A 144,179-nucleotide genomic window follows, 5' to 3' on the forward strand; every position below is an offset into this window, starting at 1 on the left:
ATTCCATCCCAAAGCCCATGCCTTTCACAGGAGGGGAATCAGTAGCAGTGAACTGTTATAGGTATGGAGTCAGATTTGCTCTGCACCTATGCCTGCCATGTTTAGACATTACATTCTGTGAGACCAGGTTAGTATTTTCATCTTTAGAATTCAACCACAAGAGGGCAAACTCAGTTATGTGGAATTGAATCCTGACTCATCCCTTTACTATGTAATACCATAAAATTCATGTAATTTCTTTGTCTTAATATTAATACCATTACGTTTATAGTCACCAATACATTACTTGCTGCAGCAAAAAAAAAAAAAAAAAAATTCTAGCCTCAGTAAGTACCAAGTAGTCCATTAATTTATTTTTCTGAAATCTATCTCATATGTATGTGATTTTCATGACACTGAGAAGTAGTAACACTATGCTTTTCATGGTAACTCTTGTTTCTATAGGAAAATATACAATTCTAAAAAGTGAGATAGAGACTATTTTTTTTCCATCCTCAGGTGACTCAATAGTACACACATTACTTTTAATTCACCATGGCAGGCTCATTCTTCCAGTTCCCATTATCACCTCAACCATGTGATGCTAGTCACTGAGAGTATAGGAAATTAATTCTCATTTGATATTTTTTCTTTATTAATGGAAAGAATTTTGGCAAGGGAGACATTAAGTCAAGATGGGACAATCATGTCTGCCATGGTTTCAATGTGTCCCACAAAGTTCATGTGTTGAAAACTTAATCCTGAATGCAACAGATTTGAAAGGTAGAAGCTTTAACAGGTCATTATATTATAAGATGTACACCCTCATGAATAGGTTAATGTTATTATCCTGAGAGTTGGGTAGTTATTGCTGGAGTGGGTTCCCCTGAAAGAGGGATACGTTTGACCCCTTTCCTCTCTCTCTTTCTCTCTTGCTTGCCGTCTCTTGTTCTTCTGCCTTTGATATGGGACAACACAGCACAAAGGCCCTTGCCAGAAGCTAGAGCTATGCTCTTGGACTTTCCAGCCTCTAGAACTTGGAAAGCAAATAAAGTTCCATTTATTATAAATTACTCAGTTTGTTGTATTCTGTTAAAACAGCATAAAATGGACTAAGACAAGTCTCTTTTATAATTTTGCAGGAACGGTTCAATATCAAGTACTCCTGAAATGAGTCTAATTTTGTCATTTTTGCAAATCTCTTGGAAGACTGAAATATCTCCTTCATGATCCTCACATATAGGTATGCTTTCTTATTCCTGATTTCAAATAATTTTAAGGTGAATAATGTATTTGCTTCTATACATATTACATACCCATTCAAATGCTGACAGGAATTCTACTCTATTTTGTTGATTTGAGGCAATATATAATTCCTAATGCAGGACCAGGCATTAAAAGCACTCAATTCTATTCTCCTAATGTCTGGCTCTTTGGCAACATTTTGGAGTTATATACTAACCACTGCTCAAAATTTTCTTCTCTATGTCTTACAAATGCTTCTGGTTTCTTTCTCCTCTACATAGTTCTAATTTTTGCTTTACAGCCAGTGACACAATAGCAGTTTGTTCTGCAGAATATTCCATCTTGGTAGATGAGAAAAGTGGATCAACCCACTCAAATTTTCTAAGAATAATCAATCATTAAAACTACTTTCAGGAATACACTCTCTATTTCCTTCCTCACTCTTGCATCATTTCACTTCCTTATTAAGATAATAATTCTGCCTTTCAAGCACCTGTACCCATGAAGCTAAATGTGGCTATAAAAGAATTAAAAAAAATTCAGACAGCTTTCTATTTAAACATATTATCTTGAATATCAACAGGACCATTAACATTATTTATTTCTGTAATCCATTAACTCTCCTACTCTCATGTTTCTGGAGGTTAATAAGTCCAAGATCAAGGGGCTGTCATGTGACAAGGGCCTTCTTCCTGTGTCATCTCATGACAGAAGGTGTAAGGGCAAGAGAGAGCATTCAGGGGGTAGAGGAGCAAAATCTTCCTTCCTTCCTTGTAAAATGGAAGATTTTGCTCCTCTACATTATTAGTATAACGCCTATACTAATAACATTAATCCACTCATGGGGGTAGAGTCCTTAAGGCCTTATCACCTCTTAAGGCTACCTCTTAAAACTGGTACAATGGCAATTAAATTTTAACATGAGTTTTGGAAGAGACATTCAAACTATAACATTCTTGTTACTATAACTGAAGTTTACCTATTTTTTATATTTGTCCATGTTCTTTATTTGTGGGTAACTTTCATTTTATCCCAATTCAAGGATATTGCTCAGCTACTTCTCTCCTTTTCTTTCATAATTTTTTCCTTCTCTACTTGATCATATCAATCAGCATGTAAATAATTCATATTTTTTGTTATTACAAAAAATATCTTTTTTTACTTCCATGTCCCTGGAGCTCTTGATTCATTTATTTTCTCCCCTTTTCAGTAAAACTCTTAAAGAGCTGTCTAGCTTTTCTGTCTCCAAATTTTTTCTCCATTTTTTTGAAACATTCCTTTAAGATTTTTCTAAAGACTTTTCATGGTCTGTAATCACCATGATCAATGCATAGCTATGAAAGGGCTTTATTTTACTTGAACCATAAGTAAGTAGCATTTAACATGGTGGTCATCCCAGAAACCTAGAAATTCATTTGTCTTCCATGGAATAATTTTTGGTTTGCTCCCTTCCTCCTCACTTCCATCATTCTGTATCTTAGAGATAGAGAGAGAAAAAAGTGAAAGATTAATTAACATCTTCTGCCCTCAGTCTGCAACACCAAATGGTTGGAATGGTAAGAAAATCTGGAAGAACAAGTTTGGTTTGCACTAACTTCTCTTTATGCTTAGGTGGGAGGATCGCTTGAGGTCAGGAGTACAAGGCCAGCCTGGGCTGCACAGTGACATTATGTCTCTAGAAGAGTGAAGAAAAATATTAGCTCAGGTTAGTGGTGCATAACTGTAGTCCCAGCTACTCAGGGGCTGACCCAGAAGGATCTCTTGAGTCCAGAATGTCAAGTCTGCAATAAGCAATGATAATTATCATGCCATTGTATTCAAGCTTGGGTGACTGCAAGACCCAGTACCTAAAAATGAAAAAATAAAAAACAATGAGTGCTCATCTTTCCACTCTCAGTAATCTCATTTTTTTTACTTGGAAGGATTTGCAGTTAGATTCAGCCCACATTTCTGCAGATAATTTTAGACTTGATATTTTTACTTCACTATATAATAGAATAGACAGTAGATAGAGTGGGCATTTCAAATTTAATGTGTCAAATTAAACTCTTTATCTTCCTTCCACATATCTCTCCTAAATCTTCACAAATTTTAGCATCTCAATTAATGACAATTCTAGGTCAAATACTTGCAATCATGCTTGATTCTTTCTCCCACAATCATCATTAGTCCATCAATGAATGCATTGGCTATATCTTTAAAACAAATCTAGAATCGTATTACCTCCATCATCTCCACAATTGCCACTACAGTCTAAGTCACCATCACCTCTGGTCTAGATTATTTCAGAAACCCATTTCTATTTTCTACACATCTATCTTTCTCTCCATAGAGTTTATTCTTAAAACATTAGCCAAAATGATCCTATTAAGTAATTTATGTCATACCAGCCTCTATTCAGATTCTTCCATTGAATACTTATTTTTCTCAGAGTAAAAGCCAACAATTTCACAATGACCAATCTGGCTTCCTGTTGACTCTGTCTTCTTTTATTCTGTTCCAGCTAATGTGGCCTTTTTGATATTCATTGAGCCCTCCAACCACTCTGTAGTCACATGACTTTTGCCCTTAAACTGAATATACCCTTAGACTGGAGTGTTTATTCTCCATATTATATCCATGTGGTTGTTTCTTTCTCTTCTATTTATTGTTCAAATGTCACCTCCTCAATGAGGCCTACTCTATACAATTCTACAAACTGAATCTCTTGCATCCTTGATCTCTATTTTTATTTTTTACAAATCATTTACTTAATTTAATTTATTATATAATTTGCTTACCTAAGAATTTTACTTTTTATTTTATTTTATTTTGTTTAATTTAATTTAATTAATTAGTTAATTAATTTATTGAGACAGAGTCTCATTCTGTTGCCTGGGCTACAGCACTGTGGCGTCAGCCTAGCTGACAGCAATCTCAAACTCCTGGGCTTAAGCAATCCTTCTGCCTCAGCCTCCTGAGTAGCTGGGACTACAGGCATGTGCCACCATGCCCGGCTAATTTTTTCTATATATATTTTTTTAGTTGGCCAATTAATTTCTTTCTATTTTTAGTAGAGAACGTGTCTCACTCCTGCTCAGGCTGGTTTCCAACTCCTGAGCTTGAGTGGTCCTCCTAACTCTGTCTCCCAGAGTGCTAGGATTACAGGTGTGAGCCACTATGCCCGGCTTAGAATTTTACTTTTTAGTCTCTGTCTTCTCCCACTAGAATGTAAGTTCCACATGGCTAATAATCTTTGCTAGCTTTGTTCAACAGTGCCCCTCTAGCACCTAGAAGAGTGGCTGGTACATACTAAGTCCTCAAAAATACATTTTTAATTAAATAGTTAATTAATTATGCCATTACCTTGTTTTCCTTCCAGAACACATTCAATTTCTCAAAAACACTATCTTTTAAAATTATATTCACAATGAAATATCAGGAAATGATTTACTTTTTATAGGATTGTCCCCTCTAATGCAGACATATAACACTGTGTACAATAGGTTTTCTATTTCAACATTGACTCACATGCTCTTATGCTATTGCTAGACTAAGCAAAGAGGTTTGGAAATTCTAAGAGAAGTGCATTATTGATTCATTTCAGTGGTAATGATTTTATGTAAGTACCTTGTGTCAAAGACATGAGAAAATAAACCGACTTGTAACACATCACGTTTAGAAATTTTATGCTACCACATATTTAACTAAACTTGATCCAAATTATTGAATTCACTACCTGGATGAGGCCTTAAATCTCCCACAGTTTTTGAAAAAATACCATGCTTCTAGAAACATTCGAGTGCAGATGTCTTTTTTAAAGAATGTCTTTTTTCTTTCAGGTAGATCACATAATGGAATTGCTGGGTCAAATGGTAGATCTACTTGTAGTTTTTTAAGGTATTTCCATATTGCTTTCCACAGAGGTTGCGCTAGTTTGCAGTCCAGCTAGTCACTGCTAGCAGTGTAGGAGTGTTCCTATCTCTCTGCATCCATGCCAACATTTATTGTTTTGGGACTTTTTGATAAAGTCCATTCTCACTGGAGATAAGTGATATCTCATTGTGGGTTTGATTTGCATTTTCCTGATGATTAGACATGTTGAGCATTTTTTCATATGCTTGTTGGCCATTATTCTGTCTTATTTTAAAAAGTTTCTGTTCATGTCCTTTGCCCACATTTTGATAGGGTTGTTTGATTTTTTTCCTTGTTGATTTTCCTGAGTTCTAAATAGATTCTAATTATCAGCCCTTTATTGGATGTGTATCATGCAAATATTTTCTCCCTTTCTGTAGGCTGTCTGTTTGCTCTCATGACAGTTTCTGTGGCTGTGCAGAAGCTTTTTAATTTGATTAGGTCCTATTTATTTAATTTTGTTGATGCTGTGCTTGCCTTTGGGGTCTTCTTCATAAATTCTTTGCCTAGGTCAATGTCTAGAAGAATATTTCCAATGTTTTTCTCTAGAATTCTAATAGTTTCACACCTAAGGTTCAAGTCTGTTACCCAGTGTGAGTTGATTTCTGAGGGAGGTGAAAGGTGTGGATTCTGTTTCAGTCTTCTACATGTGGCTATCCAGTTTTCCCAGCATCATTTATTTAATAAGGTTTCTTTTCCCCAGTGTATGTTTTTGTCTGCTTTGTCAAAGATTAGTTGGCTATATGAGGATGGTTTTATATCTGTGTTCTCAGTTCTGTTCCACTGGTCAATGTCCCTATTCTTGTGCCAGTCCCAAGCTGATTTAATTACTACAGCTTTGTAGTATAGCTTGAAATCTGGCAAATTGATACCTCCCATTTTGTTTTTATTGTCTAGAATTGCTTTTGCTATACGGGATCTTCTCTGGTTCCATATGAAGCATAAAATTATTTTTTCTATATGTGTGAAAAATGATTATAGTATTTTAATAAAGATTGCATTGAGTCTGTAGATTACTTTTAGTAGTATAGACATTTCAACAATGTTTCTTAGCATCACTTAGCTAGTAAGTGACAGAAATGAGGTCACAATCCAGGTATACTGACTGCAAAGCAAGGTCTCTTGAGCATTATACTGCACCACATTCAGGGAAAATAAAAGTAAATAAAACATGAAAAACAAATAATTCACTCATAAATAGTTACAGCCACAGATCTACAGTGGAGATATTCATAGAGTATCAAAGTTAAAAAAGTGATTATTTCTAGATACTTTAGGCTGAGTTTTTGATAGGAAAATTGAAGCCTTCTATTTTATTCTTTTTGCCTAGGGTTGCTTTTGCTCTATGGAGTCTTCTCTGGTTTCATACGAAGAAGCACAATTCACAATTGCAAAGATGTGGAAACAACCCAAGTGCCCATCAATTCATGAGTGGATTAATAAAATGTGGTATATGTATACCATGGATTACTATTTAGCTTTAAGAAACAATGGTGATATAACATCTGTTATATTTTCCTGAATAGAGCTGGAACCTATTCTATTAAGTGAAGTATCCCAAGAATGGAAAAATAAGCACCACGTGTACTCACCAGCAAATTGGTTTCACTGATCAACACCTAAGTGCACATATAGTAATAACATTTATCAAGCAGCTGCTAGATGGAAGGGGGTAGGAGGGAATGGGTATATACATACATAATGAGTATGATGCTCACCATCTGGAGGATGGTCATGCTTGAAGCTCTGAGTGTGTGTGTGGGGGGCAATATACATAACCTAAACATCTGTATCTCATAATATGCAGAAATAAAAAAAATGTCCATGCTTTATTATTTCTTGGCTTTCATTGTGTCCCTTCTGATTCAACTTATCAAAGAAACCTGATTTTAAAAATTGCCTTTTATTTGCCAGAAAAATACAATCCCATTGTAGATAAGACTTTACTACAGATCTGTGGCGGAGTGAAGATGGAAGAGGGGCACTCAATGTGCCCCGCGGCTACTCTTGGTGCCTTGTTGGCAGCTGGTATTTCAGGGCTCTCAGAGCTCCTCTGCTTCTCTCACCTATTTTCCAAAAGATTTTGCCCGAGCCATAACATCATCCCTTTCAATCCCAGGCTTTAGAGACATTTTGTCTACTTCTATGGTCTACATTTAGTTACAACAGTCATCATTTCCTGAATAAGCAAAACTGGGAATCAACAAACCCATTCATACTTTTAAAAGCATATGAATAAGTCAGTTATTAAAAAAATATTAAATATTTTCTAAAAGAAACAGTTTAATTATATTTTAATATCCAGTATAAATGTTCTTCTTTTTGGAAGAATTCCCTTTAATTTTCTAGAAATTTAGCTGCTCTCTTTTTTTTATCATTAACTGCAGTTATGTCTCTGTTATAGTATGTATGATGTCACATGATTATATTTTCACATTGAAATTCTCTGATGGAGAACAAGTGACCTAGCTTTAGCCACAGTATGTATTCTAGGAATTCAACTAATAATTTCAACTTTGTTTAATAAATAAATGAACCAATATTTACTTAAGCAGTGTTAAATTTCATTAATATAGATCATTTGCTTTAGGCCATGAAATACATTCTAGGATTAGTAAGCATTGTTTTCTTTACTTATTTGAAAAGGCAAAAGTGTCAAGCTATTCACAGTGTAAGGCTGGAATGACCTCCTGAGTTTCCAACAATTCGTGAAATCCCATTCAGATCACTATACATAACAAATTATTGAACCACAAACCTAGATCTAGAAAACCCATATCTATAGTCTATGAATGTGAAATGTTGATAATGTCAGCTCCCTAAACATTCTCTGAATATTTAAATTTTTTAATTTATATATGTTTATTTATATATAATATGTTTCAACAACAAGCCTAATCCTTTGAAGCATTTTAACAATTATCAATAACTCAAGAGTTACATTCAAAGCAAACAGGAAACATGTTGATTTGACACTTTAATAAATAGTAATGAAGTTTAGGACTTAAACAGAAATCAACCACGTGTACTTTTTATCTACACTGCCATCAATTTAAGAACATGTGACATTTTTATTAACCTAGGAGTCTCACTTGTTTATTTTATTGTTCTCAAGAATGTCTGCTTTCTGATTATCAATAATTTGTTCTTTATATTTATGTAATTAAACGCAATGTCTCACATCTTTGCCTCATAAGTGAACTCAAAAAAATTATCTGGTTTTGCCAGTTAGGCTTTTTTTTGAAAAGGTATAAAAGGTAAGATATGGATTTAAAACTCTTTTAAACTTAAAATAAATAAATAAATAAAATAATCTATAGAAGAGAAATATCTCTTTGTAAAGCAGCTAATTTCTAGAAACAAAGAGCCTAAATTATTTTATTTTTAAGAATTATGTAATACTATATCAAAATTTAATTTAAAATACATTAGGAAGCTATGGATGACATTTTCATAATACACAAATGTTAGTAGCTAAATGATTCAGGAACTAATGTCTTTTGAAAATGTTGAAACTATTTTTATTCTATAATAATATCTATGTGAAATAAAAATGTTTAATTAATTCATTTGTTCCATAATATTACAGAATAGTTCCTGGTATTTTAGGCTAAAATGTACTATAATATCAACATAGTTACATTACTCCATATTAATTAGCATACTAATTGTGTCAGAGCAATAAAAAACATTGCTGAGTTGCATAGTTAAAACAAATGATAAGTCAAATTTCTCTAATAATCCAATGAGAAACTGTTAGGTCACATACTTAAAATAATTGTAAGTGTCATTTTCTTTTAATTGGATATCCTATAACTGCACTTGTAAATCAGATTATTTGGTGACTTCAGGTTTGAATAACTCTATGCAATTTATGATTTTATAATGTTTAGCATACCAACTAAAGCTTTGCTGAGCTTATCAAAGTGCAATTGAAAATTTGGCAAAGCAGAGATGCTGCAGCGACTTTTGGACCTTTCAGCTCTCTACATAGATACCCTCATCCAGATGGCAAGTATCACTGTAGGGTCTTCAGGTACACTGAAGTTTCCAGATTTCATAACTTGCCATTCTAGTCATCTGATTCATTTCAGAATATTTACATATATTCCCCATGGTCATGCTTAGCTTTTTGTTGTCTTGTGAATCCTAAATCATTCTTTTTAAAAAATACCTTCCAAGTAAATTTTTTCTTATAAGTTTGGCCTTCAGTTCTACAACATCAAGTTGTTTTTAACTTCAGGATATCCGGCACAGCTACATTTTTCTTGTAGCTTTCTGTAACTTACTGTAAGTTTCCAGCTGGAAAGAGGTGGTGAATCATTCTTGCTTTTTTTTTTTCTTTTCTCCTCCAAATTCTATTCTGTAAAGTCTCCACATTGGTATCCCCTAAAAATATTCCTAAACAATCTTTTCCATTTGCACTGCTGTGATTTTAATAGCTTCTTCCTGGGATCCTGATTTCAATAGCCTCTTCCTGATACTATTCTCAATGCTACTGTCGGTGAACTTCTAAAAATGAATTCAGCATCTGACTGTAGGAAATATTTCAATTTTCTGTATTCCCACTCACTACCATAACCCAAGTGCATCTCTGCCCAGAGTATCTTCAAAGTAATGCCAAATACCAAAATATTTTAATACTTCCTGCATTTTTTTCTGGGGAAATGTGGCATAATGTGGATGGAAGATCTGATTTATGAGATCTATATTATTAAGAAACTCTTCAGAGGAAAATGATAGCTCATAGATCTTCAAATTCTATTCTTCTTAAGTTGCAGTGAAAAAAAAAAAAAGAATATTCAGATAAGATGTTGGTACACAGGAAGACCATATCATCAGGCTTCTTAGAAAGGTGAACTTAGGTATCTAGCATGACTATATATTTTTATAATTTGCACTTATAAATATTTTCAAATTGAAATATATTGTTTTATTGATGACTTTGTTATTGTTTTAGCCACTCTGTGTTCCATTATTTGAAGCGATTAAAAAATAAAAGATAATCTATAGCAAAGGATTATAATACTTACTTTAAAAAAAGCAATAAAGATTTGTTGATAAAAATCTGTAGAATCAGCACCACATTGCATGCTATTAATACACTAGAATCTCATTTGTATCCTATACAAAAACACTTCTCACATTTATAAAGGACTATTTTCTACAGAACAATAAAATACTTGAATTGTACCTGAGAAGCCAAAATTGGGCTTTTCGCTATATCATAAAGCACAGGTACATGATTTGTGGGTTGTGGTAAAACAAATTTAGCTTAATATTAAAAGCCTTATTATATGCTTCTTTAAAATTTCTTTAAATTTTACCTTTATGCTGTTCCATTCCTTGTATCCATATGCTATTGTTTAGATAAATTATTAAGGATAATTCTATAACATAATATGTATAAGAGAAGAAATGAAATATGTTGCATGAATACACATTATTTAGAGGAACTAAAGTAGTTAAGTAAATTTCATGATAAGAAACTCAAAAAGTAGAGTATTTTTGTATGTTTTGTGTATTGCTACATTTATGCTAGGCAACTAAAATTTCATGTTAGCCTTAAAAAGAATGAATTAATCTCAGACTCAAATGGGTGACTAGTGATGTGACTCTGAGATAAGAAACTAATATGTAGAAACTGGGTTGTGGTTTGGAGAAGGAGAATTTCTTTAGAAGAGTGTGATATCACCTATAGGAAATACATAAGATAAAAAGAGAAGAAGATTTAGAACAAGGTCCTGATGACTATGACAAGGTAGAAAGGCAATCAAACTAAAGCCAAGGCTTGATATGAGGGATTGAAAAGAAGTAGCCAAAGAAGAAGAAAAATAAATAATCTCTTGGAAATATAGAGTGTGCAATAAAATAGTCCATATTTTAAAATGTTATAAAAAGCTAACTAATGTAAGAGCAAAATTATTTTTATTGGATTTAGCAGGTGAAATAAGTGAGGATAAGTGAAAAACATCAAAAAAACAAACAAACAGAAAAACATAGGCTTTTGAGTACATATGGATCCAAATAAATTTTTTTTGTGTTGGGGTTTTAGGTTTTATTTTAATTTGTTGTAAAGGGAAACGAATTCTGGTTTCCAAGGCAGCTCATTGAGGAGCTTGGAAGTCATCACTTCCATCATCACAATAAAAAGCTGAACAAACTGAACACCAACAATTTTCCTAGATACATCAGATATTTGAGGTTGGAAGGCAAATTCCTGTCCCCCAAATTAAAGAACCACATAGTTGAATAGAGAAAATTATAGCTTACCAAAGAAGAAACCCAGGAGCAAAATCCTCTGCAATAACCAGTAGCAGGGTAAGAAAACTTAAAATATATTTGATGATACTGTTGGAGGCTCAGTCTGGACCAATGTGAAAGTTAAACACTTCTAGGGGGTCTAGTTTTAGCCCATTCACCATGCATCCACTTTTGTGAGTTTCACCAGGAACCCTACCAGGTTCTCAGAGTAAAGATCTGAGAAAAATCTCCTAATGTTTTCTTGCAGGGCGAGAGAAAAATAGCTGTTTTAAAATAACAACAGAGCATTCTTGTCTTCTTAACAATGTCTGCCTAAAAAGATTTTATTTTACTAGAGCCTAACAGACTGGACTTTTACCAGAAGCTAACAAACCTGGGAGAATGGACATACCCAAGTGTAGCACCATCTAGCCTTCCTTTCTCATCTAAGCCAGGGGTTGTTTGGGGATGGTGTGGTGAGAAGTACTTATGGAAGTCATAGCTCAGACTGAGATATAATCATAAGACTTTGAAACTGCAGGTAATACACATGCTCAGGCTATGGTTTAAAAGAACCTTCTAGGGAAACCCAAAGACATTAGGAGAGATAAAAAGAAGGACATCAGAGCAAATTTTAGCCTCCAATTCTCACAGAAACCGCAAAATGTAAAAACAGCAAAACTCCTCTCCAGATAATATAATACCTCACACAAAAGGTCTAGATATGTCAGTTCCCTTTACCCACTATGTCATTTATAAATTTCTACAGAAAATTACAAGGCATACTAAAAGATAAAAAACAACAAAAACACAGCTTCAATGACAGAGCAATGTCAGAACCAAACACAGATATGATAGAGATGTGGGAATTGTCAAATAAGGAGTTTAAAACAACTATGATTAATGTACTAAAGGTTTTAATGGGAAAAAAATGACATCATGAAAGAACAGATGGGCAACATAAGCAGGAAAAAGGAACTCTAACAGAAGATTTAAAAGGAAATGCCCAATCTTAGGGATGTGGCGAGCATTTTGGAAGGGAAGGGCATAACTCTAACCCTTCTTAAGAAGAGGCAAAGATATACAATGTAACCAAAATGTAAAAAAAAAAAAAAAAAAAAAAAAAACCCAGAAAATGAGCAAACAAAAAAGGAAAAAAACTTTTTATTGGGTGGTGGGCAGGCAGGAGGGGGGAGGAAGAGAAAGGTGTGTACTTACATAATGTGTGTGGTGCGCACCACCAGGGGACTGGACATGCTTGAATCTCTGGCACATTGGGGGGAAGGAGCGGGGGCAGGGGCAGTATTTGCAACCCTAACAATATTTGTACCCCCATAATATGATGAAATAAAAGGAGAAAAAAAAGGAAATGCTGAAAATCAAAAACACTATACCAGAAATAAAGAATGCTTTGGGTGGGCTCATCATTAAATAGGGCACAGCCAAGGAAATACTTAGTGAATTTGAAGAAATAAACTTCTAAATCTGTAATGCGAATAAAAAAATAAGATGAAACAAAACATCTAAAACTTATGGGACAGTTATATAATTTGTAATATTGGTGTAATTATAATAACAGAATGAGAATAAAGAGAAATAAATTTTAAGAATTTGAAGTGAAAATGACTGAATATCTTTAAAATGTATTTAAAGGCATGAAATTGAAGATCCAGGAAGTTCAGAGACCGCCAAGCAGAAAAATACCTAAAATATCTAATCTAGCTTAGATAGTCAAAGTTATGGGTCAACTGGTCTTATCTATGTACCCAGTTGTTCAAATAACAGTTCAGATGTTGCTGTGAATAGATTTAAAATTAAAATAAAATCAAAATATTATTTACATTAGCATGACCAAAAAATGAAATGCTTAGGAGTAAATCTTTACAACATATGTACAAGATATATATGAAGAAAATACTGATGCAAGAAATCAAAGAATATCTAAATAAACACATGTTCTTTGTACATGGATAGGATGACTCTATTTCCAAGATGCCAGTTCTCCCTAATTTGACCTATAGAGCCAATGCAGTTTATTAATTATCAAAATTCCAGGAAGTTATTTGTGTATGTTAACAAACTGATTCTAAAGTTTATATAGAAAGGCAAAAGACTCAGAATAGCCAGCACAATATTGAAGGAAAAGAACAAAGTCAAAAGGTGGACACTACCCAATTACAAGTCTAGCTATAATAATTAAGGCAGTCGAGTATTGGTGAAAGACTAGATAAATAGATCTTTGGAAGAGAATAGAGAGCTCAGAAATATATCCACACTGCTATAGTCAACTGATCTTTGACAAACAAGCCAAGGCAATTCAATGGAGAAAGGATAGTCTTTTAAAAAATTATGCTGAAACAACTTGATATTCACATGCAAAATTATTAATCTAGCCATGTATCTTATACATTTTACAAAAATTATCTCAAAATAGAGCATAAGTCTAAATGCAAAATGTAAAAATATAAAATTCCAAAGGAGAGAATTGGTACCTATGGTTTTGGTGACAATTTTTTTAATATAACACAAACACTATTCATGAAAGAAAAATTATAATTAAAAAAAGTTCATTAAAAATACAAACTCCTGCTCTATGAAAGACTTTGGTAATAGAATGAAGAGTTGAGACATAGACCTGGATAAAATCTTTGTAAAACATATAGCTGATAAAGTATTTGTATTCTAAATATACAAATAAATCTTAATATTCAACAATAAGAAAATAATTACAAAATGGACAAAGGATTTGAATAGACACCTCACCAATTAAGATATACATATATGGCAAATAAGCATATGGAAATATGTCTTAATAGAATTACAAATTAAAATAATTATAAGGTACAACCACAAACTTATGAGGATGACTAAAATCTAAAACAGTAAAAAAAAAATGCTAATTAGGATGTGATGCAACAAGAATTCTCATTCGTTGCTGGTTGGAATACAAAATGGTAAGGCCACTCAGTAATATACTTGGTAAGTTTCTTAAAAAACTAAATATACTCTTTGTAGGATCCAGTCTTGTTCCCTTGGTATTTGTTCAAGGGAGTTGTAAACTTCTGTTCACACACACGAACACATAACTACATACAAATATTTATAGTAGCTATATGCTTAATTGCCAAAACCTGGACAAAATTAATATATTTTACAATAGATGAATGGATAAGCAAACTATGGTACAACCTTACAATGGAATATTATTTATTATTTAAAAGATATGAACTATCATACCACAAAAACTTTAAGGAAACTTAAATTCATATTGCCAAATGAAAGAAACCAATCTGAAAAAGCTACATATTATATAATTTTAATTATATGGCATTCTTCAAAAGGCAATCATACGAAGACAGTAAAAAGATCAGTAGTTGCTAAAGTTTCACACGGAGGGAGGTAAGGATGAATAGGTGTGACACAGAGTTTAGGACAGTGAATCTATTCTTTATGATGCTATAATTGTAGAATAGAAGATGATGGCCAAAGACAATTTCGTTTTACCTAAAATAGTCTCATTTTTTCATAGAAGTATATTTTTAAACTTTAAAAATATTTATGTACATAGAAAGACTGGAAAATAAGGTATTGAAACATCAGTAGTTAATTCTGGGTAGTGAGTAGCAAGTGTTATTTTCTCCTTTCTACCTTTTCATTAAAAATTCAAGCTCCTCCTCCAAAGAAATGTATGTAAAGAATCTTTACCAAAGCTATGTTTTTTAAAAAAATAAATGGAAGGATCAAATAAAGAAGACTATATTAAAGATTCTCATATGAACTTACAATTTGTAAAATGATGTTTTTGAAAGGGCAACAGTGATAGAATGTGAAGTGCAGATAGACAGATGAACCTTAGAGTGGAGGTGGAATGCCTCTTCCATCCACTATAACATGATAAAGAACAAAGAATACATGCCAATTAGATTTGTTCCTTTCTTCCTCTTGCTATATTCCTTTAGGATTTGATGATTTTCTGAAGTGGTATGTCTTGATGCCTGGATGACATTATACTAAGGGAAATAAGCTAGTCAAAAAAGATGAATATAGCATGATCTCACTTACGTCTGGGTTCTAAACATTTGATTGAGCTCATAGAAGTAGCGAGTAGAATGGTTGTCACCAGGGATTGATGGTGAGGGGGAAAAAAAGTGATGTTGGTCAAAGAGCATAAAGTTTTGCTTAGATAGGAACAATCAATTCTGGAGATCTTCTGTACAGCATGGCCACTATACTTAATAATAATGTATTGTATACTTGGATATTGTCCAATAGTTGATTTTGAATGCTCTCAGCACAAAATAATGATAAATATTTGAGGTGATGGGTATGTTAATTAGCTTTATGTAATCTTTCCACAATGTATACATATATAAAAAACCCTACTGTACCTGTAAATATAAACCCTACTGTACCTGTAAAACCCTACTGTACCTGTAAATATATATATAAATATATATATAATTCTTGGTCAATTAAAAACAAAGTTTAAAATAAAATTATTCAGTAGTGTTAATATTAACTTAAAATTATGCATTATTGCTAGAGTGTGGAGAAGTATCAACATGGAAAATGTGTGGTCAATGAAAGAATGTGCACCCTCTGCTTGAGCAAGTAATAGCAAATGGCTGAAAAACCAAATTTAATTTCTGATAGAAAAGATAAACTAAACACTTATACTATATTGTGTGTATATATAATTTATCATATATACAATACATTTTAAAAGAAATCTCATTCTACATACGTTTAAGTTTTTATAATTTAACAATAAGTATTTTTAGACAATCAAAATAAAAGTAATGGAAGCTATATATTTTTGGGCACTCAGCCAAAGATTCTGAAAATCATCAAGGCATAGAGCAAAAGAAAAACAGTTTCCCACACATATAAAGCACTTCTAATTACAATGTTTTGGATACTGCTAATTTTACAAAATGGTGAATTGATTTTATTTGTGGTGGACATGACTCAGCCAACTGCTTAACTACCACTTAGGAAGATGACTTGTAAGAGGATTTCTTCGTCAAAATATGAGAATACAAAATTACTTTGAGATAATCAGTTCTACAAACAATTAACTCTGAAATTGTTTGTATTTCTCAATTACCTAGATTGCTATTGCTAGCTAATTGTGCCACAGATGTGTTTGAAGAAATCAATAGAATCTATCTTATCAATATTTATACACACTGGACCTAAAAGCCATGCATTTTAATAAAGTATAGAAATCTAAATGTTAATATATCATGTTAATAAATTATATATTAATGTTTTTTATTTTAAAGTTTATTATATTCTATATCTTTGTTCACTGACTTTTTTGCAAATTTTTATGTACTTTGAACTGCATTTTACTACTCAGTATAAAGCCTTACATATTCTTATAATTTCTTCTGTTTAGCTAAAAATAATGTGATCTTTTCAATAGTGCCATACATGATTTTTATATACATTTTAATTTAAATAAATATAAACTTATTCAAAAATGTAAATGAAAATATTACCAAAAGATGGATCTGGTTTATAAATATGATTTTCTTTTAATAATCTTTCTTTTTTGCTTTCTCTTGTAAATTAGAAAAAAATTATTTTTGTCATTATAAAGAAACAACTAGTCTTGTATATGTGTAATTAAGATATATTGTTACTATTACCATGTTTCCCTGAAAATAAGACCTACCCCTAAAATAAGCCCTAGCAGGATTTCTAAGCATTTGCACAATCTAAGCCCTACCCTAAAAATAAGACCTAGTGATGGGCGTGGCTACGCAGTGTGTCTGCACAGCCCATGCATTTCCTCACCGAGCAGGAAAGAAGATGAGCAGCCCTTTTCATCTGCCCCATGAGAGCTCTATTGCTCCACATGAGAGATTGGGGCCAGTGGTTCTAAAGGAAATAGAGTCGCAAGACATTCAGGATGGAATTCGGGATTTTGAGAGTTATGATGATGTTCCAGAAGAAGACGGCTTAACTATATCTGAATAAATGTAGATTGTTGTACTGTACTTAAAAAAAATAACACATCCCCTGAAAATAAGCCCTAGGGTGTCTTCTTGAGGAAAAATAAATATAAGACCCTGTCTTATTTTCAAGGAAACATGGTAATCTCCTCATATGTGAGAAAAAATAGTTTGACTGACTATGGGACAGCAGAAAAATTCATCTTTTGCCAACTTCAACTGACAAATAGTGGCAGCCAGAAAGCTATTCTAAAAAAATTCTAAGAGCACAGATGTTGACAGTGCTGAGTTCAATTAAGGAAACCTGTAGTATGTTTGAAACATTGTATACATGGTATACCTTTTGCAGATACATTAATAGGTGGTCTCTTCTTACCAGAGCTCCAATATTCTACGAATCTATATACTTAAGATTAGCTTTCAGTCACATATACAAAAATCATAAACACAAAAGATGGTCAGAGAGTGTTTACTGTGTGGCAGCCATGATGCCAAGCACATTGCATGATTCCATCCCCCATTTAGCCTTCACCTAAGTTCTATGAAGTAAAAATACAATTATTCTTCCCCATTTTACAGGCATGGAAACTAACATATAACTTCAAAATTCTCTGCTGAAGATGACGTATGACAAAAATGATATAAGTGGGAGTGCTGTATTTGATGCCAGTGCATAGTAGAGAATGTATGAAAACACTTTGTTCTCTTTATTATAAAAAGTGGACTCATGGCCATTCTCAATAAATCAAATTATGTTTTAAAATATTTTCTTTTTCTTTTTAATAATATTTAGTTCTATATTTTACATTACCTTCCTGGCCATTGTAACGCAGCAGAACAGATTACTTTTAGTTTGCTGAGTACACTAAACATTTCTAATAACTCTTTTCTTCACAAATTCTTCCTATTGGCTGAATCTTCTTTTTCTATTATTTATGAGGCAGATTTTTTAAAATCATCTATCAGGGTTCTCTTTCTGCAGGAAATTTTCCCTGATCACACTTTCATTTCAAGTAAAATTAAATTAATCTTCTACCAAATTACTTCACCTATTTTGTGATTATATTTTTGGTTTTATATTGTACATATATTACAAGCCTGTCATTTGTACAGTTGTTTATGACTATTTATAGTCACCTTTAGATATGAAATTATGGTTTGTTATTATATCCCTGGTATCATTTATAAGTTATCACAAAAAGCAAATATTTAAAAAAATCATTTGCTTATTATAACCGAATATAAGACTTCTTAATGAGAAACAGATTTGGTGTAAGGAAAGAATTTTACAAACTTCTTTCAAAGTGTGGTTCTAGAGTCACTAGACCTAGAAATATCTGGCTTATTTGTTACATGTACAGATTCTTGTGTTCATTTGAAATCCTTAATGTATTCAGCAAACTAAAAAATAATCTAGTCCCCCTTGTATGGCAATGGCTAGGAATATAATGTAGAATATATTAGCACAAAATATTATTAAAAATTTAAAAAAAATTTTTTAAATGCAATTTGATGTTTTGAGACTGCATTCAGGTGACTTAAAGTAGACGGATCATGAACACTGGGAATGGGCTTCATTTGGGGATCACTATCAGTGAGAGGGAGATGGATGGTGGGGGTAGGTTTTCTGGTCTGTCATATCCTGTTTCACATTTTTCATGCATGTCCTGCTTTGATCAGTTTCCACTGGAATGAGTGGAAAATGATAATACTCTCTTTTATCTACTAATAAAGTGATCACAACTTAAATAGCAAGCCCCAACTCTCCCTGTCCCTCCAGTCCCTCTCCTAAAAAGTGCAGTTTGGAATCTCATTCTGGAAAAGATGGAATTGCATGGAGGTTCTCTAGATGATAGGTAGACCTAAATAAAATTCCTCAATAGATCTTTTTTGAGTAAGTATAAGGTCTCTTGTAGCTACCATGTTTTAGAAATATTTTTCATCTTCATTTTTAATGTCTTAACTGAATACAGTTACTTAGATGAGATGAAGAACTCATGTTACCCTACTGGGTATTGTAATTTATTCTATCGTGTGTGTGTGTGTGTGTGTGTGTGTGTGTGTGTGTGTGTGTGTGAATAGGATAGTGAAAATGTTTCTTTGCAAACTTGTAGTCCAGTATCAGTTAATTCCTATTTTCACCCTTAAAAGACCATTGCAAATCAGTATAAGGGTTTTTCCAGAAATTATTCACAACACTTTGTCAAAATTTTCAATTTCTTCAGCCATTTAATAATATCTTTCTGTGAAGGAACCTTTCCAAGTTAACCATAATATTTATTGGATAGGTAGGCTGTGAACTCAATGTTATTAATAGAAAAGTAGTGTGAATTGAAGTTCTGTATTCATTATAGATATAATCCTTATTTTGAAAAGGAAATTCCAAACTAAAACTAGGAATGAAAGTGATGAATTCCTAAATTTTTGCAAAAGTGAATCATGTTTTGTTTGAATATATTACAATAGCAGGAAGAGTTATAGCAATCCGTGATTTTATCAGAAATGGCACCTGAAATGGATAAGCCTGTGTAATATGAGTACTTTCCAACTTCCCTTTGAAATATAACAAAGAATGCATTTAGGGTTATCTTTATTCTTCAATTGTTGTAAAATTAGATTCTGGAATTAGGGTTTGGTAATATGATGCATTGCTCACAAGTATCCAGAACTTCTATTCCTAATTTTGAATAGGATTTTGAAATCAAGGAACAAATATTTAATCTCCCCTTTATACCTTGGTTCTATTTTCTCTTCCCAAATTGAATAACAATTTTGTTTTTGGTTGTTTTGTTTAAGTTGGTGCTCTGAAGCTTAATCTCAGTACTCTTTACTCTGAATTGTCAAATTTTGATTAAATGTGTTCTTTTCTTTGGTAGAAGAAAGCAGATCTTACTGTCTTCCAGAACACAATTTACATACCTTGTTGGCTCCATTAAACTTTAAAAAATCCCCCCAAAAAATTTTAAAGACTCCTAATAGAGGTATAATGGGGAAAGAAAGTTAGCTTTCTTTTCTCTACCAAATGCCTTATCTAAAGCCAAATTCAGAATGGAGAAAGGGTACTTTTACTAATTTGTTCATTTAGATAGTCAATTTTTCAGTCCAAAGGTGTATGTTTTTATTAATTACATAAAGGTCTTGCGTGTGATAGATCAAATCCTGTCATCATTTATTGAAATTTGGTGCCAGTTACTGTGCTAAAATCTTTATTTTTGTTTTCATATTCATTTTCCAAAATAATCTTGACATATTGGTTTTAGTTCTTAGAGTAGAATAGCAGCTGTAACAAAAACAACCAAAAATAAACAGTGATCCAAATAGAATAGAAATGTATTTCTTGCTCCTGTAAGCAGATCGACATGATTCAACACTAGTGCAAAGAAGCTGAATGAGGTGACTGTCCATAAAGTTATTCTGAAAAGAGAGCATATGAAGAGTCCGCCATTCACACTTATAATGAGTTGATTTCAGAATTACCCTGGGCTGTGATATCAATATCCAGCTTTAGAAGGAGAGAGAGTGTGAAGAATTGCTTCTAGGACTTTGTTTTTTAATGATTGAGTCTTTAAGTTCTGTCCATCACTGTGGTTTACTATCCACTGTCTAGAACTCAGTTCAGTGCAATATGTGACTGCAAGAATGTCCAACAGGTAGTGCAATTGTATTTACAGAAAGAAGAAATAAGGTTGATGAACACCTCACAGTCTCCACCTCATAGCTAAGATTCTTTGGCAACTGAGTAAAGAATAATTTTAAGAAACTGGATTGTCCTCATATATTTCACAAATTTTAGATTTGGGGTTTGATGACTCTTCTGACTTCCAAAGCCAGGGGTAATAAGCATGCTTCAATGGACTTTCAAGATTTAGCTTTCAAAAAAATCCCCCATGAAAACATTCCTGAATAAATTAATTTATAGAAGGAATGAAATATGCCACATCCTGGGGCAAACTCTAAGAACTCTTGATGAAAATTAAATAGAAAACATTAATGTGCTTTTAATATCATATGCTTTCTACCCCAAAACCACCGAATATACGTTCTTCTCATCAGCTCATGGGTCATTCTCTAAGATTGACCATATCCTAGGACACAAAGCATGTCTCAAACAATTTTAAAAAATAGAAATTATACCATGTATCTTTTCAGACCACCGTGGAATAAATGTAGAAATCGATCCTAACAGGAGTCCTCATTTCTACACAAAGCAATGGAAACTAAACAACCTTCTGCTGAATGATCACTTCATAAATGAGGAAATCAAAAGATTCTTTGAATTAAATGACAAAGGTGACACAAGTTACCAAAACCTGTGGGACACAGCTAAAGCAGTCCCAAGAGGAAAGTTTATTTCCATAAATGCCTAAATGCAAAAGTCGAAAAGATCACAAATAGAAAACCTAATGAATCATCTCAAAGAGCTGGAAAAAGAAGAACAGACCTACCCTGAACTCAGCAAAAGAAGTGAAATCATTAACATCAAATCAGAACTAAATGAAATTGACAACAGGGAAAATATATGGAAGATTAATAAAACAAAAAGTTGGTTCTTTGAAAAAATAAACAAACTTGACACACCATTGCCTAGACTAATGAAAAGCAGACAAGAAAAATAAGCTCCATCAGGAACAATAAAGGAGAAAGTACAACTGATGCCACGGAGATACAAGATAGAATTTATAAATACTACAAAAACCTCTATGCACACAAGCTGGAAAATGTGGAGGAAATGGAAAATTTCTTAGAAACATGCAGCCGCCCTAGGCTCAACCAGGAAGAAATAGAATTCCTGAACAGACCAATATCAAGGACTAAAATTGAAACAGCAACAAAAAACCTTCCTAAAAAGAAAGGTCCCAGACCAGATGGTTTCACACCCGAATTTTACCACACCTACAAGGAAGAACTGGTGCCTATCCTGCAGAAATTATTCCACAACATCGAGAAGGATGGAATTCTCCCCAACACATTTTATGAAGCAAACATAACCCTGATACCAAAACCAGGAAAGGAAGCAACAAAAAAATAAAACTGCAGACCAATATCCCTTATGAATATACATGCAAAAATTCTCAACAAAATTCTAGCCAAACGAATCCAGGTGCTTGTCAAGAAAATAATTCATCACAACCAAGTGAGCTTCATCTCTGGGATGTAGGGATGGTTCAACATACGCAAATCTATAAATGTAATCATCATATAAACAGAAGCAAAAACAAAGATCACATGCAGATCTCAATAGATCCAGAGAAAGCATTTGACAAAATTCGACACCCTTTTATGATAAGAATGCTCAACAAAATAGGCATAGATGGGGCTTACCTAACAATGATACAAGCCATATATGACAAACCCACAGCCAATATCATACTGAATGGGGATAAATTGAAAGCATTCCCACTTAGAACTGGAACAAGACAGGGTTGCCCACTATCTCCACTTTTCAACATAGTGCTGGAAGTCCTCGCTACAGCAATCAGACAAGAGAGTGGGATTAAGGGCGTCCAAAAGTGAGCAGAAGAGATCAAACTCTCACTCTTTGCTGATGACATGATATTATACCTAGAAAACCCCAAGGATTCAACCAAGAGACTCCTTGAACTGGTAAATGAATTTGGTAAAGTCTTAGGATACAATATCAATACACACAAATCAGAGGCATTCATATATGTCAACAACAGTAAAAGTGAGAACCAAATCAAAGACTCAATTCCCTTCAAAATAGCAACAAAGAAAATAAAGTCCTTGGAATATACTTAACTAAGGAGGTAAAAGACCTCTACAAGGAGAATTATGAAACACTGAAGAAGGAAATAGCAGAGGACATAAACAGGTGGAAGAATATACCATGCTCATGGGGAGCAGAATCAACATTGTTAAAATGTCTATACTACCCAAAGTGACCCACAGAGTCAATGAAATCCCTATCAAAATACCATCATCATTTTTCACAAATAATTTTGTCTAAAATTATTTAGACAAAATAATTTTATACTTCGTATGGAACCAAAGAAGACGCCATATAACAAAATCAATCCTAGGCAATAAAAACAAAATAGGAGATATCAATTTACCAGACTTCAAAATGTACTACAAGGCTATAGTCATTAAAACAGTGTAGGACTGGCACAAGAACAGGGACATTGACCAGTGGAAGAGAACAGAGAACCCAGATATAAAACCATCCTCATATAGCCCACTAATCTTTGACACAGTAGACAAAAACATACACTGGGGAAAAGAATCCTTATTCAATAAATGGTGCTGGGAAAACTGGATAGCCACATGGAGAAGACTGAAACAAGACCCACACTTTTCACCTCTCACAAAAATCAACTCACTCTGGGTAACAGATTTGGACCTTAGGTGTGAAACTATTAGAATTCTAGAGGAAAATATTGGAAATACTCTTCTAGACATAGGCCTAGGCAAAGAATTTATGAAGAAGACCCCAGAGGCAATCACAACAGCAACAAAAATAAACAAATGAGTCCTGACTAAATTAAAAAGCTTCTGCACAGCCAAAGAAACTCTCAAGAGAGCAAACAGACAACCCACAGAATGGGAGAAAAATTTTGCAAGCTACACATCTGATAAAGAGCTGATAACTAAATCTATTTAGAACACAGGAAAATCAGCAAGAAAAAATCAAACAACCCTATCAAAAAATGGGCAAAGGGTATTAACAGAAACTTCTCAAAAGAAGACAGAATAATGACCAACAAACATATGAAAAAATCTTCAACATCTCTAATCATCAGGGAAATGCAAATCAAAACCACAATAAGATATCACTTACCTCCAGTGAGAATTTCCTTTATAAAAAAGTCCCCAAACAACAAAAGCTGGCATGGATGCAGAGAAAGAGGAACACCCCTACACTGCTGGTGGGATTGCAACCTAGTTCAACCTCTGTGCAAAGCTTTATGGAGATACTTCAAAGCAATACAAGTCAATCTACCATTTGATCCAGCAATTCCACTACTGAACATCTACCCAAAAGATCAAAAGCCACTTTATGAAAAAGACACCTGCACTGGAATGTTTATAGCAGCACAATTCACAATCACAAAGCTGTGGAAACAACCCAAGTGCCCATCAATTCATGAGTGGATTAATAAAATATGGCATATGTATACCATGGAATACTACTCAGTTTTAAGAAACAATGGTGATGTAGCACCTCTTGTATATTCCTGGATACAGCTGGAACCCATTCTACTAAGTGAAGTATCTCAAGTATGGAAAAACCAGACCCCATGTACTCACAAGCAAATTGGTACTAACGCATCAACACCTAAGTGGACATATAGGAGTAACATCTATCAGGTGTTGGGAGTGTGGAAGGGGGGAGGAGAGGAGGGGTACATTCAACCACGAGTAAGATGTGCAACATTTCGAGGATAGACATGCTTGAAGCTCTTACTTGAGGGGGGAGGGGGGCATAGGCAATATATGTAACCTTAACACATGTACCCCCATAATACGCTAAAATAAAAAGAAAAGAAAAAAGAAAAAAATATATCATATGCCTCTTTAATTCAATGATTACCTGGAAGTAGTCCCAATTACACCAGAATTTTAATAAAATAAAATGTATTAAAATTATTTTAATGGGAAAATTAATTACCAAACAGCCACCACTGACACCTTATTTATTTATTTATATGTTATAATCATACTATAGACATGTGATAGATATTCAAAATATACTTTCAAATTTATCAACATGGAATGTTTCATGCAACCATGATTCACTTACATGGGTGTTTCAATTTTCTGAAATGTAAGGTACAAAAAAAAAAAAATAGGAGAGCCAGGATTAAGATGACGTACGAATAACACTGCCAGACAGAGTGTCTCTGCAGAAAAGACAGATTCTAGCAGAAATTAGAGGAAAAAAGCAAGAAGACGAGCATACAGCGGACAAGGGCCGGAAGGAGGGGTACCTGAGAAGCCGGGAGACTCCAAGGGAGGAGGCTGCGGAGGAGAACTGGAGGCTGAGACCACCGGAGCATCCCGGAGACCAGTGGCAAGGGTAGGTGGATTTGCTGTTTCTCCTCCCCTGCATTTGGGACTGCTGGTGGGCACCCCAGTGGGTGGAGAGACCTGCGGACACCAGCCCAGAGACCGCCGCCGCCAGCCAGCGGTGAGCCTGTAGCAGACGTGACACCAGGTTCCCAACTTCTTCCGGGCACCTCCATGTGCACAGACCCGAGCCACGCGGCAGGTGCCATATTGTCTCCTCCTCCCCTCCGCCGACCCTACACGTGGCTGCCCAGACAATACAGCCACCAGCCAGAGCACCTCCAGGTAACGGGACCTACCCTTTTGGGACCCTACAGCTGACTCAGGGGAACTCAGACTGTGAGCTCCCTATCCGCCCGCCCTCCCAGGTGCTGCTGGCACGGTGTTCCCAGGAGAACGGTGCCGACTCAGAGGCTGAGAGACATAGAGTCAGCTTGGGCTCACTGTGGGTGAACTGGGACCGGAAATCCTCTCCCTAGTGGGGATACAGTTTGAACTCTGGGACCCAGAGGTCGGACCTGTAGACCAGATCCCTGCACCAAGGGCTAGCATTGCCTGGGGCACAGAAGGGTTATACATGAACAGCCTACTGAGGTGTCTGTGCCTCCAGGGGCAGATCGGTGTCCTAAAGGGCAACCCTCCTCCCAGGAGGAGGCCGTGCGCCCAACCCAGGTGGTGTTCCTGTGCAGGGAACCTCCCCGACGACATCACAGTCCTGGGAGGCCTGGTGGCTTGTGTTCTGGCCTGTTGGCAGAGGCCCAGGAGTAGCTGCGGACTTGGGGAGGGTGGAAAGAAGGGAGGCCCGCTACAGACTGCAGGTCTCAGACAGCCCCGCCCCCACACCCAGACTTTCTGGCTGAGCAGGACCATTTTAGCCCCACCCTGACAGCTTTCCCTGGAAGCAGAGTACAGAACTTTGACCCCTGCTAACGGCCTGAGGGCAGGCTTACAAAATCAACAGCATAGCCTATTCCTCCAAGCAAACGCCACCTACTGACAGGGACAGCATCCTGCACAGCCTTTTCACGGCACCCACTGACTCAATATACAGGGAGTGGTCCAATTTCACCCACAGATACCACCTAACGCCTCAGGAACTAAACAAGGTGTGTGAATACCCAAACAATAACTTAAGGAAAGAAACAACAACTGATCGACATGGGAAGAAATCAGCGAAAGAACTCAGGAAATATGAAGGACCAAATGGAAAACACACCCCCAAAGAGGAGCACCAGCCCCCTAGAAACGGACACCAACCAAAATCAGGCAACTAATATGACAGAAGAGGAATTTCTTATGTGGATCATAAGAACACTCACCCAGCTGCAACAACAACTCAATAACCAACACAAAGAAACCACAAAAAGCCTCCAGGATATGGGAAAAGAAATAGACACAATGAAGAAAAGTGTAACCGAACTTCTGGAAATGAAGAATCAATTCAGGGAACTACAAAATACAGTGGAAAGTCTCAAGAACAGGGTAGATCAAACAGAAGAAAGAATCTCAGAGCTTGAAGATAACACCCTCCAATTAAATAAATCAGTCACAGAAATAGAGCACAGAAACAAGAGAAAAGAGCAAAGCCTACAAGAGCTGTGGGATTATGTGAAGAAACCTAATGTGAGGGTCATAGGCTTACCAGAAGGGGAAGAAGAAAACACTCAAGGGTTGGATGAGCTGTTTGAAGATATAATAGAGGAAAATTTCCCAGGCCTTGCTCAAAATCTTGATATACAAGTTCAATGTCGCGCCCACCTCGCCAGCAAGGAAGACGCGGCAACTGGAGTTCTTCTGACCGTGCTTTATTGGGGGATCCCTTAGGTTACATTTTGCGGAAGACGCAGAAAAGGGGAAGGGCAGTTTCTTATATACACTGCAAAGCAGGAAACTCATATCATTGGTTACATTCGACACACAGGCGCAGAACTTGTTTACCAGCGGGAGAAGCAAGGGCGAGGCACCGGATATCAGCGCCATATTTTAATGGCGTTGTCACCGCGCCCCACAGCTCCCCCTGTTTTATTTAATAAATGAGCACTGAGCAGCCGCTCAGCCCCGTCCTTCGACAGAGCGATCAAGGCTGCAGAGCCCCATAGCCAACAGCTGTCACCTTGCCTCGTGCAATGAGCAGAACTCGGAGGCGTGCAAAGGCTGACTGCCAGGCAGACAAAATGGGTAAGGCCTCTGTCTTAGGCTACATGGGTTGCTTCCCCATCATGGCTCAAATCTACGACGCTCAATGATGGGGCCCCATGCATTCCCGTCATGGAGTAACCTTACAGCCAACTCGGGGGGCTGCTGGGGCGATAACAGCGCCCTAGTTCAACATGTTCAGCCAAACCTGTGGGTTTTGCCCAAGCTCTAACGCAGCAAAAGCCTGAATCATTAAAATCTGATTACGTTGATTCTGACGCGCCATTCTGACAATACATGTGAGCCCTAATATGGCAATAAGCGCAAGGAGACCTGCCAGGGCGCCCATACCAGCCCATTCCTTAAGATGATTGGCAGCCTGTGAAATCCAGCTAGTTAAACCTTCAGCAACAGCAAGATCAACCCGTGTAGAATTAATATGAATAATGGATTGCTGTAACTCAAGTAACAGTCCCTCAAAACCATGAGACCAATTAGACATTAGGTAATGGGACAGTTGGCGAGACAAGTTTGCTGCACGGGACAAATTATGATAGGGGATGGAGGTAACACATAAACCGGGCCACCGCTGCTCGCATCCCAGCTGCACAAGCTGCAACAACGAGTCCACTTGTTCTTGGACTAAGTCCACTCTTTGATTAATGATCGTAATTCCTCCTTTAAGCTGCGAGTTGACATTCACTTGGGTCGCCAAAGCGGTGGCCACTCCCGCAGACAGGTCGTTCACAGCCTGGGCAGTCTGAACTGTAGACGTCAGTGCAACAGTGGCGGCTGTAGCGCTAGCAACAGCGATGCTTATGGCAGTCACTATGGCCGCTGTTATGCCAAAGTCGCGGCGATGTCGGAACAGCGTCATCGATGAGGGTGTTTCAACTGGAACAGGGATGAACCGAGGTAAGCGCGCCACAAATGCAGAGAAGTGTTGTGTAGCATTCCAGCAAAGGGAATACAAGCAAGTGTCATTGGAACAGGATAACACGTCGCCATCAGTGGACAGATTGGTAACAATAAAGATAAAAGGTGGCCAAACACAGACCGGGGTGGGAGCAAAAGATATATTAGACCAAGGCTTGGTTTTGTTCAATGTAGTCTCAAAGTAGGAGCTCTTATTCCACCTCCACTCTGCTGTCTCTATCTTTCCTCCCGCAATCATAGAAAACGGTGCCAAGTCAGTGCAACTACCGTTGATTCCACACAATAACCACAAATCAAACGGGTTAGCTGGATCCCAAAGCCAAGGGCTTTGTGAGGTGAAATTGACCCCAGGATCAGTGGCACTATACACAGTAGACATTGTGGGCGACATGGTGAAGAAACTATCGACAACCCAGGATGCATAACTACTCTGGCACCCCGTCCAAGGTGCAAGGGATTCTCTACTTCTTTGGCTATGGCATCTGGGTGCCCACTTAGGCTGTAATTTTATACCGCCATTGACCCTTGTTGGCCAAACGCCATGAATAGCGGTGCCGTTAGCCTCAGGGATGGGCTGGGACGGTTTGTCAAGCCAAACAGCTACCTGCCGATATAAACGAAGGCACTGAGGGCGGTAGGAAGTATTAGTTACCAGAGTAAAACAAAGTGACCCAGCGACAGTAATGTTTGCGCTATGAGAAAAGTTTGCCTGTTCAGGGTCGAAAGGAACATAAGGCAGGTCCAGTGAGATGTTGGTGGTGAGGAAACGAGGAAAGACGGCGGAGTCATGGCGGATCGGCATCGGCATTGGGAAGACGTCCATCACCGCCCACCTGGGCTCCGCCCCGGACCCCGTCATCATCAGGTCCATCAGCAGGCTCAGCCACAACAGGCTCATCGTCGCTGGGATCTGGGCGGACTAGTCTGGTCAGCCGGGCTGGTACCCAAACAGGGTTCTCTTGGTCCTGTGGGAAAACACAAACAGATCCCCTGGATCTGGCCACTACCGGATCCGGGCCTTTCCACTGGTTAGACAACACATCCTTCCACTTTACCAGCTCCTTCTTAGGCTGTCCAGGTGCAACATGCCTGTCAGCGGCGGAGCGCCCTCTGGCATCTAGGTTCAAAAAATTCAAAGTAAAGAGAGCAAGGGAAAGGCGTCCTTTTGGTGCTATTGCCGGTAAGGCATCTCCCCCTTTTTGTTTTTGCAGATACATTTTGAGTGTGCTGTGAGCACGTTCCACAATGCCTTGCGCTTGAGGGTTGTAGGGAAGACCGGTGCGGTGCTCCACACCCAAGCGAGTGCAAAATTGTTGAAAAGCTTTGGAAGCATAGGCTGGGCCATTATCAGTTTTGACAATCTGGGGTTTACCCCAGGCTGCCCAAGCCTCTAGGCAGTGGGTAATTACCTGACTGGCCTTTTCCCCAGGCAGAGGAGTAGCATGAAGGACACCTGAGCAGGTATCAATAGAAACATGCACATACTGTAATTTGCCAAATGAAGGAATGTGGGTGACATCCATCTGCCAAAGTTGCAGTGGGCGCAACCCTCGGGGGTTAACCCCAGTGTGAGTAACAGAACGAAAGGGAGCGCAAGGTGCGCACTGCAGAACTATGTCACGAGACTCAGCGCGAGAGATGTTGAACTTGAGGCGCAGAGTTTCGGCTGGCACGTGATACAGCTTGTGAAAGTCAGTAGCAGCAACAAGCGGGTCTGCTACCCAGAGGGCCCGAGTGGCGCGGTCTGCCAAGTTGTTCTTTGCCACCATGGGTCCTGGTAGCAGAGAGTGGGCTCTGATGTGCTGAATAGAAAATGGGTTTTCCCTGTTTTGAATAGTATTCCTAATTTCTGTAAATACAGAAAAGACTGTACTTTTGGCAAGAATGTGAAAGGAGTTTTCTAACTGTTTAACTGTGTTGACTACATAAAAGGAGTCTGAGATGATGTTGATAGGTTCAGTGATGGTACTGAGAACCAGACCGACTATGGCACACTCTACTAGCTGAGGAGAAGAATAGTCAAACTGTTTTGTATACACCTTGTCCTGAATGACATAGCTCCCAATACCTGTCTTAGAGCCATCGGTATACACATCCAAGGCATCAACCAAAGGCAACAGTGACGTTACTCTTGGAAAAATGAGCTCGTTTCTTATTGCAAACTGCAGTAAGGCATGTTTGGGATAATGGTTGTCAATGCTCCCTGGGAAGGTGCATCTTAATATGGCCCATACATCAAGAGTGGCACATAAGGTGTTTACCTGATTGGCAGTATATGGACAGATCAGGCTATCAGGAAAGCGTCCGAAATGAGAAACAGCCAAGTTAATACCCTTTAATGCTATCTCAGCCACACAGGTAGGATAATGGCCAATCACTTTTCCTGGAGAGGCTTGAGGATGCACCCATAAAAGGGGACCATCCTGCCAAAGCACTGCCGTAGGAAGCGTAGGAGAAGGGAGTACACAGAGGGAGAAAGGATCATGGTGTTGAATGCGCACTAGTTGCGCCTTTTGAATGGCTTCTTCTACCTTATGAAGAGCCTTAAGGGCCTCAGGAGTCAAAGTTCTAGGAGACGTGATGTGTGAGTCTCCCTCTAGAATTTGAAATAATGGCTTCAGCTCTGCTGTGGTAAGACATAAAAAAGGTCGAAGCCAATTGATATCTCCTAGCAGTTTCTGAAAATCGTTTAAGGTCTTCAAGGCATCTCTTCGGATGGACAGTCTTTGGGGCACAATCTTGTCAGGGAGAATATTACTGCCAAGAAACGTGCCTACCTCTCCCTCTTGCACCTTTTTAGGGGCAATCAACAAGCCTTTTCTTTTCAAGTGAGCCTGAAGGGATGCGTAAGCTTGGCGAAGCATGCCCTCATCACGATGACATAAGAGAATGTCATCCATGTAATGAATAATCTTTACCTTTGAAAACTTCTGCCTAACCGGCTGGATAGCTGAGGCCACATAAAGTTGGCACATAGTGGGACTGTTAGCCATGCCCTGAGGCAAAACCTGCCATTGATATCTTGCATCAGGCTGCTCGTGGTTTGTGGAGGGCAGCGTGAATGCAAATCTGTTCTTATCCTGCGGATGCAGAGGAATAGAGAAAAAACAGTCTTTGATGTCTATAATAATAAGGCTCCAACGTTTAGGCAATGCTGAGAGAAGGGGCAATCCTCTTTGAACTGGTCCCATAAGCTGCATCTGGGCATTAATTGCTCTAAGGTCATGCAACAGTCTCCATTTACCAGACTTCTTTTTAATTACAAAAATAGGAGTATTCCAAGGAGATTGAGAGGGTTCAAGATGTCCAAGAGTAAGCTGTTCTTGTACTAAATCACGGGCAGCATGTAACTTCTCTTTAGGCAAGGGCCACTGAGGCACCCACACCGGCTCGTCTGTTTTCCAGGGTATGGGCAGAAGCTCCTCAGTGGCCCCTAGGAAAAACCCAGCCCTTCCCAAGGCGGGGCATGCGGAGGTGGGCGGTACCGCTCACAACCTGCCGCTTTCTGAAAAACTCGTTTCTCTTTCTTTTTTAGTTCTTTATCTGACTCTGGGCTATACGGGGGCGGCCACTTAGTACCTCCGCCCGCTGCACCTGGAGCAGTTTCAGGAGCGATCTGTGTCGCCTCCTGTGTATCGAGCCGCCGGAGCTCCCTCCTTAAGTCAGCGAAAGTAGGGCACGGAGGGTCTCCTCCCTCGGAGTCAGAAGACTCGGACGAGGACCCAGACTTGTCAGAGTGAGGCTCAAAGTGCAAGTCTGGAAACTGTGGTACCGGGGGCAGGGGCGTGGCCAATGCCCCTGAGCTAGTCCCCGACCTTTGTTGCTTGTTTCGCAACTTCTCCTTATCACTCCTCGCTGCAGCACCTCTCCCACATCCTCCTTCTGAACACTCGGACTGAACCTCCGCTAATTGCTCTGCAGCACTCTGAGAACCGAGAGGATCACATTTCAAACAATCTAAAATCAGCCTATAAAGCAAAAGCACACCGGGTTTTAAATCTGATGCTCCCTTAAGATCTATCCCCAGCTTTTTCCAGGACGCTATCGTCAGCGAACCAGAGCCTAAAAACCAAGGAGCAACCCGGTCCACTTCCTTCAAAAAATTCTTTAAATCACGTTTCTCAATGTGAATCCTATTACTAGATAAAAGGTTCTTCAGAGGCCACACAAAGCGCCGAAGCGGTATGTTGCCCATAGTGACTTGGGGAAAGGGAGAGAACGGCCGTCCCGCACGTCAGTTCTGAACTCACCTCCTAATGAGGTCGTCTCCGCTGGTGCTTCAAGGTTGTTTCGTTTTCCCGGGTTTCGGCACCACTTGTCGCGCCCACCTCGCCAGCAAGGAAGACGCGGCAACTGGAGTTCTTCTGACCGTGCTTTATTGGGGGATCCCTTAGGTTACATTTTGCGGAAGACGCAGAAAAGGGGAAGGGCAGTTTCTTATATACACTGCAAAGCAGGAAACTCATATCATTGGTTACATTCGACACACAGGCGCAGAACTTGTTTACCAGCGGGAGAAGCAAGGGCGAGGCACCGGATATCAGCGCCATATTTTAATGGCGTTGTCACCGCGCCCCACAGTTCAAGAAGCTCAGAGGACCCCTGGGAGATTCAATGCAAACAGGAAGACATCACGACATGCAGTCATCAGACTGACCAAAGTATCCACTAAAGAGGCCCTTCAAAGTGCTGTAAGACAAAAGAAGCAAGTAACATACAAGAGAAAGCCAATTCGAATAACATCAGACATCTCTAATGAGACTTTACAAGCAAGGAGAGACTGGGGCCACATTCTCACTCTTTTGAAAAAAACAATGCCCAGCCTAGAATATTATTCCCTGCAAAACTAAGCTTCGTATATGAAGGAGAAATAAAAACATTCTCAGACAAGCAAAGGCTCAGAGAATTCACCAAGACAAGACCAGCCCTACAAGAAGTACTTAAAACAGTGTTAGGCACGGAACATCATAATAATAACCCACGAATATAAAAACAACCAAAACCCAAAGATATTAAAGGCCAGATATTACAATGGCTCAAGACAGAAATCATGACAACAACATCCAACCCAACAGAATGATCAGTAATCTACCTTACCTATCTGTTCTCTCAATAATGTGAATGGCTTAAACTCTCCACTCAAGAGACATAGGCTGGCTGAATGGATAAGAAAATACAGGCCAAGTATATGCTGTCTTCAGGAAACACATCTAACCTGCAAGGATGCATATAGACTAAAAATAAAAGGGTGGAGATCAATATTCCAAGCAAATAGATGCCAAAAGAAGGCTGGTGTGGCAGTTCTAATTTCAGAGGATTTAGTTTTTAAACCAACAAAAGTAGTAAAAGAAAAAGAGGGTAATTATATAATGGTGAAGGGCACAGTCCAACAAGAAGAGATAACAATTTTAAATATATATGCACCCAACTTAGGTGCACCCAGATTCATAAAGCAAACCTTACTGGAGCTAAGCAAATGGATTAATAGCAACTCCATAATCGCCGGAGATTTCAACACCCCACAGATGACACGAGACAGATCCTCCAAACAGAAAAGAAATAAAGAAATAATGGACTTAAACAAAACTCTAGAACAATTGGGTCTGACTGACATTTATAGAACATTCTACCCAAAATCCACTGAATATACTTTCTTCTCATCAGCTCACGGGACATTCTCTATGATTGACCATATCCTAGGACACAAAGAAAATCTCAAGAAATTAAAAAAAAATAGAAATTATACCATGTACCTTCTCAGATCACAGTGGAATAAAACTAGAAATCAACTCTAACAGAAACTCACATTTCTACACAAAAACGTGGAAATTAAACATCCTCCTACTAAATGATTACTTCGTAAATGAAGAAACCAAGACGGAAATAAAAAACTTCTATGAAGAAAACGACAATGGAGAGACAAGTTATCAACTCCTCTGGGACACAGCTAAAGCAGTTCTGAGAGGAAAGTTTATCTCCCTAAATGCCTATAATGAAAAGACAAGAAGATCACAAATAGACAATCTAATGAAACGACTCAAAGAGCTAGAAGAAGAAGAACAGACCAACCCCAAGCCCAGCAGAAGAAGCGAAATCAAAAAGATCAAATCAGAACTAAATGAAATTGAAAACAGGGAAGCTATTCAGGAGATTAATAAACAAAAAAGTTGGTTCTTTGAAAAAATAAACAAAATTGACACACCATTGGCTAAGCTAATGAAAAGCAGAAAAGAGAAATCTCTAATAAGGTCCATCAGGAATAAAAAAGGAGATATCATAACTGATCCCAAAGAGATACAAGATACAATTTATGAATACTACAAAAATCTTTATGCACACAAACTAGAAAATGTGGAGGAAATGGACAAATTTCTAGAAACACACAGCCTCCCTAGGCTCAACTAGGAAGAAATAGATTCCCTGAACAGACCAATCACAACAACTGAAATAGAAACAGCAATTAAAAATCTCCCTAAAAAGAAAAGTCCCAGTCCAGATGGCTTCACACCTGAATTTTACCATACTTACAAAGAAGAACTAGTGCCTATCTTGCAGAAACTATTCCACAACATCGAGAAGAACAGAAACCACCCCGACACCTTTTATGAAGCAAATATTACTCTGATACCAAAACCAGGAAAGGATGCAACAAAAAAAGAAAGCTACAGACCAATATCCCTAATGAATATAGATGCAAAAATTTTCAACAAAATCTTAGGTAACCGAATCCAGACACTTATCAAAAAAATAATCCACCACGACAAATTGGGCTTCATCCCAGTGATGCAGGGATGGTTCAACTTACGTAAATCTATAAATGCAATTCACCACATAAACAGAAGCAAAAACAAAGACCACATGATTCTTTCAATAGATGCAGAAAAAGCTTTTGACAAAATTCAATACCCTTTCATGATACGAACACTTAAGAAAATAGGCATAGAACGGACATACCTAAAAATGATACAAGCCATATATGACAGACCCATAGCCAACATCATACTGAATGGAGAAAAATTGAAATCATTCCCACTTAGAACTGGAACCAGACAAGGCTGCCCACTATCTCCACTTCTGTTCAACATAGTACTGGAAGTCTTGGCTACAGCAATCAGAAAGGAAAATGGAATCAAAGCTATCCAAATAGGGGCAGAAGAGATCAAACTTTCACTGTTTGCTGATGATATAATATTGTATCTAGAAAACCCCAAGGATTCAACCAAAAAACTTCTGGAACTTATCAATGAATTTAGTAAAGTCTCAGGATACAAAATCAATACACAGAAATCAGAGGCATTCATATACGCCAACAACAATATAATTGAGAACCAAATCAAAGACTCAATTCCCTTCACAATAGCAACAAAGAAATTAAAGTACCTAGGAATATACTTAACCAAAGACATAAAAGACCTCTACAGGGAGAACTATGAAACACTGAGGAAGGAAATAGCAGAGGATGTAAACAGATGGAAATCCATACCATGCTCGTGGATCGGCAGACTCAATATCATCAAAATGTCTATACTACCCAAACTGATCTACAGATTCAATGCAATACCTATTAAAATCCCATCAGCATTCTTCACAGATATAGAAAAAATAATTTTACGCTTCGTATGGAACCAAAGAAGACCCCGAATATCAAGAGCAATTCTAGGCAACAAAAACAAAATGGGAGGCATCAATATGCCAGATATCAAACTATACTACAAAGCTGTAGTAAGTAAAACAATATGGTATTGGCACAAAAATAGGAATATTGACCAGTGGAACAGATGTGAGAATCCTGATATAAAACCATCCTCATATAGCCATCTCATCTTTGACAAAGCAGACAAAAACATACGCTGGGAAAAAGAATCCCTTTTCAATAAATGGTGCTGGGAAAACTGGATAGCCACCTGTAGAAGGCTAAAACAGGACCCACACCTTTCACCTCTCACAAAAACCAACTCACGCTGGATAACAGACTTAAACCTAAGGTATGAAACTATTAAAACTCTAGATGAAAAAGTTGGAAACAGTCTCCTAGACATCAGCCTGGGAAAAGAGTTTATGAAGAAGTCCCTAAAGGCAATCACAGCAGCAACAAAAATAAGTAAATGGGTCATGATGAAACTACAAAGCTTTTGCACAGCCAAAGAAATAGTCATGAAAGTAAACAGACAACCTACACAATGGGAGAAAATTTTTGCATCCTATGCATCCGATAGGGGACTGATAACTAGAATATACTTAGAACTCACGAAAATTAGGAAGAAAAAATCAAATAACCCCATTAAAAAGTGGGCAAAGGACTTGAACAGAAATTTTTCTAAAGAAGACAGAAGAATGGCCAACAAACATATGAAGAAATGCTCAACATCTTTAATCATCAGGGAAATGCAAATCAAAACCACAATGAGATATCACTTAACCCCAGTGAGAATGGCCTTTATCAAAAAATCTCCAAACAATAAATGCTGGTGTGGTTGCAGAGAGAGAGGAACACTCCTACACTGCTGGTGGGACTGCAAACTAGTTCAACCTCTGTGGAAAGCAATATGGAGATACCTTAAAGCGATACAAGTGAATCTACCATTTGATCCAGCAATCCCATTGCTGGGCATCTACCCAAATGATCCAATGACACTCTACAAAAAAGACACCTGCACTCAAATGTTTATAGCAGCACAATTCATAATTGCAAGGCTGTGGAAACAGCCCAAGTGCCCATCAATCAAAGAATGGATTAATAAAATGTGGTATATGTATACCATGGAGTACTATTCAGCTCTAAGAAACCATGGTGATATAGCACATCTTATATTTTCCTGGTTAGAGCTGGAACCCATATTACTAAGTGAAGTATCCCAAGAATGGAGAAACAAGCACCAGATATATTCTCCAGCAAACTGGTATTAACTTAGTAGCACCTAAGTGGACACATAGGTACTACAGTAATAGGGTATTGGGCATGTGGGAGGGGGGAGGGTGGCGGGTATAAACATACATAATGAGTGAGATGTGCACCATCTGGGGGATGGTCATGATGGAGACTCAGACTTTTGGGGGGAGGGGGGGACATGGGCATTTATTGAAACCTTAAAATCTGTACCCTCATAATATGCCGAAATAAAGAATAAAAAATAAAAAAAAATAAAAGGAAAGAGAAAAAAAAAATACAACACAGTTTATCAAGAGGGTATTTATTTGGCACTAATCCTATTGATGTTTAGAGTTATATTCCCCTAACTTTGAAAGATTCAAATTGTCAGTCTAAGAATAACTATATTTTTCTTCTATCAAAAGTGATTTTTACTTTTTATGGCATGGCAAAGTATGCATTTTAATCTGACAACATTTTTAAGTTGGAAAAGTTAACACTGTGTTTTACTGGGGCAAGCAAAGTGTTATTATTACTTGAGCAAAACAAGATTCATTTACTTTTAAAGCAATTATCTATGTTTACCAACTAAAATATTTTATCATGGAAGAAAGTAAAAATCTGTCTCTTTTTCTTGACTCAAACAATTATTGGCACAACCACATAATTGCTTTGGGAAGATAATGATGATATATCTTGAGAAATGCAAATACTCATGTACACACAAATGTACTAATTAATGTTTTCCTGAAATTTTCTTAAAAATGGCACAAGGTTTGCATTTGTCTACATAAGTACATGTACATACATGCATGTATGTATGTACATACATATAAATAAATATATATTCACAATTATTTCAAGTGTGAACAACTCTTATTTTACTTTATCATGACATTGGAAAATATTGGGATTTTATACAACTTTATAAACTTGCTATATCACTTCCAGGTATAATAGTATAATGAATATTAAAATCCAATTTTTTTTTTTTTGAGACAGAGTCTTGCTTTTTTGCCCAGGCTAGAGTGAGTGCCATGGCATCAGCCTAGCTCACAGAAACCTCAAACTCCTGGGCTCAAGCAATCCCGCTGCCACAGCCTCCCAAGTAGCTGGGACTACAGGCATGTGCCACCATGCCTGGCTAATTTTTTGTATATACATATTAGTTGCCAGTTAATTTCTTTCTATTTATAGTAGAGACGGGGTCTTGCTCTTGCTCAGGCTGGTTTTGAACTCCTGACCTCGAGCAATCCGCCTGCTTTGGCCTCCCAGAGTGCTAGGATTACAGGCATGAGCCACCGTGCCCGGCCAAAATCCTAGTTTTTAGTAAAAGTGTTTCTATGATATATTGTGAAAAAAACTGTAAATAAGGATACCCGTGCCCCATTAAGAACTTCTTAATAACTTGTTTTATAATATTAAAATATTAAACAGTTTTCTCTTTTATTTTGGTCTCAAGTTTCTTTATTGATATAGGATATATCTATATTTATTCCAAAACTACTAGGTCATCTCTGAAGTTTGTTCTGTGTCAAACTTATTTTTTTTTTTTGAGACAGGGTCTCATTACATCACACAGGCAGTAGTGCAGTGGTGTGATTATAACTCATTGTTGCCTCAAACTCCTAGGCTCAAGTGATCTTCCCCTCCTGCTTGAGTGTCTTGAGTAGCAGGAACTATGGGCATATGCCACCGTGCTCTCCTAATTTATTTTATTTTATTTTATGTGGCCCAGGCTATACTTGAATTCCTGGCTGCAAACAATTCTCCCACCTCAGCCTCCCAAGTAGCTGAGATGGCAGGCACAAGCCACAAGCATGTAGCAAATCATTGTAAATTTCTATTGATTGTTTTTATCATAGATGGTTCAAATATTTTAAAAAATATTTTTAAACTCTGTTAATATAAGTTTTCCCCCTTTTTAGGGAATACTGAACTTATATGTATTGTTGACAAAGGAATGTGCAATGTCTTTGGATAATAATTTTAAGATATTATTTTTCATTGTACTGTTATAGAAAAAAGAATATTTAATTTGACTAATAATACATTATCTGAGTACTAATTGATCTTTATCAGGTTAAGTAGCATATCTGAGCTTGGGTTTTCTTTTACCTATAAAAAGTAATAGTTTCATCTTAAAATTTTGGTAATTTGGGGGGATTGTCAAAAATGGCAGATTAAGGATGACCTCCTGGCTCTCTGCTCTCAGAGTGCAAGGTGAAGAAAATGGTCTAAATCACTCTAGTGGGGAGTTATCCCACAGAATCAGTTTCACGGAATTGCAGGGAAGCTTCGAGGGGCAGCAGTGCTGGGAACAGGAGGACAGTGACTCAGTGGATTTGCCATAAAGTTCTGATAATCCGAGTTATACAGTGGGGATTGGAGCGCAAGCTGGCTGTGCTCAGCACCCAGCTGGCTGGGACTGCTATCTCCTATTGCTTATTATCCACTGCTGGCCCATTTTTCACCAAAGGGCCAGATCCCTCCTCTGAAAAGGTCTAGTAACAGCTTCTCTAGACTGCTACCTAAGCTGAAACCCATGCCCATCTCCTGGATGCGATTTGGTAGACAGGGCTTTCAGCCAAAAGGATCAACCCCCAGTCCCAGAAGTATGCAGTGGTGAGGGAGTCTGCTTTTAGGGCTAAGACCCGCCTGGGTTGCGGAAGTCCTTGTCTGTGACCAGGCCACTGGTATTTTGTAGGGAAGGGCCTGACCCCTCTTATGCAGGAGCAGAGTAGCCAGGCAGGTCACTCTCTGTTCTGTGTTCCACAGCGGCCCTGGGCAGGGCCTCTTCAACATCCCTGAGGCTTTTACTTCATACCAACCAGATAAACCCCATCCTTGGAGGGGCAGAGTAAAAAGAGTTGATGCTCTATTACAGTGAGTTGGTTTGGATCATTTGTTAAAAGCAGAATACAAAGGCTTACATTTGGTATCCAGGCAGTTGCCAAATTACAGACTTCTCTTCTGGGAAGGAAAATCTCAACCAGAATCCCTAGCAATTGCACCAAAAGACGTCCTCCATCAGGAGCTGCCCTACATAAGTAGCAAAAGATCTCTGAATAACTTTTAAGCAGCTCCCCTCTAGACACAGATCAAGCAACCTCTGAAGTATACTCTCTTAGGCTTGCTGATACCTGTTGCTTATTTCACCCCAACTAAATAGGTAACAGGGCTCAAGGATCCCCTGGGAGAGGCATGACACTACCCAAAGGCTGAAATTCCTGTTTACCACATTTAGGGGTTTAGAGCTCATTACAAAGGTATTGGAATACCTTGATAACCGACCCCCCCCCCATGCAAGCCATAAGCAACAAAAAGAGAGAATAACCTCATAGCTCACCAAAGTGCTTCCCACCTCATACTAGTAGTTGATAGGGGAGTCATGCTCACAAGAGGGGTACAATTCCAAGGAGTCTAAGCAAGGGATCCATCTCACTAATCTCTATTAATAGATGGTGAGACAACAGGTCAAAGATAACCAACAGGCTCAAATTCCGCTAAGACATTACCGGTCCAGAGCACATATCCCCAGATCTGCCAAGGATCATCCCTTCGGAATCCCAGAATTTAGCTCATAATCCAGTTCCTGTGCCTCTGGTCCTCAATAAAGCACCCAGATGAGAACAAACCAGTGAAAGTTCACAAGAAACATGAAGAAGCAGAGAGAAAAGTCGCCTCCAACAGAAAATACTCGTTCTCCAAAAATGATGCCAACTTACATGATATGATAAAACTGATGGAGGAAGAATTCCGAATATGGATTGCTAATGGAATTGAAGAGAAAATAGAAGCCCAACATAGAGATACCACAAGAACAATATAGGAAATGAATGAAAGATTCTCCAAAGAAATTGAAATTATTCAGAAATACCAAACAGAAATTCTGGCAATGAAGGAAACAATCAAGGATCTCCATAATACAGTGGAAAGCTTCAAGAAGGGGATGGACAAGACAGAGGAAAGAATCTCAGAGCTTGAAGATTATGCCTATGCACTAAACAAATCAGAGGAAGAAAGGGAACAAAGAAACAAGAGACATGACCAAAATTTACAGGGAGCATAGGATTATGTAAAAAAGCTGAATCTCAGATTGATCGGGATTCTGGAAGGGGGAAGAGGAACATTCACAAGGGCGGGAAAACTTATTTCACAGAATACTGGAAGAAAATATGTCAGGCCTGGCCAGAAATCTTGATATCCAAACACAAGAAGCACACAGAACTCCTGGGAGACTCAATGTGAAAAGGCAATCACCTTGTCATGTGGTTATTAGGCTGACCAAAGTAAATGTGAAAGAAACAATCCTCCATGCAGCGAGACGAAAGCAGCAAATGAACTATAAAGGTAAGCCTATCAGACTAACAGCAGACTTCTCATCTGAAACCTTATAAGCCAGGATGGTTTGGGTGCCTATGCTTAATCTTATAAAACAGAATAATGCCCAACCTAGAATTCTTTATCTTGCAAAATTAATTTTCACCTATGAGGGAGAAATAAAGTACTCAGACAAGCAATCACTGAAGGAATTTGCAAAGTTCAGACCAGCCCAGCCCTACAGGAAGTTCTCAGATCTGCCTTCCACACTGAACAGGGCAATAGACATTCCTCAAAGTAAAATCTTCAAATAATTAAAGGATAGAACATGAACTGCATGATGGCTCAAGGATCAAGTCAAAGCAACAAGACTTCACCCAGAATATAAATGGAAATCATCCTCCAATTTCAATCCTCTCAATAAATGTAAATGGTTTAAACTGTCCTCTGAAAAGACATAGACTGGCAGAGTAGATAAAAATCCACAAGCCTAGTATCTGCTGTCTACAGGAAACTCATCTAACCCACAAAGATGCCTTCCAGCTGAAGGTCAAGGGATGGAAAACTATCATCCAGGCAAATGGAAGTCAAAAGAAAGCAGAGGTAGCTATACTATTTTCAGATAACATAAGCTTTAAAATGGCAAAAATAAAAAAGGATAAAGACTGCCACTTTATAATTGTGAAAAGGAAGATCCAACAAGAATATTTAACAATCCTTAATATTTATGCACCCAAATGCAAGAGCACCCAATTTCATAAAGCAAACCCAGTATGATATAAATAGAATGTTTAAAAATACTGCCATAGTAGCAGGAAACTTCAACACTCCACTGAATGAACTGGATAGATCCTCCAAACAGAAAATAGCAAAGAAATAATGGGCTTAAACAAAGCTCTTGATCAAATAGGGTTGACAAATCTTTACAGAACATTACACCCAGATAAAGTTGCATTTACATTCTTCTCAGCAGCCCATGGATCCTTCTCTAAAATTGATTACATACTGGGCTGCAAATCAGATCTCAAAAAATTCAAGAAAATATAAATTATACCATGTGTCTTCTCTGTCCATGGTGGTATAAAACTAGAGTTCAATTCCTATAGAAACATTCAACACTTCACAAATTCATGGAAACTAAACAATCTATTATTGAAGAATTATTGGGTCAAGGATGAAATTCAGAGGGAAAGAAATAGTTTCTTAGAACAAAATGATAATGGAGACACATCTTACCAAAACCTATGGGATATAGCAAAAGCATACCTGAGAGGGAAACTAATAGCAATAAATGCTCACATCCAAAAACCACAAAGATTAGATACTGACAACCTAATGAATAGACTCAAAGGATTGGAAAAAGAAGAGCAAACCAATTCCAATCTTAGTAGAAGAGAAGAAATAACTAAGATTAAAGCAGAACTAAATGAAATGTAGAACAAGAGAATTATACAGAAGATCAACAATACCAGAAGCTGGTTTTTTAAAAATGTAAACAAAATTGATATCCCTCTTGCCAGACTGACAAATAACCAAAGGGAAAGGATTCTAATTAACTCAATAAATAATGAAAAAGGAGAGGCCACAACAGACACCATAGAAATACAAAACATTATGTTTGACTACTATAAAAAACTATATGCCCAAAAACTAAATAATGAGGAAGAAATGGACAAATTCTTGGATTTGTACAACCTCCCTAAGTTCACTCAGGAGGTAACAGAATTCCTGAATAGACCAATCTCAAGTGCAGAAATTGGAGCAGTAATTAACAACCTCTCCAAACAGAAAAGTCCCAGACCAGATGGCTACACATCAGAGTTTTACCAAACATACAAAGATGATCGCATACCTATACTACAGAAATTATTCCACAACATTGAGAAGGATGGTATCCTCCCTAGCTCATTCTATGAAGCCAATATCAACTTGATACCAAAGCCTGAAAGGATGCAACAAAAAAAGAAAATTACAGACCAATATCCCTCATGAATATAGATACCAAAATACTCAACAAAATATTAGCAAACAGATTTCAGCAGCACATCAAAAAAATAATTCACTATGACCAGGTTGGCTTTATACCAAGGATGCAAAGCTGGTTCAACACACATAAATCTATAAATGCAATCCGCCTCATAAATAAAAACAAGAACGAAGACCATATGATTCTCTCAATAGATGCAGAAAAAGCATTTGACAAAGTCCAACACACCTTTATGATAAAAACTCTTAACAAAATAGGCATAAGCAGCTTATACCTTAAAATTATCAAATCCATTTATGACAAACCCATGGCCAATATCATACTTAATGAGGAAAAAACTGAAACCATTCCCACTTTGATCTGGAACTAGACAAGGATGCCCACTATCTCCTCTTCTATTCAACATACTACTCAACGTCCTAGCTATAACAATAAGGCAAGAGAGGGATATTGAGGGCATCCAAGTGGGTGTAGATGAGATCAAACTCTTGCTCTTTGCTGACGATATGATATTATACCTAGAAAATCCCATGGACTCATCTAAAAGACTCCTAGACTTGATAAATGAATTTGGTAAAGTCTCAGGTTACAAAATCAATACACACAAATCAGAGGTATTCATATATGTCAAGAACTATCAAACCGAAACTCAAATAAAAAATGCAATACCTTTTACTATAGTCCCAAAGAAAATTAAATATATAGGAATATATTTAACGAAAGATACGAAAGACTTATACAAGGAGAACTATGAAACACTAAAAAAGACATAGTAGAAGATGTAAATAAATGAAAAAAATCTACCTTGTTCATGGATTGGTAGAATCAATATCATTAAAATGTCAATATTACCTAAAGTGATCTACAGAATAAATGCAATCGACATCAAAGTGCCACCATCATTCTTTACAGATCTAAATAAAAATTCTTTACTTTGTATGGAACCAGAAAAAACCTCATATAGCCAAAGCAATAATAATTAAATCAGCCTCATATTGACATAAGAACGGAAGAAACAATATTTGGAACAGGTCTGAGATTCCAGAGATGAAACCATCTGCATAAGGTAACCTAATCTTTGATTAAAGCAGACAAAAATATACAATGGGGAAAATAATCTCTCTTCCACAAATGGTTCTGGGAAAACTGGATAGCTGGGAAAACTGGATACAGAAGATTGAATCAGGATCCCTACCTCTCACCTCTCACAAAAATCACTCAAGATGGATAACAGATTTAAACCTAAGGCATAAAACCTTAAGAATCCTAGAAGAAGATGTTGAGAAAACCCTCTCAGATAATAGCTAGGCAAATAATTCTTGAAGAAGACCCCCAAAGCGATCACCACAGCAACAAATGGGACCTGATCAAATTAAAAAGCTTCTCCCCAGCCAAGGAAACTATCAGTAGAGCAAATAGACAACCTACAGAATGGGAGAAAATATTGGCTCTCTACACTTCCAATAAAGGTCTGATAACAAGAATCTATCTAGAGCTCAAAAGAATCGACAAGAATAAATCAAACAACCCCATTTAGAAATGAGCAACAGAAATGAGCAGAAACTTTTCTAAAGAAGACAGAATAATGGCCAGAAAACATATTAAAAAATGCTCAACATCTCTAATGATTAGAGAAATGCAAATGAAAACCACAATGAGATATCATCTAACCCCAGTGAGAATGACCTGTATCAAGAAATCCCAAAACAACAAATGCTGACGAGGATTTGGAGAGACAGGAACACTCTTACAGGAACACTCTACTTACGTTATCCTGGATTGAGCTTAAGCCCATTATCCAAAGTGAGGTGCCAGAAGATCAGAAGAATGGGCTCCACATGTACTTGCCATCAAATTGGTACTGACTGATTAACAATGTGGTGTTCAAAAGGTGATAGTGATCACCAGGGATTTGGGGGTTGGAGGGGTAGTCCCATATCTGTGGGATGGAGTGAACATTGTGGCAGGGAAGGGCATACATCTAACCCTTCCTTGGGAGACTCAAAGATATAAAATGTAACCAAAAGGTTAAGAAAAAAAGAAAAACAAACATTTGTCAGGTGTGGGGCAGAGGGGAGGAGGGAGAAGGGGATGGGTATATACATACATAATGAGTGTGATGCCCACCGTCTGGGGGATGTACACTTTGAAGCTCTGCCTCGAGGGGGGTGGGGGGACAAAGGCAATGTATATAACCTTAACGTTTGTACCCCCCTAATATTCTGAAATTAAAAAAATTTGATAATTTTGAATTATTGACTGAATTTTTATTAACTAGTCCAAATAAAAATGTTCCTTTATGAATAACGTGTACTATATATTACTAGGAATTTGGGTTTTTTAATAATGCATTTTGTTTACAACAGTTTAGTTTTATAGAAGATTATGAGTATGTTACAGAAAGTTTCAGTGTATCCCTAACCCAGTTCCTGCAATCAACATTTAACATTATAAGGATACATTTACTACAATAAAGGAACCAGCCTTGGTAAAGACTTATTCACTAATATAATTTTTTTATTATCCTATCTACAACACCACATTATATTTAGTTTTTATGTTCTCTTAGACTCCTCTTGGTTGTGACTGTTTCTCTAACTTGCCTTAATTTTATTGATCTTGACAGTTTTAAGGAGTACTGACCAGGTATACTAAGAATATCTGTTAATTATTTTCCTGCTTTTCCCCCATATTTAGACTGGCTTGTATGTTTTTGGCAGAAGAATACAGGGATAAGTACCATTGACATCATATCAAGGGGGCAAAATTTCAACATGATTTATCACTGTTGATGTTGATCTTAATCATTGGGATGAGATAATGTTTGTTGAGTTTTTATAGTGTAAAATTTTTCTTTTTTGCCCTTTTCTGTGGTGCATTCCGTAAGGATGTTCCTCCGTGCAGCCTAAAGTTAAGGAATGGTGAGTTATGCTTCACTTTCTTAACAGCACAGTATTTATGCAAACTCTTGAGGGTTGTTCTACCTGAGAGATTTGTCTCTTATCCTCCATTTATTTATTAACTGGATGATTTATAGATTCATTAAATATAGATTCACGGATATTTATTTTATACTTTGATTATAATTCAATACTTCTTTATTAGTTGCTTATATTGTTCAAGTTTTGGCCATTAGGAACTCTTTCAGTTGCCTCCATATCTTTTTGACATACCTCTATCATTGTTGATTGTTTTATTCTTGTTTTGTTTTTTTTTCTAGTAATTCCTTACTTTTTGGCATTACAAGATGCAACAGGATCATGCTGTATATTTCCTCCCTCAGTCCTAAAATCAGCCATTTGTCCAATTCCAAAGGTTACTTTTATTGTAGAATAGTTAACAGAAACCAGGATTTGGGCACTAATTCTGCTTGTTGTTACTATGGAGCATTGCTTCTAGGCTGTATTTGCTGAGAGAGAAGGAAATACATGTGTGCATACTAATCAGTGCATATACACACATCTATATTTCTATGTGTATACATTTGTAAGTTAAGCTGAAGATGAGATAATAATGATGTCTCCAATTCATCTATTAATGTGTGGATTATTCTAGCTTCTTCCTTTGGTTTATCTGTAAGTTCTCATTCCAGCAGTGAAAAACCTGGCTCCCATAGTCCTCCACTTATTTATTAATACCTATTTGTTTAATTCCAGAATACAGGTAAAGCATTATTTGAATTATTAACCCATATCCCATGGGAAACAACTTTATTAAGTATAGTGCTTATATTCAGTTTCTTTTGCCTTTAGATTTACTGGCTTTACGATTTCCCAAGATACTTAGGTGAGCTCTTTTTTCTCCACTCCCTTCAGTGAGGCTATTTTACACATTTGTAATGCAGTGATTGTTTTGTCACTTTCTGTCTTCCACCCAGGAACACATGTATTATATGTGAACATTAAGGTTCATGCGGTAAAGTTCTACGCATATTGACAAATTCATAGTCATGTGTCCACAAGTACAGTATCATTAAAAATCATTTCACTGTTATAAAAAAAAATCCCCCCTTTGCTTCAAGTATTGAACCATCCGCCAAGATTAAACACCTGGAGATCACTGACCATTTTACCATCACTATAATAGTTCCTACTAGGAAATAATTAAAAAAAATATGACTGCTATGATATTCCCTTCTTATAAGTCACCTATTTCATTAGAAATATACATTAAGTTTGAAGTCATATACATGGGTATACATATGGTATGGTAGCAATAATGTAAATCAGACCAATTTGCTCTGCATGGATTCACAAATGCAAACATTTACATCAAAGGAGCTCAGTGGTACATTCAGAGGGCAAAATAACTTCTAGCTGGTAATAGAACCAAGAAAATTTTGAAATTTATGTGTATATATATGCACACATACACACAAATATAATTAGATGTTTCACTAGACATTTATGTCACAAAAAATGCAATATATTAAGAATGTAAGATATGCAGTAGAATTTCATTCTCTCTATTGTTGAAGGAAGAATATAATTCATTATATACTATTAATAGAATAGATTCAATTTCAAAGATGACAAGGTGAAAAATGTATTTTATTAAAAATAAATCTATAATCTATGACTAGAAAATGCCACACACTGGCATTATTAGCTCTACGGAAAGCAGCATTGTTGCACATTAGATGTATGTCATATTAGGACCATTAATGAAATTATGTATTAAAATATAATAACCCTGACTAGAATTAACACTTATTAACACTTTCTAACAGCCAAGGGTTGTGCTAAATTTTGTATATACACTGATCTTCTCAAAATTAATCAATAAAACCTTTTAAATAAGCACAGAAGTGTGAAGTACATGCAAGTATTTTCTTCCTATATCAGGCATATTAACTACCTTCCCCAAAGGTACACATCTAATGAACTCAATTAATCTCATTGTCTCTATTCTTTGACCATCTGTCACTTCCTTTTTTTATTTTATACTTAAATATTCTTAATGGTAGTTTCAAAATTTATGCCTGGTAATTCTTATAATTATTAACTTTTATAAAAATTATTATTACTATATTTTAATTTAAGCATTTTGACCTGTTAAGCTTCCTGTAATCTAGCCTGTTTTTGTGGGCTATGTGGATATGCCATAGGAATTTTCAAAAGTAATGGTTTTGATATTTTCAAAACCCACAGGAATTTAAGTTTTACATCCTTATCTAAAATCACTACCTGCATGAAACCATGTTACGTGCATTATAAGGTAACAAAAATTTTTAAGGCAAATGATTGAATGCTTCTATACTACTATTATAACCAATTTTGAATTAAAATGTCTCTCATGATTTTAAGTAACCCTTTATTTTACCCATTGTAATTTGTACAAATAAATTAATCTTATAGTCAAACAATTTGCCCTTTGTGTAGGTTGTAATAGAAGACATACAAATATAAGCCACGATTTGTAGTGCATATTGAACCAGATAGATTGCAACTTGTATAATGATAAATCAGTCCATGTGGGAAAATGGTCCAAATCAATTAAAATAATTGAGACTTAAATTGAGACATAAAAGAGACTTGCTTAAAAAAGGACACAATTCACATTTCTAAGATATTTTGATGAAAACTTTTAGGCAGGGAAGATTGTGATTCTAAATGGATATATAATGGTACTAATATTATAAAGATGAAAAAGAAAGAAGAGTAGTGTTAACATTAATGCCAGACTTCTTTTCAGTCCCCATATTCCCTGCTCTTTGCTCAGGAAAACTAATAAAGTCATTTTATTTCAAATATTATCTCCATTAGGTAATAAAATAGCATTATAATTTATAAAAAAGATGGATTCAAATGCATGTAATAAATTTAAGAATTTTTTCACCAAGTTATTCAATCAAGTATGCCGCACTAAGAACATTACCAACCTAAGAACATCCATGTGGCAATCATTCTGTCATCAGTGACGCTAAATACTGCAGGACATTGATGAGATCCTGATGCCTATTGTTATCAGTGGATGAAGAAAAATATCGTATCAGTGAAACTAGTACATTCGAAGTTGCCACTTAATATTTTTAATATGGTCAGTTACAGTTTATTTATACAGAGTTCCTCACCTTTGAGGCTACACTCTAGTGGGTTTTGAATTTTGATAAATATTATTTTTTAAAGAAATATCAAATAGAATTTAAGAGAACAGAAAGAATGTGGAATTCTTAATTACTTGTACATTGCATGTGTTCTCTTAGAGAGACTGCCTCTACCTCTGGCACCCACCTGCCAGACTCCTTATCTGTCCCCATCTGCCCCACTCTCTACCCTTTACTTGGGATGACTGATCTCTGAAGTCTGCGTCTTTTGGCTTCTCTTCCCTGGTGAGGACTTTTGGTAGGGTTTAGCCAATGGGAAGCAAACAGTGGAGGTAGGAAGGCAAAACAGCAGGAAGCCAAGGTAATTTTTCTGCACTCTCTTGTGCCATGTCTCTCTCAGCACATGCATCCCATTTTTGTGTTTCCAGTGCTCACTGGGCTCCAATAAAACATTTTATTACCATTACCTCTTTAGCAAAAGGGTTGTGATAAGTTCTCCATTGTAGTAGTTTTCTGGGCATATTCCCATTCCTGTTTTAACTCTTAACAATGCCCAGACTTTCATAAAAAGTCTGTCCATTGAAATCTCATCATTTTAAACATTTGGGGCAAATTAAAATTCCTATCAAAAATCCAGCCTACAATATCTAGAAATAATCAGTTTTTAAACTTTGATAAATATATTCTGTGAATAGCTCCACTTTAGATCTGTGGCTATAACTATTTATGAGTGAATTATTTGTTTTTCATTTTTCATTCACTTTTATTTTCCCTGAGTATAGTGCAGTATAGTGCTTAAGAGACCTTGATTATGATCTCATTTCTGTCACTTACTAGATAAGTGATGTTAGGAAAACATTTTTAAACATTTTGTGTCTTAGTATTCTAATCTGTGAAATGGAAATTATAGTAGTGTCTACCTCTTTAAGTATTTCAGAATATTAAGTGAGTTAATAAAGGATTAGGAAAACCACCTAGTGCATAAACTTTCAATAAATTATAGTTGTTTTTGTTATAGTTGTTATTTTTATCAATATTACCACTAATATTATTGCCATTACCCATCATTCTCCCACACTAATATAGATGCTGGGATACTCAAAAAATATAAATTTACACACTTACCAGGATTGCATATGAATCCATATGGTAAGTATCCCAGAAAGTACTGGTATTTTTCAATATTTTAAATTTTGGTTTATCTAATAGAGGAACATATTTTATATGTGTCATGTGATAATTAGTGAATATAAGTATATTTTCTCATAATCATAATGTTGCCATTTTTCTTTTCACTTTATTAAAAAATTTCTAATATTTGTTTTGGACAAATTTTAATGAAATTATTTTTGTTTTAAAATTTTTCAATAAAAAATAAACACTAAACCCCTTGTCATTATTGTTATAATCACTTTCTAGTTATTAATTTTTCTTTTAAGTTTACTAACAATGTATCCTGTCTTACATAATTTTATAATCATAAGTGTTCAATAAATCACACATGTACATTTTGGCTTCTGATTTTTATAATATGCTTATGAAAATGCCTGATGATAAAATTTTAATATTTTCTATTATCTATTGCACTTCCAATGATTTTTTTGCCTTACTTATTTTGATTATGATTAAATACTTTCTTAATATGAAATATATTTTTATGTAAGAAATAAAGGGAGGATAAAATTTTCATGTCCCTTTTCTCAGCTTCTTCTTTCCCAGAGTGGCTTAAAATGCATACAAGATGTTCATATAAACCAGTCTTTACCTTTGTCATCTCTTTTAGTGTCTTGATCCAACAGAAAAATGCACACAATAAGGCCCATTAGTTTACATGGATATTTTCTTAATCTATCATGAAAATATTATGTAGTTGTTTCATTCACAGTATTTTTACTTATCACTTTATTATGGTAATTATTATTTTAACTGTCTCATATCATTTTCTAATTACTTCTCACTTGATATTGGATTATTGACAATCCAATGATTATCAATTTATTATTGATAATCCACTGGATTATTGATAAATTTGTTCTTCGTTGCTACTTCTTTGTAGCATTGTTTCTCTATTCTTGTAAATATTTACATTCTTTTTCTATCTTTTTTGTTATAAACTATCTATAGCCTTTATTTCATAAGTAACTATGGTGATCAATCAGTTAATAATTATCATTGTTGTGTAAATATTTCATGGAATAATGCCAAATGAAAATAAACAATCAGGCAGGGTATGGTGGCTCATGCCTGTAATCCTAGCACTCTGGGAGACTGAGTTAGGAGGATTGCTTCAGCTCAGGAGTTTGAGACTAACCTGTTTCTACAAAAAATAGAAAAATTAGCCAGGCATGGTGGCGCATGCCTGTAGTCCCAGCTACTCAGGAGACTGAGGCAGGAGGATCGCTAAAGCCCAGGAGCTTGAAGTTGCAGTGAGGTACAAGGACACCATTTCACTCTAGCCCGGGTGATAGAGTGAGACTCTGTCTCCAAAATAAATACATAAATAAGTTTAAAAACAATAAATATTTTTTGAATTAATAAACAGGTATCCAAAAATAATAAAAATCTATTATAGAATTAGTGCTTCATTTCTGTTATTAGTGAGTGATCTCTATACTGATGACTTTGAGTTACAAATTAGTGGAAGAAATTATGCATATGTACACACATATTTTATGTATATATACACATATTTTATATGTACACCTACATTTTATGTTATACACATGTATTTATATATATATGTAAATAAATCTCTCAAAAAGAAAAATACTTTTTCAAGTACTCCACACAGATAATTAATGTGTTTTTCTCCTTAAGTTAAGGACTCAAAGCCAGTGAATTTATTTGAAAATATTTTCTTAGGAATCCAACATTATTTGTTTTCTGTAAATAGATATATTGTAAGATAATAGTGATTCGAAGAAATACATAAGGAATTTACATTGGAGACACTTATATAATTAAATAAATACCCACTAGGCCATTAGAAAAAGCATTTCTAAAATAAAATAACAAATATATATGTGGATTCATATATCCGTATATATTTATAACTCCAATTCTATTACAATGAGTTGTAGGACAATATTTATTTTAATCTCAGAATATATTCATAAGGATTTTCATTTTTTTAAGGAGCCTTACTTATGATTATAATTCAAGACTTTCTCCTAGCAGACTGATTTTCTTGACAGTACATTTTACTATGAATATTGACAATAAGGACAAATTCCATTCACAATTTCAGCAAGGTCTGTACATTCTTCATAAAAGTAACTATTGTAGGAGATGAGGTCCTTCAGCATACACTACACTAGGTTTAAGTGCCCACAGGTGTTAAATTATAAGCATCTCAACAATGCTTAAAAATAATGGATAATAACTCTAATGAGTGGTAAATATCTCACATTTCTAGTCACATAAAACTTAACCATGTTTTTCAGTAATGCTTTGGTGAAGAAACTTATAGCAGAGTGTTAGTTGCTAAGGAAACTATCCTCTATGAAACTGAACATAGACTAGAAACTTTTGGAAAATATATCCAAAATGAACACTGTATATTTTGTATTAGTTTACTTTGAGTTTGTTATTCATGGTGTCTTTTGATATCTTTTTAATAGCAGATCCAATAAATTTTATCTAGGTTACTGAAAGTGTACAGTGGGATTTAAAGTTTTGCTAATGTAATGGATATCAACCTTAGAGAATTTTATGAAACAAATGTATTTAAACTCATGAATCTAGTTGTGCAAAGGTAAGTGAAAGCAAAGTTCTTATAGAACGGTTTTTAGTGTTTCTAGATTTTCTCTACTGTAAAGTTACTTGCCCTCCATTTCCACAGTATACTGTCTCTTCGAAGGAAGTCTTTCTGTGCGTGTTTCCTTTACCCTTTTGATATACTGCATCATTGTGGGTTGTTTGCTTCTTGTTGTTTTACATACTTTTTTTTTTTTTTCCTTTCTGAGCACGTTCTTACTTTCTGGCATCAAAAGATGCTCCAGGTTCATCTTGATATATCCTGAAACAGTCCCAGAATTATATCTGAGGAGTTCTGGTTCCATTCATTGGAAAACGGTATTAAAATCCAAGATCTGGTATTCATTGCTACAGGGGTGTTATTGCTTCTAGACACTGTCAGAGGATGGAAAAAGGAAAAAAAAAATGGTGAAAGTAACCAGTGTATGTACAGATATGTCTAAATAATTTTATAGGTTGCCATCTGAGTCTATATTAAGCTAAACATGAGTCCATGCCGATGATATTTCCAACTCTAATTCATTGTCACCTCAATGATTTTAGTCTCTTCCTTTAGCTGTAACCTTACACTGCAACAGTGAAGAAAAGAAAAGAAAATAAAAGAAAACTGGCTCTCATCATCTGACATCCCTTTACTTAATTGTTCCATTGCAGATTATGTGTATAATAGTCTCAGAATTATTAACTCATACCCTGATGGCAAATATCTTTATGTACTGCTGTACATATTTCTTAATGTATAGTTTTCATTGCATTTCACTGTACAGACTTTATTCACATACAGAGTTATTCAGATCAGTACCTTCAACTTTTGCCCCTTCTAATAACAATTTTATTATTTTGGCACATTCCACATTCCATCCTGTGACACCAAACTTCATAAATGAATTGTTAAAAATTTTCATGCCTTAAGGTTTAATGTTTGTGCTGGAAGTTCTATGGATTTTGACAAATACAGTGTCATTAATTCACCATTACATTCTCTCATGAAATGACTTCCCAGCCATAAAATATCCTCATATTTCACATACTCAACTTTCCCCCCTTATCCCAAACCCCTGGCAACCACTGATACTTTTACCTTCTCTATAGTTTTGTCTTTTCCAAAAGGCCATATAATTTAAATGATGGAATATATAGGCTTCCAGACTAATTTCTTTCACTGAACAATTTAAGATTCATCCATGTCTTTTTGTGGCTTGAAATAATCAATGGATAATAATGCATTTTAAAGAAGAATCACAGTTTATAAATTTACCTGTTGTAGAGTATCTTGATTGCTTCTCGTTTTCGGTGATTGTGCATAAAACCAGTACTAATATTCATTTTCAGAGTTTTAGGATATTTGTTTGTTTTGGTTTTGTACGGTTTTTTGTTAGTACTTTATGTACCCTATCTAAAAACATATTCGTTTTGGTAATGACAGTATTTGTCATTCAGGTAATGACAGTATTTCCTCATTTTTTCTTATAATACTTTTATGACATTTATATTTGAGTCTACAGTCTTTCTTAAACTAGGTTTTGTATTTTGTGTGAGATAAAAGTCATGGTTTATTTGTCTTTCCCAACAAATCTGCAATTTTTCCATCACCATTTGTTAAAAATTTGTTTCTTCACTCATTTATTTCTTTGGCACTTTTGTTGCAAATAAAGATAGCTAGCACATGTGTGCGTCTATTTCTGATGATATATTCTGCTCCACTGATCTGTTTTCTTTATGTTAATCTGGTTGTCATTCTTTATGCCAATGTCATGCTATTTTACTTATTGAAGCTTTATATTGAGTCTCGAAGACCAAATTTTTACTGGTCTGCTATGTACTTTGAATTTCCATATAATGTTAGGATTAGACTATACCTGTCTACAAAATTTTGCTAGGATTATGATTACAATTGTGTAGAATCTGTAGGTTAATTTCATTAAGAACTGACTTTTTAAAATATGGAAGCTTGAATTCTGCAGAAAATGACATCTCTTTAATTTCTCCTAATATTTAGTAATTATCAGAATTTATAAACAATATTTTATGAACTTTATTTCTAAATATTTTTGTTTTAATGTTAATTTAAATGACATTGATTTCATATTTTAATTTATTTTGCAATTATTAGTTTTCAGTACATAAAATATAATTATTTTGTATAATGACCTTGATCCTGTAATACTGCCAAATTTATTTATTCCTTATAGTAATTTTATTTGGGGTAGTTTTTGATTTTCTACTGACAAACATTCTATCCAATCTTTATGTTTTGTTTTCTCTTACTTTATGTTAAGTGCAGTTGAGTGGAGGTGGTGAGATCAGACATCCTGATCTTAGTGGAAAATATCCAATATTTCAACAGTAAGTAGGATATTATCTATAGTTTTTTTTTTAAATATACTGATTGGATTCAGAAAATGCATTGCTAATTCAATATTTCTGCTATGTACATTTTTGTTATGAATATGTATTGAATTTTATCATTGATTTTCCTGTATCTGTTGACACCATCATATATTTTTCTCCATTATTTTGTTAATGTGGAAATTTACATTGATTATTATTTTTAATTTTAAAGTTAGGTTGCTGCAGTACCATAAGGTGATTGAATTGTTAAAATTGACTCACAGACTCACATAAATCATAGATCATCTTCAATTTTAGGAATTATTCAAAGAATCAAACTCTACAGAAGCACCGACTATAGCATTTCTTTCTGGAGAGGGAAAATCCATCAAAATCAGCTTTGTAAGTGTTCATTTCTCCCACATTGGCACAATAGAAACATAGGCACTTAACTATGTATGCATACAATTTTGTTAGATAAAGCTAATTTTTAGTACTTTTCCTCCATCTGCTTGACTAACTTTCACTCTCCAGTTGATCATATTCCATAAAATCTTAAATTCTGAGTTTATCTATAATAACAAAGTCAGATAGACAAGTCATTTATTGCCAAAATGCATTTACTTATAAGAATTTCCAAGTATATTTTCAATAGTAAATGCTATTATCTTATTTACAAGGAGGTCTGGTCTAGCTCAATTACTGCCTCTGGAATCCCCAAGTAGGAGGGAGTAACTCATAGCCCAGCTGTTAACTTTCCTTTACAGTCCACTCTATGATTTTGGCCAGTATCTCCTTGCTGCATATTTCTAGGTATATTTTCATAATTTTTCTTTTAACAGATGTCTTCAAAATATTTTCTACAAGATGTTGTATAAACAAATAAGCTTATAAATACTCCAATGACTCAAAGGATTTGAGCCATCAAATAGAAAGTGCAAATTATTCCTGTTATAAATTATTTTAGTCGTGACTTTAACTCTTCCTATGTCTTTTTATATTCTTTTAAAATCTTAATTATTCCCTTTATCTATTATAAGGAATTATTAGGGCATATTTGTATATGTTAATGGATGCATGTATGATTTATCTAAAGCCATCTTCTACTGGCCAATCTGTATCCCTGTACATGAAATTAATTGAGGGCTTCAAATAGCCTCCCAAAATGTTTTCTCATTCTGATTGAAATGGACATTTGATTTTTATTTAGTACTAAAGTTAATAGAGTAAGTCACAAATTTCAACATGCTTGCTACACCATTCCTAAGTTAAAATTTCATACATTTACATGCATACAAAAAAGTATACTTTTCCCTTTTATGTACTTCCTTTGCATACACATAATGCCAGAGGTGGTGACTAGAGACCACTTTTCTCAAAAACTATAGTTTCCACCTGGTGTTTGAACATAATCATAACCTTGTTTCTCCTATCATAGCATGAGTTCTTATTGACACAGACTTACAGGTAATATTATGTAATGCTGTCCATTTTTTTCCCCTGATTGAGATTACGTGTGTTGATACTTAATACTGCTCTTTTAATTCTGACAAAATGAACCATGACAAACATAATTTTCTTTTGTATGTGTAATATCTGGGAAATTAGAGAACAATGATAAAGGCCACAATATCAATGTCATTCTCCTGAGCTGAGACTTGTGATATTCTTCCCATAAATGTATCTCCTTCCAATAGACTTCTAATACTCCTAGCCTCTGCCCTTTTAGAGATGAGATTCTAAGATTATTAGTTTTTCCAGTTACTTTCTCTGAGTGAGTATGTGATTGAGCACTGTCTTGCAAGAGTATTGGCCTGTCTTTATTAACCAATCTCAGCTGTTTACTTGCAAGCATTTTTGCTATATTTCCAATCGATTGCAGTAGACATCTGCTGTCATAGATTGACCAGGCTTCATGAAGCTGTAGTGGACAATACTAGTGCTGGAACCCCAAACAAACACCATCAGCTATTTTTTTATGAATATTGGGTTTTGAACTGTTTAAGCACTTCATCTTTGTTTAAACGTTGTGTTGGAATGCTTGGGGTTGTCAAAAATAATCAAATTTTCATCACATGTAACAACACAGTATACAAATTGCTCATCTTTATGTTGTGACAGCAAAGAAAGGCAAGCTTTGAGACAATTTCTATTCTAACACTTGTTTGATTTATGCAGAACCTATCTATCCAGATTCTTTAACTTGTTGATTTGTTTCAAATGGTCCAATATCTTTGAAATAGTAATGTCAAACCTTGAGGCTAATTCATACGTAGATTGAGATGGATTCATTTCCACTATAGCTTTTAGCTCGTGACTATTCACCTTGGTCTCAGGTCGCACACGTGGCTCCTTTTCAAAATTAAAATCACCAGAATAGAACTTCTCAAACCATCAGTGCACCATGCATTAGTTAGTCACATCCTTCCCAAATACTTTGTTGATATTTCCAGCTGTCTGCACTGCATTGGTGTCACGATGGAACTCATATTTGAAAATAAGATGAATTTTTAACTTATCCGTGGTTTCACAAAAATTTTTTGAAAAGTTTCTGTTCATGTTCTTTGCCCACTCTTTCAACTTTTCAAAAGATAGACTAATGGCCAAGAAACACATGAAAAAATGTTCAACATCTCTAATCATCAGGGAAATACAAATCAAAACGATAATGAGACACCACTTAACTCCAGTGAGAATGGTCTTTATCAAAAAGTCCCAAAACAATAAATGTTGGAATGGATGCAGGCCGATAGGAACACTCATACACTGCTGGTGGAACTGCAAACTAGTTCAACCTCTGTGGAAAGCAATATGGAGATACCTCAAAGAGCTAGAAGTAGAATTACCATTTGATTCAGCAATCCCATTACTGGTCATCTACCCAAAAGAACAAAAGAAATTCTATAAAAAAGACATCTTTACTAGAATGTTTATAGCAGCACAATTCACAATTGCAAAGATGTGGAAATAAACCAAGTGCCCATCATACATGCTTGGATTAATAAAATGTGGTATATGTATACCATGGAATTCTACTCAGCCACAAAAAACAATGGTGCTCTAGCACCTCTTATATTTTCCTGGATAGAGCTGAAACCCATTCTACTAAGTCAAGTATCACAAGAATGGAACAGGCACTGGATGTATTCACCATCAAATTGGTATAGGTATGGTGTGCACCATCTGGGGGTTGGACATGCTTTGAAGCTCTGACTTGGATGGGACAAAGACAATATATGTAACGTAAACATTTGTACCCCAATAATATGCTGAAATAAAAATAAAATTAGCATATAAGATGCAAAAAAATTTTTGAAAGATAATTACAAGCAAAAATGTGTATTTGAAAGAATGAGGATGTACCTTCATGAAAATAAAACAAGAAATGTCAAAGTGAAATATCAGAGATATCAACTGTTAAACTTAGTACTTAAGGAAATTGGACATTTCACACTTAATAACCTAATACAAACCTTTTCCTGTCATTGTTAATGTGTGTGATGTTCCATTAGATGAGTGGCTTCTCTAGTCCATTCACAAATCCCTCATCATCCTCTGGACTGACTCCTATTTGCAAAGAGTCTCCTGGAAAAAAATGTTCCTTTATCATTCACATTTGATTTAAACTAGTACAAAAATTCTGTGCAAAACAGTATGGAAATTCCTCAAAAATAAGCAATTGTGTGTGAAAGCAAATTCTTTCTTTTTTTCTTTTTTTTTTTTTTTTGAGACAGGGTCTCACTCTGTTCCCCAGGCTAGAGTGTAGTAATGTGAACATAGCTCACTGAAACCTTGAACTCCTAGGCTCAAGCAATCCTCCAACCTCAGGCTTCCCAGTAGCTTGTACTACAGGCACAAGCCACCACACCTGACTAATTTTTAATTTTTATTTTTTTTGCAGAAATGGGGTCTTTTTCTGTTGCTCAGGGTGATCTTGATCTCCTGGCCTCAAGCGATCCTTCTGCTTTGATCTCCCAGTGTACTGCTTTTTCTTTGGCTTGTCTTTGATGAGAAGTCAATCATAATTTTATTCTTATGCTTCTAAATTTAAAATGTATGTTTTTCCTCTGGCTTTGTAAAATTATTTCTGTGTGGGTTTTCAGAAGTTTTTCTATGATATTTCTCAGTTTTTCTTGATAGTTTTTATGTTTTTGGTTCAATGAGCTGACCTTGTATATGTGGACTGTTGTTTTTAGACAAATTTGTAAAGTTTTCCTCTATCATATCTTCCAATAAGCTGCTTCTTCCTTGCTCTCTTTGCAATTATTCTAAACTCCATTTATGTTATACCACTTGAGAGTGCCCTATAAGTGACTGATACTTTGCTTTTTGATTTTTTTTCTTTTGTGGTATATATTGCATAATTCCATTAATATTCATTTAAATTGTTTCTAATTTTTATAATATATAATGTATTTCTAAGTCTAGGCAGTAAATTTATGATTTAAGCTGCTTTATTTTTCAGTAGTAAAATTTTTAGGGATTCATTTATCTCCTGAAACTTTTCATTCCTTCACCTTTTATATCCATCTTCTCTAGTTATTTTGTTAGTATATTTAAGTATTCATTCATCTTCACTTTCTGATTGAAATATCTCAGTCATGTTTATATCTTCTTCTATTGATTGTTTTGTTTTGAGTATGTATCACTTTTTCCTATTTCTTTGTACACTTTTTAAAAATTTCATATATTGTGTAAAATGAAAACTAAAATAATAACTGTTTTGTTCTTGTTTATTACAGAGGACGTGGGCCTTTCCTCTCTTTGGCAGCTAGTTTGAGGTTCTGATCACTCTGATTCCACTTGAAGTGGAGTTAAGCTGGGGCTATGCTTCAACTTTAGTTAAATAAACGTATCTATTGTTAGTCCAGTTCTACACTTTCTGGGATGCCACCTTTGAGGACTTTAGCTATTTTAATTTGTCAGTTTTTGAGCTGAGCTGGTTTGGACCCCTGTGTTTGATGCGATTCACCTTTGTATTAAACTGTAGCAGAGCTCATGGTCACAGGTGCTTTCCAGCTCCTCCTCCACTGCTGCTTTGTGAGCAATTTTGTGTGGGGATGGTAGTGTGAGGGTGGGTTGTCACGACAAATGATTTATTTGTGTCTCTTGAACTCTTTCAGATTCCAACCTGTCTCTCCAGCATGTCATAAAAAAGCTCATATGCCTTCTCATCTGTGCAAAGTTTCCCCTTCTGAAGCAGGACCTCTCTTCTGCTCCGTGTGTCCAGAGAAGGCACTTCCCTTGGAATAGAAGCTGATGTGGCTCTTTGCGTTCATATGAGAGGTTTTGAAATTCAGATTATAATTTACTTTTTAAATTAGCCACATAAAAATGCATGCATATATTTTATATGTGTATTTTTCCTTTATTTTCCTTTTGTTATGTGAGTGGAGGTTTTTTGTTATTTTTATTTTTTCTTTAAAAATAATGGCTTAATGACATATATTACATGTGATAATATTCATATAAAGTATTTGTACAGAATTGTGCAATCATTCCCATAAATGGTTATAGACTATTTCGCTCACTTCAAAAAGAAACATCATGCCCATTTGTAGTTATTTATCATTCCCACTTCTTCCTCCAACAACTAATCTACTTTATGTCTTTATTGAATTGCTTTTTCAGAAAATTTCATAAAAACAGAATTATACAGAAAGTATTCTTTTGTGTCTGGCTTCTTTCACTTTGCATGTTTTTTTTTTTACTTCAGCTATGTTGTGGCATCTATCAGTACTTCATGATTTTTATTGCCAAATATTATTGCATTGTATGGATATATCATATTTTTTAATCCATTCATCACTTGATTGGCATTTTGATGGTTATTAAAAGACAAAATATTTTTTTAGAACTAGATTTCTTTAAATTTCAGAATATTATGGGGGTACAAATGCTTTGGTTACATAAATTGCCTTTGCACCACCCAAGTCAGAGCTGCAAGAGTGCCTATCCCCCAGACAGCCTGCACAAACTCACATTAGATGTGAGTTTACCCATCCCCTCCTCACCCCACCCACCTACCTGACACCCGATGAATGTTATTTACATATGTGCACATAAATTTGGATCGATTAGTACTAATTTAATGTTGAATATATGTAGTGTTTGTTAACCAAAACCGCACGGTACTGGCGTAAGAACAGACACATAGACCCATGAAACAGGACTGAGAAACCAAATATAAAACCATCCTCACACAGCCATCTAGTCTTTAACAAAGCAGACAAAAATATACACTGGGGAAAAGAGTCCCTGTTCAATAAATGGTGCTGGGAAAATTGGATAGCCACATGTAGAAGGTTGAAACAGAGAGTGGATTTTTTTAACACTCCTAAACACTCTAAGTGGAAGCAGAAGTCCTCTCTATTACTTTTATTATATTGACAAAGCTAAGAAGAGGAATTTCTACAATAAGGTTAATAATAGGAAAACATTTCACATGAGGTCAACAGCCTCAATGACATATAAAATATATCTGATGCCACATTAAACATTGAACATTCAACTCAAACTTAACTCTTAATTTTTAGTTCACAAAAGCCTATAATTTGTTATAAGTTACCATCATCTTAAAGAAATGTATCTCAGTGTGATAGAATACAACTCTACATTTTTAGGCAAAGATAACTGCCAAGACTTTCAATATGTATTCGTTGTTAGAAAAGGGAAACTACATCTTATTCCCATAAGTGGTACAAAGCTGAGGTGAATATACTTTATAAAGACAGGATCCTAAAACAGCTTCTCAAGGAAGCAACTTATCTGATTATCTTCAGAATGCTCTAAAAGGGGAATACCAAAATTCAGGGTCTCAAAGGATACTACTTGCTTGTTGAAAGTACTCAACATAAGAAATTAACACAAACATTCATCCTTTCCCGTTAAAATTTCTCACAGATTTAGCAGGTGTATGTAAAAAACAAACAAACAACAAAAAACTTCTATACACCAAAATACATAATATTCTCAGAGATTAAAAAAAATCAAAGTCACAAAATAAACAAAAACCTTACTGATCATGAGCTCACAAAATAAAACCCATACTACTATGAGTGCTAAAGGAAAAATAATTTATGAAAATTAAATAAGAAACACTGTATGAACCATATTCTTTAAATGACTTTGTCTGTGTTAAAATACAGAGATTAAAATAATATTGCCTTGGAGTATTATAAATAAGCCTAACAATAAGAGATAGCAATATTTCAGATTAGGCATTTTGATGAATCGTTGCAGACTGTTTGGAATGTTTAAGAATGTTAAGAATGTTTAAGGGGGTGTTATGAAGGGGGAAATGTGGCCACAGATAATGGATTAGAATGTAGAGTGAAAACAACAAATCTGAAAGATAATTTTACATAAAATCACCAACATTTTTTGTGTATGTATGCATGTATATTTAAGATTGTCCTCAAAATGCATGTGGAGAAATTTCTCATATATCTCTGGGTCATATGTAGGTGACTGGAATCTTCTTGGGTGAGTTGGGGTGTGTACATGATGGAGCACATGACTGCCATCACTGAGTGTATATCAGGGATGCTAAAGACCTGCAACGCAAGGACAGTCCTTCACAGTTGGAGTTCCCTCACCCAAATTGCCAATATCACTCTACTGAGAGACTTAATTCTCTATAGGTGACATACTCTTATATACTGTAACCCTTTCATTAGGATGTATCAACTATTGGGATCCATAAATGTCTCTTTGATTATAATTATGCTGTGAAAATTGCCTCTTTCTAATAAGATCACATTATTTGAGTTGTTTCATCAGTAATCACATAAAATCATTCCAAGATCAGTAACATATTTATGTTGTGTTCTAAGAATCTATTTCTTATCTTTAAAACAAATTCACTTTTACAAAAAACAGCAAGCAAAGAGGAAAGAGAAGCCAATAAAAAAAGACCCTAATAAATTACAAATATTTGAGTTTTGACTGAAAGTAGCCCTCCCTGGTTACTCTGGATCATGTGGATTTCACCAATCTCTGGCTCACTTTGCCAGCATTTTCTATTTCAAACAATTAAAATTTTATTATATCATCTTGGTATTTGATTTTTTGATGGGTGTAATTCTTGTCTTTTCAGCAAGAATATAATTTGCTTGAGAACATGTCTTATGCAAACCTTGTATTCCTCATATCAGTTTTCACATAGTACTTTCTTCAATGATTAAAAGATAAATAGTAGGCCGGGCGTGGTGGCTCATGCCTGTAATCCTAGCTCTCTGGGAGGCCGAGGCGGGCGGATTGCTCAAGGTCAGGAGTTCAAAACCAGCCTGAGCAAGAGCGAGACCCCGTCTCTACTATAAATAGAAAGAAATTAATTGGCCAACTGATATGTATATAAAAAATTAGCCGGGCATGGTGGCACATGCCTGTAGTCCCAGCTACTGGGGAGGCTGAGGCAGAAGGATCGCTGGAGCCCAGGAGTTTGAGGTTGCTGTGAGCTAGCCTGACGCCACGGCACTCACTCTAGCCTGGACAACAAAGCGAGACTCTGTCTCAAAAAAAAAAAAAAAAAAAAAAAAAAAAAGATAAATAGTAAAAATAGTTGAAAGTAAAAGAAAAGAGGCTTTTATAGAAAATCAGTTGTTATTAAGTTTATTATTCAAGACAGCTATCTAACATTGCTTTTATTCCAAGTTGAATCTCCAGGTTTAATATCAGTAATATTTATTCAATTCATTAAAGTAATGGTTGTCACTTATTAAGTATATTATGTATGCATTGATTCATATTAAAATATATTTCCCTATCCTTACACATGTATATATACACATATATACACACTATCATGTAAGTGTAATCACTCTTATAATAATGAAGGGATTGAGGCTTGGGGAAGGAAAGAACCTTGTCAAATTGAAAACCTCTAATGAGCTTGGCCAAGTGTGTCTGATTCTAACGCACACACTTCGTGTGGGAACTACCACAGTTTCCAATGAATCATTAATAAGAATAAGAATCTTTAGTAAGAATAATGTAATTGTGTCTACTTTTAAATACATTAAATAAATCTAGTTCATAAGTTAAATTATTTATTCCTATCACATTCTTTCCTGTATGGATTCACATTTCTAACTCTTGACAAAAAACCACATTAGTGTTTCATTAAGTATCATAGATTAGAAGCTCATCTGTTAAAAGTTTGGGGAATTATCTAAAAAATATTCACCAAGGAAATGTTTAATAGGGGGACACTGTATGGAATTCATTTAGTGTCCCTGAGGGATTTTTTAATTATTCAAAACTTGCTGTAAAATTTTTGGGATTTGAAACTAAGCATATATTCATTTATATTCTCTCAACCAATGTTTCTACTTTTTCTCCCAAACACACATCAGTTTCTTGCTTTGACTAGAATCAAACAAACACAGGTGTAAAAATGATGTTTCTTCATATTTTTTCTACTTACTTGTGCTATGGAAATTCATTATGTTTCTGTAAAAGACACATTTTCCCCAATTCATTACACCTAAAAAAAAAAAAAAAAAACTGCCAGGCAAAATGTGCTGCCAGTATATGAGCTGTTGCAGACTTCCCATATGTATTTTGCAAGCAGGTGTTTCATTTGCAGTTTGCCAGAAGCAAACTGTTTTTCAGGTACACAGAGAATATCATCTTTGTATAAAAAAGAAATGGTAATAACTACTCTTTGCAGTGACTTACTCAATAGGAGAGCAATATAGAATTGTTGGATAAAGGGTTGAGTTGAGCACATAATGTTTAAACAGTCTAAGTGCACCCATGTTAATTACTCACTCCAGAATGGATGGAGATAAAACACCAGCACAGAGCCTAAAGCTGGGAGTTAATATTGTTAAAGTACCTCTTATGTAAAACAGAGTGCTTTACCATATCCCTGTGCATTAAGAGATATTATATCTACTTCACGAATGCAAAAGTGTGGGTCAAATTATGCAACTTTCTCAAAGTCACATAGTTAATAAGAATTATACTAGAATTCATACCCAAGTTAGAGTGATTACAAAATCTAATTCCAAGTATTTAAATTCTTTGTTTTTTTCTCTTTTGTCTGGTTCTTGGAATCTGTGCTCCCTGGAATTGAAATACTTCATATGAATTCCCAATAGTGCCCAGGACTGTGCTAGTCTATGGAGCAACTGGTAAAAAAATGACCATTAGCCTTTCTACTTTTCCAATACTTTGTATCAGGCATCCTCAAACCATGGCCTGTGGGCCACATGCAGGTGTTTTTACCAGTTTGTTTTTTTTTTTTTTTTACTTCAAAATAAGATATGTGCAGTGTGCATAGGAATTTGTTCACAGTTTTTTTTAAACTATAGTCCACCCCTCCAACAGTCTGAGGGACAGTGAACGTGGCCCTCTGTTTAAAAAGTTTGAGGACCCCTGCTTTGGATTATAGACTGATATAATTTCTGTGTATTTGTTCATTCTATGTTTCCTTTCTTTCTGAGTATGTCCCTGTTAATTCATAGCTCCTATGGTAGCATACAACCTAATGATAACTTGTATATATTCTTTGCTCTAAACTTAAACATATTTTAATTAATAATTATTATATCGCACACAGACTCTCAAGGTACCAGTTATGCTCCCTCACCCAAAACTGAAGTGCTGCTGTGCTGGCCCACAGGAAAGAAACAGCTTGGTAGACACTTCAGCAAAGGATGCTGGTTAGATGAACCTAATTTCTAACCCAGCTCTACCTGCTACCAGTTATGAATGTAACTTAATTCCTTAATATTTTTACTTTTTAGTTAAATTTTCTATTTAATGAAATTAAGAGTAAATTCTATCTCATTGGGTTCTTTTAAACATTCATGGGATAATATATCTAAATAACTGATGAGACTACATTTTGTTATCTAGTATGTAACGATGCTAATATTTATTATTTTCATTGCAATTAGAATTCATATATTTGGATTTCATCTGCATTCTCAAAAAATATTAGCATAACCATGAGAAAAACTGATGAAACTTAAAAGTTCAAACTTTTACAATTTGCATCCATATAACACTTCACAAATCTTCCTTTATCATTCAATATGGGTATCAGTTTTTTAAAAAATGAGACAAGGAAATTTCTATATACCAAATGGACATAGATGAGCTTTATATGAATACAATGTTGGCAGCATCTGCCTCCATGTTAAGGCCTGTGTTTTCTCAGAGTCACAAAATTGAAGCTAGCGACCCAAGCCTAGGAGCCCTCTAGGTCCTGAGACAACATCATTTTTGTTATTTATTTATTTATTTGTCTGTTTTATTTCAGCATATTATGGGTGTACACATGTTACGGTTACATATATTACCATTGCCCCACACACACACCCGACCAACACCCAATAAATGATATTACTATATGTCCACCTAGGTGTTGATCCGTTAATAGCAATTTGCTGGTGAGTACATATGGTGCTTGTAGTTCCATTCTTGACATACTTCACTTAGTAGAATGGCTTCCAGCGCTATCCAGGAAAATACAAGAGGTGCTAGATCACCGTTGTTTCTTAAAGCTGAGTAGTACTCCATGGTATACATATACCACATTTTATATATCCACTTATGTATTGATGGGCACCTGGGTTGTATCCACACCTGTGTGATTGTGAATTGTACTGCTATAAACATTCTAGTACAGGTGTCCCTTTGGAGAGCGTCATTTGATCTTTTGGGTAGATGTCCAGTAGCGGAATAGCTGGATCAAATGGTGGATCTACTTGTATCACTTTAAGATATCTCCATATTGCTTTCCACAGAAGCTGAACCAGTTTGCAGTCCCACCAGCAGTGTAGGAGTGTTCCTATCTCTCCGCATCCACGCCAACATTTATCGTTTGGGGACTTTTTGATAAAGGCCATTCTTACTGGAGATAAATAATATCTCATTGCAGCTTTGATTTGCATTTCCCTGGTGATTAGAGATGTTGAGCATTTTTTCATATGTTTGTTGGCCTTTATTCTGTGTTCTTTTAAAAGTTTCTATGCATGTCTTTGCCCACTTTTTGACAGGGTTGTTTGATTTTTTCTTGCTGATTTTCATGAGTTCTAAATAAATTCTAGTTATCAGCCCTTTATTGGATGTGTAGCTTGCAAAAATTTTCTCCCATTCTGTGGGTTATCTGTTTGCTCTCTTGACAGTTTCTTTGGCTGTGCAGAAGCTTTTTAGTTTGATCAGGTCCCATTTATTTATTTTTGTTGCTGCTGTGATTGCCTTTGGGGTCTTATTCATAAATTGTTTGCCTAGGGCAATGTCTAGAAGAGTATTTCCAATGTTTTCCTCTAGAATTCTAATAGTTTCACGCCTAATGTTCAGGTCTGTTACCCAGCATGAGTTGATTTTTGTGAGAGGTGAAAGGCTGGGTCTTGTTTCAGTCTTCTCCATGTGGCTATCCAGTTTTCCCAGCGCCGTTTATTGAATAAGGATTCTTTTCCCCAGTGTACGTTTTTGTCTGCTTTGTCAAAGATTAGTTGGCTATATGAGGATGGTTTATATCTGTGTTCTCTGTTGTGTTCCACTGGTCAATGTCCCTGTTCTTGCCAGTCCCAAGGTGTTTTAATAACTATAGCCTTGCAGTATAGCTTTAAATCTGGTAAATTGATATTTCGTTTTTATTGCCTAGGATTGCTTTTGCTATACGGGGTCTTCTCTGGTTCCATACAGAGCATAAAACTATTTTTTCTATATCTGTGAAAAATGATGATGGTATTTTAATAGGGATTGTATTGACTCTGTAGGTCACTTTGGGCAGTATAGATATTTTAATAATGTGGATTCTGCTGACCCATGAGAATGGTATATTCTTCCACCTGTTTACATCATCTGCTCTTTCTTTCTTCAGTGTTTCATAGTTCTCCCTGTAGAGGTCTTTTACCTCCTTAGTTAAGTATATTCCTAGGTACTTTATTTTCTTTGTTGCTATTTTGAAGAAAATTGAGTCTTTGATTTGATTCTCACTTTTACTGTTGTTGGTGTATATGAATACCTCTGATTTGTGTGTATTGATATTGTATCCTGAGACTTTACCAAATTCATTTACCAGTTCAAGGAGTCTCTTGGTTGAATCATTGGGGTTTTCTAGGTATAATATCATGTCATCAGCAAAGAGTGAGAGTTTGATCTCTTTTGCTCCCATTTGGATGACCTTAATTCTGCTCTCTTGTCTAATTGCTATAGCAAGGACTTCCAGCACTATGTTGAATAAATATGGAGATAATGGGCAACCTTGTCTAGTTCCAGTTCTAAGTGGGAATGCTTTCAATTTTTCCCCATTCAGTATGATATTGGCTGTGGGTTTGTCATATATGGCTTGTATCATTTTTAGGTAAGCCCCATCTATGCCTATTTTGTTGAGCATTCTTATTATAAAAGGGTGTTGAATTTTGTCAAATGCTTTTTCTGCATCTATTGAGAAGATCATATGGTCTTTATTTTTGCTTATGTTTATATGGTGAATTATATTTATATTTGAGTATGTTGAACCATCCCTGCATTCCTGGGATGAAGCCCACTTGGTTGTGATGGATTACTTTCTTGACAAGCACCTGGATTCAATTGGCTAGGATTTTGCTGAGAATTTTTGCATGTATATCCATAATGGGTATTGGTCTGTAGTTTTATTTTTTTGTTGCATCCTTTCCTGGTTTTGGTATCAGGGTTATGTTTGCTTCATAAAATATGTTGGGGATGCATCCATCCTACTTGATGTTGTGGAACAATTTCTGCAGGATTGGCACCAGTTCTTCTTTGTAGGTGTGGTACAATTCAGATGTGAAACCATCTGGTCCAGGACTTTTCTTTTTAGAAAGGTTTTTTTATTGCTGGTTCAATTTCAGTACTTGATATTGGTGGGTTCAGGAATTCTATTTCTTCCAGGTTGAGCCTAAGGAGGCTGTGTGTTTCTAAAAAAATTGTCCATTTCCTCCACATTTTCCAGTTTGTGTGCATAGAGATTTTTGTAGTATTCTTAAATTCTATGTTGTATCTCCGTGGCATCAGTTGTAATTTCTCCTTTATTATTCCTGATAAAGCTTATTAGAGAATTTTCTTTTCTGCTTTTTGTTAGTCTAGTCAATGGTGTGTGAATTTTGTTTATTTTTTCAAAGAACCAAGTTTTTGTTGTATTAATCTTCCATACAGTTTCCCTGTTGTCAATTTTGTTTAATTCTGATTTGATCTCAATGATTTCACTTCTTTTGCTTGTTTTGAGGTCGTTATGTTCTTCTTTTTCCAGCTCTTTGAGACTATTCATTAGGTTGTCTATTTGTAATCTTTTCACCTATATAAATATAGGCATTTATGGAAATAAACTTTCCTCTCAGGACCGCTTTAGCTGTGTCCCACAGGTTTTGGTAACTTGTGTCTCCTTTGTCATTTAGTTCAAAGAATCTTTTGATTTCCATCTTGATTTCCTCGTTTATGAAGTGATCATTGAGCAGAAGGTTGTTTAGTTTCCTTGACTTTGTGTAGAAATGAGAACTGCTGTTAGGATTGATTTCTACATTTATTCCATTGTGGTCTAAAAACATATATGGTATAATTTCTATTTTTTTAAATTGTTTTAGATGTGATTGTGTACTAGGATATGTTCAATCTTAGAGAATTACCCATGAGCTGATGAGAAGAATGTATAATTAGTGGTTTTGGGGTAGAATGTCCTATAAATGTCAGTCAGGCCCATTTGTTCTAGAGTTCTGTTTAAGTATTATTTCTTTGTTGATTTTCTGTTTGGAGGATCTGTCCTTTGTTGTCAGTGGGATGTTAAAGTCTCCAACTATTATGGTGGTGTTTTTTTATCCATTTGTTTAGATCAAGTAGAGTTTGCTTTATGAATCCAGGTGCACCAAGGTTGGGTGTATATATATATTTAGAATTGTTATGTCTTCTTGTTGAACTGTACCCTTCACCATTACATGGTGAACTTCTTTGCCTTTTATTTTGTTGATTTTAAAACTAAGTTATCTGTAGTTAGCACTACCATTACATGTTTCTTTTGGCTTCTGTTTGCTTGAAATATTGTCTTCCATGCCTTTGCCTTTAGTCTTACTGCATCATTGCTGGTTAGATGTGTTTCCTGAAGGCAGCAGACACTTGGATTTTGTCTTCTTATCCATTCAGCCAGCCTATGTCTCTTGAGTGGGGAGTTCAAGCCATTCACATTTATTGAGATAACTGATAGGTGGGGCAGATTTCTGTTCATTATGTTGGGTTGAACATTGTTGCATTGTTTTCTCTCTTGAGCCATTGTGATATCTTGGCTTTGATCTTTCACATTTAGTAGATTTACATTGGTTTGTGTTTATTGTGCTGATCTGTGGGTAACACTGTGTTGAGTACTTCTTGTAGGGCTGGTCTTGTCTTCGTGAATTCCCTAAGTCTTCGCTTATCTGAGAATGTCTTTATTTATCCTTCATACACAAAACCTAGTTTTGCAGGGAATAGATTCTAGGCTGGCCATTGTTCTGTTTCACAAGAGTGAGAATGGGGCGCCGTCTCTCCTTGCTTGTAAAGTTTCAGTAGAGAAGTCTGGCATTATTCAGATTGGTTTTCCTTTGTACGTTACTTGCTTCTTTCATCTTACAGCTCTTAGAAGGGCCTCTTTAGTTGGTATTTTGATCAGTCTGATGACTGCATGTCGTGATGTCTTCCTGTTTGTATTGAATCTCCCAGGGGTCCTTTGAGATTTTTGAACTTGTATTTGGAGATTTTTAGCAAAGCCTGGGATATTTTCCTCTATTATATCTTCAAATATCTTGTCCAACCCTTAAGTGTTTTCTTCTTCCCCTTCTGGTAACCCTATGATCCTCACATTTGGTTTCTTCGTATAATCCTGCATCTCTTGTAGGCTTTGCTCTTTTCTATTGTTTCTGTGTTTTATCTTTGTGACTGATTTATTTAATTGGAAGGTGTTATCTTCAATCTCTGAGATTCTTTATTCTGTTTGATCTACCCTGTTCTTGAGGCTTTCCATTGTGTTTTGTAGTTCTCTGAATTGATTTTTCATTTCCAAGAGTTCGGTTAGACTCTTCTTCATTGTTTCAATTTGCTTAGTGAATTTTTGTTCCATGTCCTGGAGTCTTTTTGTGTTTTCTTTGTGTTGGTTATCCAGTTGTTCTTGCAAGTCTTTGAGTTTTCTTACTATCCATATTTGAAATTCCTCTTCTGTCATTTTGGTGGTCTGATTTTCGTTGGTGTCTATTTCTAAGGGGCTGGTGCTCCTCTTTGGAGGTGTGCTTTCCTTTTGGTTCTTCATATTTCTGGAGTTCCTTCACTGATTTCTTCCCATCTGCATCAGTTGTTGCTTCTTGCATTTAGGTATTTCATTTGGGTATTGACACACCCTGTTTAGTATCTGAGCCAGTAGGTGGTGTTTGTGGGTGAGATTCAACCACACCATGTATGTTGAGTCAGTAGGTGTACTTAAAGGGTATGCAGAATGACCTCCCTGTCAGTAGATGGTGCTTTCTTGGAGGAACAGGCTACACTGTTGCTTTTGGGTCTTGTATCCAGTTCTTGTTCCTCTGGAGAGGCACTCTAGTGCCTCATGTTGTTGGTGAGGCCTTGGGACTTCCAGGTGTATCCTTTTCTCCCTCTCAGTGAGGGCTGGTCTGGGAGTGAGTCTGGGAAGGGCTGGGTTGTGTAAGCCTGCCCTCAGGCACCACCAATGCTGTTAACAGGTGTCAAAGTTCTGTTCTCTGCTTCTGGGAAAAGCTGTCAGGGAGGGACTGGAATGCCCCCACTCAGAAAGTCTGCATGTGGGGGTAGGGCCGTCTGAGTCCCACAGTCTGGAGCGGGCCTCGCTCCTTTCCACCTTCCTCAACTCTGTGCCTACTCCTGGGTCTCAGCCAGCAGGCCAGACCTCATGCCACTGGGACTCCCCTGGCTGTGATGCCAGCCAGGAGGTTCCCTGTGCAGGATCACAGCCTGGGCTGGGTGCACAGCCCCTTTTTGCAAGGAGGGCTGCTCTCAAAGATGCTGATCTGCTCCTGAAGGGACACAAACCTCAGTAGGCTGTTCACATACATCCCTTCTGTGCCCCAGGCAATGCGAGACCTGGGTGCACGGGCTCTGGTCTGCAGGTCTGACCTCTGGGTACTGGAGATCAATCCCTAAGCCCACAAGACAGAAGGAGTTCCAGTCCTAATTCACCCACGGGGAGCTCAGGCTGGGTTGATGTCTCTCAGTCTCAGGGTCTGCACCGTTCTCCTGGGATCACCAGGCCAGCAGCACTTGGCAGGTAGCAAGATCACTGTCTGAGTTCCCCTCAGTTAGCTGTAGTGCCCCAAAGGGCAAGGTCCCATTTCCTGGAGGTGCCTCTGGCTGGTGGCCATATTGTCGCTCTCAGCAGCTGTGGATAGGGATTGGGGAGGGGTGAATGAGGCAATATGGCACCTGCTGCACGGCTTGGGTCTGTGCACAGGGAGGTGCCCCCAGGGAGTTGGTAGCCTGGTACCTCGTCTACTACAGGCTTACTGTTCACTGGCAGTGGCCATCTCTGAGCTGGTGTCTGCAAGTCTCTCCAACCACTGGGGAGCCCACCAGTAGTCCGAGATACAAGGGAGGGGAAAGTCAACTGAGCCCCTACCATTGCCGCTGATCTCCAGGCTACTCGGGAGGTCTCTGCTTCCAATTCTCTTCTGCAATCTCCTCCTGTGGAGTCTCCCGTGGTCTCAGGTAACACTCCTCTGAGCCTCCTCCAATGTATGCTCGTCTGCTTGCTTCTTTCTTCTAATTTCTCCTAGAATCTGTCTTTTCTGTAGAGACACTCTGTCTGGTGGTATTTCTTGTTCGCTATCTTCTAATCTTGCATCAGTACATCTCAATTTCATTTTGGATTACCACTTTCCATAAAATATGAGAAATTTAACACTACAAAATCCAATTTAATTCTTTTCCATCTTTTTCATTCTCCTTGAAAATATTTTGTAAACTCCAAAATATATCCTTATGTTTGTATTTAAATGTATAAAAACATAATAATGTTTATAACCCACATATTTACCAATTAACCCACATATTTACCATTTCTCTTACTTGTCATCTCTTCCTATGAGTTTTGTCTTTACTGTCATTTAAAATAATTTCCTTTCAACCTAAATAATTTGCTTTTGTCAATTTTTCATTTTATGTATTTAACTTTTACACTTTTTAGATTGAGAATTGACTTGGGTTTTTGTTTCAAAAAAACTCCCTTCTCTCTACTGAATGTTTATCTCTTTTTTCCATTTTGTTTATCTTTACCTCTAAGCCTTAACCAACTTTAAATTATTTATAATAGTTAAAGTCCTTGTTTTCTAGTCCAATATATGGATTATTTGTGATCAGCTAGTATTGATTTATTGCATTGATTATCGGTCATGTTTTCTTGCTTCGTTGCACTTCTTGTCTTGCTGTTATTATTTTGTGTGTTTTAAAATTTATTAATGCTAGATACTATGTGTAAAGGATAACTATACACTTAGAAACCAAAATAGTCTTTTTTTTTTCTTTTACAGAGAGGACATATGTCATTTTGTGGTTTTGCCAGTGTATCATTTGAAATGATTCTATAATTGGGATTGCTGGCTCAAAAGTCAAACATACAGACATTTTTCAAGATATTGCCAAGTGGATTTTTATGTGAGTTTTGGATTACTTTTTATATTACCCCCAGTAATAAAAGAGAACGATTTTTCCCATAATCAAGCTATCAGAATAAATTGTCAATTTTTTTTTCAAATCAAACATGTAAAAAATGGAATCTGAGTGTTGGTTCATGTGTTCTCCATTTTAGTTCTCCTGAAGTATTAATAATAGACCTCAGAGTACACACTGCAATTTCACCTCCAGAGTCCAGGTAGATTCAATCAGAAAGATGGAGCAGAAAAAGAAGCAGGAGAGATGTGAATGAGACAGAAAGGAGGGTCAGAAAGATTTGAAGTATGAGGACTTGACTTGCCATTGCTGGCTTTGACTATGATGTTAGAGCAACATGAGCCAAACAATGGCGCTGAATCTGGAAGCTGAGAATAACCCCTGTCAACAGCCAGCAAGGAACCAGAGACCTGAGTCTTACAACCACATGAAACTAAATTCTGCTAATGACCCAAATAAGCCTGGAGGCAGATTTCACCCCAGGCTCTCTTAATAAGATATCAGCTTTGTGGGACCTATAGCAGAGAAACTTGTGGCCCCTACTCAATTTCTGATCTATAGAACTGTGAGATACTAAATTTGTATGATTTAAGCCACTTAATTTGTGGAAATTTATTATGACAATGCTTTCTATAGGAGAGAAAATTGCAGTTATTTTTTATTGAGTTAAAAACTTAAGGGAAAAATAGCTAAGGATAATTTAGGAAAAATAAATAATAATTTAGGATAAAATAAAAACTATTGGTAGCTTAACCCTATTTATAGAAGAGCTATATAAAGAAACAGAAAATGGGATGAATGTAAATAATGAAAGATATATATAGCCAGAGAATAAACTGTTAGGATTTAACATGAGACCCCACAGAATTCAAATAATTGCAATGTACCATGGTGCTTCAAAGAATAAAAGTTGAAATGGAAATAAAAGTCACCATAATGTAGGAGGCAAAAAAAATGTGAGACTAGAGAATTAGATAAACTAATGACTTGAACAGTAAAATATCCTCAAAGTTGGAATAGAGAAGAAATTCTGAGACACTTGGCAAAGCCTCAACGAATCTGTTGGAGTGACAAATAATTTTGGTAGAAATAATCAATACGGGAAGTAAGTGGCTGTAAAGTCGAATGATAAAATTCATAGTCAAGTAATATTTACACCACAGAGGGTTTTAATTTTTGTTTTTAACATTTCCATATTTTAACATACTCTTGGCATGTTTTTTGAATTTTCTAGAATTTTTGCTTAATGGAATTTTGCAATAGAATGATATATTTTTAAATCTCAATATATTAATTTAAATTAAATGGCAAATGCAAGGGACATATATTTCTAAAAGATGCCTTCAAAATTAGCCATACAAATTAAACTTTAACAGAGATTTCTTAGGATTTACTTAAATTGTAATAAATATTAGACCATAAGAACTCCCCCCTTTTTAAATATCGGAATATTACAGAGGTAGAAATGCTTTGGTTACACATATTGCACTGCTTAAGTCAGAGCTACAAGTATGTCCATCTGCCAGACAGCACTCACTGCACCCGTTAGGTGTGAATTTATTCCTCCCCCTTCCTCCTCCCACCTGCCCAATACTCTATGAATGCTACTTCCAAATGTGCACGTAGTGTTGATCAGTTAGTGCCAATTTAATGGTGAGTACATATGGTGCTGGTTATTCCATTTTTGTGATGCTTAACTTAGAAGAATGGGCTCCAGCTCCATTAAGTATAATAAAAGAGGAATTAATAGGTCACCGTTTTTGTGGCTGAGTAGTACTGCATGGTATACATATTATATTACACTTCATTAATCCACTCATGGATTGAGGGGCACTTAGGTTGTTTCCCCATCTTTGTAATTGTGAATTGTGTTGCTGTAACATTCGAGTGCAGGTGTCATTTTTAAATGACAAAATGATATTTATGCATTTATTTATATATTTTTACTTGTTTCCAGCATGTTATGGGGATATAAATGTTTAGGTTACTTATGTTGCCTTCCGACTCTTCCACCCTGGAGTCAGGGCTTCGAATGTGTCCATCCCACAGATGGTGTGCATGGCAATCAGTATGTATGTATATACCTGTCCTCTCCTCCTTCCTCCCATCTGCCCAACACCAGATAAATATTATACCTTATGTGCACTTAGGCGTTGATCAGTTAATACCAATTTGCTGGTAAATACATGTGTTGCTTATTTTTCCATTCTTCGGATACTTTACTTAGAAGAATGGGTTCCAACTATATCCAGGAAAATACAAGAGATGCTATGTCACCATTGTTTCTTACTGCAGAATAGTACTCCATGGTGTACATACACCACATTTTATTAATCCACTCATGTATTGATGGGGCCTTGGGTTGTTTCCACATCTTTGCAATTGTGAATTGTGCTGCTATAAACATTCTAGTGCACATGTCTTTTTTATAGAGTGTCTTTTGTTATTTTGCGTAGATACCCAGTAATGGGATTGCTGGATCAAATGGTAGATCTACTTGTATCTCTTTAAAGTATTTCCATATTGCTTTCCACAGAAGCTGAACCAGTTTGCAGTCCCACCAGCAGTGTAAGAGTGTTCCTATGTCTCCGCATCCACACCAGCATTTATTGTTTTGGGACTTTTTGATAAAGGCCATTCTTACTGGAGATAAGTGATATCCCATTGTGGGTTTGATTTGCATTTCCCTGATGATTAGAGATGTTGAGCATTTTTTCATATGGTTGTTGGCCTTTATTCTGTGTTCTTTTAAAAAGTTTCTGTTCATGTCCTTTGCTCACTTTATGATAGGGTTGTTTGATTTTTTCTTGCTGATTTTCATGAGTTCTAAATAAATTCTAGTTATCAGCCCTTTATTAGATATGTAGCTTTGGAATATTTTCTCCCATTCTGTAGGTTGTCTGTTTGCTCTTGTAGCAGTTCCTTTGACTGTACAGAAGCTTTTACATTTGATCAGGTCGCATTTATTTATTTGTTACTATGATTGCCTTTTGTGCCTTCTTCATAAATTCTTTGCCTAGGCCAATGTCTAGAAGAGTATTTCCAATGTTTTCCTCTAGAATTCTAATAGTTTCACATCCTTAGGTTTAAGTCTGTTACCAATGAGTTGATTTTTTGTGAGAGGTGAAAGATGTGGATCCTGTTTCAGTCTTCTATATGTGGCTCTCCAGTTTTTCCCAGCATCATTTATTGAATAAGGATTATTTTCTCCAGTGTATGTTTCTGTCTGCTTTGTCAAATATTAGATGGCTATATGATGATGGCTTATATATGGGTTCTCTGTTCTGTTCCACTGGTCATTGTCCCTATTCTTGTGCCATTCACAGGATGTTTTAGTTCCTATAGCCTTGTAGTATTGATTGAATTGAATTGAATTGTAGTATTGATTGAATTGATACCTTGCATTTTGTTTTTATTGCCGAAGATTGATTTTGCTATATGGGGTATTTTCTGATTTTATATAAAGTGTAAAATTATTTTTTCTATATCTGTGGAAAATGACGATGGCATTTTAATAAAGATTGCATTGACTCCGTAGATCACTTTGGGTAGTATAGACATTTTAAAATGTTGATTCTGCCAACCCATGAGGCATGGTATGGATTTCCATTTGTTTATGTCCTCTGCTATTTCCTTACTCAGTGTTTCATAGTTTTCCTTGTAGAGAGGTATTTTACCTCCTTAGTTTAATATATTCCCAGGTGCTTTATTTACTTTGTTGCTATTGTGTAGTGAATTGAGTCTTTGATTTGGTTCTCAGTTTGACTGTTATTGGCATGTAGGAATGCCTCTGATTTGTGTGTATTGATTTTGTATCCTGAGACTTTACCAAATGCATTTATCAATTCCAGGAGTTTCTTGGTTTAATCCTTGGGGTTTTATGGATATAATATAATATCATCAGCAAAGAGTGAGATTTGATCTCTTCTGCTTCCATTTGGGCATCCTCAATTCCACTCTCTTGTCTGATTGCTATATCAAGGACTACCAGCACTATGTTGAATAGAAGTGGAGATAGTGGGCAACCTGCCTTGTTCCAGTTCTAAGTGGGAATGCTTTCAGTTTTTCCCCATTCAGTATGATGTTGGCTGTGGGTTTGTCATATATGGCTTGTATCATCTATGCCTATTTTGTTAAGTGTTATTATCATAAAAGGGTGTTGAATTTTGTAAAATGCTTTTTCTGTGTCTATTGAAAGGATCATATGGTCTTTCTTTTTCTTTCTGTTTATGTGGTAGATTACATTTATAGATTTGTGTATGTTGAGCCATCCCTGCATTCTGGGATGAATCCCACTTGGTCATAATGGACTGTTTTCTTGATAATCATCTGGATTTTGTCAGCTAGTATTTTGCTGAGAATTTTTGCCTCTATATTCATAATGGATATTGGTTTGTAGTTTTATTTTTTGTGTATCTTTTCCTGGTTTTGGTATCAGGGTTATGTTTGCTTCATAAAACGTGTTGGGGATGATTCCATCCTTCTCAATGTTGTGGAATAATTTCTGCAGGAGAGGCAACAGTACTTTTTTGTAGGTGTGGTAAAATTCAGGTGTCAAACAATCTGGTCTGGGACTTTTCTTTTTAGGAAGGATTTTTATTGCTGTTTCAATTTTAGTACTTGATATTGGTCTGTTCATGAGTTCCATTTCTTCCTGGTTGAGGAAAATGCTGTGCATTTCTGAGAATTTGTCCCTTTCCTCCACATTTTCCAGTTTGTCTCCATAAAGATTTTTATAGTATTCATAAATGATGTCTTGTATCTCAGTAACATAGTTGTAATTTCTCCTTTATTGTTCCTGATGGAGCTTATTAGTCCTTAGTCTAGCTTTTTGTTAGGCTAGCCAAAGGCGTGTGAATTTTATTTATTTTTTTAAAGAAAAATCTTTTTGTTTCCATTAATCTTCTGTAAAGTTTCCCTGTTGCCAATTTGATTTAGTTCTTATTTTATCTTATTGATTTTACTCTTTTGCTGGTTTTGGGGTTGGTCTGTTCTTTTTTTTCCAGCTCTATGAGATGATTCATTAGGTTGTCTATTTGAGATCTTTTTGACTTTTGGATATAGGCATTTATGGAAATAAATTTTCTTCTCAGCACTGCTTTAGCTGTGTCTCACAGGTTTTGATAACTTATGTTCCTTTTGTCATTTAGTTCAAAGAATCTTTTGATTTTAATATTGATGTCTTCATTTATAAAGTAATCATTCAGCAGAAGGTTGTTTACTCTCCCTGACTATATGTAGAAATGAGAGTTTCTGTTAGGGTTGATTTCTAATTTTAATCTACTGTAATCTGAAGAGATAGATGGTATAATTTCTATTTTTAAAAAATGTTTGAGACATGTTTTGTGTCTTAGGATATGGTCAATCTTAGAGAATGTCCCATGAGCTGACAAGAAGAATGTTTATTCAGTGGTTTTTGGATAGAACGTCCTGTAAATGTCAGTCAGGCCCATTTGTTCTAGAGTTCTGTTTAAGTCTATAAGTCTATAATTTTATTGTAAATTTTTTGTTTGGAGGATCTGTCCTGTGCTGTCAGCCAGAGTTTGAAGTTTCCAACTATTATGGTGTTGTTATCAATTTGTTTAGATCAAGTAGAGTTAGCTTTATGAATCTGGGTGCACCTAAGTTGGGTGCATGTATATTTAGAATTGTTAAATATTCTTGTTGAACTGTACCCTTCACCATTATATAGTGACCTTTTTTGTCTTTTATTACTTTTGTTGATTTAAAAATTAAGTTATCTGAAAGGAAAACCACCATACCAGCCTTCTTTTGCCTTCCATTTGCTTGAAATGTTGTTTTTACCCATTTACCTTTAGTCTAAATGCATCCTTGCAGGTTAGATGTGTTTCCTAAAGACAGCAGATACGTGGCTTGTGTTTTTTACCCATTCAGCCAGACTATGAGTGGGGAGTTCAAGCCATTCACATTTATTGAGATAACTGATAGGTGGGGAAGATTTCTGTTCATTTTGTTGCTTAGTTTTCTATCCTGAGGCACTGTGATATCTGTCCTTTGATCTTTAGCTTTTGAGTGGTTTTACATCTGTTAGTGTTTATTGTGTTGATCTGTGTTTAACACTGTTTTGAGTACTTCTTGTAGTGCTGGTCTTGTCTTCGTGAATTCCCTCAGTCTTTGCTTATATGAGAATGTCTTTATATATCCTTTGTATACAAAACTTAGTTTACAGGGAATAAGATTCTAGGCTGGGCATTATTCTGTTTCAGAAGAGTGAGAATGGGACCACAGTCTCTCCTTGCTTGTAAGGTTTGAGTTGAGGAGTCTGGCATTATTCAGATGGCTTTTGTTTGTATGTTACTTGCTTTCTTTTGCTTTACAGCTCATAGAAGGGCCTCTTTAGTTGATATGTTGGTCAGTCTGATGACTGCATGCCATGATGTTTTCCTGTTTGCATTGAATCTCCCTGGGTTCCTTTGAGCTTCTTGTACTTCAATATTTAGATTTTTAGTAAGGCCACGAAAATTTTCGTCTATTATATCTTCAAATAACTTAACCAACCCTTCAATGTTTCCTTCTCCTTTGTGAATCCCCATAACCCTCATGTTAGGTTTCTTCACATAATCCCACATTTCTTGTAGGCTTTGCTCTTTTCTCTTATTTCTCTGCTGTCTCTCTGTGATTGACTTATTTAATTGGAAGGTGTTATCCTCACTCTCAGAGATTATTTCTTCTGTTTGATCTACCCTGTTCTTGAGGCTTTCCATTGTGTTTTATAGTTCCCTGAATATATATTTCATTTCCAGGTGTTTTGTTTGATTTTTCTTTAATATTTCAATTTCATTAGTGAATTTCTCTTCCAGGTCCTGGATTTTTGTGTGTGTTTTCTTTGTGTTGCTTATACAGTTTTTTTTTTTTTTTTTTTTTTGCCTGTCATTGGGTTTTCTTACAATCCATGTTTGAAATGCTTCTGTCATTTTAGTGTTCTAACTTTGGTTAATGTCCATTTCTAGAGAGCTGGTGTTTTTCTTTGGAGATGTGTTTTCCAATTGATTATTCATACTTCCAGAGTTCTTTTGCTGATTCCTTCCTATCTGGATCAGTTGTTGCTTCTTGCCTTTATATTTTTGTTGTATAATGATATGCCCTGTTTAGTCTCTGAACCAGTAGGTGATGTTTGTGTGTGAGATTCAACCACACCCTGTATAATGAGTCAGTAGATGCAGTAAAAGTGTGTGCAGAATGACTTCCCTGTCAGTAGGTTTTGCTTGCTGAGAGGAGCAGGCTACAGTGTTGTTTGTGGGTCCTATACCCAGCTCTTGTTCCTCTGCAGAGGCGCTCATGTGCCTTACATGGTAGGTGGGGCCCAGGACTTCCAGATATGCCCTTATTCTCCACTTCAGTGGGGAAGGTGTGGAGGTGAGTCTTGTTGGAGCTGGGTTGGGTAAGCCTGCCCTCAAGCACCACAAATACTATTATCAGGGGTCAAAGGTCTATTCTCTGCTTCTGGGCAAAGCTGTCATTGAGGGGCTGGGATGACCAAAGTCTGGGTGTGGGGCTTGGGCTGTCTGAGACCTGTAGTCGGGAGCAAGCCTTACTCTTTTCCACCCTCTCCTACTTCCCCTCTCCAGCTTCTCCTGGTCTTCTGCCAGCAGGCAGGACCTCTTGCCAGTGTGTCTCCCCTGGCTATGGTGTGGGCCAGGAGGTTCCCTGAGAAAGACTGTAGCCTGGGCTGGGAACATGGCCCTCCCATGGGAGGAGGGTTGCCCCTCAAGCATGCTGGTCTTCCCCTGAAGGCACACACATCATAGTAGCCTCGTTCACAAATATCCTTTCTGTGCCCTTGGCAATGTGATAAAGACCAATCGAGACATGGATTTACGGGATCTGGTCTGCAGGTCTGATGTCTGGGTCCCAGAATTTGATCCCTGACCCCTCCAGCAAGAAGAGTGCCGGTTCTAAGTCACCCACAGGGTGCCTAATCTGGATTGATGTCATTCTGCCTCAGGATCTGCCCTCTTCTCCTGGAGTCTCCAGGCCAGCTGCACCTGGGAGGGTTGGCGGGTAGAGAGCTCACAGTCTGAGTACCCCTAAGTCAGTTGTTGGGATCCAAAAGGAAAGGTCCCATTCCCTGGAGATGTCTCTCGGTGGTGACTAAATTGTCTCTCTTGGCAGCCACAGATAGGGAAGGAGGAGGGGAGAATGGAGCAATATGGTGCCTACTAATTGGCTTGGATCTGTTCCTGGGGAGGTGTCCTGAGGGAGTTGGGAGACTAATGTCCTGTCTGCAAGAGGCTCACTGCTCACTGGCAGCAGCCATCTCTGGCCTGGTGGTAGCAGGTCTCTCCAACCACCTGGGAGCCCATCAGCAGTCTGAGATGCAAGGGAAGGGAAAGTTAACTGATACACCTACGCTTGTCGCTGATCTCCAAGCCTCTTGGGGGGGCCTTTCTCCTCCTTCCAGTTCTCCTCTGCAACTTCTTTCCATGGAGTCTCTTGTGGTATCAGATGCCCTTCATTCGACCCTCATCTGCTGTAAGTTTGTCTGCTTGTTTATTCTTTTCACTTTCTTCTAAAATCTGTCTTTTTGCAGAGACACTCTGGCTGGCAGGTGTTCTCATCCACCATCTTGTCAGCTCCCAGTTGTCCTTTTTATAAAATACCTTTTTTTGGTGGGATAGTGAATACCCAGTACTGGGATTACTGAATCAAATGTTAACTCTACTCTTAGTTTTTTTGGTAAACATTTTTCCATAGAGGTTGTATTAATACTAGTTTTCAGTCCCACCAGCAGTATATGAATATTCCTATCTCTCTACATCCATGCCAACATTTGTTGTTTTGGGACCTTTTGATAAAAACCAGTCTCACTGGAGTTAAGTGATATATCATTGTGGTTTTGATTTCCATTTCCCTGATAATTAGAGATGTTGAGCATTTTTTTATGTTTGTTGGCCATTATTCTGTCTTCTTTTGAAAAGTTTCTGTTCATGTCATTTTCCCATTTTTTAATGGGGTTGTTTGAATTTTTCTTGCTGATTTGCCTGAGTTATTCATAGATTCTAGTAATCATCCCTTTGTTGGATATATAGCATACCAATATTTTTGCCCATTCTGTAGTTTGTCTATTAGTATTTACTCTAATGATTATGAAATGCAACTTGGTGGTGTCAGTATTTATGGAATAGCAGAAACAAAATGTGATATTTCCATTTGTTTCAAGTATTTTTGCTATATGTGATAATCATCATAATGGAATCTAGGTATCAGTAAACTATATCTCCATGGATAAAATGGAAGTATTATATTAATACTTCCCATAAACCAGAGCCTTTCATTCAGGGATTATATCACACTGTGTTATCAATACCCAAAGAATTAAAACACAACATATTCAGATGTGGTAATTATCTATAATAAGCTACTAATAACTTGTCAATTTAAGCTGCATTTGATGTACATTTATTCACTAAAAATATGACTTTAACTTGCATAAATATTTCTGATCCTAGTATTTTGATGGGCTTTCTTTCAGTTATCATACATGAATATTTATCAATCTTTCATACCTGGTAATAGTTATGTGATTATTTAATAACTAGAAGAAATGTTTGACTATAATCCTTGGCCTACATAGTAGTATGCACACTGATATGCACACACATATGCACACACAGCATAGATATGACACAAAATATTCATAAGCCTGGGGTTTGATTGTGTTTTTTTCTGCTTTTATTATATCAGTATATAGAAAGCTATGGTATTTAAGATATTTAGAGAGTTTTAGGACTATATTCCTTTGAGATTGAATAGTCATAGCCATTCCCATATAAGAAACATATAAGCATCATCTTTAACATGAAGATATTTTGTCCATAGCTAAAAGTACAAGAAAGTAGGAAAGTGCTTAAAATAATTTTCATGATAGATAAGTCTGGAAACTATATTTAAAGAGAAATGCAATCTTAAGATACTTGGATGAACACTTGTAACTAATTATGAAGTTTATATTTCAGCTGTAGAAACTATAAGCTAAGAGGTGACAAGTATGTGCATGTTTGTATATTGTCCACATAATATGCCTCAGATTAAAATTTGTATTAGTTATAGTGGAGAGTATTATATAATCAAAATAATTTTTTAATAAGTTCATTTTATAAGTAAAGTTTAAATTATTCTCTTTGTATCTGGAAAATTAGACATGTAAACATGTGAAATTCATGTATGACTCAATCAAATATCATGCAGTGATTTCTTTCTTATAATAAGGCACATAACTCTTGAACTCCAAACAAATTCAAAGAACTATATGCACATAAAACCATCTAAATATAATTTATTAGTAGTAAAATAATGATTACATTAATAATATTTATTGTTGACATATATAACCATTATATAAAATGTGTAAATACTACTATTTTGTGTTTGTGTATGTATATCTACTTATATAACAGTGACAGGAAAACTCAGGAATATATCTATGTACCTAGTATTTCCAGTATGTGTGAGTGCTTGTGTAAGTGCCATAGCACATTTCACCAGTCTCAACACCAACAAAGTATCATTTGCTAATGCTATAATTCCACATATTTCTGTAAATATTCACATAAAGGAACCCAAGAATCCAAGAAGATCTCTCTTCTAATATTGTTCCATATTTGTGGAAATCTGACATATGGAAAAGACCAATCATATCTCCTCACCCACTTCAATAATCATTTACACTGCCTCATTGCACTTTTGGTTTGCTACCAGCACAATACCTTATAACTTTAACAATGTTCTTTCAAGTTTTATGTGAACCTCTATTATTAATGCAATCAAATGTTCCCCTGAAGATGCTGTTTTTCAACTTTTTCTTTTTCTGCAGCTCTCTTAAGTAGATGTTATTTTATCCCATATACCTATTTTGCCACTAGTTCTGTTTATGCACCATTACTCTTCACTGTCATTTCTAAGCCATTTTCTTTTCTCTCTTTTAGTATGAATTTGTCTTTATTCTATTAGTATCATTTTTCTCTTTCAGAATAATTCACCTGTATGTTAATACCTCAAAGTTTCTTATATTTTAGTATTCAAGGTAATTTTTATAGTTCTACTTTCAGATCACCACTTTAATGCTAAAAAATACATTATTTTCTATTTTAATATTTACTCCCCTTGTTAAGTTCATAAATTATGCTTTTAACTTCAGGAAATATTAAATTTTTTAAGGACTCTTATTTTTATAGACCCCCGACTAGATACTCATCTTACTTTTCCTGTAAATGCATGAACTGTGTTCTGATTGTGCAAATTTATTCTCCTCTTTTTGGATCACTTGAAGAAGTTTGGTTATTATTAAAATATTCCTATTAGCAGTATTCCTGCAGTTGATGAAAAGTATAATTGTCTCTGCCCTGTGGACTTAGGGTGTAAGGGTCAACTATCAGTCCTCTTCAAAGTGATCTACATGAGACAATTCTGATCTTTCATCTCCTGACACTTTCCTACTTCAATAGAATTGAAGTTTCAGACCCCCAATTAACTCTCCTTGGCATTTATGAATCACAAAGCTCAGACATAATCATACAGTGTTGACATTAAAATCACCCTTTGAGATACATATCTGACAAATGTCAGATACTACTTGGTGCATCTATTTCCCATTTATTCCATACTCTAGGTTCCAAAGACACTCTCCTATTGATTTTTTCAGCCCTAGTGGATAGTGTATTAATTCAGTCCTACAAATGTGATCACAAATAAGCAAAGTATGTTATCAATACCTGTTTCTCCAGAGATCTCAGCAGCTGTCTGGATCAAGAAAATCAAGAAATTCAGAGTTGGAAATGGAGAACAAGAAAGTGATATTTAGGTGCTTGTAGTCAAGCCTCTCAGATTATGAACTCTTATTTAATCTTACCTTTTTACACATAGAATATCTCTCAAGAATAATTTTTTATGTTATGTCCTTTATTTCTTAAATCTAAATATTTTTTTTAAAATATTGATTTCTGCTAATGCTTTTCTTTTATACATTGTGTAATTATTAATAATATTCTCATTTACTCTAAAAGACTCATGGTTTAGATATTGAATTATATGGTGACAGTAGCAGTGGAGGCAAGTGGTCTTGTAGGTGGCTATTAAAGAAATCCAGGGTAGAGATGACAAGCATTATACTGTATGACATTGTGTGAATGTGTAGAATTGGTAGTGGTAGTTCGGGGTGGGGAGGATAGAAAACAGGCTATTTTCTGTACTCTGAAGAAGTTGCCTCTAGCAGATGAGTATACATTGAATGTCATCATATATGCACACATATATGTGTGCATACTATTTAATAATAATGCTTCTATATGCTCCTTTACCACTGTGTGTGTATATACATGTATATATGTACATACACATCCATATGCATGTTTATGTATTCATGTGTACAATGTGTATATATGTATATATGCACATATATACATATTAATTCATTAATTATAATCTATCTTATATTTAATTTGTAGACTATATATATCATTTATTACTATTTTAAAATTATTATAATTTATTATAATTAAAATTGTTAGCCTAGCTCTCACTTAAAAGGGAGAACATGTGGTATCTGCTTTTCCATTTGTGAGATACTTCTCTTAGAATACCAGTCTCCAATATCATCTAAGTTGCTAGAAAAAACATTGTTTTGTTCCTCTTTGTGGATGAAAAGTACTCCATGGTGTATATTAGATATTCCACACTTTTTAATCCATTCATCAGTTGATGGGCACTTAGGTTGATTCCATATCTTTGCCATTGTGAATAGTGCTGTCATAAGGATATATATGGTCATCAAGAGCAGTAATGGATATTGGAAACTCAGAATGGGGAAGATGGGAGGGAGGTAAGGGTTAAAAATCTACCAGGCAGAAATGAGATTTATCTCAAAATTATAAAAATCATATATTACAAACCCACAGCCAACATCATACTGAATGGGGAAAAATTAAAAGCATTTATGCTTATAACTGGAACCAGACAAGGTTGTCCACTATCACCATTTATATTCAATGTAGTGCTGGAAGTCCTAACCAGAACAATCAGACCAGGGAAGGAAATCAAGAATATCCAAATGTGGAAAGATGAGATCAAACTCTCTATCTTTGCTGACAATATGATCTTTTATCTAGAAAACCCCAAAGACTGTGCCAAGAGTCTGTGCTTTGATAAGCAAATTCAGCAAAGTTTCAGGTTACAAAATCAGTGCACACAAATCAGTAGTATTCATATACACCAACAGTCAAGCAGAGAATAAAATCAAAGAGTAAGTAGCTTTCAAAATAGCAACAAAGAATATAAAATACCTAGGAATATATTTAACTATGGAGATAAAAGACTTCTATAAGGTCTACACTGCAAAACATTTACAGAGGGTGTAAACAGAAGAAAAACAGACCATATTCATGAATCGGTAGAATCAACATTGTTAAAATGTCTATACTACTCAAAGTGATCTACAGATTCAATGCAATCCCTATTAAATACCAACATCATGTTTCACAGATCTAAGAAACAGGATCCACACCTTCCACCACACATAAAAAGTAATTCATCATGGCTAACAGACTTAATTCTAAGAGATGAAACTATAAGAATTCTAGGAAGAAATGTTGGAAAAACTCTTATAGATGTTGAGATAGACACAAATTTATGAAGAAGACCCCAAAGACAATCACAGCAACAACAAAAATTAACAAATGGGGTTTGATTAAACTAAAAGGTTCTGTACAGCCAAGGAAACAATCAATAGAGTGAATAGACAACATACAGAATGGGAGAAATATTTGCATGCTATACACTACATAAAGGGCTGATAACCAGAATCTATGAAGAACTCAAATTATCAAGAAAAAATCAAACAACCCCATAAAAAAGTGGGCATGAACAATTTTCATGAAGACATGACTGTAAGTTGTGCTGCAATATACATTCGAGCACAATTGTCTTTTTGATAAAATAACTTTTTTATCTTTCGTGAAATACTGAATAGTGGGATTGCTGCATCAAATGGTAGGTCTACTTTTAGTTCTTTGAGGTATTGCTATACTATTTTCCATAGAAGTTGTACCAGTTTCCAGTCCTACCAACAGTATATAAGTATTCCTTTCTTTCCACATCCATGCCAGCATCTGTTGTTTTGGGACCTTTTAATAAAAGCCATTCTCATTAGAGTTAGCTGATATCTCATTGTGGTTTTGATTTGTATTTTCCTGATGATTAGAGACTTTGAACATGTTTTCATGTGTTTATTGGCTATTAGTCTATCTACTTTAGATAAGTTCTATTTCTTAGAATTCTTTTACCAATGTCTAAAAAGACACTGATAAAACATGAAAAGATATAAAATAACCAGTCATGAAAGTTAATAAGTTAGCATTGATTAAATAAATTCCATGAGCCATTATGAGATTCAAAAAATACTTTTTAACCTGAACTAATTTTATGAAAAAAGAAAGTGTCTGCCTAATTCTGAGGAAAATATTAATTTTGGGAAACATAATGTTTCGCATTGCTTTCCCATAATATTAACCATATTGTCTATTTTCAAGGTTTCACCAAATTGAAGCCAAATTCTTTCACATTATTTACCACCAGGCATATTTGGCTTCATTCATTTAAAAAGTTTAAAATATTTAAAATAAAATTCTATTTGTGATTTGTAATTATTGCCTAAGTCAACTTTAATAGGCAACCAAGGTGATTTTATTAGGATGCTGAGTTATGCATAATACAAATTTAATGATTCTTAGCAAACACTAGTCAACTGAGTTACAGATAATTAAAATTTACATTACTGAATAGCTCTTAAATGTGTAATGGTAACAGAAATAAAACTGAAATATAGTTAATTTGTCACAAAATTTAATTAGTACTTAAATGCCCATGTTCTTCTTGAAAACTTTTTGGTTTTCATGTTTTCAAATTATTTGTGAAATCTTATATTTTGCTGTAGTGATATATCAGTAGAACATGGCTTCCACTTTGCATATGGCTTTTTCTGTTTACTGTCATGGAAGATCCTCTGACTCCCATTGGACAAATATTCACCTATACTGATTTTGTCAAGGTATATTTCCTTTAATTTTGTGCATATTCATTTCCTTTGTATGGGAAAGGCTAGACTAACTTGTCTATCAAACTAACTTATCTATCACCTCACTTATCTATCAACTATCTATCACCTCATCAATTTATGTTCATGGTAAGAACTTTCTACTCTTTTAGGAATTTTAAAATGTATATACAATACTTTATTATTAACAATGTTTATTTAACTATAGTTTTCATGCTGTGACGTAGATTTCTAAAGCTTACTCCTCCTGTCTAACTGGAATTGTGTACCCTTTGACCAACATGTCCCTTTCTATACCCTCCCTACTTCCACTCCCAGCCTCTAGTAATCACTAGTAGACTCTCAAGAGAAAGATTTTGACATGGAGTTGAGACTGAGACAAATCTATTAATGAAATATATCTCTATACTTTGTAAACTTGTAGGAAATTAAGAATTATGTAATGATTATTGGTAAGTATTGCCAAAAAATCACAAACAGAATGCAAAATTTCATCAGAATACTTAAAATCTTATGTTTATGAGAATAAAGAATAAAGATGGAGATATATTAGCATAGACCCACATCTGAGGGATGTGGTGAGCATTGTGGAGGGGAAGGGCAAACTTCTAACCCTTGCCAGGGAGAGGCAAAGATATAAAATGCAATCAAAATGTTCATACTTTCATATTTTCTTAAAATAAAATAAAAATGAAAAAAATTGGCAGTGTCATAAGAATAATGATGTTTTAAATATTTAAAACATATTGTTAAGTATTTAAGTAAATTGAAAATTTTATTATTTCATATCATGAAACTTTAAAAATCAGAAGACTGGATGGTAGTTTACTTAGATGTTATCTCCATAGGACCTAAAATGAACTTTCTCCGAAGGATTTTATATCACATGGTGAAAATCTGCACATGAGTTAACAAAAACTTTGACTGTGGTGGTAATGTTACAGAAAATCTTCAGAGAAATGTTGAGTGACAAACATCTTTTATCTTGTATTTGATGAAGAAAGTAACATTTAAAAAGTCATTTTCAAGCCACTCCCAGGACAGATGTGCTTTCCACGTGTTCATTTTATTAAAGTCATATTACAAGTACGACAGGTTAAATACAATAAAGATATTACAAATTTCGCAGAGTTTAGAATGAGAATCTTCTAACTTTAAAATCTACAGTGATGAAAAATTATAATAATGACATTTTGTAAAATAGTTTTTATATAAGGTATTTATGTAAGTGGGGAAAAGTAAAACTTTTCATGACTGAAATCAGACATTCAGAATTAAAGTCAGAAATACTTGTAGCTCTTTGTATACAATGTAATACTACTCAACCATAAAAAACGATGGTGATCTAGCGCCTCTTATATGTTTCTGGATGGAGCTTGAGCCCATCCTCCAAAATGAGGTATCACAGGAATGGAAGAACAGGCTCCACATGTACTCGCCATCAAACTGGTACTGACCGATCAACACCAAGGTGCTCACACGGCAGTAATATTCTTTGGGGGTAGGGGGTTGCGGCAGATAAACTCACAACTAAAGGACACGCTGAGTGTTTGTTGTAGGGGAGAAGGGCACTGCTCAAATCATGCTTGGGATGTGGCGAAGTCATAACATGTAACCAAAATATTTGTACCCCCATAATTTCCTGAAATAAAATAATTAAAAAAAATAAGTCAGAAATAATTTTAAAATATGATTCATTTTGTCTTAAATTACTATAAGTGATGACCTTTAAGCTTTTAAATTTAACAAATTCTAATTTCAAATCATTGTGAAAGTTCGCATTACTGATATTTATGCCAAAATATATCAAGAACTCTAGACATTTTTATATTTTCTTTTTTTTTTAATTATTTTTTTTATTTTGGCATATTATGGGGGTACAGATTTTAAGGTTTCAATAAATGCCCATTTCCCCCCCTCCCCCCAAAAGTCTGAGTCTCCATCATGACCATCCCCCAGATGGTGCACATCTCACTCACTATGTATGTATATACCCGCCCCCCTCCCCCCTCCCACCTGCCCAATACCCTATTACTGTAGCACCTATGTGTCCACTTAGGTGCTACTCAGTTAATACCAGTTTGCTGGAGAATATATCTGGTGCTTGTTTTTCCAATCTTGGGATACTTCACTTAGTAGTATGGGTTCCAGCTCTAACCAGGAAAATATAAGGTGTGCTATATCACCATTGTTTCTTAGAGCTGAATAGTACTCCATGGTGTACATATACCACATTTTATTAATCCATTCTTTGATTGATGGGCACTTGGGCTGTTTCCACAGCCTTGCAATTATGAATTGTGCTGCTATAAACATTCGAGTGCAGGTGTCTTTTTTGTAGAGTGTCACTGGATCATTTGGGTAGATGCCCAGCAATGGGATTGCTGGATCAAATGGTAGATTCACTTGTATCGCTTTAAGGTATCTCCATATTGCTTTCCACAGAGGTTGAACTAGTTTGCAGTCCCACCAGCAGTGTAGGAGTGTTCCTCTCTCTCCGCAACCACGCCAGCATTTATTGTTTGGAGATTTTTTGATAAAGGCCATTCTCACTGGGGTTAAGTGATATCTCATTGTGGTTTTGATTTGCATTTCCCTGATGATTAGAGATGTTGAGCATTTCTTCATATGTTTGTTGGCCATTCTTCTGTCTTCTTTAGAAAAATTTCTGTTCAAGTCCTTTGCCCACTTTTTAATGGGGTTATTTGATTTTTTCTTCCTAATTTTCGTGAGTTCTAAGTATATTCTAGTTATCAGTCCCTTATCGGATGCATAGGATGCAAAAATTTTCTCCCATTCTGTAGGTTGTCTGTTTACTTTCATGACTATTTCTTTGGCTGTGCAGAAGCTTTGTAGTTTGATCATGTCCCATTTATTTATTTTTGTTGCTGCTGTGATTGCCTTTGGGGACTTCTTCATAAACTCTTTGCCCAGGCCGATGTCTAGGAGAGTGTTTCCAACTTTTTCCTCTAGAGTTCTAATAGTTTCTTATCTTAGGTTTAAGTCTGTTATCCAGCGTGAGTTGGTTTTTGTGAGAGGTGAAAGGTGTGGGTCCTGTTTTAGCCTTCTACAGGTGGCTATCCAGTTTTCCCAGCACCATTTATTGAAGAGGGATTCTTTTCCCCAGTGTATGTTTTTGTCTGCTTTGTCAAAGATGAGATGGCTATATGAGGATGGTTTTATATCAGGATTCTCACATCTGTTCCACTGGTCTATATTTTCTTACTCTCTACTCTTTCTCTGTGGGAAATTGCTCTGCCCATAGCAAGCAGTCTTGGTGAGACTTCATTCAAAAGTAACTTTTCCTCTATGGGCCCAAGGCTGGGAGATGGAAATGTGACCAAACTAAGTATATAAAATTCTTCTGATATCTAAGTGATACAAGCATTGGAAAAAGTTGGAGTTGCTTCATTTTAAGAGGGCATTTGGTGGAAACCTTTCATGTTGCGAGGTTCTTAGATTTCAAGAACTGCATTGTTCCCATCTTTCCAGACGTCTACGTATGCAACTCTTCCTTTGGATATTGTGAAATACCTCAATCCATTGAATAAATCTCTTTTTTCTTTAAGCTAATCATATTTGTTTTATTTTTGATGGATATAGAAGTATCCTACCAATATGAAATCTTTGCAAGAATTTCATCTGTTAAAAGACACTATCAAACCTAAATCAATTAAAATGAAATGTGTTTTTACATTTCTATATCAAACTTTTATAAGTTTCTCATTCTAATAGCATTATTGATATACATGTTAATTATCTCAAATTGTTTCTAAAATATTTATATATTCTTCCTTGGAATGTCATTGAAAGTCAGTATATTTTTAAATCACATACCTAATTTTTATAAAATACAAAATTATTTACATTTGTGCAATTTTATTTGTCTACCATCACTTAATTTTTTATATTTGTTTTTTGAATTTTTTAAATTTCATATTTAAAGTTATATAAACTTTTTCTCCATCTTTTCCATCATGCATCAGTTGCTGAGAGGACTATGAGATTTTAGAAAATAGATAGACTTACCCCTTTTCATAAGAGCAGGCAAAACAAGGTTTAAAACTTCAATTATAGATCCACATTATTTAGTAAATAACACATGTATCCTTAAGCATTCTCTTAATATTGTTCTATAAAAAGACTTCTGCACTTGAATGTTTATGGCGGCACATTTCACAATTGCAAAGATGTGGAAACAACCCAAATGCCCATCAATACATGAGTGGATTAATAAAATGTGGCATATGTATACCATGGAATACTACTCAACTATAAAAAACAATTGTGAACTAGCACCTTTTGTATTATCCTGGACAGAGCTTGAGCCTGACCTTCAAAGTGAGGTATCACAAAATTGGAAAAAAAAGCACCACATGTACTTGCCATCAAATTGGTACTAACTGATCAACACTAAGGGGCTCACATGGTAGTAATATCCATTGGGTGGCTGTCAGGTGGGAGGGGCTAGGGTGGGGTGAGTAAACTCACAACTAATGGCTGCAGAGCACACTGTATTGGAGAAGGGCATGCTTCTAGCCCTGGCTTGGGTGAGGCAAAGGCATTAAATGTAAGAAAAATGTCTGTACTCCCATAATATTCTGAAATAAAAAAGATATATTGTTTTCAATGACATAGCTTCTTTCTTTTGTTATAGCTAAATAAGATAGAAAGAAATTAGTGAAAACACAAACTAAATAGCATTTTCTAAGAAAGTAAAGCATAGAGGAAGAAATGCTGCTGTAAATTTTAATATACCATAATTTACCCTTTTTTTAAGGGGGTTATTTTAAAAATATATCTGGATATGTGATGAGGATTGCCTTTTTTTATATATGCTTGGTTTAGAAATTGCTTTTTCTGCTCACCAGCTGACTTCAACTATATTTATATTCACCAGAAAGAAGTCCTGGACTGCAGCCCATGAACCAACACTGAAGCATTGCCTCTAAAAGCACAATCCTAGTAAGATGGACAAACTTATACAATTTGAAGTTGGATAATTGCAAACAGGAAGTGGAGAAGAGATACTTAAATGGTTTTACAGAAAAGCAGAGATTTGGAAAAGTTATTGACACTGTGTAGCAATTCCAATTAACAGAACAATTTGTCGGTCTTAAGTTATTTAGAAAAATATTGCTGAAAGTGAATAGAGAGAATGTTCTCGGTACCTAAGCAATGTCTATATGTAGTAGTAAATTAACAAACTTTACATTTGAAGAAAATGGAATGTTAGTCTGATTCATATACTTATTTTATCCAATATGAATTAAATACTAAGGAATGCCCTATTTGTCATAAATGTGAATATGAGTAAATTTCACCTCTAATATAAAATAATTGCAATTAAAATGAACAAACATGTACACATAATGCTACTTAATGTAATAGCTATATTTTGAACTTATGCTATGAGATACATGTTATAAAACTAGTAATTTTCCTTCATCAAGTTGGGAAAATACATAGTGTACAGAAATACATTTTCATATAAAATACAAAGCATTTTCATAATCATAAATTAATTATGCCACAATTTAAAAATTGATAGCAAATTTTGCCACACATATATTTCAATTTTATAGCATTATTATCATGAGAATATAGAGTAGAATTAAATGTAAAATGCATTACAAGAAATATAAAGTGGAATTCCATATTAATAACATTATGAAGAAAGTAATGAAAATTAAAAAAAATATATCAAAACTTCTTGATTTTGATGATGTTGTAGTCATTGGGAAATTTACGGCCTTCTTAAAAATTTATAACCTGAATAGTATATTAAAAATATAAAAACAATGTACCAAGCTTCAAAAGAAAAATAAAAAATAAGGCAAAATAATATGCTAACTATTTGATAATATGCAAAACCAAACAATAAAGGGATATGATTTTTTAAAATCAAAGTTAAAAGCTGGTTCTAGAAAATAAAGGTAAAATAGACCAATGTGACAAGTAAGTTTGAGGAAAAAGGATATACAAAATGAATAGCTTTAGAAAAATGTATAAAAAGACTAATTGTAATACAAAGTTATTCAAAATACATTTTTAATAAATTTGGCCCACAAAATTTGAAAGCCTATATAAAATTGAAGATTTTATGGGAAAAATAGAGAAGTATCAATATTACTGAAAGAAATAGGAAAACTTCTTCATGAAAAACAAAATTGAAATGTCAGTAGATTATTTCTCCTACCAAATAAGCCACCAATCTCAATCAGATCAAAAAGGATATGATAAATGTACCCCGAAGAAAACAGTTCACCACCATCTGTACAACGTGTCACGTTTTACAAGAGGAAAATAGGCTTATGTAGTGAAGTTAGTCATCATTTTGTCTACATCATTCATTCATACCACAAAATGTTATTAAAAATCAAATCAAAAACTTTTGCCTTGGGCTGATGCTTATCAACGAATGATCGCAGGGTGACAACTGCAGGTGCGAGGAGGCACCTTCGGAGGCCTCAAGGCACGCAGCTTTTCCTCTGTTTGTCCTTTCTTGCAAGGCTCTGAGCAAGCGCGATTTCGCCGCCGAGGCCCTCGCCGGCCACCGTCCGTCCCGTCCTGGTACCGCCTCTAACGTGCCAAATGCTTGTTTTATTTCAGGCATTCTACTATTTGATCTTTATCATAATACAATTTCTGCAACATTAGGGATCATTTTCTGTTTTGCTTACAAATCCTCCTTGTTGAATAAAGTTAAGACTAAATTCCGCAATATTCATATTTTAAGTTATTTTCTAATTTTTCTGGATATTTCAATCTTTGCTGACCCAAATTGTAGTAAATATATTATACCTATAGCTAAGTCCTGTATTGCTTTTTGCGTTTCCCTCCCCTTCCCAATTTTCAGATAAATGGAATTATATATTGACAAAACGTAAAAATGCAAAAATGTAGTTTTGTTGGATGATTTAACAACACCAAAAGTGTATGATGGGTTAAGAATAGTTAACCACAAGGTAAATTGAATGAACAAATGCTATTTTTTTCTGCAAGATTGAAGAAATATAGTAATTTATTTATTTCTGCTACATCTTTCATCATAGTCCAAATAATTGACATTTTAAGAGATAGTGTAATCAGAAATTGAAAGTTTAAGGCAATAATAGCTCAGAAGGAAATTTATCTTTTTCTCTCCAGTGCTGGAAAAACACCAGTGAACATCCAGATGCTTCATTTAGGCCAGATATATCCCAGGCCTGATTTAATGCCAGGCATATTCAGAACTGTTTGTGAAGCAGGCAGAGACTGAGCTGACAAATTGTGGACTCAGCACCTGCTGAGTAGAAATGGAACTAGGGAGGAAAGAACCATGATTATTACTATGGTATTTATCAATATATATTTATATGTCTTTTTCTAACTTTAAAAATGTTTGTATTTAATAGTTGTATCTGAACTAGTTTATAAATCACTATCATGCATAAATAAAATTCTGATTGACTACAAAATAGAAATTAATATTTTAACTTTGTCTTCAGTTCAAGTATCAAAATAATACACAGTGGAAGATATATTTTCAAAAGAGTTAAAATGTTTCGATAGTTCTAATGCTTCTAATTTTATGGAGTTCTCATTTTATGGTGCTTAATATACATTTGAGCCATATGTCTCTTCTGATTTGAAAGTCAGATGGAATGAGTTGAATAAAAAGGCTTTGGCATTTAGATGGTTATCTGCATATAAATTAATGTGTTAATTACATAGTCCTAAATCACATTTAATGGCATTTGCACCGAAGAGTCAATGTAAATTTTGGAGAGTTGGATACATTATTATTGAATATTAGAAACTCACCTGAGTATTTTGTGAGAACTGTTTGTGAATATGCAGATAAAAATCATTAAAATAGTTCCGATTTTCATATCAAACAACACATACATTGACTGAAGATAGTAAAGAGCTTAGTGACAAATGCAAGAATATTTGGAAAATCTGTCTTACAAATGTGTTACATTCTTAAAGTGAAACTATTAAAATATTATATTTTAATCGAGTAGGCTCTGAGATTTAAACATTAGCTTCGGGTTCAGCTCCTCAATGTTGTCACTGGCCCAAAAGCAAGTTCACCTGTTATACAAATGATATCATTTGTCTTCAGGGTTATGCTAACTGCTCTTAAAGGTCCACTAGCAAAAGACATTGCATTTTTTAAATGTTTAGCTGTATTTTGATTGGAAGGACTTCAAGACTATCGAATTTTCCAATCCTGGCAAAACTGAAATCCTAGTTTTAGTTTTTAGATAATCTCTTGTGTATTTCATACTGTTACTAGAAACGGAGCCAGCAGAAATCCAAAACGTGAGACTTACTAGCATAAGTTTATAGGGAAGGAAAGAATTTTTTTCTTTTTGGTGTTCTGTCTTGGCTGGTCCTGTGTAACAAAAGACAGATTAACAAAAGAAAAAGCATACAAATATATTTAATGTGAAAATCTAAATCTTCGAAGGTACACCTTTTCCAGTTGTGATTCAAAACCAAAACCAATAAGCCTTTTATGACTTAAAGTCAATAAGTATTTTTTTCTATGTCTGAACTGCAGATGCAAGAAGTATCTCCAAAGAGGGTGCAAAACAAGCCACCCTCATGATTCAGAGCCCTCCCAAAAATAACTGAAAAAAGTGTCCTGGATGGCGTAAAGTCAGACATAACCAGGTCCACACCCATTTGTGTCTTTTTACAAGGTTAGACCTTTACTGATGGATATTTAATCATATAAGCCAAGAGCTATGTGGAATTTTCAGAAGGCAATTCTCCTTAGTACTACCCATGTACACAGTAGTCAGACCTGCGAGCACACAGGCTCAAGCCAATCTACAAGTCTGTCACTATTGTAAATCATACATAGTAGTACACTTAATCAATATGTAAATGTTATAGATTAAAATGTTTACATCAAATTGAGTAAGATTTAGCATCAAGAGAAAAAAGGCATAGGAAGAGGGGTTAATGAACCAGTCCAAGGAGAACAATGTGACAAGAAGAACGCCTGGGATAATCTAGACTGCTATCTATGTCTTGCAAGGAAGTATCTTTGATTTGAGCAGAGCCTTTGGCAGTAGATACTGGGTGTTGATCAGGAGTGACAGCAAGATGGTGTCTATGGAGATTGTCATGTCAAACTGGTAAAACCCTGCTCTTGTTATAGTCTCTGAGTCCTCTGGTAAGGACTGATAGTAAAGGGTGACACCCTTGACACCCTTGTCTGGCTGAGTGTAGACTCTATCCATTAGGGAAACATCTGGTCCCTGTTGACATGATGCCTTTTAAAAGGTAAAATGGAGGCCAGGATTGGTAGCTCACATCTATAATACTAGCACTCTAGGAGGCCAAGGCAGGTGGATCATTTGAGTTCAGGAGTTAGAGACCAGCCTAAGCAAGAGTGAGACCCCGTCTCTACTAAAAATAGAAAGAAATTAGCTGGACAACTAAAATATATATATAGAAAAAATTAGCCGGGCATGGTGGTGCATGCCTGTAGTCCCTCCCAGCTACTCGGGAGGCTGAGGCAGGAGGATCGCTTGAGCCCAGGAGTTTGAGGGTGCTGTGAGCTAGGCTGACTCCACGGCACTCTAGCCGAGACAACAGAGAGAGATACTGTCTCAAAAATAAATAAATAAATAAATAATAAAATGTAAGTTGGAGTCTTTTCTAAGATAGTTACTGATGTCCACATAGTTACTTATGAGCTCTGCACAGAAAGAAAGATTGGAGAAAAACCCCTGAGAACTGGCAACAGCTGGTAGGACATCGGTGGCAGGTGAGATGCAGCCCACTTTCCTGCTCAGCCATCCATGTATTCGCAGGGCCCAACCTCATGGACGGCTGCCCGCAGGTGCAGGTCGGCCACCCCTCCCTCTGACAGGAGGAAACCAAACTGTTACAAAGGTGAGCTCTAAAGAGAGAAAATGAGACAAATAAGAAAGTGATAGCTATTCTTGGAATGGAAAGGATCGTTAAATTGTGGTTACCCAAAATAAAATTAAAAAGAGCCATAGTTCAAAGAACTAATTCTTGCAAGTGTTTTACACCTGCTAATCTAAATTTGGAATGAGAAAAGGCAAAGACACTTTCACCATCCTCACTTTATTGGATCCTGCAGACAGAAATCCAGGAGGCTGACTTTGGTAAGAATTTTTGCCTTTGGCTGGCTTTGCCAGAGACCTCTAATTTCAACTTTGGCCTCCAGAGCAAACTAGGAGTTCCAGTCAATGATATCTGATCACCGTTGCCAGAAACTGTGGAGGAAGAAACAAACTTTTTCTTCTACCCTTTGTAGGTGCTTGGTGGGGCTCTGTAAGAAACAATAAGAAAAAAGCGTGCAAAATTAGTTAACATAAGTGTTATGTGACACAGGAAACTCCATAAGAAGAGGAAGACCCAAGCAATGGTTACACGTGAGTGCTGTCACATAGCATGTCCTCGAATGATGTTTCATTCAACAGCATTTCCTTATAAGTTTGAGGAGAAAAAAAATCAATTCCCCATAGGGGCTACTGTCTGTGAAGTTTGCTCATTCTTCCCTGTCTGCGTGGGTTTCCTCCCATATGCCAACACGTGCATGTTAGGTTCACTGGTGTGTATTCGTGGTCCCAACCTGAGTGAGTGTGACGAGTGTGTGAGTGTGCCTTGAAGTGGAATTGTATCCTGTCCAGAACTGGATCCAGAACCTTGCCCTTGAGCCCTGGGAATAGGCTCTGGCCACCCACAACCTTGAACTGGAATAAGTGGGTTAGAAAATGGAAGAGTGAATACCAGTTTTCTGGAGAATATATCTGGTGCTTGTTTTTCCATTCTTGGGATACTTCACTTAGTATTATGGGTTCCAGCTCTAACCAGGAAAATATAAGATGTGCTATATCACCATTGTTTCTTAGAGCTGAATAGTATGGACACATAGGTACTACAGTAATAGGGTATTGGGCAGGTGGGAGGGGGGAGGAGGGAGGGGGGTGGGTATATACATACATAATGAGTGAGATGTGCACCATCTGGGGGATGGTCATGATGGAGACTCAGACTTTTGGGGGGAGGGGGGAAATGGGCATTTATTGAAACCTTAAAATCTGTACCCCCATAATATGCCAAAATAAAAAAAAAGAAAAAAAAAAGAAAATGGAAGAGTGAATGAACGCACATTATTGTTAAGTAAAAATTTATAAAGTATATGAGTAATTATACAGATACACAACAATACAAGATGCAGTGTGAAAGCACTCAGTGAGCCTGCCATGTCTGTTTTTGCTTGTTTTTGAACTGCGTGGTCATGAGGGCTCCTTACAATTTTTGCTTTGCAAATTTCATTTCTTGATTCAATCCACCATCAGCACGACTGCCGTCGTTCAGTGATTCACCAAAAATTGGATAAATAATGATTTTACTTCTTTTTATTTAATCTTTATGAAATGTATGTATAGCTTGCCACCTTTACTTCAATGTTTAACCTTAGAAATGTTTTGGCTTTGATTTAGAAGTTTGGTGATTTTTTTTTTTTTTTTTTTTTTGTGGTAACAAGGAACATGCAGTAGGAACTCAACTCTCGTTTACATCAATTAGCTTGTGGTAAAATTGGTTTAGTTATGTCTCCTTTCTCTTCCAGTCACAATTTCCAAGGACCCATCAATGATGTTAAATGAGGCCTTACTTTACTAGGTTCGAAGAGCAAAAGTTGTGGGAAAATGTGATAGGACAAAGGGGTATGAGCTAAGAGCAGTAAACGGGGAAACATGCCAAAGCCTATTGGTTAGGACTCCTCTTGCCATCCTCGCTCCTTTCCTCTGGGTACAGTGAGGGCACATCTCACGTGAAGATCTTATGACCTCTTCAGGGGAAGGTCAGAGAGTCCTTCCTGCACCTACCAGTTATCAATTCAGTACACCAAGGCACAGTATTTTGGGGTAGCATGTTCTTAACCCTATCAAGTTAAAAGGCTGAATTTTCAACAAGATATTGTTGGTTTCTTTGCATGTTAAAGTAAAAATAAGAATAGTGTACTAGAGTATAAATGTTGTATTTATCATAATCATTTATTACATTACATAAATTATTTAAATATTAACAAAACATTTTATTTTTATCATAATTGAAAGAACTATGACTTGAACTGTTAGGATCTGAGCCAAAAAATGCTATCCTTTTCAAAAGTCCATGATAGGAGGGAAAGCACCTCAAAATTGCACTTAGATGTTTTTATTTTTCAAGTGACACATTAGAAATACTCATAGATTTACCAAGATGCTGTTCTTACTGTTTATGCATGGTGTACGTTACTGTATACCATTAAAGAACTTGTTGAATTTTGTTGTTGTTATTGTTTTAAAAAGGAATGATTTACCCTGTATCTAATGTTCAAATTTTCTACTTCTGATTGTAATATATTCTTATTGCTAATTTTCTTACCATTCAAAAAGAAGTGAAATGTGGGAATGCATTTATTCTGTTGTGTAGAGTTAATGACTATTTTCCCAGAGAAATGTTTTCATGTTTACTTATTTAATTTATTTGTATATTTTTAAAATTGTATTTATTTAAAAACAGCTTATTTTTAAAACATGAAAATACATCATTAATTTAGATATATATTGAGATATTCAAACATTATATCCAAATGTTCTTTTTAAATATGAATGTAGGCTGTTAAAACACAATTTTATAAATTCTTTTTAATCCATGTGTTACTAAACACCTGTGTTAAAAATATTGATTTTGTAATGGTTCATTTTTTTCAATCATTTACTTTTTAAGACATTATCTTCTCCTCATATCTTATAAATCAAACTTCAACTAACTTCAGTAACACTGTGTAGTATTTACAGCTTATTAACATATATGTGCCATCTGTTCTCAACTTAAATATCACACATTAAATTTCTGAACTTGTGTATCTTAGGATATTCTTCTTCTAATTCTTTTCCAGAGTTTTCTTTATTTCTTACAATTTCCTAAAGCTAATACAAAGGTTGTATTGTTCATATCTAAACTGAATCCAAGTGAAAGTGCATCACAAGCGTGGGACCACATGAAGGCGGTGGGGCCATGGACAGAGTGGAGATTGGAGTCTGGTGGAGTTTTGAGTTTGAATCTTGACTCTGTCACTTATGGCTGTGTGCTTATAGACACCCCCCCCCACACACACACACATATCAGTATCCAAGTTACACACATAATTGATGCCAGGTTATTTGTCTTCTTCACAATATTAACAATGTGAAAAATAAATGCCTGACACTGTTTCTGTGAGGATTATACTAATGAAATAATAATTACTGTCATTATTACTAGTATTAAAAACAACCTAAATGTTTTTATGTCTTAGTTTTTTCCTTATAACACTTCTTTGAGATTGATACAAATTATTTCCATTTTATACATGAGAAAACTGAAGCAAGAGGAGTAACTGCCCATTGTGACATAACTAGTAAGTGACAGAGGTGATTCCAACCAGGCATGCTGGATGCCTGGTTCCACCAGCTTCTCTTTCAGATTAAAGAACAAAATATATTTCAATGCTTTCACACTTCGTTGTTTGGTAGCTAATATTATTTAAATTAATGATGAAGAATAACAGCTACTATATTAAATTCAACATTATGGAAGTGTAGATACTGTAATAATAATGCAAATTAGAATTTAGTATTTACATTGTAAAAATAACTTTAATATAAACTTGTGTTACAGTTTTGGTTAGCTTTTCTGCCATCATATAATTGTTATCATGTTTTCAAGACAATGGCAAAAAATATATTTGGAGTTAAGATTCTACATTTCATGGCAAAATTTTAAATGGAAGCCTATTTTGTAAAAACAAAAGCATTAATATAAAATTTGAAAGAAAGAAATGCAGCAGATGAAAACCCAAGGGTCATTTTTAGGCAGAAATTCTGACACAGACTTCTACCTCTATCACCCCCTCCATTTTGCTTTTATTTCCAATCAACATTTTAAAATTTATTTTATTAATTTCAAAATATGAAGGGTACAAAGTTTTTTGTTACATGAATACACTCTATAATGCTAAAGTCAGGGCTTTCCGTATCCCCACCACCAGCAGCATTTTAATGTCACTGAACTGTACTGAGAAACTGGAACCAGTGAAAGACTGCCTCTGTGAACAACCACCACAAAACCAAAATCAAAGAGCTCTATCGTTCTCTGTGTGTCTACCTGTGTTTCTGTATGCTTATGACAACACAGTCATTTTTCTCGAGACCACATTTGCCTCCCATATTTTGCTGATTGATTTGAATGAATTCAGCAATTGTTATAGAAATAGATATACCTAGAAGACTATTGGTTTACATATAAATCACTTAAGATATATATTAAAATATAAATGTCTCATAAAACTATAAGATTTATGGCACTAACTTTACTACTCTTTTTAACATAATTATATGCAAAGCACCTAATCAATAATTTAATAACTTGAAATCTTAAATTCCAGATGTCAAAACTTATTGTTTTCATAATTTTGATGATTTCAGTATCAACAATGATACATCTATGAATATGTGAACTCAGTTTTTTCTCTACTCTCCACCAGTGATTATATCTTTGGTCATAATTTAGCCACATTTTATGGTCATACCGAAAGTCTTATTATTACCCATAATTGCATTCTCTCCATAATGTCAAGTTCTAATATATTTCCTTTCAGGCAGTATCATTTACATGTCCAGATTATTCCTCTCTTTCGCTTACTTCAAAAATAACCACACTGGGAACTCCAATTCATTGACCCAAGCAAATTTAACTTTTTATCCTTCACTCCCACTTTGATTTCTCTTTTATTTTATTTAATTTAGTCTAGTTCATTTTTCACAGCCTATGAGTATAATATTTCCCTTGCATGTCGTCTTGACTCTTTTTCCATTTATCTATATGGTTTAACAACTTAGGGAAAAAAACAACTCTATTGAAAATCCGATTCTTCTTCTATTCCACTTCTGCATCAATGGAGACACATTCATACATAAAATATGCATAGCTTTGTTGATATCAATAACAACTACATTAAGTAGCCCTCTAGAACTGCTCTGCAATCCAACCATTTCCCTAAACCATTCACTTATTTCTCCTACAATTCTCTTTTTATTATACGCTCTCTCCTCAAACATGTAGCCTCACTAAAAGCCAATGAAGAGAAACTTCTTAGAACTGCCCGTATTACTCCTTTATGTTACCACTTCTGTGTAAAAAATTCCACCTCCTGCAGACTACAAAAGGATATCACTATAACTATTTGCCCCTTTCCCAAATAATGGATTTTCTCTATTCCATCATTGTCATCAGAACTCCTACATATAAGGATACATCCTATGTTAAAATATGAAAAAGGAAATGAAGGGAAGAAATAAACTCTTTTGACCTCACAACCCCTTACTTTCTCTACTTAAAATTAAACTTTGCAAAATAGTTGCTAAATTACTATGACTGATGTATTCTTCCTCCTGGAATTTACCTTAGATAAATCAATCTTTTCCCCACTCATGTTCACCAAAATAATCTATTGAAGGTCACCTGTGACCACAATGTTGCTAAAACCAAGGGTCAATCAAGACTCATCTAGCTAGACCTAGCAGAATCATTTATCACAATTGATCATGCCTTCCATCTCAAAATATTGTCCACTTTGTTTTTATTTTCCTTTACTTTTGTCCCTATTTCTTTTGTTTTTTATTGATTTCTCCAGCTTCTGAGGTTAGACCTCAGTTCTGACACTTCCAGATATTTTCTTACCATATATGTTCTTATTCATTTGAATAGCTTTAAACATCATCTCATGCCCATGATTCTCAAATATTTACCTATATTCCATGCTTCTCCTGTGCACTCCATATCAACATATGCAAATTTCCATAGGTTATATCCATTTAGATTTTAAAAAGACATCTTAAATGTGAGAAATCAAAAAAAGAGCTACTGATTTTTAATCAAATCATGATCTTCCTCCAGTCTTTCTAAACTTAGAAATTACAACTCTATTCTTCCAGCTATAAAGCCAACTTTGAATGATCCTTAACACTTATTTTCTTTAACACAATAAGCCTGTCCCTTTAGACCTGTCTGTGTATGCTTATTGGTTGCTTGTTTTGCTGTGTGTGTGCATGTATGTGTGTTGTGTGTGTACATGTGTGAGGGTGAGGGGGGCAAAATGTTGATTACTGGCTGCCACCAATCTCCCATTAACATTGTTGCTCCTTTTGCCAATAACTCTTCATTGGATATCTGCATTGGCTTGTAACTTATGCCTTTCTTCTACTGTTGCCTTCTATTCTCCATGTTCAACAAAGCAACCAGAGTTAACTTTACTAATAAATATCAAATTATAATATTTCTCTGTTTAAAACCATTTCACTTCTTCTATTTCAATAAGAGTAAAAGACATAGAGACATAATCCTTGTTTGGCCATATTTCTGGCTTGCTACTTCAATGACCTATCTTTTACTACATTATTCTTCCCTTTGCTTGTTCCAAATTGGCCTTTTTATTACTTCCCAATATGTGGGGCTTGTTATGAGTTAGGCCATTTGTACTTTTTTCATCTCTCTGTAATGTTCTTCCCGTAGATATTTACATGACTCCTTCCTTATCTTTTTCAAGTTCTCTGCTTTATTAGAAAACTCTTCCTTGACTATCTTTTATTTTTGAGACAGGGTCTCACTCTGTTGCCCAGGCTACAGTGAGTGCCCTGCGTCAGCCTAGCTCACATCAACCTCAAACTCATGGCTCAAGCCATCCTCCTACCTCAGCCTCCAGAGTAGCTGGGTCTACAGGCATGCACCACCACGCCTGGCTAATTATATATATATATATTTATTTATATATATATACACACACACATATATATAATTTTTGTTTTAGTTGGTCACTTAATTTCTTTCTATTTTTAGTAGAGACAGGGTCTTGCTCTTCCTCAGGCTGGTTTTGAACTCCTGACCTTGAGTGATCCTCCCACCTTAGCCTCCCAGTGTGCTGGGATTACAGGCGAGAGCCACCACGCCCGGCCTTCCTTGACTATCTTATACATGCCAGTTATTGTGCATTGTCTCTAAGCTCCAAACCTTCTTTTGTTGCCTGCAATTTGAAAATGAGCCTTGAGCTTTTAAATATCTTGTTTCGCTGCCATCATCTGAAGCTCTGTCAGTAGCTCGCGGGAGAGGCACAGGGAGGAGGCGGCTCCGGCTCCTGGCGGCGCGCTGGCCCAGCGGCCCCTCGCGGCGCGGCCCGCGCTGCCTCTGCCTGCGCCGCCTCGGCCCTGCGGCGGGCGGCGACACCCAGCCGGCAGGACTCTCCTCAGAACTGCCGCCCGGTGCTTTTGCAGTGGAGTGCCCCTGTTGAGACATCGCTCCAGAGTCACTGCACGTTTTCCCAACAATCATGAGGACAGATTTCCAGCAAAGCCCACTGGTCTGTCACCAGAGTGACTTTATGCCATCCGAGTTCCAACAGAGCCTGGGCCTCGGTCCCTGGGGGAGACGTCTTCGTCGTGTGGTCCACGTCGGATGTAGGCTGCGCCTCACCGCTACAGTCCCCACATGACAGACCTCCCTTCTTATATTCCACATTTTTAAAAAATTGGCAAATGACATTGTATATTTTAGCATGGACAACACGATGTTTTAAAGTGTATATATCGTGGAGTGATTAAATCTAGCTAATTAACAAATATATCACCTCGCATAGTCATTATTTTTTGTGGTGGGAGAAGATAACATTTACTCTCTTTATATTTTTCTAGAACACAATATATTGTCGTTAGCTGTGGTCACTCTGGTGGACAATAGATCTCTTGAAAAGTGCCCCATCTCTGGTAATCACTATTATATTCTTTACTTCTATGAGATCAACTCTTTTAGATTCCATATATGAGTGAGATCATGAGGTATTTTTCTTTGCCTGCCTTGTGTTACTTAACGTAATGTTCTCTGGCGTCATCCATGTTGTTGCAAATGGCAAGATTTCATTTTTAATGCGTGAATAGTATTTCATTATGTATATGTAATATATTTTCTTTATCCATTAATCCATTCATAAACACCATAAACACTTAGGTTGATTCTATATCTTGGCTATTGTGAGACATCTCTTTGACATACTGATTTCATTTCCTTTGTATGTATTCCCAGTAATGAGACTGCTAAATTATACAGTAGTCCAAATTTTAATGTTTTGAGGAATCTCCATACTGTTTTCTATAATTTGCATTCCCACCAACAGTGTGTAAGGGTTTCCTTCTCTACATCCTCACCAACACTTGGCTTTCCTTACATAATTACATAAAATAGATTACATAAATAAATAGTTTAATATAGATAAAATCTTCTAAAATACAAATAAATTAAATAACATATTTGTCTTATTCCATACCATCCAATTTTTTTAAAAAGACAACATTATTTTCTTCATATATTGTTAAAGTAAGTGACATTTGTAAATCCCCAGATTATTAAGATTTAGGTTCCATTTGTTTCTCTGTTTGACATTATGCAGAAACAAATTGAGAAGTCAGTTGTTTCTGAGGAGTCAGAGTATGTGTCTATGCACAGCACTGATGAGCTGAAACATCCCATGAGAATGTATAAATGTGTGTTTAAATCTGACACTTCTGGTTCATGGAGTTTAAGTCTGAAGTTTAAAAACAAATTAACTTTCAAAGCTTCAAAGTTAGCATGACATTCATTTTCACTCTACTGAAGATCCATCAGGAGTAACTGAAGGATAAAACGGTAATGCTGATGTCAAGGCCCCCCGAGCAATAGGATTCAGCAGACTCCGTAGTGGAAAAAGAGTACTGGCTCATAACTTTAGTAACTCACACGTATTTGGGTTTAATTAGTCTTTGGCAGATTGGGTAACCTGTATAAAGCACTCCAGAAATATTTCCATGTTGTCAGGCCATTGAACAGTACCTATAAGTGATATGACACTGCCTGATTTTCTGAAAAAAGCATAGCTTTGTCAGGTATGTACAAGTAAAAACCCAAATAATCTCTGACCTAGGTACTTGTAGGCCTCAGCCAACTTGCTCAAGTTAAGTTACCTCCAAGCAAATCGTCAATATATTCATTACTGCAATTCATGTTTCAATTTCTAAAATGCTTTTAAATACATGTCAATTTCATAATATTCTCTTTAGATTTTTATCTCATTGCAGAAATAAAAATAAAATAATTGGTACTGTCTTTCATTGTATAATACAGTTATCTTTATTATATCAACTAAAAGTTAATATTATGAAACTTATTTAAAATATATCTGGATTTTAATATGCATAGAATAGATTCTTTATATTTTTGTCATAACTTTGCAACACAGTGGTTCCATTTTCATACATTTTAAAAAATCAGTAGACTAAATTAGTTCTTGCCAAAACTATAATTAATTTCATAATACCTATCTCTTTACCATTTCTAAAAATAAATGTTTATACAAAGTAGAAGCAAACAAAACAAACAAAAATATTACAAACAAGTGAGAAGAATCACAGAAAAATGATTTGCTTGCTGTGAATATCTTTTTTACTAAACTTTTCTTTATGTGATTTCTAATACTCTCTTTCAATCTCTAAATTGTAAGAAACATTTCTGAAGTTACTATAAATTTTATAGGAAAAAAAATCTCCCCAAAGTCCTTTAAAATAGATATATGCTTCTAGAATAGCTCTATATTTTCTGAATAGATACTTTAATTAGGTGACTGCATGATTTTTCAGTTTTATCCCCACAGGCAGCTTGGGTCTTCAAGAGGGTTGCCTGCTGTTTTTTCTTTATAGTACATTGTGCTCTTTTTAATTTGTTTCCAAAGACCTGAAGTGCAAAAGGAAGAACATTTTATGAGGAAATAGTTATTTCTATGAATATCTGAGAAAGAGTGAAGGATAAAGGACTTAAGTGTTCGGCAAAACATTAAGGCCAAGCACTTTATTGCTAATAGTGAATGTTCCATGATATTAAGTAGTCTACAGTGTTTCTTACTCTATCTGCTATATAATGACACTAATATTGCACAGCTATGCCTGTCTATTATAATCATCCCTTTGTTTTATGCATTGAATAATTAACACTGTCAATTTAAACTAGAAAACTCCACACATCAAATTTAATTTAACGTGCATGGCTATATATTGTAGGAACAGTTTTACTAACAATATATGCCAAATGACCATTGTGTAAAACTAAATATATATACATATATGTAGCTATGTACACACACAGACATATATACAGTCACACACATATATATATAAACTTTCTATAAACATTATTTCATCAAAGTGTACTTGAGATTTTGTTTTGTTTTCATTTCTATCTAATATTATATATAAATCTATAAATAAAGAAAACAATTCACCAAATAACCATGAAATAAGAAAGCCAGATTCAGAGTCATACAAATCTGTGATATCTACAAAACACATTTATAACACAGTTGATACACAAAAGTCTATTCAAGTTTATGGAACATGAAATAAACTTGGTTAGAAATATCAAGTCTGTCATGAAGCACTTGGACACAAGGGATGTTTTATGTGCCTATATATCATTTTCCTTTATGAACTTATATTAGTATGATTTGAATTACATAATAAATAATAATTGAGCACCAATGACAAATCCCAGAAGAGTATTAGATATTTGGGATGTATAGATAAACCCAATTTCCTAAGGCTATTTTGAAATATGAGTCTAAATTTTATAAATAAATCAGTAAAAATAGGAGATGGGTTATAACAAAGATGTGAACGGTTTGTATGTATTTTGTGTGTGTTTTTGTTTATTAATGGAGTAGTAATCTAGTGGCAAGAGAGGTTTTATTTTTACCTAAATAGTCAGAGTTGATTTTTTAGAAAAAGAAAACTAAGGACTAGGAATTGGAAAAGATCAAGAGGAAGGAAAGACATTTGGGAGAGCTGAACAAAAACACTGCATATAAATATTTTATAAGGAATGGATGCCCAAAATGTTTTTGTTGCTTTTCTTTTTAAGTAATCTGGGTGAGTTAAAATATCTTAAACACAATGTCATTCTGGTTCCACAGATTTTACCCCTAACAACTACACTCTACGTTTTTTTTGGTAGAAGATGATATATGTAGAAATAAAATGTGACTTCAAATAATTTCCTCTGGTCACCTAAATCTAAAACAAACTGAAGCCATGAAGTAAAAGAACAAAGGAACTAATTCTCTTTTATACAACAAAAATTGAAAGAAACTTAAAATAACAGGAAAATTTCCACAGAAAGAAACTAAAAATGAGTTAAATGTACATTATGAATATCAGAGAAGGTCAACTTTTATAATAAATTTGAACAAAACAGAGACCTGGATTATGAAAATGTATGATGACTAAGTGTCATAAATAGTTGATTCTGATGGAAAAATGCTTAGAGCAGTAGAGGTGCCACTAATATTAGGATTTGGATCTAACAAAAAAGGAAAATTTATCTGTATGGAAAAAGAAAACATAGATAAGGTTTTACACTTTGATGAAAATACTTGTAGAATATAGAGTTTCTTTCAATGAAAATGTGGAAAAATGAAAAAAAAGTGTCTACATATAATGGAAAAATGAAAAAAACTTTTATGGGAATAAAACTTTGTTATTCACCTAGGGAAAAGTAACATTTAACATAGCAAAGGTACTTACATCAGATTTCAATGAATAATAATGATCCTCTAAGATATTGCCATTAACAATTTTCTCTATCCCTTTCTTATTATTGGCATATAAAACAGCTTAATAAGTAATATTTTTTCCATTCACAACTTTTTGGCTTATATTGTTAATATGTAAAAGAAATTAAAAGATTGATTCAATAAATACAATATATATATATATAATATCACTAAATATTTCTGTTTCAAGTTATAACATAAATATAAGATAAATTATTTAAAAACAGCAGTAAGTAACCAGTGATAACAATACATACTTCTCAAAACAAATTGCTACATCTGTCTTAAAATAAATCCTTTAACTATCAAGTGAAAGTATAGTCTATAGTCTTATTCTAGATAAGAGAAAGTATTATGGATACAAATAATATATCACTCAAACTTTTTAACATAATGATAAAGTCCTCAGAAAATAATTTGGGGTTGCAAAATTAGGATATGTTGGTTAAACCTATCACAAGTCTTAGTGTCTTTATCCTGATAGACTGATAGTAAAACATTGTGAAGGTTATTTAATTCTGATAGCTCCTAATTACAGTATATTCCTCATTGTGGCTGATATTCTCCATTATTCTGAAATTTCTGAAGGAAATTGACACTGGTGTATGTCATGCATAACAACAAGAGGAAACAGAAGCACCTATTGAATATAGTTCCTCTTATGATTTGAGAAAATATTTCTCCCCAACTTGGCACCTGTAAATGTACAGTCTATTGTGGTTATGTTTCTATTATAGAAAAAAATCCGAATTTACTAAATTATATTTTAAAATACCCAGTTATTCTACTTTGTCTTCAAACACCACTACCTGACATTGTAGGACACATTTGTTTTATATTGTCTATGTCCCTCTTCCTCCCCTAGAATCTAAGCTCTGTGAGAGATGGAACTTTGCTTTGTTTGGTACTGTTACCTGGCACCTCAAATGGCTTAGATTAAATAAGCTTTCAATAATTATTTTATATAAAAATTAAATTTTATATTTAATTTGTTTCTAATGATGACTATTATAAATAATATTATAGCAAGCATCATTTCCTGAAACATTTTATAAATATCATGATTTGATCACGATGGATTTCTAAAATTATAAATATTATATCATTGTATTTAAACAAAGTATGTATATATTTATTTATTTGTATTTTGTATATTTATATATAATGCGTTTAAGGTCTTTGAACTGATACTTTATGAAAGATATAGTTATTTATCTTAGTGGGTAAAATATTAAAATTTAAGCTATATCCTGACAACTGACAGATAAAAATGAACTTTGTATACAAAGCTCTTTCTTCTGACAAGATATTTATAATCAATGAAAATATGAATAAATAATACGCTATTTCTATTTCTACTATTGAGAGTCATATCAAAGAAGATGAGTTCAGAAAATAAGTTACTGCTTTCTCCTTTGTATTTTGTATAGTACGCTTTCTAAATGTCTATTTGCAAGAAGATAAATCACTAATAATATACAAATACTGAAAATAGCACAGTTACAGACTATAAGACAAATAAAAGGCAAGTGACTATAAGAGACATTGGAGAGGAAAGCTCACGCAGAGAAACCGTCTGGATTTGAACCACCCACTTCAAACGATGCAGCCACACGACCCCGGCACGTCCCGGTGGCAGCGTGCGGACAGACGCGCGCACGGCGAGAAGGCTTGCCCACGGACGCGCGCACGGCGAGAAGGCTTGTCCACGGACGCGCGCACGGCGAGAAGGCGTGCCCACGGACGCGCGCACGGCGAGAAGGCGTGCCCACGGACGCGCGCACGGCGAGAAGGCGTGCCCACGGACGCGCGCACGGCGAGAAGGCTTGCCCACGGACGCGCGCACGGCGAGAAGGCGTGCCCACGGACGCGCACACGGCGTGAAAGCGCCCGCTCTCACGCTCGGAATTCCCTGGCTCCTGAGTGAGTTTAGCACGGATTTTGGGTTTTCCCTGCCCCATCCCCCAGTACATGCAGTCAATACACAATGAGGACGGCTAGTCCAAGATTAGGGATCATCTGAATATCTGACCCAACGATAGAAAATGGTCACCTAATCTCTTTTACAAATTCCGTTCCTTTTTTTTTTTTTTTTTTAACTCTTACACATTATTATTTTAGGCAAAGAAGGAGGGAACAAGCCTTTCTCAAAGCTTCGAAAATAAATCCTTTCATAGTCATGAATGATTCATGTGGGTCGAATGCCCACGCCTAGACTAACAGCAGTCACCAGAGATTCCATGACCTGGTTGGCTTGGTTTGCTGCAAGGGTGGGGGCCTGCGGCCTTCAGGCCACTTCTGTCCTTCTCGGTCCTTAGATGTGGCCTTTTGACTGAATCTAAATTTTACAGAAGAAATCCTATTATTCTATTCATACATTTTTGTTCATTTTTATATATATATATATTTTTTATTTTGGCATATTATGGGAGAACAGATTTTAAGGTTTCAATAAGTGCCCTCCCCCCCTCCACAAGTCTGAGTTTCGAGCATGACCATGCCCCAGATGGTGCACATCTCACTCCTTATGTATATACATACCCGCCCCCCTCCCCCCTCCCACTTGCCCAATACCCTATTACTGTAGTACCTATGTGTCCACTTAGGTGCTACTCAGTTAATACCAGTTTGCTGGAGAATATATCTGGTGCTTGTTTTTCCATTCTTGGGATACTTCACTTAGTAGTATGGGTTCCAAGCTCTAACCAGGAAAATATAAGATGTGCTATATCACCATTGTTTCTTAGAGCTGAATAGTACTCCATGGTATACATATACCACATTTTATTAATCCCTTCTTGGATTGATGGGCACTTAGGCAGTTTCCACAGCCTTGCAATTATGAATTGTGCTGCTATAAACATTCGAGTGCAGGTGTCTTTTTTGTAGAGTGTCATTGGATCATATGGGTAGATGCCCAGCAATGGGATTGCTGGATCAAATGGTAGATTCACTTGTATCGCTTTAAGGTATCTCCATATTGCTTTCCACAGAGGTTGAACTAGTTTGCAGTCCCACCAGCAGTGTAGGAGTGTTCCTCTCTCTCCGCGTCAACACCAACATTTGTTATTTGGAGACTTTTTGATAAAGGCCATTCTCACTGTAGTTAAGTGATATCTCATTGTGGTTTTGATTTGCATTTCCCTGATGATTAGGGATGGTGAGCATTTTTTCATATGTTTGTTGGCCATTCTTCTGTCTTCTTTAGAAAAGTTTCTGTTCCAGTCCTTTGCCCACTTTATAATAGGGTTATTTGATTTTTTCTTGCTTATTTTCATGAGTTCTAAGTATATTCTAGTTATCAGCCCTTTATCGGATACGTAGGATGCAAAAATTTTCTCCCATTCTGTAGGTTGTCTGTTTACTTTCATGACTGTTTCTTTGGCTGTGCAGAAGCTTTGTAGTTTGATCATGTCCCATTTATTTATTTTTGTTGCTGCTTTGATTGCCTTTGGGGATTTCTTCATAAACTCTTTGCCTAGGCCGATGTCTAGGAGAGTGTTTCCAACATTTTCCTCTAGAATTCTAATAGTTTCATACCTTAGGTTTAAGTCTGTTATCCAGCGTGAGTTGGTTTTTGTGAGAGGTGAAAGGTGTGAGTCCTGCTTTAGCCTTCTACAAGTGGCTATCCAGTTTTCCCAGCACCATTTATTGAAAAGGGATTCTTTTCCCCAGCGTATGTTTTTGTCTGCTTTGTCAAAGATTAGATGGCTATATGAGGATGGCTTTATATCAGGATTCGCACATCTGTTCCACTGGTCAATATTCCTATTTTTGTGCCAATACCATATTGTTTTAATTACTACAGCTTTGTAGTATAGTTTGATATCTGGCATATTAATGCCTCCCATTTTGTTTTTGTTGCCTAGAATTGCTCTTGATAATCGGGGTCTTCTTTGGTTCCATACGAAGCATAAAATTATTTTTTCTATATCTGTGAAGAATGCTGATGGGATTTTAATAGGTATTGCATTGAATCTGTAGATCAGTTTGGGTAGTATAGACATTTTAATGATGTTGAGTCTGCCAATCCACGAGCATGGAATGGATTTCCATCTGTTTACATCCTCTGCTATTTCCTTCCTCAGTGTTTCATAGTTCTCCCTGTAGAGGTCTTTTACCTCCTTGGTTAAGTATACTCCTAGGTACTTTAATTTCTTTGTTGCTATTGTGAAGGGTATTGAGTCTTTAATTTGGTTCTCAATTTGATTGTTGTTGGCGTATACGAATGCCTGTGATTTCTGTGTATTGATTTTGTATCCTGAGACTTTACTAAATTCATTGATCAGTTCCAGGAGTTTCTTGGTTGAATCCTTGGGGTTTTCTAGATACAATATCATATCATCAGCAAACAGTGAAAGTTTGATCTCTTCTGCCCCTATTTGGATACCTTTGATTCCATTTTCCTGTCTGATTGCTGTAGCCAAGACTTCCAGCACTATGTTGGACAGAAGTGGAGATAGTGGGCAGCCTTGTCTGGTTCCAGTTCTAAGTGGGAATGATTTCAATCTTTCCCCATTCAGTATGATGTTGGCTATGGGTCTGTCATATATGGCTTGTATCATTTTTAGGTATGTCCCTTCTATGCCTATTTTCTTAAGTGTTCGTATCATGAAAGGGTGTTGAATTTTGTCAAAAGCTTTTTCTGCATCTATTGAAAGAATCATGTGGTCCTTGTTTTTGCTTCTGTTCATGTGGTGAATTGCATTTATAGATTTACGTATGTTGAACCATCCCTGCATCCCTGGGATGAAGCCCACTTGGTCGTGATGGATTATTTTTTGATAAGTGTCTGGATTCGGTTAGCTAAGATTTTGTTGAAAATTTTTGCATCTATATTCATTAGGGATATTGGTCTGTAGCTTTCTTTTTTTGTTACATCCTTTCCTAGATTTGGTATCAGAGTAATATTCGCTTCATAAAAGGTGTCAGGGAGGTTTCTGTTCTTCTCGATGTTGTGGAATAGTTTCTGCAAGATAGGTACTAGTTCTTTGTAAGTGTGGTAAAATTCGGGTGTGAAGCCGTCTGGGCCAGGAATTTTCTTTTTAGGGAGATTTTTAATTGCTGTTTCTATTTCAGCAGTTGAGATTGGTCTGTTCTGGGAATCTATTTCTTCCTGATTGAGCCTAGGGAGGCTATGTGTTTCTAGAAATTGGTCCATTTCCTCCACATTTTCCAATTTGTGTGAATAAATATTTTTGTAGTACTCATAAATTATATCTTGTATCTCTTTGGGATCAGTTGTGATATCTCCTTTTTTGTTTCTGATAGAGCTTATTAGAGATTTCTCTTTTCTGGTTTTCGTTAGGTTAGCCAGAGTTGTGTCTATTTTGTTTATTTTTTCAAAGAACCAACTTTTTGTTTTGTTAATCTCAAGAATAGCTTCCCTGTTTTCAATTTCGTTTAGTTCTGATTTGATCTTGTTGATTTCACTTCTTCTGCTGGGTTTGGGGCTGGTCTGTTCTTCTTTTTCCAGCTCTTTGAGTCGTTTCATTAGATTGTCTATTTGTGATCTTTTTGACTTTTGGTTATAGGCATTTATGGAGATAAACTTTCCTCTCATAACTGCTTTAGCTGTGTCCCAGAGGAGTTGATATCTTGTCTCTCCATTGTCATTTTCTTCATAGAATTTTTTTATTTCCATCTTGATTTCTTCATTTTTGAAGTAATCATTTAGTAGGAGGTTGTTTAATTTCCACGTTTTTGCGTAGAAATGTGAGTTTCTGTTAGGGTTGATTTCTACTTTTATTCCACTGTGACCTGAGAAGATACGTGGTATGATTTCTATGTTTTTAAATTTCTTAAGATTTACTTTGTGTCCTAGGATATGGTCAGTCTTAGAGAATGTCCCGTGAGCTGATGAGAAGAACGTATATTCAGTGGATTTTGGGTAGAATGTTCTATAGATGTCAGTCAGACCCAATTGTTCTAGAGTTTTGTTTAAGTCCATTATTTCTTTATTAATTTTCTGTTTGGAGGATCTGTCTTGTGCCGTCAGTGGGGTGTTGAAATCTCTGGCGATTATGGAGTTGCTATTAATCCATTTGCTTAGCTCCAGTAAGGTTTGCTTTATGAATCTGGGTGCACCTAAGTTGGGTGCATATATGTTTAAAATTGTTATCTCTTCTTGTTGAACTGTGCCCTTCACCAATATATAATGACCCTCTTTGTCTTTCACTACTTTTGTTGGTTTAAAAACTAAATCATCTGAAATTAGAACTGCCACACCAGCCTTCTTTTGGCTTCTATTTGCTTGGAATATTGATCTCCACCCTTTTATATTTAGTCTATATGCATCCTTGCAGGTTAGATATGTTTCCTGAAGACAGCATATAGTGGGCCTATATTTTCTTATCCATTCAGCCAGCCTATGTCTGTTGAGTGGAGAGTTTAAGCCATTCACATTTATTGAGAGAACTGATAGGTAAGGTAGATTACTGATCATTCTGTTGGGTTGGATGTTGTTGCTATGATTTCTGTCTTGAGCCATTGTAATATCTGGCCTTTAATATCTTTGGGTTTTGGTTGTTTTTATATTCGTGGGTTATTATTATGATGTTCCGTGCGTAACGCTGTTTTAAGTACTTCTTGTAGGGCTGGTCTTGTCTTGGTGAATTCTCTCAGCCTTCGCTTGTATGAGAATGTCTTTATTTCTCCTTCATGTATGAAACTTAGCTTTGCAGGGAATAATATTCTAGGCTGGGCATTGTTTTGTTTTAAAAGAGTGAGAATGGGGCCCCAGTCTCTCCTTGCTTGTAAAGTCTCATTAGAGAAGTCTGGTGTTTTTCAAATTGGCTTTCCCTTGTATGTTACTTGCTTCTTTTGTCTTCTAGCTCTTAGGGGGGCCTCTTTAGTTGATACTTTGGTCAGTCTGATGACTGCATGTCGTGATGTCTTCCTGTTTCTGTTGAATCTCCCAGGGGTCCTCTGAGCTTCTTGAACTTGTATATCAAGATTTTGAGCAACGCCTGGGAAATTTTCCTCTATTATATCTTCAAACAGCTTGTCCAACCCTTGAGTGTTATCTTCTTCCGCTTCTGGTAACCCTGTGACCCGCACATTAGGTTTCTTCACAGAATGCAACAGCTCTTGTAGGCATTGCTCTTTTCTCTTATTTCTCTGCTCTATTTCTGTGACTGATTTATTTAATTGGAGGGTGTTATCTTCAAGCTCTGTGATTCTTTCTTCTGTTTGATCTACCCTGTTCTTGAGACTTTCCACTGTATTTTGTAGTTCCTTGAATTGATTCTTCATTTCCAGGAGTTCGGTTAAACTTTTCTTCATTGTGTCCATTTCTTTTTCCAGATCCTGGAGGCTTTTTGTGGTTTCTTTGTGTTGGTTATTGAGTTGTTGTTGCAGGTCGGTGAGTGTTCTTATGATCCACAGATGAAATTCCTCTTCTGTCATTTTGGTTGCCTGATTTTGGTTGGTGCCCGTTTCTAGGGGGCTGGTGCTCCTCTTTGGGGGAGAGTTTTCCGTGTGGTTCTTCATATTTCCTGAGTTCCTTCGCTGATTTCTTCCCGTATCAATCAGTTGTTGTTCTTTTCTTTAGGTTTTTGTTTGGGTATTCACACACCTTGTTTAGTTTCTTAGCCAGAAGGTGGTGTCTGTGGGTGAGATTCGTCCACTCCCTGTCCTGATAAGGGTGTGCAGGATGCTCTCCCTGTCAGTAGGTGGCGCTTGTTTGGAGGAACAGGCTACACTGTTGTTTTTATGCACTGTTATCAGCTCTTGTTCCTGTAGATAGAACTCTAGTGCCTCAGGTGGTGGGTGGGCCCTGGGACTTCCAGGTGTGTCCTTTTCTCTCCTTCAGTGAGGGCTAGTCTAGGAGAGAGTCTGGGCAGAGCTGGGTTGGGTAAGCCTGCCCTCAGGCAACACCAATGTTGTTAGCAGGGGTCAAAGTTCTGTTCTCTGCTTCCAGGCAAAGCTGTCAGGGCGGGGCTGGAATGGCCCGGCTCAGTCAGAGAGTCTGCGTGTGGGGATAGGACTGTCTGAGACTCGCAGTCTGGAGCAGGCCTGGCTTCTTTCCACCCTCCCCAACTCCGCAGCTACTGTTGGGCCTCTGCCCCTAGGCCAGACCACACGCCACCACTCCTCCCCTTGCTGTGCTACCTGCGGGGAGGTTCCCTAAGTGGGAACGCCACCTGGGCTGGGTGCAGGGCCTCCCTTTGGGGGGAGGGTTGCCCTCTAGGAAGCTGATCTTCCCCTGAAGGCACACACACCACAGTAGGCTGTTCACAAATATCCTTTCTGTGCCCCAGGCAATGTGAGGCCTCAGTGCACGTGATGTGGTCTGCAGGTCCCACCTCTGGGTCCCAGAGTTCAAACTATATCCCCACCAGGGAGAGCAGTGCTAGTCCCAATTCACCCACAAGGAGCCCAAGCTGCGTCTATGTCTCTCATCCTCAGAGTCTGCCCCGTTCTCCTGGGATCACCGTGCCAGCAGCACCTGGGAGGGCTGGCAGGTAGGGAGCTCACAGTCTGAGTTCCCCTTAGTCAGCTGTAGGGCCCCAAAAGGGAAGGTCCTGTTCCCTGTAGGTGCCTCCGGCTGGTGGTTATATTGTCTCTCTGTCTCTCTGGGCAGCCGCGGGTAGGATCGGGGGAGAGGAGGAGGAGGCAATATGGCGCCTGCCGCGCTGCTCGGGTCTGTGCACACGGAGGTGCCCCGAGGGAGTTGGGAGCCCGGTGCCGCGTCTGCCACTGGCTTACCGCTCACTGGCAGCAGCCGTCGTTGGGCTGGTGTCTGCAGGTCTCTCCACTCGCTGGGGAGCCCACCAACAGTCCAGGATGCAGGGGAGGTGAAACGGCCGATACTTCCCGCTGGTCTCTGGCTGCTCTGGCGGTCTCAGCTTCCAGTTCTTCTCCATGACCTCCTCCCGTGGAGTCTCCCGTGGTCTCAGGTACTCCTCCTTCTGACCTTCATCTGATGTAGGCTCGTCTTCTTGCTTCTTTCTTCTGATTTCTGCTAAAATCTATCTTTTCTGCAGAGACACTCTGTCTGGCGGTATTTCTCATCCGCCATCTTTTTTTTCTCTCCATCTTTTATATTTTTATTTTGTTTTTAAAATTTGCATTTTTAAAATACCAAATGAAGTAAGTTTTAACAAATTAATCTTCTCAGATTGACTGGCACAATCAGAACATTAGTAAGCCTTAAGGGCTAAATTGACAGCTGCTAAGCTCGTGGTTTAGTTCTGACTTACTGGCCGACTATCCATAGGGCTGGTTGGTGAGAGTTCATGGGGGTTGAGTACACTGATCTGTTATCAGCTTTTGACAATAGTTTGCGTTTTTTCTGTTTGAAGTGGAATTTGTGAATAGTTGCACAGCTCTACAGTATTTTCTTTTCTTTTTTATTTATTTATTTATTTTAGTGTATTATGGGGGTACAAGTGTTAAGGTTACATATATTGCCCATGGCCCCCTCCCTCGAGTCAGAACCTCAAGCGTGAACATCCCCCAAACATTGAACATCTTACTCATTGTGTTTGTATATACCCATCCCCTCCACCCTCCTCCCTCCCACGCGAAACCCGATAAATGTTATTCCTGTATGTCCACTTAGGTGTTGATCCATTAATACCAGTTTGCTGGTGAGTACATGTGGTGCTTGTTTTTCCATTCTTGAGATACTTCACTTAGTAGAATGGGTTCCAGCTCTATCCAGGAAAATACAAGAGGAGATATATCACCATTGTTTCTTAAAGCTGAATAGTACTCCATGGTATACATATACCGCATGTTATTAATCCACTCATGAATTGATGAGCACTTGGGTTGTTTCCACAACTTTGCAATTGTGAATTGTGCTGCTATAAACATTCAAGTGCAGGTGTCTTTTTCATAAAGTGACTTTTGATCTTTTGGGTAGATGCCCAGTAGTGAATTGCTGGATCAAATGGTAGATCTACTTGTATCGCTTTCAACAGTATTTTTTAATTGTGTCTGCTTAACAGCCCATCATGTCAAAGAAGACCAAGAGAATGCCGAATGCCGAAAGAAGAAAAAAGACTTTTTAAGGATTGGCAATTACAGTATTATCTTCTTTCTGCTAAAGACAAGATAATTTGCTTGCTTTGTGATACTGCAATATCAACATTAAAGAAATTCAATGTTCATCAGTATACTAACACTTATAAGGATCATAAATATTTTAAATTAGAAAAGAGAGGGAGAGAGGCATCAAAGGTTGTATCGCAGACATTAATTTGGTAAACTTAGTGAGTATATGTACAGAAACTGTACATTCCATGACACCAAAACATGAAGGGTTATTGCACAGATTTAAAAAAAAAAAGTATTAACAGATCCAGATGCTCTCATTTCTTTTCATTGTATCTTGCATCAGCAAAATCTCTGTGCTGAAGCTACTATTTTAAATGACACTTTGCAATAAGTTGTATTATTAACTACATTCCTACAAATGCAACAAGGTATCATCAGTTTAGTCACATGCTAAAATAAAAGATGAGGTATTCAGTGTGAATTTGCTGTGTCATTGCTTTGGCTATCACAGGGACAGGTGTCAGCCAAAATTTTATCTGTGTGAGAACAGATAGTTAAATTTTATGAATAACAGAATCAGCAATGTGAATTATTGAAAGAATATTTCTGTAGGAATGCAGCATTTCTGTGTGATACATCAAATCAAAACAACTTGGATATTTCTTTGCAAAGTAAAACTAAGTGTATATGTGATAATGTGGAAAAAAATCCAAGCATTTAAAAAAAAAGCTATCATTTTCAGATGAATTTTTGGATGAATGTTTTCCTCAGTTAGCAAAGAGCATTGATAAGCAGGATGATATATGTGAATCATTTGGAGAATACACAGCCATTACAGACTTATTAATTGGAGAATACAATGAAAGGGTCACTGACTTTGAGAATCAAGACATCACATTCAAATTAGCATTTCAGCCTCACCTGGTTGAAACCGCCAAGGCAACTAAAGATCTACAGATGGACTTATTGAGATTTCAGTAGATGACATTTTAAAGTCATTGTTTGATACTAAGAAAGATCCAGTTGAAATACAAGGAAAAAAAAAAGCAATACAATATCCAAGCATTCAACAACATGACTGAAAAATACTTTCTTGCTTTTCATCCACTTATGGCTTCAAATCTATAGTCTCCTACCTAATCCAAATCAAGATGCTCTCAAGGTCACAAGACTGATATCCATCTGGAAGATCAACTGAAACTGCAGATCCCCATGCTGCAACCAAATATACAAACACGTTCCAACAAAAAGCAAACACAACGAAGTTATTAAAACGTTAATTAACTTTAAAATAACAAATATTTTCTATTTTTAGAAATTAAGTACATAATAGTTAGATTTTTATAAAATAATGTATAGTTTTAAGTAAGGGGGACAGGGAAGGAGCAAAAACTTAGGAAAAATATCTTCATTTGCAATAAGATATGTTATCCAGAAAATCAAAGGCTGATTTTTTTAAATACCTGTCACCCTCCGTGTGTCTAGAACATAGAAAACAGTATATTGTTAGCATTCCTATTTTGTGCACATCATAGACTATTAATATCTTGACTCCATCAAGTATTAAACTGAGAATAAAGTTCTAGTTGAATCTGCTCTATACATATATGGAATTTTAAAATTAAGATTTTACTTTATAAACTTACAAATTCTATGATTTAGAGCTTCAGCTTATATTTTCTGGATGGTAGATTTAATTTAAATGTACTTTATATTTAATAATCTACTTACAAATAGGAGACTTTCTCACTTTTCACTTTTGCAGCATCTTTTTAGGTATAATGAGAAATATAAATTACATATATTTAAGGTGTGTAATGATGTTTTGATATGTATATACATTGTAAAATGATTTCTACAATCAAGCTAATAAGACACCTTGTGTAGTTACTATTTTTTTCGCTTTCTATTTATGTATAAATAGAAAGAAAATATTTTTTCTCAACAATTGTACCTACTGCTGCACTTTAAAATATGTCTTTCCTATTTAATTTTCTCCATATTCCTACTCTTTTCTGGATTTTCCCTATATTACTTTCTGGGTATTCACACTGTTTTGTGGTTTCTCCTTTCTTCTCTTAGCTCCTAACTGTTGGCTTTCCATAATGGACAATCCTCTATCTTCTATACTCTCTCCTTGGATAATTTCATCCTTATAGAAAAGTTTTAAGTGTCATTTGTATTCTGAATCTAAATTTATCTCTATCAAAAATATATATTTCTGTTGCAGAATGCTCATTAAACTTCTGGATTTGTAAATTCATACAACTGTTTCTGGACATAATATATATATATTTAATTCCCAAACTTAGTGCATGATTCCACTATTTAGTCATTTATCTTTGGCAGGAATATGTGACTTATTGAAGATATTTTCTGTTTCTTATTCCCCTGATTCTATTACCAATACTTATTTGTGCCTTACTTTAGGTTGGTAGAGTTCTCTTAATCAAGACCACTGTTGATATTGTTTAAGCACCTTTCTCTCACTCAGTCTACCTCAATTGTCTCCCTCTTTATTTAAATCTTGTTATGCTGTAATCCACCCTTCACATTCTGCTGAAGTTATCCATTTGGAATTCAAATCTGAACATGTTGATCCTGTGGTCTCCAATATTCAATAACCTCCTAGATTTTCATAGGATAGTTTCTAAGGTCATTATCACAGAAAAAAGAACCCTTTGTTATCTTTATTTGTGTAGCAGTTCAGTACAATCTTTTATTTTATTTTCCTTCCACATCTTCCACACATGTGCCTGTGTACACACACACACACACACACATATATATATATTTTTTTCTCCAGTAGCACTGAACTATTTCAGTGACTCTTACACATAGATTGAGGCACACCTTTACCTGTGCAGTCAGTTTCCTGATCTATGATAGACTTTTAAAAAGTCTCAATCCTGTTACATTTCTGGTTTTTTAAGGACAAAATTGTGTCATGACTTCAAGAACTATATTGTTGCTTTTCTCTCTCTCTTTCCTAGAACCTAGCAAAATATCTGGAGATACAAAGTCTCAGTAATAATTTGTTGAATAAAGAACTGAATATGGTCAGGCACGGCGGCTCACGCCTATAATCCTAGCACTCTGGGAGGCTGAGGCAGGAGGATTGCTCAAGGTTAGGAGTTCAAGACCAGCCCGAGCAAGAGCAAGACCCTGTCTCTACTAAAAATAGCAAGAAAATAATTGGCCAACTAAAAATATGTATAGAAAAAATTAGCCAGGCATGGTGGCACATGCCTGTAGTCCCAGCTACTCAGGAGGCTGAGGCAGGAGGATTGCTTGAGCCCAGGAGTTTGAGATTGCTGTGAGTGAGGCTGATACCACGGCACTCTAACCTGGGCAACAGAGTGAGACCCTATCTCAAAAAAAACCAAAAACCTGAAACTGAATATATCTTGATACAATAAAGTTATATTTTACATTGAATTTAATTGCATGAATGTACATATATTTAAAATATTTTGAACAATTTTATAATAAGTATTACATTTTTGCATGGATAGTTTTATTTTTTGGAGTGTTTGGTTAAATTTGATCATGCATAATATCTTGTGGTACATATATTTTAGAACTAAGTTTGTGAATCCTCATATATTTCTCTATCAAGGTCAGTATTTTCTCTTCTGCTCAGATAACTGTTCTCAATACATTGGAATAGTGGAGCTAGTAGTTTATTTTAATAATTTCCTCAGCATATATTCTGACACATTATAAATTCATGAAACAGTCACATGGATGTCCTAAGTTTTTTCTTACATGATTTTAATTTTAATCTGGTGTATTTATGGTGCTATTTGAATAATAACCTAGGCTATATGTCACTGAAAGGTGAGAAATCCCTTTGAGTATGTCCTTAGTTGAGATGTTTTGAGACTAATGGATAAGAACAGCATAATACTGTATTTGAGCTTTATGAGCAACTTGTTCACTGGGAAAAATAAGCATATTTCAAGGTCAAATTTGATATTAAAGAGTCATATTTTTAATAGGGCTATGAAATTCATTTTTATGGTTTTTAAATTAGTGATTATATAGCAAAATAGGAAAATAAATAAACATAGATATAGATATGTGTGTGAGTGTGTGCGAGTGTCTAGCAAACCTGTGAAATAATTGAAGCCAACTGATGAGTTCAGGTAACTAATTTTATCAAGTAGATTTAACATAATATTGTAAGTAATCTTTAATTTTATAAACAAATTGATATTATAAATTATTAATATAGCAATCAAATGTTTCTCTTTTAGTATACATCTTATAAAAATATTCAGGATTTACTCTATAAAATAATCAAGTTACACTGCATAGTTTTCAAAGATTCAAGATACAATATGAAGACATTCTTTTTAAAGATGACTAGTCAAATACATTGGGACTCATTATGTGAAAATTAATATTTGTTTTTACATAATTTTACCCATTCTATAATTTTTCTAAAAGAATGTATTTACAATAAGTTAGAATAATTTATGCAACTATAGAAAAGTCATTTTATATCATATTGTTTTAGAAATGGTGATGATCTAGTTTTGATTCACCTCTGTAGGATTATACAATGACTTCTGAGAATTCTCCTCACAGCGGTAGAGAGCTAAGCAGCTGGGCCACTGTGTCTTCTTTAGCTAGACACATAAAACAACTCTTTTATTTTTTAAAATAAGTTTTAGATATTTTCTTCCTATTCATATGTATGATTTCATATGAACAAAACAATGAGGACAAAGAAAAAATAAAGCATTCTAATCACTCAACAGGCTTCATGATATCATTAGGATATAAAACTTCACAGATCTTGGATAGTTTGTCCAAAATTAGATAGTTCAACAAAGCTTGGATAAAAATATTTCCTACAAAGTTCAGTGCTTTGCAAAATTTTTTTCTTAAAAATATATTTTATAATCCTTTGCACTTTGGGAGGCCAAGGCAGGAGGATCACTTGAGGCCAGGAGTCCAAGACCAGCCTGGGCAACATAATAAGACCCCATCTCTACAAAAACTCTGAAAAATCAGCTAGACACAGTCCGTGTCTGTAGTGCCAGCTACTTAGGAAGCTGAGACGGGAGGATCACTTGAGCCCAAGTGTTGAAGGCTGCAGTGAGCTATGATCACATCACTGCACTTCAGCCTGGGTAACAGAGTAAGACACTATCTCTTAAAAAATTTTTTTTAAATATATATTTTAGTTTTTAAAACCCTAACCTTCTTTAAGGAAATTAATCCACATATTTTTGGCTTTTCATACAAATTTAATGATGTAAGAACAGCTAAATGTCAAAGATCGTATCGTACTTATGAATTAACATATAGCTTGCAACAATTTCAGGGCTGTTGGTAAAGGAAACAAGACTCCTCAAGCAGAGACAAAGGACAGATTGTTATTCAAACTGTGCAGTTCTAGCCAAAATATCATTTTTTGTGATGGTTACTCAAGCGTAACTTCTCAATGCGATAAAGAGAGAAACCAGTAAGCAAGTATAGATAGTGGGATGCATTATAGGACAGGACCTCTGAGTTTATGGAAACAAAATTTTTAAAAACCCTTTGTCCTTCGAAAAGGTAATCTGGAAAAATAGCAGTCACTGCCTCTCCTTGCATGAAGTAGACAGCGAGCACTCTCCCTAGCTCTCCTAGGAGCAAAGGTGCACACCCCACCTGTGCATTGCCTGGAGCAACTGTCACACCTGGGAAGTAAGGAAAAGGGCAGGCACCTTGCCAATCTGCAAAAGGACGCAGGGAACTCCCTAGCCGTCTGGGACAGGGTGTGCAGGCAGCCCAGGCACAATAGGATCTGGAAGGTGACCTTGAGTAACCTAAGGCTAGTTATCATGTAGTTACCTATCCAACAAAGTGGTTCAATGTTGATGTCTGAACCATGAGGAGGGCCCAATCCAGACATGTAAAACAGAACCCCAGACCATAACCAGAGCCTCTCGTTACAACATAAGGCCTGTTTGTCTTATGTTGTGAACATATCTTGCTCTGTAAACCTATCCTGCTTCTTCTCATAGACTTCATTTGTCACTTGCCTTGCTTTTGGTGTATCTGGTCACTCTTCAGCCAAGCATACACTAAGAACTGAGAGCAGCCTGCCAAACTGACACTCAAGAAAATGTACTAGACCCTTAGATATTGGTCTCATCACACACATTTGAAGTTTTATAGATAATAACAATAACATATATTTCTTAAAATTAATGTCGTTTTAATTTAATAAATACAAAGTTATATAAAATTCCACTGTGGTGAACTCTGTAAAAAGTACTTTTTGAACATTACACTAGAAATTCCTGATCTTAATAAGAACAGGTTTGACGAGACAGGGAAATCCATTAAATCCTTCTGCATACTGTCAATAAATAATTTTAAAACAGCCTGATTTAGGTATATTGACATACAACAAACTGTGCATATTTAAAGTGTATAATTTAATGAGGATTTTTGTATATATACAAATGTGAATCTGTCACCACACCACAATTAAAATAATAAACAGATCTATGGCTGGAGCATATGATGGGTGTACATTTAACTTTTTAAGAACTGTCAGGTTTTAGTCTGAAAATGTCAGTTCTTTGCATGAATGCCCATGGTCTAAGAATGACCAGAGGTACCAAAGTAAGGCAAGCATGAGGTGAAATTCATTGAGGGGGAGCAAGATAGGATTGCAATAGGATTACAGGCCAACAGCAAGATATAGGTTTCCAGAGCATTATACTTACACCACAGATGATGATCGGACCCCTTGCTGCCTCAGGAAAAAGAGAGTTTGGTTATAGTCTGCAACTTGTTTTATAGTACTGGATTGGGACCTCCCTAGTGGCTCAGAGGTCACCATGGAACCACTTTGATTGGACAGTTGGGAGTCACATGACCTGAGTCTTAACTTCACATGCAGGTTGCTCTGGTCAATTTCTAGACTCTTTGGTACCCATGTGGCTTGGGCTGTGGGCTAGAGAACCCTCTGCATGTTTTGCAGTGGTGTACCAAGTTCTGATTGGCAGATTCATAGGACATTCCCTCCTCCCTCAGGTATGGCAGTTGCTAGAGACAGGATTAGGATGGAGCAGGACCCAGATGGGGGCAGCAGCACCCACTTTTGTCCCTAGGAGTCCCAGAATCCCTCACGATCTACCTACCAGAACCAGGAAAATCACTTGTTTTCCCAAGTGGTTTTACTATATTACATTGCCACACCTGTATAGGACAATTCTAGTTTCTTCATTTTACTACTCATACTTACTATTTGCTTTTTAATATTAATCATTCAAAAAAGTGACTTCCTTCGTACCTCGTTGGGGTTTTAATTAAGAGTTAAAGGAGTGCGTGTATATGCTCAATCTGGGCAGAATTTTATTAATATTATTGATCTTAGAAACAGTTTTTGGTTTCATTGGGCTTAGATTGTTTGGTTTTATGTTTTATTGGTTTCCACTCTGATATTTATTGCTGATTTATTATTTCCTTTAACCTACCTATTTTATAAAGGTTCTATTTTTTTTAATTGAAACTGAGGTCGTTAATGTGAGACTTTTCTACATATATTATACAGGTACTCAAAATATACATGATTTCTCATGATTTTTTGTTTGAATCAAATTTTTAGTTTCCAAAGAGTTGGAATATTATGAATTTGGTTTTATCTGTTTCCAATATAATTACATTGTGGTTGGAGAACATTTGGATTTCATAAGCACTTGTAAAATTTTGAGACTCTTATGTCTCATAATATGGTCTACACTGTACATTTTCCCTCGGTCTCACTTTCAGTATTTTCAACAACAACAAAAAGAAAATGATGTAATTTTTGTTTTGGAATCTTTGTAAATAGAATGTCTTCTTTTCTCCACATTTCTTTTGTTTATAACTTTCTCTTAACACTACTTTTGGCCTATTTGATTATGTTGTTTCTTGCAGTTTTCTCTTATTTTTCTTGTGCAGCAGTTTGTTGAGCTTCTTAAGTCTTAGTGTGCACATTTCTCATCACATTTAGAGAGAGGTTTCAGGCATCATTTCTTCAATATTTTTATAACCTTAAATTTTCATTTCTCCTTTCAGGACTGCATATTCATTACTCTGCATAAAGTTGTCATGTAAGTCAATAATAGGCTATTGACATTTTTTTTTTTCCTTTTTTCTCAGTGTGTTTATCTTGATAAGTTTTTCATGCTGTGTCTTCATGTTCTCCATGTTAGCCAAAGGATATTATACAAACCTCAAAACCTGTTATACAAATTCTCTTTTACTCCCTTAGATGATTCTGTGCTGAAACTGTACTTTTGTTCCAATCTCAGAATCAATTAGCACATTGGACAAATCTTGTAAACTGTGAAAGATATCTTATTATTTGATAATTCATGTAAGGGCTCCTAAAAGTATATTTGTAGGCATTAAAAAACATCAAGACTTTGGTCCAGTGATGAAAAATTTCCAAAATCTCCCGTGACAAGATGGATGAAATGATGTAAAATTTACCGAGAAACTGCCATGCAGCAGCCTGTCACCTCACTCGCTCGTCCCAATGGTCCTGAAAAGCAAACATGAGCTGTTCTGTTTTACAAATGAAGAGCTGCAAATTAAAAGAAATTAAGTAGCCTGCCTTTGGTGAGAATACTAACAAATGGCATTGTTAAGATTTTAATCCAGTCATATTTTGAAGTTTACAATTATGTCTGATTGATTGCTTGAAATTTTTCTTTTAGGTTGATTGGAATTTTGCCCAAAATAAGTCCTCAGCAGGAAAATGAATGACATTGCCATGTCAGCTGTCTTTCAGCTGTATGATATTCAAATTACTTCTTACAAGGAAATTCAATAAAAAGCACATGACAGTTTTTGGTTTCTATTTTGTTCTTTCATATAACTGAAGATTTTAGATATTTTATTGTTCAAAGCAATGTGCTGAAGTATTTTAATAAATACTCCACTATTTTTATGGTTTGCTGTATGCTTCTTATGTTCTTCATGCATTCATTTAAATTTAAAATCTGATATGCTTATGATTTGTTTTTATTCCAGCCTTCAGACATAAGCCATGATTCTTAAAGTAATAATAGTTAAAAACTGGCCCCGAGTTACAATAAAAAAGAAACTGCAAAACTCTATGCCCTTGATCTTTAGGAAAAGTTAAAAAGCTTTGAGAATAAATCTGAATGCTAATATCAAAGGGATGTCATTTTGATAAAATATTTACATCAGTGTGCTAAATCTAATATTAAGGTAGTTCTGATTTCCTCCTTAAATGTAATGTTTCCATTTATCAGTAATTTAAACTAATTTTGGTACACAGCTCTTATTAAATAAGACAAATGCTGCATGAAAAATGGCATGATCTTTTCATTATTGCTTTGTCAGAATAGTTCTCTAGAGATATTTACTCAGTTTCAAAGCTTTCTATGTCTTCAAAGAGCTCAGTAAAGGGTAGCTTATTCTTGGTATGACTCCAAACTTATACATTAAAAAGGAAGATTTATAATTTAGGATATTGTGGTTTGAGTTACATAACAAAACTAATTTTTTTGTAGAAAAACAACTTGCATATATTTGAGATAAATGTATTAAAGACAGAAAGAATTGTGCTTATTTACAATGATAATTTGGGATTTTACCCTGCTAAATATTCTCAGAATTGTTTATATGCTTTAGAACTCATGAGATGAAGTGTCTATACTAGAATATTCACATTGGATAATAGTACTGGATAACTTTGTGTAGCATGAAGAATAGTTAAGTATGTTTGAAATTCAACATTGCATTCTTAAGAATAGTTGCTTAACTTGCTGCCTTCTTGGCATAAACCTTAGGCCTATGGAAATAGCTAGTGTCCACTCAAGCATATTTAGGCCCTTCTACCTACCTCTTTATTTTAAGTCACTGCAACCTAGCTTGTCATGATAATTTAACTGAAGAAAAACTGTGTGAAAAATATATTGATTACTTTAATCAGAAATGATTTTAATTTCCTATAGTATTAAGTAAATTGATACTTATTTTCCTAGCCAGTAATAGTTATCAGCTCAAGTGAATTTTTACTTGCAGAAATTATGAAATGATGATCTTGAACATGAGATAACATACTGGAAAGGGAATATGTCTTACCACTTTGTGCTCATTTGTGGACACTATTTCCTTAATATCTTTGACACAATAGAAAAATAAGCACAATTGGCAATAATGAAGATAAGAACTGAGTACATACAGCCTCATTAAAACACCACTTGCTAATTAATGTACCACGTATAATGTTGGCCTTCCTTCCACAAATTAGAAAAAAAAACTTGTGGGGTTCACCCTCTTTCTGTGATCTCTGATTTTGATCACAAGGACTGCTATTCTCCCAGGGCCTGGTATTGGATCATCCAAACCCAGACTCTAGGGCAGGGCCCTGAGCTCTGAATCTCCAGCATCCTTTTACTTAATTTTTTCTTACTACACATTTTTAAATATCAGAATGTCCTAATTTTAATACCAGGTAGTTTTCTGCTTTTACATAAAGCTGAAACATTATATAATCAATAGTACTGCCATTAAAAACTAGCATAACAATTATATGAATAGTATGGTGATATTTATGAAAATAAAAAATCATATTCATAGTTAGCTATTTGTAGAAACACATTGGAAAAGGTTTAAAAGAACACATATCACCCAGGACATACCTCTGAGAGGAAAGTGGAATCAAATGGAATGAAACAAAATTTCAACTTTTTTGTTTTAAGTATTTATTTTTAAATAAAAAACACAGGGTTTTAATTAGGAGAATATAAAAAGCAATGCTATGAAAAATTTATTGTCCTAAATATAATAAAACTAATGTTTAGATTTTATTTATAAAATTTGACTTAAACATCAGAAACTTTAAAAATACACCATGCCTATTTGTATGCCTAAGTATGACTACTATTTTAGTTATGCTCTTTAAAACAAAATTTAAAGGATTTCCATATAGTGTTTTGAATTTTTTATCTCTCAGATATAGGTATAGGTAATATTATTAAACAAACCAAATTCAATGGTAATGAACTACATTTGTTTCTTGCTTCAAAAATTTTTTAATCTTTTAAATCAAAACCAATATGAGAACTTTAAACATCAACCAGGGCTCTGATATTAAGGCTATACAGCTAGAAACATTAAACAATCAAAACAGTGGCCTGAAGCTTTTTTTTGTAGAATCCATTTTTCTAGGCTTTTGTCCAACAGAAAATATTTTTTACCTTACTACTGAAAGTATTAAAGTTCCCAGGAAAATGGAGGGATGTTATTAGATAGATTTCTATTTTCTTTTTTTTTGAGACAGAGTCTTGCTGTCAGCCTAGCTCACAGCAACCTCAATCTCCTGGGCTCAAGCAATCCTACTGCCTCAGCCTCCCGTGTTGCTGGGACTACAGGCACGAGCCACCATGCCCGGCTAATTTCATATATATATATATTAGTTGGCCAATTAATTTCTTTCTATTTTTATAGTAGAGACGGGGTCTCGCTCAGGCTAGTTTTGAACTCCTGACCTTGAGCAATCCGCCCGCCTCGGCCTCCCAGAGTGCTAGGATTACAAGCGTGAGCCACCGCGCCCGGCCTTCTATTTTCTTTAAAGGAAGGATTCTGGCATTTTGTTTTCTGCTTGTTGTTTAGGTAAAAAATATATATAATGATTATTTTAAGGAGGTTTTATTGATATAGTTGCCCATTATTGAGTGTTATATTACCACACGGGCCCTGGATGTCACTTAGTTTTCTGAGTAATGAAGCTGTGCAAAATCTTTTTGTTAAGCCTCACTATTTTTACACAAGGAATATTACATTATCAAAAGACAACAAACTCTCTTTTAAAGTTAATCATAAAGTTCTTATCTTAAATAAAAGAAACTATTTTAAAATATAGAGATATAGATATACATCTATACACCTTAAGATATACAAAAATATACTTGTATATCTCACAGTTTCTATATATGCATCTAAACCTTTGTTCATTTTTTCACATATCTCAAACAGGAAAAAAGAATACTAGATGCAGGCATGGGTAGAAATTGTTAACTTTGTATAATATCATGAAGTTACTAAAGGCCTCATATCTCTTAAAACACCTACTCTTATCCACTAGCTAAACCAGAATTGTGTCTCTAGTCCTATGTTCATTTGATTTAACCACTGTTCAAATAAATACTGGAATATTCTTAACATACAGACCTCTTTTAGGCCAGTCTTTACCATGTACCATTTGCTGTGAACAGTTTTGGACTTTATCTTAAAGGTTAAAACAGAAAGATAAATCCAATATTTGGAAAAGTATAAGAAGAAAAATCAACATGGTATGCAAAAAAATAAGCATATTAAGACTCCAAAACTTACTGAGACTACAAAACTTATTTTATGATTTTTAGGAATTATCCTATTATTATTAAATTTATTTATTAAATACTACTAAATATTAAATTTGTAAGTTTGCTATAAACATTTAAGAGTTATCTTTATGAATGAGGAAAAGTTCAACATTACTATAGTTGAATCATGAGGGTCAATTCTGCAATGTTTTACACTGGTGCTATCATACTTTATTCTTCCTAGAACCATTATAGGGGATTTTTACAAGAAGCATTTGTATTTTAATCCAAAGAGGGAATATGAGTAATTTAACCCAAAGCAGAGTGAGCAATAATTCAAGCATCAGAAATCAAACATCTCCATGACATAAGCCTCATGAATAATGTCTGTTCCGTACGCACTCTCCACTTCTACCCTGGATGTAGCATCACACCTAGATCTGACTTCATATATTACATGGTGTAGGGGAAGGAGCATGTACTTTGGAGTCTGAAATAAGTAAATGCCAGTTTCATTATTTAATAGCTGTGTGACTGTTGTGGACTTAATTGTGTCCCCCACAAATTCATATGTGAAAGTATTAGCTCTCGGTAGGTTAGAATGTGACTGTAATTGGAAATAGGATCTTCAAAAGATGAGGGCATATGGGTGAACCTGAATGCATTCGGACTGATGTCTTGGTAAAAAGAGAAAAAGACATCAGGGAAAGCGGCACACACAGAAAAAGGGCCAGGTGGGGACACAGAGAGAAGACAGCCAGCTCTAAGCCAAAGAGAAGCCTCAGAAAAAACTAACCCTACTGACACCAGAACTCTGAGAATGCAAATTTTCACTGTTTGAACAACCCTGTCTGATGTGTTTGTTATGGTAGCCTTAGCAAACTAAGATAGTGACCTTGGTAAGGTTATATAACCTTTTTGAGTCTTAATTTCCTTTGCTATTTGTGAATTATTTAATATAATTGATTGCTTTGAGAAAAAGATAAAATAATCTAAAGGATGCAATGATGTACATATCCATAAATCTTAGTTCCTCCTTGTATGTTTATGCTCTGACTTACAACTTCAATTATTGCTCCTTAAACTCATTCACACCAGCAGTTCACTGTATGAACCTGACAAGGGTTCAGAACATGGGAAGAGGATAAGAAGTTAATGAGCAAAAGCAACTGGCAAAATTTCATAGAATTCACAAAATATTACCACCAAATTATTTATTTCACTTCTACTTTCCTCAAGTTCTGGAAATCTCACTCTTGGTGAGTGTGTTTGTTGCAACATTATTTTCTTTTCTCTTAAAATAAAAAAAAATTTGAAACTATCAACACCCCTACTATTCCTAAACTCTTATACTATTAAAGTCAAAGTAAATACCAAATGAAGAGGGATTTCATGTTGTTTTGTAAACAATTAATGCAACATTTTTAATCTCAAAGCTTTAAAGGCCAGTTTATGGGGGTTCCCAAAAGTATATCTTCTTGGAATTCCTGAGTCCTATCCAACTGCCTACTCAACAAATGGGATCTTTCCTTGCCCCAACTAAATTTTTTGCAGTTTTCTTTATAGAAAAACAAACAAATAAACAAACAAAACCAAAACAAAACAAAATAACCACTATGTCTATTTTTTATGGCCACACATCTGATAATTATGATTAACTCCTCTCCTTTTTTACTTCCCATATTAATTTCCTAACAAAAATTCTGCTAGCTCAATCTTCAGAATCTGACCACTGCTCACCACTTCCACCTCTACCAAGTCCAATGGAACTCTCTCCAAAATTATTTTAACAAAGTTCACTATTAATTACATATATTACCTGAATTATTTTTCCTATAATTAATTTTAAAAATAAAAATAATTATAACAATTGTACCAATATTTAGAATTACCTATATTTCTAATGTCTGCCTTTTGATTTAAAAATAAATAAAATCATATTATACAGTTAAAGGATTAAAGAGTTTACTATGGGCCAGATACTATAATTGTTATTTATATGTGCTATCTTAATTATTGTAACAAATATGGGTAGTAGATAGTATTACTATCTACATTTTATCTATAAGTTTACTGAAGCACATGTCAAGTAGTTACCCTATTTCTCACAGAGAGTAAGTGGAATATTTGAAATTTGAATCTAGACAATTTGTTACCAGAACACAGACTCTTAGCTACTAGACTGTAGCTACATTTCCAATAAGGAAAATTAGGTTTAGGTCCAAATTAAAGTGAAAGTGAAATACTAAAAATGCCTATTTTATTAAAACCTTAATGAATACTACTAAACACCTATTAGAAAGGTTAAACTCCAAAACACTGCAAATACCAAAATAAAGGTGAGGCTGTGGAGCAATGGGAACTACCACTCATTGCTTTGGGAATGTGAAATGATACAGGCACTCTGCAAGACACTTTGGCAAGTTCTTGCAAAGGTAAACATAGGCTTATCATATGATGGAGAAATTGTACTTCTAATTATTTACCCAAATGAGTTGGAAGCAATAAAACCTGCCCATCGATATTTACAGAATTTTTCAAATTACCAACAAATGTATATAACCAAGAGGTTCTTAAATAGGTGAGCGAGTAAACAAACTGTTATATTCATACAAAGGAATATCATACAGCAATAGAAAGAAATGAGCTGTCAAGCTATAAAAAGATGCAAAGAAACCTTAAATATATGCTATTATATAAAATAAAATAGTCTCCAAAGACCTCACAGTGCAAGTTTTTAACTATTTGACATTCTGGAAAAAGCGAATGAGACAGTAAAAAGTCAGTGATTGCCAGGGTTTGTTGGGAGGGGGAGAAAGAGGGAAATATGGAGCACACAAGATGTTTAGGGTAGTAAAACTATACTGTATGATACTATAATGATGGATACCTGACATTAAGCATTTGTGAAAACCTATAGAATTGTACTAAACAAAGAGTGAACCCTAACATAACATAATATAGACCTTACTTAATGATAATATAACAATATTGGTTTATCATTGTAACAAATGAACCACACTTTTGAAGTATGTTAATTATAAGATACACAGCAGGGAGAATACAGGGTGTCAGAGCATATATAGGGACTTTTTGTACTTTCTATATAAGTATTTGTAAACCTAAAACTTCAGTAAAAAACATAGTCTATTCATAAAAATTGAATTTCACTGGTGAGTAGATGAATCTCAAATACAATTTCTAATATCTCATATTCCTTTTTTGCACAGAAACTCAACATAAATATCCATTGAATTTTGGATACTTGATTTTTCTTGTACTTATGTTAATATATTCATTTGGTAGGCTACAGTAGAGATTGGATATTATGACTGTTGTTCTAAAACCCCATGACAATTTTTATATATAATGATGATGACTCTTCCAGGTTGTCTTCACAAATTTACATACATTACACTCCCCAAGGAATAAACACGAACTTCAAACACTGGAGCTGAGCTTTCCCAAGTCTCTCCTTCTCTCCATGGCCTACACTTCCTACATCTGAGTTAGTTAGATTAAGAAATGCTTAATTTCACGTACAGGTGCTAATCCACGTATGACGGGCTTGAACACACTGTGAATCAAAAAAATCATAGTCACACTTGAAGCTCTGACTCAAGGGGGAGGAGAGGCAAGGACAATTTATGTAACTTTAACAACATTTGTACCCCCATAATATGATGAAATAATAAAAAAAAGAAACCAAAAAAATCATAGCCAAATCATCATAAGTCTCTTATACATAAAAGAGATAAACAATACACTCACATAGGAAAGTTTGATTTTCAAGTATGTATCTATACTTGAAAAGAAAATGTAATAGTGTTTGAATGAACACTGGAAACAAGAGTTCCAGAGGCAGATGTGTATGCGAACCCCCTGATACACCGAAATGCCAACTCGGTATAATTAAATGTTTACTTAATTTCAAATGTATTCTTTATAATTGAACATATATATATGGATGATGTATATGTAAACTATATAATTAGTTAATTTTACAGTTAATTTAGGCATTTAATTTCTAAATATATTTCTGAATATACATTTTACATAAAATATAAACAAATTTTTATTTTTTCTAATCTAAAAGATATGAAAGAATTTTAATTCTATCTATGACTAGGTTTATTTGTACTGCACATATCTTTATCTTATACTTTTCCAATAATTTACTGCAAAAATCCACACATTTTAATTCTCCAGTTTTTTTCATATCATTCCTTTTAACTTCACTCCTACCCTTACTGCACAGATATTGAAGCCTTCATTATTATATAATCACTTATACTTGTTTTTCATGGCAAAGTATGTGTAAGCTGCCTATTATGTTTCATTATTGCCGTCAATTATTTGAGTTTGCCAAAAGTGTGCTCAATTGCTGAAAATATTTAGTATTAAAACTAGTTGTAGAGGGTAATATAACTTCCATCCTTTCTTTTCATCCACATTGTATTTTAGTAGGAAGTTTATAAACTGCAACAGGCACCTATAGTCAGATACCATTGAATGTAGACCTTTATACATATTTGTGTGTGTGTGTGTGTGTATTTTAAAGGTACAGAATCATAATGTATGATAAAGAAAAAATGAAAAATCATGTGTTTATCCTTGCAATTTTCTAGTGAAGAACTATAGAAAATTGTTTTCTAACAAGATTTCAAAAGCAATGGTAGAAAGGTTTGCTACTTAAACAATTGTCTTGGATTGCTGTACTTTCCATCGCTAGAGCTTTATGTATGTGAAAATCCCAAATTGTCTCTTTCCCTGAAATGATCTGCTTCCAGGCACAGTATATTAGGATTAGGGTGGAACACCATAGGTCAAACATTAAATTCATTCAGCTCACATATTTTTCTAGTCACTACTTTATGGTAGTGTTGTACTATGCAAAATAATATAAAAATGTATTCTTGGACTTTACACTCAAAGAGTAGATAAAGTAATAGAAACTCAGATATGTAAACCAATGACTACATGTGCTAAACTGGAAGTTAAAAAGTTGTCACCTATATTACACATTCAAAGTCATCAAAAGCAATCTGAATTCATCATTAGCATTCCTGTGATAATTTTTCTACCTCATTGATATATGATCATCTCTGCTCTTCCCTTCACTTTCTTTTGAGTCGCATAGGCTGAGTTTTGATACAATTAACTCTACTATTTAAAGTGCTATTATACCCAGACCATCTTTGTCTTCCAGCAAAGAAAATGATTTATTGTCATTGTTCCATATAGGCTCAATTTCTACCCTTGGAATATGCTGCTACCTTCAGCCTTAATATGATTTTTATGACATGGACATTTTTAACAAGCAAGAAGTTATGAAGACCGTATTTGTATGAATTATTTCTTACAAAAATTAAACGCTGTGATTCATTATTCAGTCAGAGTGGAACTGAAAGGGCTCTTGCTTAGACTGAGGCAATCTTAGCTCAAAGACCGGCTGTGACAGTAGCTAGTTGTCTGTAAAACACTTAAACTCCCTAAGTTTCACTTTCTTTATAAATAAAAGAAAATAATGGCATCAACTATTTAGGGTTGAGATGAGGATTAAACAACAGAATTATGTATAAGTAAGGTTAAAATTTGAATTCATATATATTTCTAAATTTTTATTATTATAAAATATTCAAGAATTTTAATAAGGTCCCTGTAAGGACAATAGATGACCAGAACAAAAGCTGACAAATGATTGTGTCTATTTTTAAAATCAAACAGACAACATTATTTACTATTTCCTCAGCATAACAAATATAATACCTGGTTAATTAAGTCTCATAACAATCCTTGGCAGATGTTTAATTTTTCTATCAGCTAGCATTTTCTGCATAATAAAGAATTTAAAAATAATGGCATAATACAACTATTTGTTTAGATCACAATCTGGAGAATGGCAGTTAAGGCTGGGATTATCTGGGAATAATGTGTTATGTTGAGCTCATGCATGTGTCTGCAGTTAGCTGCTGATCAGTGGATCTGTTTTATGTTTAACAACTTTATCAGGTGTAATTCACATATATACTTCACTCATTTAAAATGTATCATCCAATGGTTCTTAGTATGTTCACAGAGTTGCACAACCATCATCACAATCAACTTTGGAACATTTTTATCATATCAGGAATGAATTCCATAACCAGTAGTAGTCATTTCCCATTTATTCCTCGAACCCCACCTATCTTTTCATCCCCACACCACAGCCCCACACAATCACTTATCTACTTTTTCCCCTTATACTATATTTGCCTATTCTGGACACATTTTTATATTCCTCCTTTCTACCTGTAATTGCACACTCTTTCACCAGCATTGCTTCATTCTCCCCTACATCCTACCCCCCTCATCTCTGATAACCACCACTCTACTCTTCTACCTTCTATCGGATCAATACCTTTAGATTCCACATTCGCAACCTATACATCTGATAAGGGATTAATATCCAAAATTTTTAAGGAACTCAAGCTACTTAACAGCAAGAAAACAACCATATCTTTAAAAATTGGCAAAAGACATGAATAGATAATTCTCAAAAACGAACATATGAGTGGCCAACAGATATATGAAATAATGCTCAACATCACTAACCATCAGAGAAATACAAATCAAGACCATATAAGATACCACCTTACACCTGTTAGAATGATGCTATCAAAAAGCAAAAAATAACAAGTGTTGGTGAGGATATGGTGAAAAGGGAACATTCACACACCATTGTGGAAAACAACATGGAGATTTCTCAAAATATTAGCAATAGAACTACCATATGTTGGGGAAATCCCACATATATCCAAAGGAAATAAAATGAATATTTAAAAGAGATAGCTGCACTATTGTGTTTATTACAACCTAAGTTTCCATCAACAGATTAATGGGTAAAGAAAATGTAGTATATATACACAATGGAATACCATTCAGCTACACAAAAGACCAAAATTCTGTCATTTGCAATAACATAGATGAACTTGGAGAACATTATGTTAAGTGAAATAAATCAGGCACAAGAAGTCAAATACCACAGTGGCTCTGTTTTTTAATTTGGTTAGTTCCTAGTTGCAGTGACAGAAATCAAAGGACAATATATCTCTCATCTTTCAATAGGCTAAACATAATTTTTTTTCCATGCAGTCACAGTGGCAGACATCCCAAGAGTAGCAAATTTTCCTCAAAGTGCAAGTTCTTCTCATTCATCTTTGTAGGGCACACTTGCAAACTCTCCCATTGAACAAAACAAGTCACAAGGTCAGCCCAAGTTTAAGTATTGGATAATGTATTTACTTCATTATATGAGGAACAGTAACATATCATAGCTATCTTACAGTCCTCTGCAATTATTGTCCCTTCATAATTTATGAGAAAATTGAAGTTTGCAAAGATTTTTATATATATGTTATATATATAACATGTTATATATATGTAACATATATATATAACATGTTATATATTATATGTTATATATATGTATAAATATATGCCTATTTAATGGCAAAGCCAGGATTCATATCTAGTTGTTATTGTCTTCAAATTTGGGGCTCCTAATAATCATAAGGTATAAAATATTTCTAATTCTTCTGTCACGTTTCCTTAACTATGGAAGACAACAGTGAATTTTCCAGAAAATTGATGAAATACATATCACAAAATTGAGATATTAGGGTAGCATTTATCATAACGATTGTAACATTTTTAAATATATTTATAAATTATTCTATACATAAACATAAAAATAATTAAATAGTAAAGAAACATAAAAATAAGGTAGAATGTAATTGTTATTTAGCTCTCATAAATAAATTATATTATATATATATATTTACAAGGGATAGGTTTACACAATGTATGGATTAAATAAGCAGAAGTTAGCAAGGAAAAGGGAAGAAATAATCATATTAATAATTATTAGGCTGGAGGGATGGGGTAAAAAAATTAAAAAATAATAATAATTGGGATGGAAACTCATGAGCACAAGCTGACTTTTGGAGTCTCTGAACACAGGAAGAGCCAACCAGCTTTCAATGCCCTTCCAATTAATTAAATCAAGCCCACCCAGGATGATATAAATTTAAAAGATTTAAAGTAAAATAGGCATAGATGTCTCATACCTTAAATTTATAAAATCCATTTATGACAAACCCACAGACAATATCATATTGAATGGGGAAAAATTGAAACTATTCCCTCTTCAAACCGGAACTACACAAGGGTGCCCACTATCTCCTCTTCTAGTCAACAGAGTGCTCGAAGCCCTGGCTACAGCAGTCAGACAAGAGAGTGGAATTAAGGGCATCCAAATGGGAGCAGAAGAGATCAAACTCTCACTCACTGCTGATGACATGATGTTATACCTAGAAAATCCCATGGATTCGTTCAAGAGACTCATAGATTTGATAAATGAATTCAGTATATTTTCAGGTTACAAAATCAACATACACAAATCAGAAGCATTCATATATGCCAAGAACCGTCAAGCCGAAACTCAAATCAAAAATGCAAGCCCCCCCAAAAAATTAAATATCTAGGAGTATATTTAACAAAAGATAAGAAAGACTTATACAAGGATAACCACGAAATGCTAAAAAAAGAAATTGTAGAAGATGTAAACAGATGGAAAAAAAATCTACCTTGTTCATGGATTGGTAGAATCAATATCATTAAAATGTCAATATTACCTAAAGTGATCTACAGAATTAGTGGCCATCAAAGTACTATACTCATCAAAGTACCACCATCATTCTTTACAAATCTAGAAAAAAATAATTCTTCACTTTGTATGGAACCAGAGAAAACCTCGTATAGCCAAAGCAATCTTAAGTAAAAAGAACAAACTGAGAGGCATCAGTCTTCCTGACTTCAAGCTGTGATATAAAGCAATAATAGTTAAATCAGCCTATGACTGGCACAAGAACAGAAGCATCGATCTTTGGAATAGGACTGAGATTCCAGAGATGAAGCCATCTGCACACGGTAACCTAATCTTTGATAAAGCAGACAAAAATATACAATGGGGAAAAATAATCTCTCTTCAATAAATGGTGCTGAGAAAACCAGATAGCTACATGCAGAAGATTGAAGCAGGATCCCTACCTCTCACCTCTCACAAAAATTCACTCAAGATGGATAACAGACTTAAACCTAAAGCATGAAACCTTAAGAATCCTAGAATATGAGGTTGGGAAAACCCTCTCAAACATTGGCCTAGGCAAAGAATTCTTGAAGAATACCCCCTAAGCATCACAGCAGCAACAAAAATAAACAAATGAGATCTGATCAAATTAAAAGCTTCTGCACAGCCAAGGAAACTATCATTAGAGCAAATAGACAACTTACAGAATGGGAGAAAATATTGACTCTCTACACTTCCAATAAAGGTCTAATAACAAGAATCTATCTAGAGCTCAAAAGAATTAACAAGAAAAAATCAAACAACTCCATCTAGAAATGGGCAATGGAAATGAACAGAAACTTTTCCAAAGAAGACAGAATAATGGCCAGCAAACATATAAAAAAATGCTCAACATCTCTAATCATTAGAGAAGTGCAAATCAAAACCACAATGAGATACCACGTAACCCCAGTGAGAATGGCCTATATCAAGAAATCCCAAAACAACAAATGCTGGCGAGGATGCGGAGAGACAGGAACACTCTTACACTGCTGGTGGGACTGCAAATTAGTGCAACCTCTGTGGGAAAGAATTTGGAGATGCTTCAAACAGCTAAAAATAGAAATACCATTCGATCCAGCAGTAGCACTATTAGGCATCTACCCAAAAGAGCATAATACATTGTTTCATAAAGACATCTGCACCCAAATGTTTATGGCAGCACAATTCACTATTGCGAGGACATGGAAACAACCCAAGTGCCCATCAATTCATGAGTGGATAATCAAAATTTGATATATGTTCACAATGGAACATTACTCAATTCTAAGAAACAACAGCGAGCTAGCACCACTTATGCTATCCTGGATTAAGCTTAAGCCCATTATCCAAAGTGAGGTGACACAAGATCAGGAAAATAGGCTCCACATGTACTCGCCATCAAATTGGTACTGACTGATTAGCACTATGGTGCTCAAAGGATGGTGGTGTTCACCAGGGATTTGGGGGTTGGAGGGTGGAGGGGAAGATGTGTAGGGTAGACCCACATCTTAGGGATGCAGTGAGCATTGTGGAGAGGAAGAGCATACTTCTAACCCTTCCTAGGTAGAGGCAAAGATATAAAATGTAACCAAAATGTCAAAAAAAATTTATTGGGTATTGGGCAGGTGGGGGTGTGGTTATATACATACATAGTGTGATGCACACTACCTGGGGGATGGACACGCTTGAAGCTGTGACTCGAGGGGGAGGGGAGGCAAGGACAATATAAGTAACCTTAACAACATTTGTACCTCATAATATGACGAAATTTAAAAAAATTAAGTAAATCAAATAAGGACTTTATTTAGAGCTGACTAGTCCCTTCACAGCAGCACCTAGATTACTATATGATTGAATCACTGCGAGGTGTGTATATGATTGTTTTGTAGCCTCCTACAGTTCTCACAAGAGTATATCTCTTGTTTCCCACACTTTGTGAAAACAGAGTAGAAAGAGAATTCTGCAAGATGCAGTTCAGCCTCATCAAGTTGGCTCATCACAAAGCCTTCACAGGCAATTTGGCACCCATACACGTTTCCTTAAACCACACTTACTCTTCAAACAGCAGTAG

This window comes from Microcebus murinus, chromosome 23 (genome assembly GCF_040939455.1).
Source record: "Microcebus murinus isolate Inina chromosome 23, M.murinus_Inina_mat1.0, whole genome shotgun sequence".
NCBI lineage: Eukaryota > Metazoa > Chordata > Mammalia > Primates > Cheirogaleidae > Microcebus > Microcebus murinus.